The sequence below is a fragment of the Telopea speciosissima genome, chromosome 5 (genome assembly GCF_018873765.1).
Source record: "Telopea speciosissima isolate NSW1024214 ecotype Mountain lineage chromosome 5, Tspe_v1, whole genome shotgun sequence".
Classification (NCBI taxonomy): domain Eukaryota; kingdom Viridiplantae; phylum Streptophyta; class Magnoliopsida; order Proteales; family Proteaceae; genus Telopea; species Telopea speciosissima.
The window spans coordinates 68072133-68202533 of record NC_057920.1 but is presented as its reverse complement, the minus strand read 5'-3'; the positions used below and the strand labels follow the sequence as shown (position 1 = coordinate 68202533).

At 40.9% G+C, this 130401-nt stretch overlaps 2 protein-coding genes across 3 annotated transcripts; one reads left to right on the top strand and one right to left on the bottom strand.

Moving 5' to 3' along the window:
* The first annotated feature begins 21515 nt into the window (after positions 1-21515).
* LOC122663360 (ribosomal RNA small subunit methyltransferase H) lies at positions 21516-93271 on the top strand. The gene is made up of 5 exons (XM_043859037.1): positions 21516-22010; positions 42663-42911; positions 68379-68447; positions 92105-92297; positions 92612-93271. Exons 1-5 carry the CDS (start codon positions 21516-21518, stop codon positions 93001-93003), a joined length of 1398 nt encoding a protein of 465 aa, XP_043714972.1. The 3' UTR covers positions 93004-93271.
* Positions 93272-98027: 4756 nt separating this feature from the next.
* On the bottom strand, positions 98028-129660 carry LOC122661261 (histone acetyltransferase HAC1-like). Of its 2 annotated transcripts, XM_043856607.1 has the most exons (19): positions 129446-129660; positions 120690-121142; positions 119971-120076; positions 119018-119321; positions 118812-118936; positions 118442-118727; positions 116463-118339; positions 106303-106599; positions 105878-106156; positions 105052-105180; positions 104644-104844; positions 104359-104501; positions 103942-104254; positions 103529-103668; positions 101915-101993; positions 100362-100754; positions 98941-99158; positions 98535-98843; positions 98028-98490 (listed from the first exon to the last, which is right to left on the bottom strand). In XM_043856607.1, exons 2-18 carry the CDS (start codon positions 120881-120883, stop codon positions 98729-98731), a joined length of 5199 nt encoding a protein of 1732 aa, XP_043712542.1. In that variant the 5' UTR covers positions 120884-121142; positions 129446-129660; the 3' UTR covers positions 98028-98490; positions 98535-98728. The 2 variants fall into 2 exon arrangements, with proteins under 2 accessions (XP_043712542.1, XP_043712541.1); XM_043856606.1 differs by having other exon boundaries at positions 118442-118936.
* Positions 129661-130401: the final 741 nt, after the last annotated feature.

Below are 130401 nucleotides of genomic sequence, written 5' to 3'. Positions count from 1 at the left end.
CATGGGAAAATTATAAAGGTAATATAGGGTTTTAAAAAAATTTATCTACAATTAATGGTTTACACTTGACGGTAAGAACTTATTTGTATGCCATCCAATGATCAAGGGGGATGCATGTAAACTGTTAAACATGAGGGGGTTGTTATTATTTCAAACACCAGGGGTGCATGTAATTTGCTCTTTTATTTTTTGGTTAATGCACTACTTTTATTGTCCCGATCCTCCCGTGGCCAAATCGATAGAGGACTAAATACGTGGATGAGGTGTGCTAGCGAGTCTAGTTAATCGAATTCACTTCGGATTTGCTATCCACATAAATTGTGTTAAAGGCTAATATAAAATTAATAAAGTAATTGTGGGACCCAAATCTCTATGACACATGTCATGTAAACAGTGTAAGTAGGGGTGCAAGTTTGGCCCTGTCAGCCCAAATAAGGTTTGGGCTGAGATAGTTGGCCCTGAGGGCAGGTTAGGGCTGGAAATCTCTGGCCCTGAGTCAGGGTTGGGTCAGGTTAGAGTTGAGGCCTTAGGCTAAGCTAGTTTGGCCCAACCCGGCCCGACCTTGTTTTAAGTTATATTATAAAATATATATTGACAATATATATATAGTATAAACTTTAAACATCACCCACATTTTGTTATATAATATATTATACATGAAGATAATAAGTGTTATAATACATTTTATTATAATGTTATTTGACGTAAAATTGATAATTTTCTCCCTGACCCATTCTAGCCCATGCATTTCCTTCCCCCTCCCCATGATCAGGGTCAATCAGGGTCAGCCCGGCTCGACCCTGAGGGTGGGTCAAGGTTGGATTTTTTAGGCCCTGATTCAGGGTCGGGTCGGGCCTAGGCCCAACTAAGGGGACTCAGGGTTGGGCTAGGGTTCTATAAAGCCTGGCCCAACCCGACCCTATTATAGCCCTATTGTTAAATCACTTCACGGACATGAAAATTCCCCTCACTCAGGGCTGGAACAATGTAGACACCTCATTTTGTCTTTTCCCTCGAAGATTTTCCGTGACGATGATGAGTACCTTCCAAGACGTAGAGTTGTTGTATCTGTGGCTGTAATGTCAGTGTGCACTACCCGAATCCGTTTACCGATCGTAGAATCCTCTTGTCGGAGCCCAAAACCAGAGCCCCCAAGCCCTTCAAGACCCCTTAGAAAGGCTAGCCTTGACCCAGATCCCTTGGAACCAGCCTTGGCTCACACAGAACCTGACCCAGATAGCCTAATTCTTCCCTATCAACACCGAAGCCCAGGTTGACACTCATAGACCCCGAGTTGACATTGACCCAACCTTCCATCGTCATCGACATATTCATGTTGACTATCGAGTAAGGCATCCTACTGTCTAACTTACCTCGACATTCAGAACATTTGCATCGACACCCAAAAATACCCCCTTGATGTCGAGTGTTGTTCATCGACAGTCACTCGATGTCGACCTTACCCCTCTTCGATGTCGACTCAACCCCAATTCACTGTCGAATCTGTTCAAATCTCAAAAGCCCAAACTTACCTTGTTTAGCTCCGAATTTGATTCCTTCCGCGACCAAACTCATTTTTTGCAACTTGGATGCATATATTGGCTTCATTAGGCCCTAAGAAACATTCCCTAAGACAATTAAACACTTGCCTACATCCCATTGGCCATTACCTTGACCAAACACCCATCGTCGATGCAAAGATAGCTCTTTCGACGATCCGGATCAAACCCAACATCCTTAACACGAATTTGGGAGTGCACTCACCACTCTACATCTATAAATACAACCCCTCTCACATTGAGGAGTATCCCTGGTCCCTAGTTCAATCCTCTGTTGGTTTAGTGCTTGCTTGCTCTAAGTTCTGCTCCCCTACTCTAGTGATTGGAATCCTTAGTCTTTGGCCCTCCACTTGGCCTTAGCCTATTGCCTCCTCTGCCTCTTGAGTGCTATCATTCACACTTGAAGCTTCAAAATCACAATTTAGAGTCATTTACCCCGTGACTTTGGTGCTTGACCACGAAATGTCACTTACAAGGAGACATGAAAAGCTACCACAAGCAATGAAACTTGCTCCACATACAAACCCCCTGAGTCACAAAAGGGAAGTCTTCACATCTCCGGTTTTTAGTCGTCTTCTAACTAGGTAGGTGATACTTTACTTTCGAACTTCGCTTTATCCACATCATTTTCGTTGTTTAAGGTGTTTGGCATCTCTTTAGGAGTGTGATCCCATCTCTCTAGATGGTGATCACACATATCCCTTGTTTCTTCTTCCCATTTCGTCCTTCCATGTTGTATTTAATTTGCATGCATGCATTGATCCATGATCCCTATCCCTTGTAGTCTAAGACTCCCTCATGCTAGCACTCATTTTATGAATTTTCATGTGTATTCATATGCCATGCACACGACTCTCATGCATCCTCACTTTTAACTTGTATGCTCGTTCCCATGTCCTCTTATTTTTTCATGCCATACATGTAAATTAGACCCATTTTCTTTTATCTTTCGCGGTCCCATTATTATATCATGCTTAGTTCAGTGTTGATTATGATTAGGACACATTGATTTTGAGATTCTTTATTTTACTTTCATGTATACTAACCTTATTTTGTAGCCGAACCTTCGGGTATGTGCTCCCTTACTTCCTTTGTATTTACTTTCATAATGTTTTCTTATACTTTACATTCATCCCCAAAGCATATTGTGAGCTCAACTTGTCTAGCAATAGAAATACCAGCAAGTCCAAGTGGACTGGGGTGCCTAATGTCTTCCGCAGACCATAACTTGACCCGTACCTAGACCAACGGACTATTTGTCCCCAAAAAGGGCGTTTCATGAGAGTCATAGCATCACACTTCCAGGTCCTAGACCCTCTTCTAGTGGAGACTCCTACAAACATTCAATTCACCTCTCTCTTCTCCCCAAAGAGAGATGAGGTGGAGTACACATAGCTATTCCTTCCACCATGTCGTTGTCCTCACAAACGATAGCTATCGACTTTGTGAAATCCGAAAGTAATCTAACAGATATGTTCACGAAACTTATGTCGACAATGATTCTTAATGAATCATCTAAAGGAATGAGCTTATGGCCTGGACATAAGTCATGTGATGGACACCTAGCCTCTGTGAAGAGGAATTTTCCTTAATTAGGTTCAAAGGGCACAAACGAAATTACTAAGAAACCTGTTTAGTAGTACTAAATGTTTGCTCATTCTGGTTAGATGGGAAAGTAGTACCACCACAATAAAATAAAGATAACTTATATACTCTTAATCAAGCTAAATCCTACGAAATATAGGGAGTGTTAACTATGATGCACATTGGGCTAACCTAAATGAATGTAGGAGGTGAGGTTGCCTACCGACAAGAGTTTTGAAAGGCGAACACTTTAAACATTCATGAGACTAAAATAGGAAACAAAGCCGGTAAAAAATGTCTAATATTCTAAAAATAAAAAAGGGGGTTCACAAACGTCGACTGGTAGAATATGGATGGAGAGCTAGTCGGCTACACAGATGAGGAAAGGTTCAAGAAGTCTAACTTCACATGTACTCTTTAGTGTAGTTCATCAGACCTAGTGTAGGTTCAAGTCTGAAAGACACCTCCAACGATGTCTCCTACTATGTTTAACATACTTAGTGTTCTATTCTGTTTATCGATATTTTGAAACTTGTGGAAGAATTGTTGGATTTTGATTTATTAATTGTTTGTTTTTAAATGTTTCCAAATATGAAAACCCATTACCTCCATTTTTGTTTTGTTTTTGAAAGCACATGTATATATTACCAGAAAAAAAAAAAAAAAGATACGCACATGTATATGTGGTGACTTGAATCATGGACCACTTGTAAAGACTTTTAAAGGCATAAGAACCTCTTCAAGTTTAGTCCCACATTGGTTTCAACAAGTAGGATGACAAGTATATAAGTATTAATGTGTCTTATAAGGGACATAGGATTCTAGAGGGAGGTTTCTGTTCTCTCGTGTGTGTGGGTTTGGTCCAAGTACTTTTCACACTCGCGAGCCGAGCTGAGCCGGATCAGATCGTGACCGGGAACAGGTGTAGATTTGTAGATTAGCATTGTCTAATTTTTTACATGGTTTTTGTTTTGGCTCCAAACTCAAATTTAAATTTGAAATGTAAAACCTATCTATTCAAACTCAACACACCCCTTGTGTGTACATGCACCTATACGTACATACATAACCACCTACACACATGTACATTAATACATGAATACATGCACATGTACGTACATACATAACCACTTACACACTTCCACACAAATACATGAATACTTGAACATAGAAACACATGTATAGGTACACTTGTACGTGTACAGTCACGTATTGTTCTATAAATACAGAAGATGGAATGGGCTTTAAGTGTTGTTACAACATACATACTGTGAGAGTCTGTTGGTTCGAGTACTATCATCTGCAAATGTATTCTGACTGAATACTCTTATTTACATGTGCTTCTGTTTTCGAAACATTATTTTTGTTTTATTTTCCGGTCTTCTCTTTATTGAGTGCTGAGTGAAACCTTCGGACACTGCCTGAATCGTAATCACACTTGGAATGTTGTTATCTGTGATTGGAGTTGTTTTATCTTCGAGACGAGAACGTACGCTCTGCACATATTCGGGGCATTCAAATACCTTAAGGACAGTACGTTAGTACGACTCAACTCAAGTATGTGTTGCTGCTTCAAGTTATATAAGGAGACGAGAACTTGATATTATAAGTTAATCTTTATTTATGTTATTATATTGTTTGTGATATTTACATTCGAATATATATATATACAATTACTTGTATGTCAAGTCATATAATAGTTGCCTGAAATTTTATTTCTAACATCTACAGATTCCCTTCAAGCCCCAAATCTTCTTTGTTCTTCGTTCTTGAGGAAGAAGAAGCCTCTTTGTCTCTTGCTCCCAAGACTAATCCAAAACAAAGTAATATGTGCAACTGAATTTGGGCTAAGGCTTTATTTTTATAGAAAAAACTCTATCTTAAAGATTCCAAAATAGACTGACAAGAACGAACCATGTGGTGTGATCTTAAAGGGTGACCATTAAGTTGTCCTTAATTGCACTATGATGATATTACCAATGGTGTAACTTGAAAACCCCCTGAGGTAGATAATTTCATTACACTTTGTCCCCTGGCTACCAACGACCATCATGCATGCTCTCAAGTATGAAATAAAATGACCCGTAAAAAAGCAAACGCATTGTAAATTAAAGCCGTGAGAAATAGGGACCAATGATTAATCAAAATATTTGAAACTCCTTTCAAATAATAATATTAAAACTAATATTACTCAGGCCCCGGATTCCAACCAATCATAGTCCGACAAGTGGCATACTTGGATGTTCACCCTTTTGGGGAATGGAAACCCTATTGAGGAACACCCCCTTCAAGCATATACCCCACACAACAAGCGTTCGGTGTGTAGTCAATCCTGTCGATAGACATCAACCACTGGATCACCATGATTAGATGAAATATAAACACAACAATAAGTGCCTCTCAGGTACAAGAAAAAGAAACTATCGTAAATTCCCCTTGTAAATACAATGGCGGTAAACCAAATTGGGAATTTTGATGGATCAAAATTTAACACAATTAAGTGCCCGCATATATATTTTCATGTTAATATGTATTAAAAAAAATACAATGCGACAACCCTACAATAGAGTGCCCAAGTTTGTCTATAATTGTGAACACATAATGGTAAAAATTGAGGGGTTTGCACAATATCGGAATAATTATAACAAGTACCTGAATAAGAATTGTAAAAAAAATTTAATCGAGTTAAATTGAGTTTGATGGCGTAGATGCTAAATTTTGTCAACCCCCTCCTCGGTGATAACGGCAAAAGGACACAAACAGACACCGGTATCTTTCTCTCGAGAACTTGCTTGTACACCAAGATAATATCACCCTCACATCCTAAAAATGATTAAAAATACCTTTTACCAAATGTTAAAGGAGGTACTATTATCATACCCGCACTTGAACCGGGTCTAATTAAATATTATTATATTGTAGGTCCCACTGAAGCCCCACTGACATTGGTGATGTGTTGGCTATGTTGGTTGATGACCATTAGGTGAGTGTTTAAGCTTATGGGAGATATATTTAAAGTCCTTGAATCATAAACTGAAGAATTTTGTTTTGCTGTGTAGGTCTGGGTTTTGGGATTTGGACCTATACTAAATGTAGGCTAATTCATATTTACTTTTGGGATAAAGTTTTCTGTCCGGGAGTGTGGCCTACGCCAGCACTCCCATGTGTCTATCTCTTTCCTCCTCGAAACAAGGGGGTAGAGGTGTCTTTTCATATGGGGAGGAGAGAGATAGACTGATGGGAGTGCTGGCATAGGCCGCACTCCCGAACAGAGAACTTTCTCCCTTTACTTTTATAAAGACAATTGACATGGCAAGGCCTCACGGGGTTTGATTCAGGACTTATTGCAGGATTTATTACTCAATTGATTTGTTGAGTGGGACATGTCTTATTTTATGGAGTGTTTCTTATTTTAATTATAAATGTTGCATTATTTGACACATGCATCATGTGTACTATGATTTATTTACTTGCATTGACCTAGGGATTTGATTAAGATAAGCATTTGAATGTGTATGTGATTATGAGATAGAGAGCATGGTATGGATATGCATGGAACTTCATTTATGTTGATCATTGTCATGAGGGTTGGTATGGCTTTGATATGGACTCTGTTCATTTCTTCAATCATATGCATATACATCATCCTTAGAAATCATGTGGCTAGAGTGTACCCTATACTACATCCTTTACCAGCAGGAGGTAAGGTGTTGGTAACCAATTGTGACATCCGACGGATTGGAAGTACCATTCTCAAACCAGGTGACTTATGGGAATGCCGGGACCGGGTGAGAGCTAGGGTTGAGTTAGGGGGTTTACCAGACTGGACGTACATGAATGTTGGTAGGCTTCTACTGCAGCATGGGTTGTTGTAGTACATATACCCAGCATGAGACCTTGGCATTTGCTTGTTAGGCATATCGATTGTCATATATCGAAACATGCATATTATCATGAACTATGTGAGCTTAATTGTGTGTATCCCCTCCTTGGGCTCATTGGAGCTCACCCCTTGAGATATTCTTCTTTTAGGTGATATGGTAGGTGACAAGATGATGATGAATGTTGACCCTTCGTCCTAGTTTATTACTGAGCATGGAGCAAGCACTAGTGGTACTAAGCAGAACGAGCATGGAGATTCTTGTTCCTGTGACAGTTGTGCCTTAGTGGCTATTGTATAATGTGACTCTGGGAGTAATGAGTTTCTTTTGAGATGCTGACTTTATCCTTTTGTGTGTATATATTCTTTTTGGTATAGTTATGTAATGAAGAATGGTTGTAAAGTTTGGAACACGATACTATATATATTACTAGAGAAGTAGTTTTCGGTCCGGGAGTGTGGTCTACACCCAAAACTCCCATGTGTCTATCTCTCTCCTCCTCAAAACAAGGGGGCAAATGTGTTTTTTCATATGGGGAGGAGATAGATAGATTCATGGGAGTGCTGGCGTAGGCCGCACTCCTAAACAGAGGACTTTCTCCCATATTACTATTATCACTTGGAAATCTGTATAACGATATTTATATTTAGTAATTGACTTTCCACTGCATGACTCTGATTATTTATTGATTTTACTGATTATTAGCTGTGAGATAGACCATTGAACTGAGTTCCTATAGATTTCAGGAATGTCTTTGACATTCAGTCATATAACCCTGGGTTATTCTGGGTGGGGGTGTGACAACTATTCACCTTCCCCAACCACAGTGGTTCCGCTAGAATTTTTTATGAGGTATAGAGGACGGAAAACCTTCAACCCCCTCCAAATGGCCTTTTAGAACCTCCCTTGGCCTTAAAAAGACTCAAAAAAACTATTTTTTTTACACCCCAATGCCGCGGGCGTATGGCACCCGTACTCGCGACACCGCGCTTGTATGTCAAGATAGCTGAGAATTTCATTGAGAGAGAGAGAGAGAGAGAGAGTTACAAATGTAAAAAACAATAGGTTGTTGAAAGAGAATCACTATTTTGGTTAGATTTGCAATTCTCATCATCATTTTTGTTAATTTGGTTGAAGGAAACACTTGGTGGATGGTCCCCATTTTTAGCCAAGCAATGTATCATACAAAATGATTGATAAGCTTTCAGCTAACAGACTTAAGAATATCCTCCCCTCGACTATTTTCTCGTGCCAAGCAGCCTTTATTTATGGTCACCAAATCTCTGACAACGTCATCATTGCCCAAGAGATATTTCACTAACTCAATAAGAAGAAAGGAAAAACAGGGTATGTGGCAAAGATTGACATGACTAAGGCATATGATAGAGTGGAGTGGTCCTTGATTTGTAACTTGTTTAAATATCTCGGTTTCTCAACCAACTGGAATTTCATTATTACCACCTCCTCTTTCTCTTTCAAAATTGATAGTAGTCCCTTTGGGTACATACTCCCAGAAAGAGGCCTTCGGCAAGGATGCCCCTTAAGCCCTTACCTATTTCTTCTTGCTATGGAAGTCCTATCCAGACTTATAGCAGCTTATCGAGATTTGGGACAATTTAGAGGGATGAAGGTTGCTAAGAGTGACCCATAAATAACGCACATTTTATTTGCAGATGACACCTTTGTCATCTATAGGGCAACTGATGATGATATCATGACTATCAAGTCTATTTTGGATCTATTCTCCGACATAACTGGTCAAGAAATCAACTTCTCAAAAAGTGAGATTTATTTTAGTAAGAATGTTCCCAAACCCCCAAAAAAGAAATGTTGTTCAATATTAAACATCTCGAAAATGTCTTTGAACTCAATTTATCTAGGAACAAGACTATGTCCTTCTCGTTCTAAAGGCAAGGACTTGGAGTTCATCAGAAAGAAGATACATTCCAAACTCTCAACTTGGAAATCTGGATTTCTTTCTTATGTTGGTAGGAAGATTTTGATACAATCTGTGCTTGCTTCAATACCTTCATATCTGATGTCTTGTTTTTTATTCCCAAAGACAATTTGTGAGACTCTAGATTCCATTTGTCTTCGATTTTGGAATGGTACCTCGAGCAATAATAGGAAGCTACATCTACTAGGTTGGGATAAGGTTTGTTCCCCAGTTCCCTCTGGAGGATTAGGTCTAAGAAAATCATTAATTCATAACCAGGCTTTAAATTTGAAATTAGGTTGCAAGTTGCTAAATGAGAATGGCTCTACATGGCCTACAATCCTTAAAGCCAAATATTTCCCTAGAACCTCCATTTTTTTATCCTAAGACCCTCAATAAAAAGGGCTCTTGGACTTGGAACAGTTTATGCTCCCTGCTTCCCACCCTTAAATAAATTGTGTGGAGGAAAATCGGGTATGAACTTAATACCAATTACTGGTTTGACCCTTGGATACCCAATATACCTGGGAAGTTTGTACAATCTTCTTTACCTATTGTGCCATCCATTCCTTCTGTTGGGAATCTTATTTCATTTTCTAACTGGAACTCAGATTTATTCTCACTTTATTTTCTAACAGTGTTTATTAATGAAAATTTTAAAGATTCCTATTTCAGATTGTGATGATCAATGGAGATGTTCACTTTCTATTACTGGAAGGTTTTCAACACAACAGATTGCAAAGTTCATTTCAAATAAGCATTATAGCCCCATCCTAGCTAAATGGTGGTGTTTTTTTTTTTTGAAAACTTAAATTACATCAGAATTTAAAATGTTCTTTTAGCGTGTCTTTAATGCAGGATTGCCTGTCAAAGCAGAGATCTCGATGTGGATGACGATCAATTCTAAATGTGTTTTATGTGGTTCTTGTGATGAGTCCACATGTCACGTTTTCCTATCATGTGACTGGACTAAGCGTGTTTGGGCATTTGGCCCTCTTGAATTGAGAACAGAGCTTCTCTCCAACCCTTCTCTATGTGTCTCCCTTTTCCTTTCGAGAGTGTTGGATAAACAATCTTCTCACTGGTTTGTCTCAGTTTTTATTAGTACTTATTATTATATTTGGGTTGTTCAGAACAATGTGGTTCATGGATCGACCAGAGCTAATCCACATTTTATTATGTGGTCTGTAATTAAATGGCTTGGTGACTTGAATATTCATGCCCCATCCCTACTACCTATTACCCCGCTTAAAAACACAATTTTTATTGTTGAATATAATCTATTATGCATCTAATCTTGATATTCACTGCCTTGTTTTAATTTGCGCAAGCATTTCTGACCCACAATTAAGCTTAACGGGTTGGGCTTTTTGTTTTTTGATAGATGGACAGCCTGTTCTAACATCTGTAGGTTCTCATACTACCTCCGATCAGACAGAAGCTGAGCTCTTTGGGTTAGTGGAGGGCTGGAAAGCAACCAAGAATAAAGGAATTCTTCCAAATGAAGTCTAGTGCACCACCAAAGGCCTTCACAACTGTTTCAACCCTTCTCACCATGTCAATATTCCATGGAACCTTTAACCTAATTATCTCGAATTAGCGGACCTAACATCTAATTTTTCTTTAACTCATTTTAAGTTATGTCATGATAATTATCTAGTTTCTACCCAAAAAAAAAAGAAAGATAATTATCTAGTGCAATTGTTAGGACATCTTGCTTTCAAAACTTTTGAGGATCAGCCCTCTTCTTCCTAATGTACAGACTTCTCTAGTCTTTAATAGAATTTTTTATTTTTTTTTGAATACCCATTTTGTACCTAATCTTGTAATTTTCCCTTTTGGGGGTGATGGGTCAATAGACCTTTTACCACGAGAACGGTTTGACGCGCACGCGGAGAGCGAGCTAAGGTCGCAAGGGCTAGGAACGACCAATGAGTTCTCCAAGAGCAAGAGCTACTGAACGACGTCCATCGCAGAGCGTAGTATGAGAACACAGTTCGCACCATCACCAGAGGCCGTTGTGCCACCTATCTGGAGGGCGACCACTTAACCCATACTTGGGGGTACGACCTCCACACTTCGCGTGAGTAAGGTGACGATTACCCAAGGCCAGCATGGCCCGAGATTCTCCCCACGTTGCGCCTAATCAGGCGCGTGGGAAGTTATGGATAAACACTATCCCCCATATCACTCCGAAATGGTTTCGCTCCAATCTGAGATTCCAGCTTACCTATTGAGGCACGATTCTATCTCCCAACTACCTTAAGTAAGGGAAGTAACCCTCATTACGATCATCTAAATTCTTTCTGAATTGGTTGTTGCTCTGAGACCTAACTTAAGCATTGGAGTGAGATCACCGGCGATGCCCGGTACTCTCTGCTAATCTTTGTCTTGCAGGCAGAGCTCGCTCCAAGAGGTTTCTTGACACAACAGTTTGGCGCCATCTGTGAGAACGACAGTTTCAAAGCCTTAAAACCTCTACCAGTTGATCAATACAGATCATGGCCGGCGAACCAAACATCGTTCCTTCCAACACTGAAGTTCTACCAGCCGTGGAAAACCCAATGACATGCCGGGTGACAAAGAACACTCGCGGTGGAGGGCAGACAGGGAAGCAAACCCTGCGACAAACAAATACTGCACCAACCGGGACCCAGGTGTTGGCGGCAGGAGATGTAGTGGGATCTCAGCCATCGGCGATAGAGACGGCTGGCCAGGACGTGGTCCGAGATCAGGGCCAATCCAGCCGAAGCACGAGGGCACTGCCATAGGGATTTACCCCTGTGATAATAGGTCCAAATGCACTGACCAATGTGGGGTAGATCCAGGACCTACAGCAGCAAGTCCTCAACCAGAATGAGTTCCTCTGGGACGTGGTTAGAGAACTGAAAGCTTTAAGAGCAGCCAATCTGACGGCTGCTGCTGCTGCTGGTCTACCTCCAGTACCAGCGCTGGTGCTCCCCAGGACCATGCAGGAGAACCCGAGACTAATGAGGGACGATGCATGAGGAACTGGGAGTAGAGTTGGGTCCACGTGGATTGTTCGAATTGGGAAACTTGCCTACTAGAAGTAGGCCCTCGCGTGTGGAGGAGCAGTCAGCGTCCACCAATCGGAGGACCCATAGCAGAACGGATAGAGATCGCTCCAAGGCCTCGAAGCACGCACTGAGCAGGTCGACCAATAGAGGTCACCCCGGCGTGACCTTCGGGATGAGTTGAATGCACGTCGTGTGCGTGCTGACCCCGTAGTCAATCAGATCGTGGAAAGTGAGCTTGACTATAAGCTCAGAGAGTTGAACACCAAGATTGAGGCTCTAGAGAAGGGCAATGCCCCTGAGGAGAGTTTCAGGCCCTGCCAGCATCCCTTCACGATTGAAATAACGAGGGCCAAACTCCCCAGGGGCTTCAAGCCTCCCACTTTTGAGGCCTATGATGGGAAGGGCGACCCCAACAACCACATCAAACTTCAACGCCATGGTGACAGTTTTTGGCAGGTCTGATGTCGTGTCATACCGCTCATTCCCAACTTCCCTTAAAGGACCAGCAGCGCTCTGGTTCACCAAGCTGAAGCCCAACTCCACAGAAGCTTCACTTAGTTGGCCAGGGCATTCGTGAGCCACTTTCAAAGCAGCGTCAAACAAAAGAAGATTGCCGCCAACCTATTGGCTATCAAGCAACGACTTGATGAGTCCATCAGGGATTACATCACCCGCTTCAACGGAGAGAGCCTAGAGATCAAGGACCTGGATGATGCAATGGCCTTCAATGCCTTGCATAACGGGGTCACCAACCACGACCTAGTGAAGTTGCTCGCCCTGGTCCCAGTCACTACCATGCCGCAGCTGCTGGACGGCTGCTACTAGTACGCCAACATGTTTGATATCATGAAGCCAAGAAAGGTAGTGGACACAAAGGTCCCTGAGAAGAAGAGAACGAACGAGAAAGATGAAAAGAAGAAGGACGTCAAGAGGGTAAGGTCAGATCGGGACCAAAGCCCAGATTATACACCCCTCAACACCAGCAGGACCAAGATCCTGATGGAGGTGTATGACCGGGGTCTACTGCAGTGGCCCAGGCCGATGTTCTCGAATCCTGAGGACAGAAACAAGAAAAAATACTACAAGTTCTATAAAGATGTCGATCACGACATGGAGGACTGCAAGCAGCTGAAGAGAGAGATAGGATGTGATACAGAAGGGCCATCTAAGACGCTATGTCAAGGAAGATGGGAAGGACAACTCCAGAGGTCGTGAGGGCTCGAGGAACGACCCCAGAACAGATGATAGATTCAGGATAGGTGATCAAGATCTCCGCGAGGACAGGCGTGATGACCGCAGGGAGGTCAGAAGGAACCAAGATGAAGCCAATAACTCCACTGCACCAGCTATCCTTACCATTCTAGGGGGTCTCGGGCAAGAGTTGTCCCAAAAAGCAAAGGCCAAGGCGTGGTTCATCGCAGTGGCCGAAGTGCCTGAGAAGAAGGTGAGAAAAGAGCCCGTGATCACGTTCTCCGAGGAAGACATGGAGGGGTTGAGCTGGTCACATGATGATGCTGTCGTGGTTCAGGCGGTTATAGCCAATCGTCCTATCCACAGAATTCTGGTGGACACTGGGGCATTAGTGGATATGTTGTCCTACGATGCCTATCTACAATTTGGATTCGAGCCGGACACGTTGAAACCCGAGGCTGAGCCCTTATACGGGTTCTTAGGAGCACCCGCCCCGATCGAGGGGTCGGTGGAACTCCTGACGACAGTAGGGACCATCCCTTGTCAAAAAATAATAAAAGTAAATTTCATAGTGGTGCAGGTCATGACTGCCTACAATGTTATCCTAGGCAGTCCCAGCTTGAACGAGTTGGGAGCTGTGGTCTCCACCAAACATCTGAAGGTCAAGTTCTCGACCCCAAATGGCATAGAGGAGTGTCGGATAGAGCAGAAGAAAGCCCATGAGTGCCATGCTACTTTCCTGAAGCAGATTAAAGGCAACTGCAAGGGAACGGTATACGTGGTGGAGGTCGCGAACAACCGCGAGAGTGAAAAGCATAATCAGTAAGGGGAGCCAGTTGAAGAGCTCTTTGACGTCGCTCTAGATGACCAACATCGTGCGAGAATGGTGAAGATTGGATGGTTGTTGACGCAGGAGGAAGCCAGGGAGCTCACCTCGTTCCTCCGGGAGAACAGGACGTATTTGCCTGGTCGGCTGCAGATATGTCGGGTATACCACGCCACATTGCAGAGCACGCCCTGCAAGTAGACTTGACCAAAAAATCGGTAAGCAAAAGAGGAGAACGTTTGCCCCTGAGAGGCAGGCTACGATGAAGGAAGAAATTAAAAAACTGAAGGCATCCAGCTTCATCAGGGAAGAGCAATTTCCCACCTGGCTCACTAATGTGGTGATGGTGCCCAAACCCAATGGGAAGTGGAGGATGAGTGTGGATTACACAGACCTCAATAAGGCATGCCCTAAGGACGAGTACCCACTACCGAGGATTGACCTCCTGATAGATGCAACAGCAGGGCATGAGAGGCTAAGCTTTATGGATGCGTATTTAGGGTATAACCAGATCCTGATGAAAGAAGGAGATGAGTCATACACAGCGTTCCGTTCGGACCAAGAAAATTTTTGCTACCTGGTGATGCTTTTTGGCCTAAAGAACGCAAGAGGAACCTATCAGAGAATGGTGAACAAGCTGTTCAAAGCTCAGATTGGCAGGAATATGGAGGTATACATGGACTATATGCTAGTGAAGAGTATACGGGCCGAAGACCATCTAACTGACCTCAATGAGGCATTCTCGGTGTTGCGAGCCCACCAGATGAAGTTAAATCCGGATAAGTGCGCCTTCAGAGTTAGCTTTGGAAAATTCCTGGGTTATATGGTGTCCCAAAGAGGGATTGATGCCAACCCAGCCAAAATCAAAGCTATTCAGGATATGAGCCCGCCCAGGACAATTCGTGAGGTGCAGAGGCTGAACGAAAGGATTACAGCTCTAGCACGGTTCGTGTCACGATCTGGAGACAGGTGTCTACCATTTTTCAAGACTCTAAAGAACTTGAAGGATATCAGGGGTTTCGCATGAACCAACGAATACCAAAAAGCCTTTGAATACCTGAAGGCGTACTTGGCCAACCCGCCACTGCTGGCACGACCAATCCCCGAGAAGGAGCTGCTACTGTACCTAGCCACATCACCCGTGGCAGTGAGCGCGACCCTGGTGAGGGAAGAAGATGGGATATAAAAGCCAGTGTACTAAGTTAGCCACGTGCTGCTAGATGCTGAAACTCGTTACCCCCAGATCGAGAAGCTCACGTTCGCCCTTGTCAAAGCGGCTAGGAAACTGAGGCCATACTTCCAGGCCTACCCAATAGTGGTCATGACTGATCGACCACTAAAGAAAGTGCTCCACAAGCCAGATGTGTCTGGAAGGTTAACTGCATAGGCGGTAGCACTGAGCGAGTACCAGCTTTGGCTGATTTTTTGGTCGAGTGTACGCAGAAAGAGGACACGCCGAACCAGGAGGACTAGACAAAAATAGAGACCAATACAGAACCATCCTGGACCATGTTCGTAGATGGGTCAAGCAATGCCGAGGCTCAAGGACCAGGCTTCATCCTGACGAGCCCGGAAGGCTTCAAGATACAATTTGCATTGTGCTTCAAATTCCCAGCATCAAATAATAAAGCAGAGTACGAGGCATTGATAGTAGGTCTGAGAACGGCTAAAGCCATTCAGGTCAAAAGGTTGACGGTGCGGGCTGACTCCCAGCTGGTCGTGAATCAAGTCAACGGGCACTATGAAGCCAAAGATGACCGCATGCCAGCCTACCTTGAAGCCATTCGAGATGAGCTGGGTGCCCAGGAAAGAGAACATGAAGGCAAACGCACTCTCCCGACTGTTAACAGAGGCGCTGGCTTAGTTGGACAGGCCAATATACATTGAGCAACTATCTGAGCCCTCCCATCAAGTTTGAGAGGTCACGCCGATCAAGTTAGAGCCCAGCTGGGTGGACCCAATCGTCTCCTACCTAAGGGACGACATCCTGGCCTAAGATAAGATCGAAGCGCGTAAGGTTTGAGGTCGCGCAGCTCGCTATACACTGGTGGAGGGGGAGCTATACAAAAGATCAGTGTCTAGTCCGTTGCTGAAGTGCCTGACTCCTACCCACACTTTGAACGCCTTTACCGAGGTACACCGCGGGATATGTGGTAGTCACATGGGAGGGTGCCACCTAGCCTATGAAGTGCTAAGGGCAGGGTTCTATTGGCCAAACATGCAGAAGGAAGCAATCCAGTATTTGAGGAGATGCGAGTAGTGCCAGAAGTTCGCGTCCATACCACGCTAGCCTGCCACAGAGCTAGCCTCCATACTTAGTCCTATCCCATTTTCTATGTGGGGAATGGACATCCTTAGTAACTTCACCCCAGCTTCAGGGGGAAGGAAGTACCTGGTGCTCGCGGTGGATTACTTCACCAAGTGGGTGGAAGCAGAGCCAATAGCAATGATAACGTGACAACGAATGGAGAGGTTCTTCAGAGACAAGGTCATTTACTGGTTTGGGCTACCAAAGATATTGGTGGTAGATAACGGGCTGCAATTTAACAACCCGTAGTTCAGGGCATTCTGTGCTCAATACGACATAGAACTGAGGATGACCTCAGTAGCTTATCCACAGGCAAATGGTCAAGCAGAGGTCACCAATCGCACCTGACTGGCAGGGATAAAAAGAAGGTTAACTGAGGCAAAAGCAAGGTGGGTGGATGAGCTCCCTAGCGTCTTATGGTCGTACCGAACCACAGTTCGAACTCCCATGGGCGAGAGCCCATTTTGGCTGGCTTACGGGATTGAGGCCCTGGCCCCGATTGAGGTATTAGCGGGCTCGCTCAGAGGCCTCAGCTTCAACAAGAGGACGTACCAAGACGGGCTGAGGGCCAACCTAGACTTTCTTGATGGGGTTTAGAGAGGACGCACTGATAAGGAATGTAGCCGACCAACAAAGAACTCGCTATTACAATTCTAAAGTCAAGGAGAGAACATTCAGGGCTAGAGACTTAGTACTACGTAAGATAAGCGCCTCCCACCCTCAGCACCAAGGCAAGCTGGACGCCAATTGGGAAGGACCTTATGTGGTCTCCAAACAAATAAGGTGGGGCACATATCGCTTGAAGACCTCAGGGGGCAACAAGATACCATGACCCTGGAACTCAGAGAATTTGAAAATTTTTTACCTGTAAGGTCGTTGAGGTCGTTGTAAAAGTTGTTCATGAATTAATAAAATATCAGTTCGCGGTCATAATTTTGTGTCTACAGTTTGTGCTCACGGTTTTGCGTTGACCAAAAATGGTCGCTTCTAAAGACTAGCCTGTTGTACTAGTAGGTCAACACTAAAGACTGACCTCTAAGGTCAGCACGAAAGACTGACCTCTAAGGTGAGCACAAAAGACTGATCTCCAAAGGTCAGCACGAAAGGGTAACCTCTAAAGGTTAGCACGAAAGACTAACCTCTAAGGTCAGCACAAAAGACTGACCTCTAACAGTTAGCACAAAAGTTCAACCTTTGGGATGGCTCCAAATGATGATACACTAGAAGTAGTGAGATTGCGACTTAAGAAAAGGCAAGAGAAAGAATGCGCTAAAAAAAAAGAAGCGAGCTTCAACACTTGGAAAGAATTTTCTTTCATTGACAATGGTAATATTTACATGGCAAAAAAAAGAAGAGAAAAGACAAAATTGCATAGTCTTCAACTGGTGGCTGGAGGAGGATCTGAAGCAGGGGCTGCAATGGCCGAGTTCGAGTCTGCAGGAGGAGGATCACTTGAGGTCTGATCGACTAGAGGAGGATCTACAGGAGTGGCCACACCGCCAGGGACCGTGCCGAGAGCAGGGGGTCAACTAAAGTAGGAAGGTTGCCCAAGATAGCAGAATCCCTAGGCAGGGGAGCAATAGGTGCCACAGAGGTCGCAGGCACCAGGGGGACATAGTACTTGAAGCCCGAGAAGTCATAGCCCGAGGTCCCCTGGAGAACATACTTCACAGTGTCGTTCACACTACCCCTATAACCCTTACGGGCCTTCTCCTTCACGTGATCCCTCAGCTCCTTCGAAACCTTGAAGGCGTCCAGGGCTTTCTAGATAGCCTCCTCGATTAGTTTGGGCTATCGCTCTTGAAGGTTGAGCAGATCTTGCTGGATGGTCCCAGTCTTTCTCTTCTCTAGCTCGTGCTCTCTCTTCTCCAACTCCAGTTGCTTCTCCAGTTGCTCCACTCGGTCAGTGAAAGATTTGACCGTCTCCTGGTGATCCTTGGCCGCGGTCTCCAACGTAGAGATCCTGGTCATGGTATTCATTACCTGCTCCTTCGCGACCTTCCTCTTTCTCTTCTCCTCCTTACAGGTGGCAGCCAAGCTCCCCACCCTCCGTCGGAGCTCACTCGCCCCACGGGTAACCTACAAAGAGCAAAGCAATGTTATAACATGCCCAACAAAGAAAATAATAGAAGGGGCTGAGTTCGAGGCTCACCCTGGCGAAGTCCAACGCGAACACATCCATCAGTTTGTCGTTGGAGAGGGCATGGACAGTAACCACATCTGCAGGGGGGCCATGATCCATCAACTCTTTTCTCACCTAAGGAAGCATGAAGGTTGACTCGCCCTTGAAGATGTCCCATTGGAAGCTAAGGCACTTCTTCCCCTTCGGAGGTACCTGGCCCTTACCCCCAGCGGTACCCACCTGTGTGGTGCCCATGGGGGCTTCCTCGGGGACCTTGTCACCCAGTGCGGCCTTCTTTAAGGGTGCTTTGAGGTCCACCACCTCATCTTGAGCCCTCTTTTTAAGGATCTTCAGCCGCAGGGACTTCCTGGTCTTCTCGACCTTCTTGGATCCCTTCGAGGAGGGCGCCAGCTTCTCCTTGCCCTTCGAGGAGGACGTAAGTTTTTCTTTGTCGGAGGTTGCAGAGTCCCCGATCGTGAAGCCCGTGTTGGAATGGGTCTGCCTCTTGGATTGCGTCTCCAAGTCCTTCTGCCTCTCCTCCTACACTTCCTTACAGAACTCGTCCAAGTCTTGCTCGTAGTCTATTGAAAAGAAAACAGAGGCAAGTCAGTAACAGTTCGCGATGATGCAGCAAAAAGAAAAACAAGATTACAAGAGAAGGAACTCACCCCCACGCTGAGCTCAGCCCGTGCCTGACCAGCAGAGCCTCGTTTGTCAGCTCGCGCACATCGAAGGCCATGCCCTGTGCGCTCAGATCGAGAGAGCGATGGTTGTATAAGCTCAGCATGGGGACCTTGTTCACGGACTTTAGCCGCACCTACTCCCACTCAACTTTGAAGGGGTCGCCAGGGATGCGCGCGAAGAAGAAACGATCTTTCCACTTCTTTGTGGACTGGGGCATATGGCTTATGAACTCTATGGACTTCTGTGGCTCCTTCGTACCACGTAGAGCCACATAGAACCACTCGTTGGTGGTCTTCTTCAGTTGGAAAAAATAAACAAAAAGCGCCCATGAAGCCTTGCGGTCGGGCTGGGTAAAGAATAAGTAGAAGCCGAGGATCTGCTTCCAAGAATTCACCACCAACTGGGCAGGGGTAATGGTGTAGTGGCAGAGCAGCTCCACCACGAATTGATGGATGGGAAAGCGGAGGCTGCACTGAAAGCGACGTCGTACAAACACACGATGCCGGGCCTGGGTGTGTTTGCCCTCTCTGCCCGAGTGGGCACCCATGTCTCCACCTCCGGAGGGAACCCATACCGGACCCTCAGAGCAGCCAGGGATCGCGTTGTTATGGAGCTCTCCTAGGCAACCACACTCTTGGGCCTCACCAAAACTGCCTCCTCCTCCTCATCATGGGCATCACCACCCTCGGCGGCTCGCTCCAATAGGTCCTCGACTGGGGCTTGTGTACCCCCACGAGATTGAGCAGTGGAGGCTTGGGCCAAACGGATAGCCTGGGCAGCAAACTTCTTAGACCCAAAGAGTGCAGATTGCTCCTCTTGGGTCCTCTCGGAGCTCACCTCGGGGTCAGAACCCCCACTCATACCAGCCATCTTGCTGGAGCCCCTATTGGTCTCTGCCTGAGATGAAGAAGAAGACATGGTCGAAGAAACTTACTGACTGAAAATGGCAGAGGTTGGGTGAAGTGAAAATGCAACTCGAGCAAAATACATAGCACGAGCTTGCGAAGTAAAGCTTCGGTGAGGGTGTTTGAGAGTTGCTGGAGGGTATGGCAGCCACTGGAATAAGATGTAGCGATAGTGAACAACAACCAGGAAAGCGAAGAAAATTAGAATCTCAAGCTCGCAAAGTGTCAATAAGAGTTTCAGTGGAGAAGACAACTCCTATTTGTAGGCCAAGAAGGGAAGCAGAAACATCCAGATCCAACGATCAAGGGCAAAAGCCATCGAAGGGCCAAGAATGAGTGGCGCTGGGCATACCTGAGGCGTCATTAAGGCCCGCAACAAGTGTCCAGCCCTTAATGGGTACTTCGCCACGACAGAGATCGAGCGGTCGTAGATCAAGCCTAGACCTCATAATGCCTACGGCCTCGTGGCAATCGGCGTGTGGGACATCAAACGTCGCCAAGCCGTAACGACGGGGGTTCGAATCGAGGCGCCATTATGGCCTGAGCCATGTGTCAGCCTACAACTGGGGCACTAGGTCACATCCAACTACCGAAACATCACACTTGCACGCACAAGGACAGACACTAGATAATTCAAAATCGATTGAACTCCCTATGGCGAGGACGCCCAAGGGAGTGGGGGGGCTTGTGATGGGTCAATAGACCTTTTACCATGAGAACGGTCTGACTCGCATGCGGAGAGCAAGCTCAGGTTGCAAGGGCTAGGCGCGACCAACAAGTTCTCTAAGAGCGAGAGCTGCTGAACGATGTACATCACAGAGCGTAGTACAAGAACACAGTTTGCACCATCACCAGAGGCCGTTGTGCCACCTATCCGGAGGGCGACCACTTAACCCATACTTGGGGGTACGACCTCCACACTTTGCGTGAGTAAGGTGACGATTACCCAAGGCTAGCATGGCCCGAGATTCTCACCTACGTTGTGCCTAATCAGGCGCATGGGAAGTTATGGATAAACACTATCCCCCATATTACTTCGAAATGGTCTCGCTCCAATCCGAGATTCCAGCTTACCTATTGAGGCACGATTCTATCTCCCAACTACCTTAAGGGAAGTAACCCTCATTACAATCATCTGAATTCTTTCTGAATTGACTGTTGCTCTGAGACCTAACTTAAGCATTGGAGTGAGATCACCGGTGACGCCCGGTACTCTTTGCTAATCTTTGTCTTGCAGGCATAACTCGTTCCAAGAGGTTTCTTGACGCAACAGGGGGGTTGAGGTGTAGGATGATAAAATCCTCTTCAGCGACAGTGAGTGCAGTGCGCATCGGACGGCTGGAACTGTCCGGAACGCCCCCAAGGACAGCTCCAGCCGTCCGATGCACGCTGGAGAGTATCCGGACTCGTTTAGGATCCTTTCGAACGAACTTATTGCTGTTATCTGAAGCTAAAGAATATTCGGAGCTCTAAGTGAGACAATGGCAGCCACGAGAAACCTCTTATTATTGCACTTGGGACGACCCAGCTGCAACTGCTCCTCCTCGTCGTCGTCGTCGTCGTCGTCATCTTCATTATCGCTGTCAAGAGCAGTGTTCACATTCCACTTCAATTTCAATCCTACCTTCCCAGGTCTCGCTCGATGTAACACTGCTAAGTCTTTTAATTCCGCTCGCAGCATCGCCCATGAGAAGAATAAGAAGGAGAAGAAGTGCCGTAAGAAGAGAGACGACTCGAATAAGAATAAGAAGCGAAATGATTCGAGATGGTCTGCCGCTGCGGAGTCGTTGGTGAAGAGGAGGACCCGTTCGGACAGGGTATTCGTGTGGGAGCATGTCCAGCGCTACGGCAACAGCTGCACTCACATCCCCGTCATGCTGGGAGAGGTCTTAGAGGTGTTTGCTCCCCGGCCCCATCGACCACCCCTGCGCTCCTTTGTCGACTGTACTGTTGGAGCTGCAGGACACTCTTCTGCGGTCATTCCCTCACTCTTTTTGATCTTTAAACTTTGCACCTATTTCTGCTACCACATTATCTTTATTCCATTACAATTCACAAACACTAGTCATAATTATCGTTATGTTTATTCTCATCCCATTGAAAGAATCCTTTGAAATTGCATACCAGAGTTGAAATAACATGCTATTGTTTTTCTTAGCCCTCGTATGTCATCATTTGGCTAATCATGTAAACGACTAAACGTATGGTCACAGCGTTTTCTTGCCACCTCCATACCTGGTCTTTTTTTGAGGGAGCCAGCCCCTTTGGAAGCCACAGTCCAGGAAGCTCTAAAACTGGGGCACAGTTCCAGGCCCCATCTTCCCTTTATTGTCTAATGGTTTAAAAAATTTTACTCCATTTTTGAGGTGTTGGATGAAGATATTGAATTTTGTATTAGATTTCCAGATTTTAGGATATTTTTTTTAGGTGTGAGATCAGGTCTGAATGGATTTGTTTATTTTACAATGATTGTTTATTAGTTTTATGATTGATTGGTTCAGGTGAGGTTTGGGAACTTTGCCACATCAAGCTTTTTATGGGCAATGGATTACTACATCAGTATGCTTATGGGTCTAATTGGAACCTCTAATATTCCATAACCCCACAATACCCATGATGAACGAAAAAACACTAGGTAGGACCATCACCTTTTGCTATAATTCATAAGCAGAGATGGAAAAAGTACCCCTAGCCCCCAATGTACAACTTCATGAAGGGCATACATGATAAAACACTGGAATCTTGGTAAGTTTTCTATTAGATTGAGTTCTATAGACCTTACCAGACTATTACCCTGGCTCCTAACATCATCAAACTCACTCTTGTGTTTTAGATGATTAAGGGCTTGGAAACTTTGGTTAATAGAATCAAATGCATCATTTTCTGCTGCCAAAGCATGAGCAGGCTACCCTTACTATACTACACTCAATCATGTCTGTGTGGAAGCATTTATAATCATTTGAAAACCATCTAATTACCTCCCTGTACTCTCAAACATGTTTGTGTGTCAGACTCTTCTCTTGCAAGGCTGAGGCCGAAGAGTCTGACACTGTAGGAGCAGTAGAAGAATGGCCAAGTCGAGACATCATCCTGCGGAGTGTTGCAATATCTTCTCTAGTAAGGGAATCAGGATCTACCTGTAGTCAAGATAGCTCAGTCTCAGCTGTCACAGTGTATGCCCTAGCTCCTCCTCTCCTGCTACCACGCATGCTAATGGATCCACCACGCATACCAGGGGGATGGCCATGAAGCACCTAGCATCGCTCTTTAGTGTGCCCCAATTTCCCACAATGATCACATTTAAATCTGTCTCTATTATCTCCACGGGGTGGCCCTTGGCCTCTCACCTCACCAATCTCTGTGAGAGTTAGAGACCAGGGCAAATCTCTCCAAGGATGGTGTAGTGTCCATGGATACTCTCCTGGTCTCTTCACTCTGTAAATAGCTACACACTTTATCTAAAGATGGAAGAGGTAAACGCCCCAAAAATTTGACGTCGGATTGGCTCAAATTCTGGATTACGCCTACCAAGTAAAATAAGAACACGTTCCTTGTCAAGTGTTCTATTCATCTTTGCTTCATCCTCTAGGTTTGACAGCTGGAGGTCCCTATAGTGATCATATTCCTCCCAGAGACCAATGACAGTGTTGTAATAGTCAGAGGTACTTCGGTCACCTTGTTTCATTGTGATGACCTTTTGAAGGATTTGATAGACCTTTGCCGACTCACCCACTTGGTCAAATGTCTTAGAGACACTATCCCAAATCTCCTTTGCAGTTTCCTTCCTCATAAATCTTCTACCTATCTTAGGCTTCATGGAAAAAATAAACCAAGTCATAATGGTTGAGTTCTCGGTCTCTCATTTCAGATATGTGGGATTAGTCACAGCAGGGGCCTTAATAGAACCAGTAATGTACCCTAGTTTCCCCTACTTCGGAAAGACAACTTCACAGAGTGAGCCCAATCCAAATAGTTGGTATTGTCCAACTTCACAAGGGATATTTGGGTATTGGGGTTATCAAAGAGAGTCATATTGGGGTTGGTACTACCCAAACCACTAGCTGAAGCTTCCACAAGTCCACTAACTCAGACCCAGACATGGTAATCACACTTAGTGAATCAATGTGATACCGCAATCAAATGGGGAGCAAATTCTGCCCAAAAGAAAATCCAGCAAGCAAATAAACCACAGTTCCTTGAAGAAGATTGTTAGAAGTCCTGTAGAACTGAATGCTTGAGTGATCAATATGGATCACCAAGCCTTTTATTTATATTCAAAAGAGTTACATTGATTCAAACTAGAAATAGGAAAGCATCCTTTGTAGATTCTAATTAGGAATTCCTAATAAGAATCGGCTAAGAGAAGAAGAACATAAAAAAGGACAATTATACCCCTATCGGGTAATACACTGTTTTAACACTACCCCTCAAGTTGGAGCATAAATGTCAAACATGCCCAACTTGACAAGAATAGGATGAAAAACTTTTCCACTTAATCCCTTAGTGAACACATTAGCCAATTGGTTAGCTGACTTCACAAAAGGAACACAGATCAGCCCTTCTTCCAATTTTTTTTTGATAAAGTGCCTATCAACCTCCACATGCTTGGTACGATCATGCTAGACTGGATTGTGAGCAATGCTAATGACAACCTTATTGTCACAATACAACATCATGGGAAGACGGACAGGAACACCAAGAACTTGCAATAAACTTTTGAGCCATAACAATTTACAAATACCCTATGCCATAACACGAAATTCTGCTTCAGCACTAGACCTTGCCACTGCGTTATGCTTTTTACTACGCCATGTGACAAGGTTTCCTCCAACAAACGAACAATAGCCAGAGATGGACTTTCTATCAGAGGATCCAGCCCAATTAACATCAGTATATGGTTCAACATGAAGATGGCCATGAGGAAATAAAAGAATTCCTTTTCCCGGGGTTGACTTCAAATTCCGGAGAATTCGAAGAACGGCATCCATGTGAGAAGAATAAGGATCATGCATGAATTGACTGACCATACTAACAACAATGGCTATGTCTGGGCGTGTATCATAGTTCGAGAACTTGCGAGATCTCGGCAAGTTTCTCGGTTTTTTGAGAAACCGAGATGAGATGGGATACGATTCAAAATAATACAAGATCTCAGCGAGATCTCGGATCTCGGGTTGGCCCATGGAAATGACCCATCTACTATGTATTTCCTTACCTAACTCGACAAAACTCGACATATCTCGGATCTCGGGTCGAGATCTCGGGTTGACCTATGGAAATGACCCAGCTACTATGTATTTACTTACCTAACTCGACAGAACTCTTATATGCTTGCTGTGGAGTACTATATGCAACATTACAGCAACACTATGTCATGGGAAGACTATGTGACACTAGCGGTGACTGAATACTTGATTCAAAGTCATTTTATGTGATGATAGTTGTAACACTGTTAAACAGTTTAATGTATCACTTTAACATTTCTAATTCTTATTTAAGTTGTTTAGCTATTAATTGAATGTTTTGCTTGCTTTCTATTACTAAATTATGTGTAGAGTAGGGTATTTTAGTACGTCGTCGCTTACCAACTTAGGGTTCGAAGTGAAACTCATATTTGGACTTTGTTTTTGGGAAATCTGATAGTGCCATTGGTGTTTAAATGGCCTAAAATAGACTGAATACCAAGTTTCAGACCCAAACTAGGTCTAAAACCCACCGAGTTGAGGCTTCGAGTCGAAAAAAAAATGCACCAACTCGGCGAGATCTTGACTCGACTGGGTTTTTCCAAGGGCCGAGTTGGTACCGAGACCCGAGTTTTAGTACCTTGGCGTGTATGAGATAGATAAATAAGCTTGCCCACCAATCTCTGATAACGACCTTTGTCAATAGACTCACCCGCCTTTTCCTTGAGCCGTGTGGTAGCTTCCATAGGTGTATCAGAAGGATGTCACCCTAACATCCCAGTTTCTGCCAACAAATCTAGGATATACTTTCTTTGAGAAAGAAAGATGCCCTTAGAGGAACGAGCAACTTCTATCCCTAGAAAGTACTTTAGGTTTCCCAGATCTTTTATTTCAAATTCTTAACTAAGGAAAGTCTTCAACTTGTTGATCTCATCATTATCATTCCCAGTAACCATAATGTTATCCACATAGGCTATGAGAATGGTTAATTTTTCACCATTTCTTTTTATAAACAGAGTATGATCAGCATTACTCTGCTTATATCCTATAGAAACCATAGCTCGGTGAAACCGTCCAAACCATGCGCGGGTGACTGCTTCAGCCCGTATAAAGCATGCTTCAATTTACATACCTTGCCGCTGGTCTTATCACATGAGAAACCTGGTGGAATATCCATATACACTTCCTCTTCAAGCTCTCCATGGAGGAAGGCATTCTTCACATCTAACTCCTGCAATTCCCATCCCAGATTTACTGCACAAGATAGTAGTACTTTGACAGTGTTCAGCTTTGCAACCGGTGCAAAGGTCTCCTGATAGTCGATCCCATAAGTTTGAGTAAATCCCTTTGGCACTGATCGTGCTTTGTATCGATCCACATTACCATCTACCTTCTGTTTCACCACAAACACCTAATTACATCCAACTGGTTTCTTTCCTGGAGTAAGAACCACAAACTCCCATGTATCATTATTTTGTAAGGCTTTCATTTCTTCCATCATTGCTGGCTTCCACTTTCCATTTGTAAAGGCTTCCTGCCAATTCTAGGGAATACAAACAGAAGAAAGAGAAGAGACAAATATATGAAAGGATGGAGAAAGTGAATCATAAGAGACTACATGAGAAATAGGAAGCTGAGTGCAAGCTCGAATACCTTTGCGATGAGCAATAGGTAGATCAGGAGAAGAGATGTTACCTGGAGAATGATCTGGTTCCAGAGCCGTCAACTGGATGGGTACTGGTGCTGCAGTGGATGGAAGTTGCTTGCTTTTGGAATGTCCTCTCTGTTATGTTTGGAGGTTAGAGTCATTAATTCTCTTTTGAAATTTCTCAATAGTTTTTTGGACTGGAGTCAACTCCCCTTGAATAGGATGGTTAGTAATAGGATTTTTAACATCTAAGTTCTCCCCCTGTGGAAAATCCTTTGCGGCATCATGAGGAGGTAGGGAAGGAGTAGGAGGGGGAGGAGGGTGGGGTCAATATTCGGCTGGTTTTGAACAGGAAGTTTAACCAATACATCTTCACTGAAATTCTCCCCCTAAAGAGGTGTAGATGAATAATAGGAGAGAGCTTCATGAAACACAACATCCATACTGACCAAGGTACGACGGGTGGGAGGATGGTAACATTTATGACCCTTTTGGGATGGAGAATATCCCAAGAAGATACAACGAATGCCACGAGGTTCAAGTTTGCTGGGGGATCGGGTATCCCTAGCATAACAGACACAACCAAAGATTTTTGGGGGAATGATAAAAAAGGAAGAGCCCTGTAATAAAGTAGCAGGGGATTGTGAGTCAAGGACTCGGGTAGGTATCCTATTAATAAGATAGGCTGCAGTAAGGACAGCATCGCCCCCCAATATTGGGAAGGAACAGAATGGGCCAAGGTTCTAAAACTCGGGTCTCGGTGGCATCTCGGCTCAGCCAGAAACTGAGACGAGTCAAGATCTCGCCGAGATCTCGGCGAGTTGCTGCATTTTTTTTTTATTTACTCGGACCCCCAACTCGGTGGGTTTTACACATATTTTGGGTCTGAAACTTGCCATTCAGCCTATTTCAGGCCATTTAAACACAATGGCATGCCCAGATTTCCCAAAAAACAAGTCCAAATATGAGTTTCACTTTGGACCATAGGTTGGTAGGCGACGAGTCGTACTAAAAGTCTCAAACAACCTACTCTACACATAATTTAGTAATACATAGCAAATTAGCAATCAAAACATCCAAATTAGTACATATCAATCAAAACATTCAAATAAAAAGTACATTACATCAATGTTCTCTGAATTTGTTATATAAAATGTGATCGAACAATAAATTCATCCCCATATTGATCCACAAAGAATTCCCATGTTATAGAATTGCTGAAGTGTTGCGCATAGTGTGACACAACCTCCATATAAGTGTTGTCATCAACATATACCAATCTCCCTATCTTAGGGTACATGGGAGACTGTTAGTATGAGGTGTAAGATCCACTGCTACTGTCATATTGAGTTTGAGGCATGTATGGCTGGTTTGGGACTGGGAATATGTACCCAAAACCTGACCCAGAGCTTTGATTGTCATACTCAGCTGTTGGCTGCCCATACTGACCATAGCCACTATATTCGGAAACGGTGCTCTCCTGGCCATAGTCATAGCCATGATGATGCTGAGATGAATGCCATGACTGATGCTCACTAGTAGTATCTATACTCATGCTTCCGAAATTTGCAAGCATGGTGTTCATACTGTAGTCATCATCCTGAGCATGTGAGTGTTTACGACCCTTCTTTCTGTTGTATGTTTTAGAGTGGCCACCATGGTCTTGATCTTAAGTGGCATGCGTAAACTGAGACTCACCTGTGAAACGCACAGGGTCCTCCTACGTTCCCACTTCACACTGGTACTGCTCGCGCATCTCCTCATGACGAGCATCATAATAACCACCACTCTGCATGCCACCACCACCACCATCACCACCATCACCATCACCATCACCATCACCACCATCACCACCACCATCATCATTAGCAGGACTTCCTATAGCAGGCTTAAAAGGTCTCGGTGAGTTTGAATGTGCACGCCCCTCTTGCGACGACATATATTCGTCAACATTAGTATCAGTTACAGACGCAATGGTGGGCCCCTAGGCTGATCCATATCGGGTGCACCACGATCCCTCACCCACTGGAATAGGGGATCCTCATCCTCATCCGAGTCCTCTTGGAAAATGTTGGACAGTTCAGTGGGTTCTTTATCATTGGCCTCAATTCCTTCACATATGTGCCTCATCCTTAATCACATATTGTAGTGCACATACACAAGCTGCTCCAGTCGTTCGCTACCCAACCTGTTCCGCCTTTTTGAATGTATCAATGAGAATGTACTCCAGTTGCACTCACATCCGGAGGATGAACAAGTTTGTGAGAGCACTCTCACTGCTACCTTCCTCAGGTTGGGTGAACTTGTACCATAAAGCACCCACCAGTCGGCTGCATTACAAATATAGAATATTAAGAATATGTACATTCTAAAGGGATAAAATTATAATTCATAAATGTAATATCATGCCACCTACCAGGGTTTGACTTTTGTCTACCCTCCACTGCAGCTTGTCGACCGAAACTTGTTGAGGCCTCTCTGAAGTATTTGATCTATTGTCATTTTACATTTCAAATATTGTTAGAGGCATTAGTATTTGCTATTTAGTAATTACATTCATAAACTAACAAATGGAGTACCAAAGTCCCATACTCTCACCTTATCATTGCAGGTAGCTTGCATCTTTGGATTGGGCTCCAACTTCTAAGTAACAGCTTGAACTGCCTCTAATAAATCTGTGTCTAGCCCAAGATCATGGGAGTACTGATACTTTGGATTCAAATAGTATGCTGGTAAAGTAGACATCACAAATATAATTTGTTAGTGGATTCAAAAATCGTCCTTATTACATTGTTTAACTAATGCTGGAAATAAAAAGGATAAAGTTCCTAAAGGTGGATGATTGAGTCGTTTATGACATTGTTGAAGTTCAGAAGAGACTAATGAGCTTTGATGAATAGGAGAAGGAAGGTGTGGTGAAGTAGGACTCCCATCATCAAGCAGGTATAATCCACCATGCATCTTACCACATCCAATCGTCGCCCCTGTTGCCAGATTCTAAAAAACACAGTGTGAAGGGAAGAAAGTTACTTTGCAATTTAAGTCATGGGTAAGACTACTGATGGATAGAAGATTAGTGGTAAATTTAGGGATATGTAAAATAGAGGATAAAGTTAGAGAAGGACAGCAACTAATAGATCCTTTACTAGAGACAAAAGAGAGAGAACTATCAGCTACTCGAACTTTATCTTTACCAGAAGTAGGAGTATAACGATGAAATAGGCTGGAGGATCCAGTCATGTGATAAGTGGTACCGGAATCTATGATCTAGGGAGAAGAGACTACCGATGCACAATGACCAGCAAATGAAATACCTGAGTGGGAAAATTTTGAACCTGGAGTGGTGGAAGAATTGGCAGGAGTCGATGTAGTAGAAGCAAGGTTCGAGAACTCGCGAGATCTTCCCGAGATCTCGCCGAGTTTCTCGGTTTTGGGCCATACCGAGTCGAGTTAGCAGTCAGTTCCTAGAAGTGCAATTTCTCGACCGTAGATCTCGAGGCTCAAAAACTCATTATTTTCAATGCAAAAAAAGCAATATCTCGCCGCGGTTGGGCCCAAAAGTGCTATTTACTTGTATTCAGCCCATTTTTCACCCAAAAACCCATTTCCAAAGTAAGAGAGAGCAGGGACAGAACTCGTTAGGCTCTAAACCAAGGGGAAAAACACCTCTCCTTCAAATTTCTTCTTCTTTCTTTCGATTCTTGGCTGGAATGCACTGTTTGGAGTTAGATTGAAGTGCCAAAGTGAAGATTCAAGTGCCAATTTGGAGCATCATCACTTATTTGCAAGATTTCAAAGGTATTTTCTATTTCTTCCTCAAATCTATTTTTTCCAAAATTTTTTTTTGTAATCCTTGTTAGATTCATGTGGTTTTAATATATGTTGAACATCTTTGCCCGATTTATCACTTGATGGAGTCGGATTTTTTTTTCAGTTAATAAATTATTTATTATAATTTCTGAAAAAATATTTGATTTATTTGAAAAAAGAAAATGAAAAAAATAGGATGAATAGTGATTGTTTGAAAATGATTTTGATATATGTTAAACTACTTGGGTTGCTCTACAGCCCCATGGATTAATTTTTTATTTTCACCCATTAAAAAAATTATTTTATTTTTCAGATTTAATAAATATGTTATAAAAATTAAAAAAATATATATAATATTAAGGAAAAATACTTAATGCTTATGGAAAATTATGTACAACATATGTACATAATATTCAACTTTAAATGGTGTCAAATTCATCATTACATTATATTTTTTTTATACTTTAAGGTATAAATAGTTTTATAAAAAATTCAAAATATTATTTTTACTTAACAAATAAATACTAGGGTTAGGGGATAAATAAGAGATAGTTATTTCATAGTTCTAGTGGCTTGATATTACGTTTAAGAGCCATGAATAGCATAGTTTAAGTCTTGAATACCTTACTTTAAGTGATCCATGGTTATTAATACATGTTTTTTTATGTAACAATGTAAAACATAGGACATTTTGTATACAATGTCTGATATAGCATGGCAACATGGAGTCCCCATGTCCGCAGATAAAAAGAAGTCCAAATGCAATTATTGTGGGAAGTTGCTATCTGAAGGAGCCACCAGGTTAAAACAACACTTGTCTGGTACAGGCAAGGATGTTTCCTCATGTCCAAATGTTCCTATCCAAGTGAAAGTGGCAATGGCACAACATTTGAAAGGAGGAAGATTAAAAAAATCTGAGAGGGAAAGAATGCAACAAAAGTTTAATGAGGCAATACTAGAGAGGGCTGGTGTAGAGGTTCGTGGCCGAGATGATACTGACATTGGGCCTCCACCTGGTGAGTTTCAATTAGAGGCTGAATGGAGAATTTACCAGACTTTGGCTGAGAGTAGACAAAGTTTTCATTTTGATAATATAAGAGCATATGAGCAAGAAAGAGGAGCTGGTGGATCTGGCTCAGCTGCACCAGTGCACGAAGATGAGAGGAGGAGAAGCACTGGGACAAGAAATATACCACGACCCCAAACCCGACCACGAGTACAAGGTCCAGATCCCATTTTTGAGCAGGATCCCACAACTTTTAGGCAACAAGATGCCTACCAGCCAACCATCCGACAAGTATTTGGTGGTAAACAAGAGGAAGCACGAAAAGCCTTCAGCAAGTTCATGCTTTACCATGGCATTCCAGCCAATGTAGCACAAGGAACATACTATAATGCATTCCTTGATGCTGTAGGGAGGGTTGGTGCAGGGTGGAAGGGACCTTCACCATTTGAATTATACAATGTATATTTGCCTCAGGAGGTAGAGGAGCTAAAAGAATACATTGATGGTTTGAAGCCAATGTGGGAGACATATATGGTTACTCTTATGGCTGATGGTTGGACTGGACCTACTAGGCTGTCCATCATAAATTTCATGGTGAGTTGCAATGGAAAGACTGTATTCTTGAAGTCTATCGATGCATCAAAGCATATAAATGATGCATCATACTTGTATAAGGAGTTGAAGCAAGTGGTGGAGGAGGTAGGACCAAGGAACGTTATCCAAATTGTGACGGATAACGGTTCCAACTATAAAAAGGCTGGAGAAAAGTTGATGAATAAGAAGAGTAAGAGGATCCGGCTCTTTTGGACCCCATGTGCAGCCCATTCTATTGATTTAATGCTGAAGGACATGGGGAAAAAGACTTTGGTGGCGGGTGTGGTAAATGGGGCAAGACAAGTGACAACTTTTGTGTACAACCATTCTTATGCTTTTGCCTTGATGAGGGAGAAATGCAATGGAGATTTAGTGAGGCCTGGTGTCACTTGATTTGCCACCAATTACATTGCATTGAAGAGCTTTCAGAGTAAGGCGATTGGTCTAAGGTGTATGTTTGCAAGTCATGAATGGTTTGGTTGGCAAGGTTCTAAGTCAGAAGAAGCAAAGGCAGTACAACAAACCATTGTAAATGATGGATTTTGGAAGGACTTGGGGAAAGTGGTTGGCATATTAGAGCCAGTGGTGGCAGTATTGAGGATGGTTGATACAGAGAAGAAGCCTACTTTGGGCCACATTTATCCTGCCATCCAAAAAATGAAGGAAATGGTTAGAGCTGCTATACCTCGAAGTGCAAAGTCCTACACTAACTTTATACTTTAAATATTATAACTTTTTTACATTTACATATTCAAAACCCTAAAGGCATTAAAGCCATTAAGTCACTAACAAATCATATTTGTGGTGTTTACTTTACCAGTATACTATTTGAATCCAAAGTATCACTACTCCCATGATCTTTGGCTAGACATAGAATTGTTAGAGGCAGTTCAAGCTGTTACTCAGAAGTTGGAGCCCCATCCAAAGACACAAGCTGCTTGCAATGATGAGGTGAGAGTATGGGACTTCGGTAGTTAGTTTATGAATGTAATTACTAAGTAGGAAATACTAATGCCTCAAATTGAAAATAGATCAAATACTTCAGAGAGGCCTCAGCAAGTTTCGGTCGACTAGCTGCAGTGGAGGGCAAACAAAAGTCAGACCCTGGTAGGTGGCATGATATTACATTTATGAATTATAATTTTATCTCTTTAGAATGTACATATTCTTGCTATTCTATATTTGTAATGCAGCCGACTGGTGGGTGCTTTATGGTACAAGTTCACCCAACTTGAGGAATGTAGCAGTGAGAGTGCTCTTATAAACTTGTTCATCCTCCGGATGTGAGCGCAACTGGAGTACATTCTCATTGATACATTCAAAGAGGCGGAACAGGTTGGGTAGCGAACGACTGGAGCAGCTTGTGAATGTGCACTACAATATGAGATTAATGATGAGGCACATATGTGAAGGAATTGAGACCAATGATAAAAAACCCATTGAACTGTCCAACATTTTTCAAGAGGACTCTGATGACGATGAGGATCCCCTATTCCAGTGGGTGAGGGATGGTGGTACACCTGATATGGATCAGCCTGGGGGTAGGCCTGACCCCACCATTGCGTCTGTAACCGGCACTGATGTTGATGAATATATGTCGACGCAAGAGGGGCGTGCACATGCAGTGTCACCGAAACCTTTTGAGCCTGCTGTAGGAAGTCCTGCTAATGATGATGATGGTGGTGGTGATGACATTGGTGATGCTAGTGATGGTGATGCTGGTGGTGGTGGTGGTGAGGCTGCTGCTGCTAGTGGCATGCGGAGTGGCGGTTATTATGATGATCGTCATGAGGGGATGCGCGAGCAGTACGAGCAAGAAGTTGGAGCGCAGGGGGACCCTGTGCGTTTCACCGGTGAGTCTCAGTTTACGCATGCCACTCAAGATCAAGACCATAGTGGCCACCCAAAAACATACAACAGAAAGAAGGGTCGCAAACACTCACATCAGTCATACGCTCAGGAGGAGGACAACAACAGTATGAACACCATGCTTACAAGTTTCGAAAGCATGAGTATAGATGCTACTAGTGAGCATCAGTCATGGCAATCATCTCAGCATGATCATGGCTATGACTATGGCCAGCAGAGCACCGGTTCTGATTATAGTGCCTATGGTCAGTATGGGCAGTCAGCAGCTGAGTATGACAGTCAAAGCTCTGGGTCAGGTGTTGGGTACACATTCCTAGTCCTAAACCAGCCATACATGCCTCAAACTCAATATGACAGTAGCAGTGGATCTTACACCTCATACTAACAGCCTCCCATGTGCCCTAAGATAGGGAGATTGGTATATGTTGATCAGAAGACTTATATGGAAGCTGTGTCACACTATCTGCAACACTATAGCAATTCCATGACATGGGAATTCTATGTGGATCGATGTAGGGATGAATTTCTTGTTCAATCTCATTTTATGTAACAAATTAAGTGAACATTGATGTAATGTACATTTTATTTGAATGTTTTGATTGATGTAATGTACATTTTATTTGAATGTTTTGATTGATGTATACTAATTAGAATGTTTTGATTGCTAATTTGCTATGTTTTACTAAATTATATTTAGATTAGGTTGTTTTAGTACGATTCGTCGCCTACCAACCTATGGTCCAAAGTGAAACTCATATTTGGACTTGTTTTTTGGCAAATCTGGGCATGCCATTGTGTTTAAATGGCCTGAAATAGGCTGGATACCAAGTTTCAGACCCAAAATATGTGTACAACCCACTGAGTTGGGGGTCCAAGTCCAAAAAAAAAAAAAATGCAGCAACTCGCCGAGATCTCGGCTCGACTCGGTTTCTGGCCTGGCTGAGATGCCACCGAGACCCGAGTTTTCGAATCTTGAGTAGAAGCAAAAGAAGCCTGTAACATACGATGGGAAGCCTGAAGTTCATCCTTGGATGGTCCAGTGTCAGTAGTAGGAGTAGTAGTGACAGCCTCAGTAAGATTGGCTTTGTTTTTCGATTTCCCACGAGCAGCACGCTTAGCTTCAAAATCAGATGGTTTACCATGCACCTTCCAACAGGTGGCCTTAGTGTGCCACAACTTACCACAATGCTCACATTTGATGGCTGCCTTTTCAGATTTAGAAGTTTCAGCAATAGGAGGATTCCAAGCAGTCCCAGTGTGTAGAACTGATCGATCTGGAGGTGTAGTATGGAGCATAGCTGCACGTCGTCGATCTTCAATATGAACTAATGCATAGGACTGTTCCAGAGTACGGAAAGGATCCTTGCTGAGAATCTGAACTCTAATTGGATCGTATTCAACATTAAGGCCAGCCAAAAAATCATAAACCCTAATTTTATCAACATGTTTCCTGTATGCAGCAATATCAGTAGCAGTAGTGGGCTGATAATCAGAGTAATGGTCAAGTTCTTGCTAGCACTTGCGAAGTTCAACATAGCATTGAGGGACAATCAACTCATTCTGTTTAGTATTGTGAATTTTTTTTCGTAATTCACATTCCTGAGCATCATTCCCAACCTGGGAATACGTATCCTTTGCAGCCTTCCATATCTGAGCAGTAGTGTCTAGGAGAAGATAGCTAGGTGCAGTGGAAGAATGCATAGAATGGATAAGATATGACATTACCATAGAGTCATGAGATAACCATCGATCCAGGGCAGGACATGCTTCAACAGGTTTGGGAAGGCTGCCTGTAAGATGTCCTGTGTAGCCATGGCCAGCAATAGTGAAGTAAGTGGACCTTGACCACATCAAGTAGTTAGTCCCATCTAATTTAGTGGGAGATGCAAAAGGAAGGTACTCCGAACGAGTGGATCCATCTGAGTCAGCTGAAGTAAGATCCAACATGATGTCCAGAGTGTATAACAGATGGGTTTTGAAATTCCCAAAAATTTAGCAGTCAGAAAAGGCTCAAATTTGGATCGAAAGTCCCTCTGTAGTGAACAATAAGTCTGCAAAAAATCAGCAACTTCTGATGAGAAAATAAAAAACCCTAGCAGTGCAGTTACCAGAATCGAGCAGAGTACTGGGTTTTGAGTTTGCAGAAATTCCAGCCATCAGACTAGGCTGACACTGAGGTTGAGTTTCCCTCTTGTAGTAGAGAACAAGTCCTCAAAATATGAGCTGATTTGGATGAGCCAATAAGAAGCCCTAATTTTTATAAAAAATTAGGCCAAAAAAAACTGTTTGGAGAGAAATCGCAGAGCTGAATCTGTCTAGGCTTGATCCAATACTGCAGTCTTCAAACAGGAAGAGGTGTGTACCAGGAATAGCTGGAACCAATCTCCAGAAAAATACAGAAGTCGATCTTCAGGTTTGTGGGAAGAACTCGAGCTCCAATGGTGGAGGGAACCTGCCGGCAGTAGGCCACACCAGTAATCTTCAGTCTTCAATGAGGTGAATTGGAGAGCAGCATCTAAATCTTCATTAGATCAGCTCATAGGTGCTGCCCTGTGTGAGAGAGAGGAGCTGAGAGTGGTGGAGAAGGGAGAAACCAGAAACCGTGGGAGGGGAAGGAAAAAAAAAAACCAAAAAAACTGAGAGAACTTCTTCCTAGATCAGAGTTGGCTCTGATACCATGTTAGAAGTCCTGTAGAACTGAATGCTTGAGTGATCAATATGGATCACCAAGCCTTTTATTTATATTCAAAAGAGTTACATTGATTCAAACTAGAAATAGGAAAGCATCCTTTGCCGATTCTAATTAGGAATTCCTAATAAGAATCAGCTAAGGGAAGAAGAACATAGAAAAGGACAATTATACCCCTATCGGGTAATACACTGTTTTAACAAAGATCAAGTCAAATACATTTCGCCCAACATAGTCTCATTCCATAACACCCAATAAGTTCCACACTCTGTAAATCTTCAACAAATAGTAACCATTCAACACTCCACATAGAATTTCAGGCACAACAGAGACAAAAGAGTAAACGTTGTGGTACCTGTCCAGCTGGGGAAGAAAGAGCTGTGCTCCCAAAGCACATAACTTCAGCAAATGAGTCCCTAGGGACTTGAAAGAGCACTCCTGGGAGATTCTAACAACCCTAGCCCCAGCTCAAATGGTGGCTTGATGATCCAGAATCGAAACCAAGAAGAAGAGGCTGGCGATAACTCTGTCTTGAACTTCTAGGGTTCCAATCGACTTCTACAGCCTTCAAACCTTGTTTTGGTGAATAGGACTTCAATAAATCTTCTATGTGTAGTATCTTACATAGTATAGCCTATATGTGTAGTATCTTACATAGTATAGCCTCTATTGGGACCCTCTACCTTTCAAGGGTTCCAAAGAGAGGTGTTGAGAAAGGATGAGCTTGGTTGACTCTCAAACCATCTTTGATACCAAGTTAGAAACTAGGTATGGATTGATTCAACCAAGAAACAAGGAGTAAGAGCTGGGAAGAGAGGAGGAGGAGAAGAGGAGGAAGAAAAAAGAAAGAAGAAGAAGAGTTGAGAGAGAACTGTGGGGAGAGAGAATTGACTCCTCTCCCCTATATTGTTCATTAACCATTAAAGGGAAATTACATATACCTCCATAGGGAGGTAAAAGATAAAAAGGAAAATTACAACTCAACATAACATAACCAGTGACTAAGTACCCCTATTACATAAACTCTAACAGACTCAAGCAGATAGAGCCCATACCCCTTCCCCCCCCCCCCCCCAAAAAAAAAAAAAGGGGAAATTTTACACATACCTCTCATGAGGTAAGGCTTAATTATAGAACCACGCATAAGTTTTATATATTTACGCATACCTCCCCTGCTTTCCAAAATAATTACTGAGTAAACCCACTCTGTTAATCTGGGACTAAAAACGTTAGAATATATCATATGTTGTCCAAATTACCCTTCTTGCTAAATTAAACCTCTTTCTTCCATTTTTTTTTTGGATAAATAAATAATTCAATACCAAAGGAAGAAAAGGGGGGGGGGAGGGAACATACAATTACAAGCCAACACAAAGCCCTACCAAAAGGTAAGGATAAGACAAAGGGGGCTAAAACCCATACAAAAACAACGCACTAAAAGGGAAAAAAACTCTTGGCTATCTAAAGGCGACCAAGGCAGGCACAACGAAGACCCTCTTGCCCAGGTCTTTAGTCTCGCAACAGAGAGCGTGATCTATGATATCCAAGTTGAGAGGCGAATTCATCTCCTGGTCGGGCAGAGAGTAGGTAATGTAGGGATGTTTCTTAGGAAAAGGAGGGGAGCTGGGATTACGACGACGAAAAAGAAGAAGAGACGAGGTTCAACCCAAAATTGGAGTTAAGACCTAAACCAGGGAGGGTAAGGCCGGAAGAGTTAGGGCAATGGGTCGAGACGCAAGAGGGAACTAGCCCATTAGACCCAGTTGGGTTAGCCAAAGAGGGGAGAGTGTAGGGCCGGGTCAGAGAGGGAATGGACAAACGATCCATAGGGGGGCCCACAGTAGGGGTAGGTAAAATCGGGGTGAGAGAGGGATGTGGGGACAAAATCAATTTGGCCTGATTTGTGAGAAAGGAGGTGATCCCAAGGTTCGAGGGGAGAGTCTTTGGAGAGGTCGTCATAGGGGGAGAGGGCGACAAATAGACTGAGGGTCGGAGGAATTAGTAGGAGGATGGAGACAGGTCATTTGGCTAGGGGAAGTAGGATTAGAGGTCAGCTCCTTGAGGGAAGGGAAAGCTTCACCGTCACAGAGGACGACCAACTGGAGGATTGCGAATCTATTTTGAACAGCGGTAGCTGGAAGGGGGACCAATGGTCTAGATGGAGGATGACGATGCGGAGAGCCTGATGCCGGGAGGTCCTTGAGGCGAGATCTACGTTGACGGCTTCTTCTCTGACCCCGGCTAGGATCACGAAGAGCAGAGGCTGCCGGAAAAGGAGGCAGAGGGTGAATAGAGGAGCCAGAGCTGTTCACCGCATCTAGGGTACTTGAGAGGACTTCTCCGACCACGGCAAGGGAACTTTTTCGCACCCAGCTAGGTTCGACTACCCTCACAGTAGCTTCAGGATACTTGGGAGAAGAGTCGACATTACACCCAGCAGTAGCAGCTTTAGGGGACTTGGGATTGCAAGCTTGGGTGGCATGACCGAAAGCCTTACAAGCAATACACTGGGGCGGAAGTCTTTTGAAGAGGATCTTCTACTGGAAAGTGAAGCCTTCATCATCTAAGATAGAGACTGAGGATGGAGGGAGAGCATCAACAGAGACAAGGATGCAGATCCGAGCGAATGACAACCTATCCATCTTTTTAGTTCTTTTATCGGAATAAAGGGGTTTGCCGACGATAGATCCGTTAATGCTAAGATCCGTTTCGCACCAGAAGTGGAGAAGAAGACCAGGCAGCGTGATCCAAAGAGGGATGGAGTGGAAATCAACCTTGTTAAGTTGCAAATGGTGATCCCACTGGTGAAGGAAGATGGGATTTTTCCCCACATGCTAAGGGCCACCCTCAAGGGCTTTTAGTTTATCAACTTCATCAGAGAAATTGAAAACAAAAACACCATTTTCAAGAAGGTTGGTATCCATGGTCCCAAGGGATAACCATTGCTTAGATAGAGATGACTTGTCAATGTTAAAGGGAGGTCGGCTCCCAAGGAAATGACCTACCAAGCAGTTCGACCATTTGGAGATTTCAAAGTCAAGAAGCCTTGACGGTCAGAGGCCGACTAATTGGTCACCAACAAGGGAAGGGGGAATGAAGTGGAGAGGGTGTCCTTCCCTAGCAGAGGAGATGGTAGGCCTGAAGAGGGAGTTCCAGGTCTTAACACCGGTGGCAGGGAGGGAAGCAGAAAAGTGGGAGGAGAGGTTTGGAGAGGATAGAAGAAGGGAGAGGGGAAAACCGGCGGGCAGGGCCGCTGGAGAGATATCAGGCATGGCGGAGTGAACTTACATCTCTGTAGGGATTGTGTTCTCTGTTGATGTATGTTCTTCTTAACATTACTTGGTCTGTGGAGCAAGAACAAACCGAGGAGAAGCCCTAAGCAATCAGAAATCTCCTTCTTTGTGGTTGCCGATTGCTCAGTCAGCCTAATTGCAACCAGTGTCGCCCCCTTAAGGACAACCCCAGTGGGTAGCTCCAAGTGGGGAGAATACCACAGCCTCATGTTGAGTGCAGGCACCAGAGTTCATCTCGAAGCGGTAGAAGCAGACAAGGGCTTCACCCTCAGCTCCTCCAATTTCTCTCTGTTCATACACAGCACACCTTGCCCATCAGCATCTGTGAGAATCATGCTACCAAGGGTGTGATGCTCTGCAATTATCGGCTGAAGCAAGTAATGCCTTGCAGAAGCTGCAATCAGAGAACTAATGCTCCAAACAACTCTCAATTTCATCCCTCCGTTAGTATAAAACAATTCAGGTATGTTCCCATTGCCGTTTCCATTGCCGCCAACACAAGAACCATCGCCACAACCGACACCAGCAATAGTCTCCAATTTGGCGGTATCACGGGAGAGAACAGATGTTTTTAGATATTTTGACAGGTGGATGGTTTTGGGTTTTGTTATTTTCAGGCAAAGAGGGTTTTGGGTTGTGAATTTTTGTCAACTTGATATTTGGTGTTGTTTTTGGCTTTTGAATTTGTCTCTGGAAAATGGGATTGTTTCTGAAGTTCTTGATTTAGATTAGTGGGGTCTGTGAATATAATTGGGTGGTTTTGAAATAAAAAAATTTCAGACCTAGCTTGGATTTTGGATATTGAACCAATCTTGAAGAATGAATAGATATAGTAGATGTGGAATGTGATTCTGGAGCCAGGATGAGGCCTTTGAGCAGTTTAGGAATTGGTCTAATTCTGGTGTTCGGTTGTCTGCTCATAGCTCTTGTTGCAGAGCTCTACTACTTTTTGTGGTGGAAGAAGAGGGTTACAACAGCCCTGCAAGAGAGTTGTATTATTCGTTCTGCTGTAAGAAACCACCATTGTTGAGTTCCACAGCCTTGAACCCTCAGGAACTTTGCACCGCTGTGAGAATTACAGGAGCCCATGGCCATGAAACAGAGAATCAGCTTAACCTTCATTCTGGGTCCAATAAGGATTTGTTACTGAAACCCTTTGAAGATGATGCAATGGATTCAAAACTCTTGATGCTGCAGAATCTAATGTGGGCCTCCACGATTCCTCTTCACCATTAAAGAAGAGACGAAGGAGGATTTGGAGTCTGATGATGGGATTCCTCTTCACAATCCCTAGTTCTCGGCTTGGGAGCTGAATTCAGAGCCGCAATGAGAGACCTGAGGAACCAAGCCATGGAACCTACGAGAGATGACGCAGCAGCGGCCCAAGGCTTTAACATCTCCGATCTTGTTGAAGACTATGAGTACGAGATAGTCATTCTACTCTATCAAGGGTATATTGGTCATAAAATGACTCAAAATCTGTTAGCATTCACAACTGACGGGAATAACTAATGGAGTGGGTTTACTTAATAATTATTTTGGAAAGCAGGGGAGGTACGTGTAACTCATGGGTGGATCTGTAATTAAGCCTTACTTCAGGGGAGGTACATGCCTCTTTCACTTTTACATTGTAGAGATAAGACATTCTTTCTCTCAAACACCATTTGACAACCCAAATGATAAATCCATAGATTGTAAATGCCTAATATACAATTCAACTCAACTTAATTCACTAATACTTCTTATCCTGATGATTTGGTAACTGAAAGGGATTCCTACAACCCTTGTAACTAATACTTGTATCAATGAAAATGGCTCTTAGTTTTGATATAGTATGTAACCACAAATTGTAATATCAAATGATACCCCTTAATAATTTTTTTTTTTTTTTATAAATAGAATGCAATGGTGAAACAGAATCAGTTAAATTGGCGTCACAGCAATATCTCATTCCAGTGGTGTCTTAGATTTACTAAAGCCCTTGCTGATGTTCTAGCAAGAGTGGGTGTTGTTGATGGGGAGCTCTATGTGGGACCATATCAAGGAGAATGACTTTAGTTTTTGTAGTTGTGTTCCACATGGTTGCTGCATTTATTTTTTGATGTTTTGCTTTTCTTCTTGACTAATATGGTTCTGCTTGACGGCCATTCTTTTGAATGAAGAAATTGCTATACAAAAAAAAGCACAACCGAACCTCTCCCCCCCACCCAAAAAAAAAAACCATCCTTTCCATTCCTCACTGTAGGCATGGGTTTTATGTTCCTCTAGGCATACATTTCTACTTTTTTATGTCCATTCCCATGAAGTACTAATGATTCAATGGACTTATAGATGAATGGAGTGTAAATTAGACATACTTCTGCACGGGGAACCCACTTAAGATCTCCATTTCCTTTGTCTCTCCCATTCTTTTAGTTTTTTCTGTTGTTGTATATAAAAGGGATGTCTTGTTGGTTCTGAATTTTATTTCTCTTTTCTTCCCCTTAATGCATTATATCTGATAAGGTTTCCCCCCTTTATAATGAAAAAGAAACAGATAATTCAGGCCAATTCAGAATTGCAGCTATATATTGGATTGGATGTTGACCCCCTGGCACATGAAAAGGCTCACTCTCAGATCCATGCTCTCTTGAATGAGGATTGCAGCTTAGCTTCAAACTTGAATGTTTACACCTTTTTAAAAAATTTCAAAGATATCAAATCTGTTCTCTTTGACGTTGATGAGAATTTCTTGATCCATGGAGTTGATGGTATCTTAATGGACTTGGGAATGTCATCTATGCAGGTTTCCTTTCTAAACTGCCGTTTTTATGTCTGTTTCAAGTTCATTTCTTTATGATGTTTCTTTGTTTCAAAGTTATTTGAGATTCAGTGCTGGTGGGAGCCTTGATATGAGCTGGCATGATATACTTAACTGGTACATGCCTTTCTTATTCATCAAGTTTGAGGTATCAGCCTCATGAACATGCCAAGTAGATTTGTTTGCAAATCTGAGGGACCATGTCATTTGAGTTAATCCTAGCAGATCCAATAACACGCAGGAAACCACTGGTTTCCTTCATCTGATGATGAAACAACGAACCTTCTTGGATTTATTTGTCTGTAATAGATCTAATTATGTATATTGTAGTTGAAGGGGACTCTCCATTGTCATTTCATGGGTTAGTAGCGCTGAAGGGAGACCATGGATATTTCACATCCTTGGGCATATTTTTTTGATAGATAACAGAGTACAAGAGGCCAAAGCCAACCCAAAGAAGGTGACCTTTTATCTGGCAGACCTATTAGCTAACCAGGGTGTAGTGAGGCCAAGAATTTGTTCGGGGGACTGAATACCCCTTGAGAGTGATTGGTTTTTCGTTATTCTTTATAGGGTAAATCACACCCAAGGTGCCCTATTTTTTAGTAAAGGATATATGGGGTACCCATTCTTTGAAAAGAGATGTTTGGGGTGCCTTATTAAGATTAGTCGTAGTCCAACATGAGATATTTCTAGGTTTGCCCCTGCCAACCCCACTCCCACCCTTAACCCCGCCTCTTTTTTCCCCTTTGTTGTTTCCCTATGAAAGCTCTGGTTAGATCTTGGGACTTGAAAGATGATTTCTTCCTAGGATCTGGTTCGGGTGCCACAATGGCCTGCAGCTCCTGCGATGAATTCTCCAAGCTGTCAAGGCAAGCCTGCTGGCATGTCCCACCTTTGCTCAGCCATGTCCTCAGATCATCCACCGCTTTAAGCATCGTGACCTGACCCTAGTTGGAGCTGTAAAATGTGTCATTGAGGTGATAGATGGCGAGATTCATAAGTTGGATGCAGTTCTGCCAAGCTGTTGCAGACATATGGTCAGGTTTGCCTTGGGATTGGAGCTGCAACACTTGGCCTGAAAGGTTGGATAGTTCGGTCATAGCAACTTGAATGGATAACTTGGCCAGATTTTGGCCTTCAAAGTGACTCGAATTCGTCACTCCTACTGGCTTTTCCACCTCTTCCTACCTGAACGAGTTATTGGAAATGTTAACCACTCCACTGCAATTCAAATCTTGAACCAATTAAGTGAATAGAGACTATCTGATAAAGTCCAGAAACACCATTCAAGAACTTTTCTCCCCCCCCACCTTTTTCTGAAAAAAAAAACCTTAAAAGAGGAGACTCAGGGCAAGGTACCACCCTAAGATCATGGCGAGTCACTAATCTGTCAATTGACTTTACCTGGTTACTCCTTGACCATATTGGATTCCTCTGATGTTCTTCTAGAATGATGTTCTGAAATTGCCCATTGGAATTAATTGTATAACGACCTCAAACTAACCAGACATAGCTGGGACCGCACAAGGTAAAACCATACCATACACAAGCAAAGGAATCTAACATCTATACCTATAACACAGCAGAGCATAATACAAGCGGAAGACTTCGTGTTTATATTAGGATTATATACTGTCCAGACAAAACTGAGTAAGATCTGATGGCAACAAATTAAAGCTACTTAACAAAGTAAGTAACATCTTCTATCTGGTTTTTTACATTGACATTCCTTGTATATATGCATACATTTGATCCCAAAAAGTAAAACAAATAAAACTTCTACGGTTCTTCCTTGGCAATTCCCTTGCCCTTGTCCTCATACTTTTGATCTGCATATAAAATATACAACATAGGATGAGCTAACACTCCTAACAGCCCAGTGATGACAACACATAATCATGCTATTCAACCCAAGAACATTGCACACTCATTGATACAATTTCAATGTAACAATGCATTATTAATCAAACATCGTGTCATATGCATAATGCATGACTTCCATCTTCATACTTTCTCTAGGAAGTATCTCATTCCTCCCCCCTGCTCAATGAGATAACAACTCAGTATACATCTCCCTTCTCCCCCCTGCTAAGTGAGGTTTAATGCATGAAAATGCAATTCAATACTTACCTCTTATAGCAATACAAGCATTTCAAGAGGCATTCTTTTATTCATTTAACATGCACTCATAGTTATTAACTATAATTAATAACTTGCATGCTAACATACATCATACAACATATCCATTTCATGCATTACCACAATGTATAGCATTTATTCATACAATAACAGTTCATTCATATGAGCATTCACAACTCAATACATAAATGTACTATTCAATCTGTTATTGCAAATAGGCCATCACACACAATCCATTCTTACATCACAATATACACTATCCATTGATTATGTATATCAACTCACCTATACCGTATTTTCCAATCATAGGCTTTAGGTAGAGTTCCAATAAGGTGTCTACACAAGATTAGAGCACATACAATAAGTGGTTTATACAATTTGATGTGGTTTATTAGATCATATACCATGTTCTTAGGGCAACAACCCTTTTAAAAACTCAATTCAGGGGTCTACCGGTTGATCTCCAAGGTCTGCTGGTCAGCCTCTCAAGTCTGCCAGTTGACCTCCATATCAGCCGCGGCAGAAACAGAATATTTCTTTGTTCATCAGACCCTGTTCTGTTGGGTTTCAGCTGGGGATTTTATTCCCTCTTATTCATGCATGAATGTACACACACAAACAAGTTTACTTTGCTCTCTATAGAATCTTGAAAATTCTTTTAAGAGTCTATACGAATATCCCTTCGAACCACTTACCTTAGAATTCTAATTCTTTCAATTTCCTTTCTCTTTCTCTGTTTTCTGCTCTCAACTTCTGAACCAGCAATATTCTTCCCTATTCAATTGAGTCAAAACACCCACTCAGTTAACTAATTAAGGAAATAACTGAACATATACATGTACTTAGTAAAATCATTAAAACCATCTACTATCATCTCTTACTTTTCTTAAATTGTAGATTCAGCAATTCTTCTTTATCTTCCTCTTTCAAATCTTTCTTCTACTCTCACCTCCAGCAACAACTCAACTTTAAAATTTATGCAACACAACACACCACCTCCCTCCTTTCTTCTTTAGCTCCACAGCAACATAACCAGCTCCACACTTCTAGCAACAATTCTTCAAAAGCTGCTCCTATTTCCCCTTCTTCTCTTCTTCTCTTTCTTTCCTTAATCAACCTCCTTTTCCTCTTCTTTTCCTTAGCTGCAGAATTCCAGCAACACTGTTCTCCCTCTCTTTCTCCTTAGAATTTCTCTGCACAACCAGCTCCTTCTCTTTTTCTTCTTTTCCTTAGCACCACAACAACATAGGCAGCCCAAGAAGGTTAGCTCACTAGCTCAGAGCTCAGAGTATGGCTGCCCTTATCCAGTTCCTGCTTTCAGCAAGGAACTTAGGGCAGGAAGAACAATGGATATCAAAACTGGTATTGGAATTGCTACGCTTGTTAGCACGGTATTTTGCCTAGAGGATTGGGCTTTTTTTCCGGAAACAACTCTCCCAGCTTTAACGTAGGACTCCCTCTTCCCTATTCTTTCCTTAGTCAATCACCTAGCCACCTCCAGCTTCACTTAGACAACCTCTTAGTTAAAGCTCCTAGCCACCACCAGCTTAACTTAGGCAGCCTTATCAGCCACCTCCAACTTCTAACTTTTCCAGCCACCTATTTCCTTGGTCAAACTTCTACTACCACCTCCTCCTTCTCATCATACAGCTCCAACAACCACCTCCTACTAGAAGCCACCACCAGCTTATTACTTGGCAGCTCTATCAGCCACCTATTACTTCTACTAATACACCTCCTCCTTGTTACTTGGCAGCAGCCCAAGGCTAACTCAATCCATCATCATCTTTTGGGTTCAAATGAACCCATGGTCGGACCAATGGTTCATATGAGCCAAACCAAGTCGGGCCGAGCCAAACCAAACCATACCAAAGCGGACCAAACCAAACCAAACCAAACCATATATATATATATATATATATGTATATCCATTCAGCCAATAATACCATTTCATTAGGAATTTTCTATTTCAATAACTCACATTAGTATTAGTAATATTCCAAACAATGTAAAACAACTATGTAGTGTCCCATACCACTACATAGTCATAGTATTTATTTATTTTTTTAACCCGAACCTTCTCTGGGACCCGGGCCAGCCCCTGGAACTATATTAAGATTCAAAACGAATAAAGAATACAAGAGGGGGACAGACCGCCTTACCCCGACCCAAGCTAGCTCAACTCTCTACTCTCCGTTGTACCCAAGCCCAAAAAAAGGCATAAAACCTTTACACTATACACTATTTTCGCAGAACCGGCAAACCCGCTCTGTCTTCCCGAATGATTCGCTGGAGCTCCCCTGATAGCTGGCCTCCAACCTGGAACACAACTGAAGAGCCAGAGTCACAAGCAAGATTCGCCAACCAGTCAGCCGCCCTGTTACTTTCCCTGAAAGCAAAGGAGATCAGCGGCCGAGTAGACTCAAACAGGGCTAAAATTTCCTGGAATCAGTACCAACCTTTCCAAAGGTTGCACCTTTTGGAGTTAACCATTCTAACAGTGGAGGCCGAATCCGAGTCAACCACAACCCCTCTAAAGCCCAAATCCTGGCACAGCTTCGGCCCATCCCTCAGGGCTCTTAGCTCCACAATCGAGTTCGTGCAAGCACCATAGAAATTTGAGAAGGCTGCCACAACAACGCCCTCAGGATCCCTGATAACCCCTCCACCTCCGCCTGCACCTGGGTTACCCCTACATGCTCCATCCACATTAAGCTTTATTGATATGAAAGGGGGATACCAATAAACCGGGAACGGGCGCCTCAACAAGGGGGAAGGGGCTGTCAAACCAACGCACTGCAATATTAATCCATCTCTGGAGGAAGACGGGCACTTAGGCAGGTAGGGGAGGCCTTTGACCCAAGCCCTGATGCACTCAATAATAGAACCCGCAGTGCGTCTACGTTCTCTATGTCTCCTATTATTCCTTTCCTTCCAAAGCTCCTATACAATCAAAGAGGGTAAGAGCCCAATAATATAGGCACTACGGCTGCTACCACCTGCCGAACCATGCCAAAGGAGGATACAGCTCCTGACATCCTGATGCGGAGGAACAACAATATCGAAGACGCGAGAGAAAAACCCCTAAACCTTTGTTGCAGTGCCACCCGACAACAGGAAATGATCTGTGGTCTTAGTCCTTGGGCTTCCACAACAGTCACATCTGGAGGCCAAGGGAATTCCTACAGCCATTAAAGATGCATCAGTCGGGATCCTCCCATTCAGGAGCTGCCAAGTAAAAAAGCCTATCTTCGTTGGCAATGATCGGTTCCAAATCCACTTAGCATAGGTAACCTCTGCCGTTCTGCCCCTCACCTCATTCCAGGCAGACTTGGCAGTAAACCGGCCATCACTGGAGATGGCCCACACCAACACATCTTCTTTAATAGAGACAGCAAAATCCCCATTAACAATACTCTGCCGTACCGCAGTAGAGTTAATCTTGTTCAATAACTCCTGCTTCCAAACCCTGTCCTCATCCATCGCATCCTTGACCCGTAGGTCAGTGTCAATAGAAAGAAGATTGTCCACAGTATTAATCAATGGACATCCCCTACCTAGTTATCAAGCCAAAAAGAAATATTACCAGAGCCAATCAACCATCTAGACTTCGCCAGCAAGAAGTCCTTATATGCCAGTGCACTCCTCCAAGACTTTGAGCCAGACTCACACGGCCCAGCCAAAGCAGCATGAGTGTTCTTAAAAACTTGGCTCTGAAGAGAGCACTCCACAGAGACTGGTCAGATAAAATCCTCCAAAGCCCTTTGAGCCTAAGAGCGAGGCCAAAATCCTCCAAAAGCCTGATCCCCAGCCTCCCTTCCTCAACAGGCCTGCAAACCTTCTGCCACCCAACCCAGTGTTAGCGCTTTCCCCACTCAGAACACCCCAAGAAGAAGTCCGCAAAGATGTTATAAATCCTCCAAAGGACAGCCTTAGGCGGCTTCAGAGTGGCCAGGATATGGATGGGCATGGAGGTAAGCACGTGTTTCAAAAGTGTCATGCGTCCCCCAGCAGACAGAAGCTTTCCTTTCAATCCTGCCACCTTGCTTCTTATTTTCCCAATCAGGTCATCAAAGAAACCAATCTTCAGTCTTCCAGCATGGAGCGGGGCCCCCAAGTAAGATATTAGCAGCTCCTTCTTAGCAAACCCAGTAACCGCTCCCACCATTCGAGCCTTGGCTGCAGAAACCTTGTTGCCAAGCACAAAACAGCTTTTCTACTTGTTCACCCATTGTCCCGAAAAGTCTTCATACCTACTGATAAACCCCATCACCTGTTTCAGAGAGCCCTTCAAACCCCTAGTGAAAATGATGGTGTCGTCCGCAAACAAGCAATGGGAAACACCAAGGCATCCTCTGGGGAGCACGAAATACATTGCACACCCCTCTGTGAATAGGTTTTTCAGGCTACTGTTGAGAACTTCTTCCGCCAGAATGAACAGGGCAGGCGATAATGGATCCCCTTGTCTCAGGCCTCTGGAAGATTTGAAAAACCCCGAGGCCCTACCCCCCATAACTATAGAGAACCAACAGTTCTCAATTGTTTTCCTGATTATGCAAATCCAGGCCTCGGCAAACCCAAACTTCGCGAGAGCCAAGTAGAGGAACTTCCACTCCAATCGGTCATACGCCTTCGCCATATACAGCTTGAGGATCATGTTTCCACCCCTAGCCTTCCTATTCAAGTCCTGGGTGACCTCTTGAGCAATGGAAATGTTGTCATGAGTACACTTGCCCTGCACAAAAGCACCCTGCTCTTCTGCATCCAAGGAGGGAAGCACCCCTGCCAATCTGGTGACAACAAGCTTGGCAACAATTTTATAGGAAAAATTACAGAGACTAATGGGGCAAAAGTCGGCCATTACCTCCGGGTTATCCTTTTTTGGGATGAGCACCAGGTTAGCAAAAGTGAAGCTTCTTGGCAGTGCTCCCCCAACAAAAAATTCTTTAACCGCTGCCCAGACGTCTTTGCCAACTGTATCCCAGCATGCCGTAAAGAAGTACCCAGAAAAGCCATCAGGACCCGGGGCACTGTCACAAGACAGGCAAAAACTGCCTCCCTTACCTCCTCCAAGTTGGGAGGCGCAAGCAAAGAAATATTATCCTCCTCCGAGACAGCCCTTGGAATATGGGAAAGCAGATCCTCATCCACCATGCACCCTTAAGAAGCAAAGATGTCAGAAAAATACCGCAGCCGCTTGAACCCCTTCCTGGTCCGTGATCCACAAACCATCCGCCTTAATTTTGTGAATTCGACTCTGTTTCCTTCTGACTTTAAGCATGGTGTGGAGAAAGTGAGTGTTACGATCCCCTTCCTTTAACTACTCAACCCTTGACTTCTGCTTCTAGAAAATTTCCTCCTGCAGTAACACCCCCTGTAACCCACCCTTCCCTTGCAGCCACTAGGGAATCCAAAGTCTCTTGGCTGGTCTGAAGATCGTTTGACGCCTCTACCCTGCACACTGCATCCTTAGCATCCCTGACCTTCTGGTGGATGTTGCCAAAAACCTTCCTATTTCTATGTTCGTAGCACACTACGCAGGCGCTTGAGCTTCATAAACAACACCACAAGAGGCGAGCCAACAATAGGCATCTCCCATTGGCTCCTAACAAACTCTTGGAAGTTCGAATGAAGAAGCCACATTTGCTGGAAATTAAAAGCCGAAGCCGCAAAGGTGCCAGGGTTAGACACAGAGAGCCAAAGCGGCGCATGATCAGAGCAGGCTCGGCTAAGATGGGAAATCTCACACCTTGGAAAAGCAGAAACCCATGCCGAGTTTACCAGAAAACGGTCCAACCTGGCCAACACCTGTCCTACTCCAGTTTGATTATTCATCCAAGAGCAAAGATTGCCAACATACCCTGCATCTAGCAGGCCAGCCCCGCTCACAAAATTACCAAAATCATCAAGGGACCCAGAACACGCCGGCCTACCTCCAATTTTCTCCAAAGGCGACAGCACCGCGTTAAAATCACCACCCACCGACCAGGGGAGAGGGGTGGTCCTAGAAAACCGATCAAGAGCCGCTCGCAAATCTCTCCGCTCGATAGCCGAGCAAAGACCGTGAACAAAAGAGATGTGGAAAGGAACCCCGTTAGTAGCCAGACACTCCAAAGTGACAAACTGGCGGTGCTCCTCCACGACAACAACCCTCATGGAGCTCCTCCAGAACACCCATATCCTCTCCGTAATGTGCACCGAATCCATCCCAATCCTTTTCATCACTACCCGAGCCTTAGAAGGCTGCCTTTTGGCTTAGCAACCGCCACAATCTCAACCTTATGCAAAGTAACCAATGCTTTCAACCGCCTTGTAGTAGGCTTGTTTCCGATTCCCCGTCTATTCCAGAACAAGCAATTCATTGAGAACCAGCCACCGTAGACACCGCCAGTCCCATGGACCTCGTTACCCTCCTTTGGAGCCCTACATAGTCACAGTATAGTGTCTAGAACACTTACCAAAAAACAGGCTTCATCCCAGCTAGCTTCCATTCGCAATTCCTACACTGCACCTGTCAGCACAAGAATAAAATAGGGTAAATAATACTGTTTAACAGCAAATACCCATTTGCAACCAACGGGTTTCTTTCCAGGAGGATGTTAGGAATAGAAACAAAGGACAAAGAGGAAACAAAAGCATAGAAAGTAGGGGAAAGAGAATTATATGAAACAACATTAGAGATAGGATGCTGAGTACAAGTTCTTTTAGGCTTATGAAGAGCAATTGGTAAATCAAGACTAGGATCAAAAGCAGACTTACCAGATGGAGAACTTGGAATAGGTAATACCGTTTGAGGTGGAGCATGGTGGTGGTTTTTTTATGCCAAGTTCCTCGAGAAAATGCCTTTAGTATGTCAAGCTCCCCAGGCTCCCCCTGAATTAAAAGCTGCTTCTGTTCCCCTTGGATCAAGGGCTGCTCCTATTCTTGCCTTGTTATACCATCCTCAAGTTCTATGGATGAGTCTTCCACTGTAGATACATACACATCCAATAGAGCAATCAAGTCTGCTTGACTAATAGGCTCCCCCTGAAGAGTGCCATGAGTAGGAACATAAGCCTCAGATTCCCGGAAAATGACATCCATGGTTACAAATAACTTTCATGTAGGCGGGTGATAAGACTTATACCTCTTCTGGGTAGCAGAGTTGTTGGAATATGTAATCCAGAATACCATGGAGGTATTCTGGTTTTTTTGGGGTAATTTTATTATTAAGTTTATGTCGGCTATGTGGGTTTTAGTCCCACATCGCCTAGTTTAGTCACTTTGTAATTTCTCCTCTATTATAAATAGAGGGGCTTACCTATCAATTAATTAATTCAAGTATTTACAACTTCCATCTTCTCTTCTCTCTAAAGTTACTGGTTACAGGTCCTAGGTTTTCTACATGGTATCAGAGCTGTTGTAACCAGTGATTGATTCTCTTCTTGGTTTGCAGTTTTGAGAGTCGTTTAAAGGTCTCCGTTATGGTGAGCAGCCAATGTTACCGCTGCAGATATATATCTGCTGTTTGCGTTTCGTTTGCTCTGCTTTTGAGCCACAAACATAGAATGATGCTGTTGGAGAAGATGGTTTTCGTTGGTGTTGTTTAAATCGAACCAGACTGCTGATGGTTCATTAGTTCTGCAACTATGGCTGCCGCTGTTTATTTTTTATTTTGCTTCTGCAAGTCTGTTTCTACCACTGGTTGTTCTGCTAGGTTCAACTGGGTATCGCTTTGCTGAATCGTTTGAAGGTTGCAGACATATAGCTTGGTTTGTCTCTGTTTTACCACCATTGAGTTGCTGCAATTTTTTTTTCTGCCATACGGCTCTACTCCTCTCTTGAGGACTACTTAATACTGTTCACAGTGGGTCTTCGATCCACCCTTTTGGGCTGATTCAAGCCCCTTGTTACCTTGCTGCTCTCTCTGGTATAGACTGAATCAGTTGCTGGTTTTTCTTCGATTGATGCTATCGATTTGCTGAAAATTAAAAAAAATAAAAAATAAAAAAAAATTTGAAGACCAGCTGCGTCTCGATCCATCTCGATCTTCCAGTTCTGTTGGCTGCTTGTCGTTTGCAGATGTTCACGTAGTTTCTATCGCTTCTGGCTGATTTTCCCCCCTGTTATCGAAACCCTTGAGATCCGGTTTTCACGGTTTGGTGGTTGCTTGAGGAAGACGATGAATGTTTCACAATGGGTTTCCTTTTATGAGTTGGTTTCCTTTTAGTTACTTTATTCCTAAAGTAAAGTCTTATTTTATTCCTTTAAGTTTCCCTTCATGCCCTTATCATCTTCTCTTATCTACCTTTGTCCTTAGTATACTCTAAATTCCGTTCATGTCCCCTTACTTCTTTATTTGCCAATTACCCTTTGAAAATTCTGGTTATTTACCAAATTGCCACTCTCCATAGGCATTGTTTTACTTGTTGCATCCCATTGCTTTTTGTTTACCAAAAGGCCCTTGCAAAATTCTGGTTATTTACGGAACTGCCATTACTTTTTAATACATTCCCCTATTTGACTACCCAATTGATCCTTGAATATTCTGGTTTATTAACAGTTTGCCCTTTGGCTTGGATTGTATTTAAAAGTGGATTTTCACCAAATTGCAGCCATGCCATCCTTTTTTTTCCAACACCGTTCCCTTTCAACAATTCTAATTCCCTTCATATCCCATACATTTGGCATATACCTATAACTCCTTTGGAAGTTAATGGTATTCTCTCATTTACCATTTCTTTTTTTTTTTTCATTACCCTTAGCACCTCTTGGAAAATTCTGGAATATTATGTTTTTGCCCTATCTTTTACATTATCTTTGTTATGTCCACGTGTACTACACGTGAGGGGGGGATTATGTACAGTACACCTGCAGACCAAGGTTTAATATTTCGCGATATCTCGGTATCTCGGGCCTACCGAGTTATCCGAGATACCCGAAATATCGTAAAATATGATCGAAATATTGCATTTTTTCTGCAATATTTCGAGGGTCCATCTCGGGGGGTATTTGGCCATATCTAGGCCTGAAACTTCATGGACAGCCTTATTTAAGCTTAATAAACACATTTAAACCATAAAATTGTAAAAATGTGAATTCAAAGTGGTGTTTTGGGCTTGCACCCTTGATTGACATACGGTTGCCGACCCTAATGTATAAATAGTTAAATACACATAGATTAGGCAGTTAATATTTAATAATAGTATTTAACTTCATCACATATCAAGTTAAAGCCAATACACATTGATGAGTACCATGATTCTCATAAACTCCATAATATTCAATAACCCGCTTAAAGCCTTAAAGGCAATACACTAAATGTCAAAGTTAGTAAGTCACAAGACTCGCAACTCGCAAGTCACAACTCACAAGTTCATAGATCAATGAAATCACAACTTAAGTTACAAATTACAAGTGCTAAATGCTAATAGTAGTTCTTTGTACCTCCTGGATCAATCCCACTCATGCCTCGGAGTCGACGTCCATTGCTCTCTGTTTGAAGGACATATGTGGACCACGGTATAGAATCGGAGAAGAAACGAGTGTAGTCATCCACAAGTGTCACGTAAATGGAATCATCAACATCTGTAGGTAACCTATCCTAGGATATAAACTAGGGTTACCAATCGATCCATCAGTGAAGAAGATGATCCACTGTGATATGATGTTGGCGCCGGCGCAAGAGGCGATGGCATTGGCTGCATGTATGGCTGGTGAGGTTGGTAGCTAGGTCCGCTAGGGTATGCAAAGATGTTATCTACAAAAGATGATCCAAAGTATGTCCCTGGACTGGGACGTAGTCATAGTCCCCTACCCACTAAATCGCCCATATGATGATGATCCATATCCATATCCACCGTAAGGTTGTGATGCACCATAATCCGATGCCAATGGAGTGGCATGTGCGTCAAAAGATGGGGCACGCCAATGTCCAATCGGTCCTCCTCCTGCTCACCCATACTCAAACCACCAATAGAGCTAGATAGGTTATCAATGTCCATGTGATTAGGTTGCAACGTGTTTGTCGACCCCTACGCTTCCTGTTGTATGTATGTAGGGGGCCTCTCGAGGGTGGGGGTGTGGGGGCACGTGCTCCGTGGTCCGTATCTTGTGTGGCATGATCAAACTGTGTCTCTCTAGTGAATCGGAGTGGCTCTACAGATGCCGTATCCTGGGCCTCCTGGCCTACCACATAACGCTCTCGCATGCCGTCAAATTCTTCACCAGCATCACCACCACCAACATCACCAGCACCAGCATTACCACCACCAGCATCACCATCACCACCACCAGCATCACCATCATCACCATCATCATCATTTGAGGACTTAGACCAGTCTTCATCATCAGCAACATTGCCACCAGTGGGCTGGAATGGTATGGGTGAGGCTTCCCTTGCATGTATCTGACCCTCGTCAGCCATATACTCGTCCACATCAGCACCAATCTCAGAAGCTATCATGGGGTCGGGCCTACCTCCCTCCTCATCCAACACTGGCTCACCTCTATCCCTCACCCAATCCACAATAGGGTCCTCATCGTCTGAGTCAACTTGAAAGATGTCAGCTAGATCAATGGTGCCCCTCTGTCCCTCATGTCCCATGCGTATGTGTTGCAGTTTCAGCCTCAAGTTGTAGTGCACATACACCATGTCAGATAAACGTTGAGACTTTAATCTGTTGCGCCTCTTGGAGTGGATGAGTGCAAAGGTACTCCAGTTCCTCTCACAACCAGATGCAGAACATGTTTGGGCAAGGACTTTAATTGCTATTCTTCTTAAGTTTTCAGCCGATTCCCCATACAACACCCACCATTCAGCTGCATTACAAGTTTACAACAAAAAAGACATGTGTCAAATGTTGTTTCAACTTTCAACTTTCAAATTTCAATACATATGTAATTTAAAACTTAAAAGAATTACCAGCATCACCACGTGCTCTGCCTTGTATTTTTTGGTTTCGGATTGGTTTTGAATCTCGGACATGTCGAGATATACGAAATTTGGCGATATATCGTCGAAATTTAGCGAGATTTTATACCATGCTGCAGATATTGTAGAAGCAGAACTTGCAGGAACACTTAGTGCAAAACATAGAAGATCAGAGTTTTCACCATTGCCAATGGGTATCTACTTTGTTATTGGGTTGAGTTTGTCGTAAAGGGGAGATTGAAGTATTGAAAAGTATTGAAGATATTTGGTTGTTGCCTATTTGAGGACTTTCAGTTGGGTTGATACAGTTTTTTCTGCTGCCTGATTCAGTTTGATTTCGCTGCTTGCTGCTCCAGTTATTTCACTTCAAGATTCTATGTCACTATGACAATCTGAGATTCATCACTGGATAGCTATTGAAGATCGTTGAAAGCTGCCTTTTTTGGAAGACATTCTAGTCCCGATTTGTTGATCATGCCTGTCCAAGTTTTGAAGATCTATTTTTTCAAGTTCTTAAAGGTTTATTTGGGAGCTGCATTCATATGTCAAGCTGGATTCTGCTGCAACTTAGTTTTATTTCCATTTTGTTCAAGTTGGACATTAGTACCTTGTATGCGCCAACTTGAGGGGGAATGTTAGCATTGAGTTCTTTTTTCTTTAGTTCAAGCTGGATTTTCTTTCTTTTCTTATTTGTATAATCCAGGGGGAGTGTTGGAATATGTAATCCAGAATACTCCAAGGTATTCTGGTCTTTTTGAGGTAATTTTATTATTAAGTTTATGTCGGCTATGTGGGTTTTAGTCTCACATCGCCTAGTTTAGTCACTTTGTAATTTCTCCTTTATTATAAATAGAGGGGCTTACCTATCAATTAATTAATTCAAGTATTTACAACTTCCATCTTCTCTTCTCTCTTTTCTTCTCTCTAAAGTTACTGGTTACAGGTCCTAGGTTTTCTATAAGAGTAGTCCAAAAAGATTCGGCGGAGACCCTTGGGATCAAACTTGTCACACCCCGACCTGGTTCATAAGGGCCAAGTGTGATTGGATGTCTGTGACATCCAACCAATCCACCGGGATCGTAAGTGTAGTACCCTATTTACAACAATTATCACAATACAGAATTTAAACGCAGCGGAAGCAATTTAAATAATAGGAATAATGGCAATAATAAAGAAACTAGTGATAAAGCAGTTATATATATATAAAAGTGAAGCTTTGAGTTACACAAAAGGATTTACATAGCAACCCAAAACAAAAAGATATATCTACATAAGACTAGGTATACAAAAGTGTTTATAAACAAAAAGAGGAAAGATAGCTTGGTCTATCATGCACTTCAAGAGAAAGCACAGGCGTCACACGAGCACGAGACATCGTGCTCCACAAGAAGCGGAGTATCAACTTCATGAGCTGTAGGAAGCTCCTGAGCAGAAGAAACTCCCACAGAAACAGCCACAGCAGTAGTATCATCTGAAAAATAAGGTTAACCACAGGGATGAGCTCCAGTGAGCCCAGCAAGGAAAAGCATGCAAGCATATGCAGATTTTTTTTTTTTTTTTTTTAACCCGGACTTCACCTGGGACCCGGGGCAGCCCTTGAGATTTTATTAAGGTTAAACAATAGAAAGAATCACAAAGGGGGGGGACATAACCCACCTTACCCCTGCCCAAAGGAGAACGCTCTCTCAACTCTCACTTCAAATGCAAACCCTTCCCACAAAAAACAAGTGAGCAAAAACCTACAGCCATAACACAAGGAGTCCCGCTTTATCCTCCCTCATGATCCTCTGAAGTTCCTGCGGAATAACATCCCCCGAGCGAAACACTGTGTTTTCAGTCCTTGAGCATGCCAAATGTGCCAAGAAATCTGCTGCTTGATTACTTTCCCTATAAGTGAAGCAAATATTAACCCCTAGGGAATCAACCAAATTCAGGACCTCTTGGAAGAGGAATCAACAGTTCCACAAGCTACATGCTTTGCGAGTGACAAACTGCACCGTGGTTGCAGAGTCAGAGCTGACTTGGCAGCCAGCAAGGCCCATTTCAGCACATAATCTAAGGCCATCTCGGAGGGCCCTCAACTCCGCCACTGCAATAGAACAGACCTCGTAAAAGTTGGAGAAACCAAACAACAACTTACCATTGGCACCTCGCACGATTCCCCTACCTCCACTTGGCCCTAGATTACCTTTGCTCGCCCCGTGTATATTTAACTTCACCTAACTCAAAGGGGGGCACCAATACACTGGAATGGGCGCTTTATGTCTTCGAACGGGAGGTTTAATATTAAGCACTTGAAGGATTAAACCTTCCTTCAAGGAGAGGTCCTTACCAAGACTAGTTGGGTAGGTAAACTCATGCAACCATAATCTCACCTTAGCAATAATCATCGATGCAGCCCTTCTTTCCTCTCCATGCCTCCTCTTGTTCCTTTCTTTCCACCACTCCCAAACTATCAGTGACGGAACCAAGCCGATGATGAATTGGCACACTCCCCACAATGAGACCTTTGAGTGCCAGAAGGATAGCCTGCTCCTAGTATTTTGCGATGGGAGGATCTCCACATCAAGTAATCTACCAAACACTTTAGATGTTGTGCCGCCATACAGTAAAATGTGGTTAGTGGTTTCCCCCTCGCTGCAACAGTTGCATTTAGAAGCCATAGGAACCCCTAGTCTCATCAATTCCTCATCCGACGGGATCCCTCCATTCATAAGCTGCCATGTAAAGAACCCCACCTTGGTTGGCAATAAGCTATTCCAGCACCACTTCGCATAAGAAACCGATGCAAACCTTGTACGCACGGAGTGCCATGCTGATTTCACCGTGAAAACCCCATTCGAGTTCGGTGTCCACACCAACCTGTCATCCCTATTGGAGATGAAGAAATTGCCACCAACTATTTTGTCGCGAACTTCACTCGAATCAATCCTGTTAAGGAAGTCGTTGTCCCATTCCCCCTCCACGCTAAGCACATCCTTCACCATGGTACTAGGATCAACTTGCAAAGCATTATCCGCAAAATCTATTAGAGGGCCCACACCTAGCCAATCGTCCAGCCAAAGCAATATATTCCCGCTGCCAATAAGCCACCTATGGTTCAATAGAAACATGTCACGTACTTGCAGCACCTACAGTTCGATAGTCCATGATGAATGACCTAAAATAAACATGCTCCTAACATGGATACTAGGTCTCATGAGGTATAAGTACTACTGTAATAGAATGATAGCCTCGGTCCCGGAAACACATAACCAGACGTCGGTCACCCGAGCGAAACCATTCTACTACGGTGGAGACTCGCCAGCTCAGGCATCAAACATCTGATGCTAACGAACCCCCAGTGACTAACCCTACTGTTTGTTCCCACTCCTGTAATGTTCTTCGGAAATGGGACAATGAATGGCATTCTGGAATCATCCCTTCGGACCTACCACGGGTTGTCCAACACCTATCCCCTGTTGGTATAGGCCGTAGTACTGGGTTTATGCCAGTCCTAATCATATGCAGTCTAATATGATGGCATATGTTTCAATAAGAATAATACAATAAGGTGTCCATCAACATCATCATAAATCATACAGTTCCAAGAACAATAATATGTGCAATGCAATATGCAGATGCATCCTAAATCATGCACATCTAATTCAAAGAAATAAAAGCTAATAAACTATATAAATAGAGTTGGAGGAATGATGCATGCTATGGCATACTTAACAAAATGACAATTAATTTCACAAACACACCAAAATTAAGGTTAAATTCCCTTACCTGAGATAGCAGACTAGCCTAGACAGATAGAATCCCAAAACTCCAGGTAAACCACACAAAGACAGGGTTTAACAGTCCTAGATATACACAAAATATCATGAATTAGTTATAGAAAGAGTCCTAGGTCAAAGCCCTAACATCTGGGTTCAAGACTAGGCCAAAATAGTGGACCGGATTCACACCAAGGACCCTACAGTCGATCGGTTGCAGGCCTACAACTCCATCCGGTCCAAAAGTCAGAATTGGGATTTTTTTCATGTGTTCCTTGGAACTTGACATGCAAGGCTTCAATTTCATGTTTGAAGCCATATTTAAAGTGGGTTAGTAGAATTGGGTTAATTAAACCTAAAACCACTAACCAGTTTGGGGATTTGGTCAATTTAACCTAATTTCTTATACTAGGGTTTAAGATTCAATTATAATTGAAGGATCAGAAGAGAAATTCAGGTTATTTTCCTATTTTGGTCAAATTGGATCCAATCATCATGATGAAATTGGGGATTTGGTCAAATTCATATCAATCCTTTCTCCTAGGACTGAATTGGGTTTAAAACCAAAATGAAATTAAGAGAATTGAGAGGAAGAAACAGGTACAGCAGTTATATTCATGGCCTACCTGAAACAGAAGATGTAATTGAGGATGGCAACCCTTAGTTTTCAATTCCAAGACTAATCTCCAAGCTAGGCTTCAACTCCAAGCATAAGCCCTCTTTCTTCCTTCTCTTTTCTCTTTTTCTCTCACTCCTTCAGAGCTGAATCGGTTTTGATTTAAGTTTTGGAATGAAATGAAAGTTAAGGCTAAGTAATTCTTATATAGTAATGTATGACTAAGGCATGTTTGCCTTAGTCAAATTAGAATTAGTTTTAGAAATTTATTTTCCTAAACTGTTTTTATAGAATTGAATTATATAACAGCCTATATCTAAGTCATACAGGCTATGTCATGTGACACAAATAGGGATCCAGCTGAGGTAGACTATGGGAAGCTGAATCCCTCACTAGGGTGTGGGTCCCACAAGGGTAAATTACCATTATGCCCTTAATACATAAATTAAACAAATAAACTACATATAAGCTTATAGGAACAATATAATATTTACAACTCAGGCTATGAAATAGAGAGTTTCTGCATTTGTGCATCCAAGCATGTCTGACACACGTAGCTCAGATGCAGGCAGCCTGCAGAACTCTCAGAGTCAAGAATGGCTTGCTGTGATAGCTCCCTGGAATCCTCCATAGGTGAGTCAGAGAATTGATCTGCATCCTCCACTGATGAGCCCACAACATCGATGCAACCATAGACACAGAACTAGAACCTGAAATCACACAAGTTCCAAAGTTCAAATTTACAGTGGATTTCACAAAACTTCCCATGGACATGATGATTGCGAGCTACCACACAACCAAAGACCTTAGGAGGGACCACAAAAGAAGATGATCCCAAGAGAACATCAAGAAGGCAGCGAGATGCGAGGACTCGGGAAGGCAGCCGATTGATGAGATAGGTAGTAGAGAGCACAACATCACCCCAAAACCGAGGAACAACCATTGTGAACATATGAGATCGGGCCACTTCCAAAAGGTGACGATTCTTCCATTCAGCTACACCATTCTAGGCAGGAGTATCTACAAAAGAGGTTTGATGTATTAAACCATGAGAAGACAGGTAGGTTTGAAAGGAGCTGTCCATATATTCTTTCCCATTATCTGTTCGGAAATTTTTTTACTCGAGCATCAAACTGAGTCTGAACCATTTTGTGAAACAATTGGAAGCAGGAAAATACATCACTTTTTTGGTGCATAAGGTAAACCCATGTAGTATGGGAAAACAGTCAATAAAGGCATGGTTTGAAAACTTGTCTTGACCTGCCGTCTTGACCAGGTCAAGATTCTCGAGATCTCGAGATCTTGGAGAGACTATGCAATTTCTTCTTTTTTTTTGGTTTCAGAATGATGTTTCGATGGGCAGTTGGCCATAGTTGGTTCCGAAACTTTAAGGGAAGCTTGTTTTAGGCTTAATAACATATTTAAATCTTCAAATTGAAAGAAAAAAACACCCAATTTGGTGTTTTGGATTTGCACCCTTGATTGGCAGTAAAGGCCGAACCCTTAATGTAATGTTGCGTATTCTACACATTGTTTGAATGATATGAGACATTATTGGCAAGTAAAACAAGTAAATTATGCAATAATGGATGAAGACACATAATATTGAATAATTATTTAAGAAATAGTTAAAAGATTTAAAGTTGCTACTACAAACCACAAGATACAGTGAAGTGTTCACAATGCATATTACATAGACACCCAACCCAAGTACAATGAATAATACATAAGTCTTCGAGACCTTACTACCCTAGTCTTCCACGTCTCAAGTCTCAACTCCCAAGTCCCAACAATACAATATAGGAGGTCAAAATTCTCGAAATATTCGAGATTTTTCTGAGATTCTCGAAATATTCGACATTTCGGCCGAGTTATTCGAAACCGTGCATATTTTGTGTCTTGTATGTCATCTCGTCTTGAGAAGCTCGAGATTCTCAAGATATTTGAGATCTCGCCGAGTTTTTGAACTATGAATAAAGGTGACAAACCACTGGTAATTAGAGGTGGAAACACAACGGACAGGGCCCCACACATCATAATGTATTAAACCAAATGGAATTAGACTTCAATATTTGAAATGGGATAAACAGTTCGAGTTTGCTTGGAAAAAATGCAAGTATCACATGAAAATTTGGTTGTGTTACAACTCTTAACTAAATTGGGAAATAAAGTAGATAAAACTTGTAGAGGATGGCCAAGTCGACGATGCCATCTATGCAGTTCGGCCAAAGCTGATGCTGAAGATTCTGGGAGGGAGGCCTGAGAAACCAAAGCTGATGAGGGTGGAGAACTTTGCAGCATGTAGAGACCACCAACCACTTTACCACTGCCAATTGTATGACTCTTTTCCAAGTCCTGAAAAGACAATGGGTAGGAAAGAAAGTTACTTTGCAGTTCAAATCATGAGTGAGGCTACTAATAGATAATAAATTAGTAGAAAATTTTGGAACATGCAAAACAGAAGAAAGACATAAGGAAGGAGTGCACTTAGTGGTGCCCTTCCCAGAAACACAGGTAAGAGAACCATCAACAACCCAAACTTTACTGTTACCAGACAACGGAAAATATTTAAAAAATTTGGTAGAAGAACCTATCATGTGATCAGTTGCACCGGAGTCAATGATCCAAGAGTTGGACATGACTGAGGTAAAATTGCCACTAAACAAAATACCTGGTGTGGGTGAAGAAGTAGGAGTGGAAAGTCTTGGCAAAGAGGTAGCAGAAGCCGCTGGTGAAGAAGTGGTATCAAGCCAAGTCATCAAATGACAAAAATGCTGGTGAAATTCCTCTTGGGAAAGAGGTTGATCAGATATGGTGTCCTCAGATGAAGATTGATTAGCCCTAGTTGTGGTAGAACGTCCCTGGTCACATCCCCGGGTATCATTGGGGTGCCTATATAGCTTCCAACATTTTTCTCTAGTGTGTCGTTCCTTGCCCCAAAAATCACACTTCACCTGGGGGCGATCTATGGTGGAACGATCGCTCGTAGTACGAGGAGGACCCCCACAAGATGTCTGTTGTGGGCTGGTGAGGAGGGCAGATCACTCCCGGGTAACTGGATGAACCGTAGTAGTGCGAATACTTTCCTTTGATTGAACCACAGCATATGCCTATTCAAGAGTAGGGAGGGGATCACGATTCAAGACATTAGCTCGAATTTGATTGTACTCCATATTGAGGCCGACAAGGAAATCAAATACCCGAAGACCTTCTTCCCACTTCTTGAAGACAGTGACATCAACATTACAAATAGCAGTAAAGGATCCATATAAATCCAGCTGTTGCCACATGGCACGCAGTTTAGAATAATATTGAGAGGGATAATTCTTGCTGCTTTGTGGCATGTATCTTCTGACAGAGCTCATAGTACTAGGCAGTATTACCGACCTAGGAAATAAGTGTCCTTGGCTGTCTTCCAAATCTTGGCAGCAGTGTTGAGAAGGAGGTAGCCACTAGCAATATCAGGATCTATAGAGTTGATGAGATATGACATCATAAGAAAATTTGATATCAACAATTATCTTGGGCAGAACCAGCACTGGCATAGTTGCAGTTCCTGTGATGTAACCAGAAAGACCACGGGAACCAATAGCCAAAAAACAAGATCTCGACCACATAAGATAATTGCTCCCATTCAATTTGATGGGGCTGGCAGGGAATGGAAGGAAGACATGTTGAGTTGCTCCTTCATGTCCAGTTGAGGTGGTGGAGATATCTAAATCTGCCATATTTGTTGGTAGAAGAAAGGCCAAATCACCAAATCAACACCCAGAAAGAATCCCAAAAGATTAAGGATTTAAAACATGCTAATCGAGATGGAGGCCCTTGGTGGGAGATAACTCACCACCAAGGGTGAAATAAAGGGGCCGGCAGCAACCGGAGTTGCGACCAAGAGGAGACCAAGGAGGCGGTAGTGGCTGGAGGTGCTGGCGGGAAAACTGAGAGGGTGAGAGAGGTGGGAGATTGTTGGCTGGTGGCGTGAAATCGAGAAGAGAAGAGAGAGAGAAAGAGAGAGAGAGAGAGAGACTCTAGGGTTTCGTGAAAGGTATTAGGGTTAGGATCCCAATGTGCACCCCAACTTTGATACCATGTGGAGAATATGAATAATGGCTTATCACAGCCCCACTTTATTTATAATAAAGGTAGGAACATTCCAGAATAGGTACAAGGACTAAAATACCCTTGAACCTATATTACAACATGGTGGAATCATGAGAATACTCTGATGGGTTACTCGAGGAATTTGCAATCTAAAACTTCTACTCATAGTGTTGGAATATGTAAAATCCAAAATACCGTGGGGGTATTCTGGTCCTTTTGGGGTAGTTTAATTCTTATGTTATTAGGTTTAAGTCACTGCTCTTATAGAGATAGTTAGTTAGGGGTAATTATGTCTACAGTCGGCTATATGGGTTTTAGTCCCACATCGTCTATTTCAGTCCCTTTGTATTTTCCCCTCTATTATAACTTATAAGTAGAGGGGCTTACCTATCAATGAATACAAGTCATTATTTTCTCTCATTCTCTCTTTCTAACCCACGGTTCTGCCAACATGGTATCAGAGCTGGTCTGATCTAGGTTAGAAAGAAAGAACAAGACCTTCTTCAATCAATCAACTTCTCCCTTCTTCTCTCTTTCTCGGCTTTTCCTTCCTCTGGTTTTCTTCTTTTTATCCTTGTAAGGGGGCAGCACTAATTAGGTAAAAAACCTTAACCAATGATTTAGTTGCTGCCCTCCTCCATTCTATCGATTTTTTTTTTCAATTAAAATTCTGCTGGAACCATCTTTGCGAATTAGAGCTTCCCAGAATTTTCTGGAGATCAACTTCCTATCACTATTGAAGGCTGACCTTCCACCATTGGAGCTCCCTTTGCTCTCCTTTCCAGCACCTTTGTACTCTATTTAAATGACCTCCTTCCTTTTTTTTCTATTTCTCCATCATTCATTTACCTTTCCAGCTCGTACCCTAATCGATCTCAACTTGTCAGGGTTTTTCAAAACCCCGACTCCAATCGATTTTGGGTTTCCCTTTTCAGATGCAGCTGATTTTTTGGGGGTGATTCCCTACTACTACAAACCCTACTCGACCTAAGTTTGGATCATTTCTGATGGCTGGATTTGTTTCTAGAGCAAAAATTTTCTTAACCTGCTAATTTGGTTACCTGCTAAAAGCCCCGACAATACCTTGACTCCAATCGAAATTAGGGTTACAGGTTTCAGCTTTTGCTGATTTTTGGAGGGCTGATTACTTCCATTACTAGGACCACTCGACCTCAATCTTGCACCTATCCAAGTTTTCTAGAAGACCCCTCCCCAATTGATCTCTATTTTTCAGGGTTTTCCAAAACCCTGACATTAATCAATTTTTTGGGTTAGGGTTACCTGCTGCTTCTGGAGTTTTTGGAGGTGTTTCTACCATCAAGAGAGGCAATCTACTTCAATTATTCATGGCTTAAGAAGTATTTTACCTAAGATAGCTGCTGCCCTATTTTTTCTGCACATTTTGGTGTTTCTCCCACTTGAAGATCAAGTCTCAAATCCTACAAGAGATTGGGTGTTCGTGTTGGAGATCCATTCCAGCAGCTGTGGACAGCATCTATGCCAAGAAATCATCACACTTTGACAAGCATCAACACATTTTTGAAGTCCCCTTCCCCTAATCGTTCTCAATTTCAGGGTTTTCCAAAACCCTGACAAAAATCGATTTTAGGGTTACGGCTGTCCTATCAAGCTAATTTTTTTAGGGGAGTCTTGTACATACTAGAGGAGTTCTCAACCCAAGTTTCAGCATCATTCATGGATTTGTTTTGAAAAAATTCAGGTTCACTCTTATGGCTCGATTTCATCAACTATCAACCTTTTTTTTCTAGTTCCTATGTGGCTGGCTGCTTCAAATACCTATAGATCTGTCGGGTTATTTATCTTTATTTGGTGGTTCTATTGAGCTTTACTACAGAACTTGCTGGTTCTATTGATTGGCTTTTGTAAGCATGACTGGTTTACATGTTACTGCTACCTTTATGAGGACTACTGTTGCCCTATTATTGAGACTGAGTATCCTACTATTGGAGATCAAATTTCTTTCATTATTGAAGACTCGTATCTACTACCCTGGAGATCAGCTTATTTGGGATTACAACAGTGTGTTTCATGGTTATTGGTTGCAACTACGAACCTATTCAGTTATGTGAAGCTTTTCTGGTTCATATCCGGCTTACTTTGGAGCTTGATCCTAGCATTGTTCTCACTAATTCAGATCTGATCTAAGTTTTTTTGTTGAAGCTTCTTACATCAATTGCTGTTCAGATATCTTCGTCAGTCCTATTTCGCATGTGGGAGTTTATAAATTGGAGTTTTGCACACTTGTTCTTCCTTGTTTGAAGATTGATCGAGCCTTGAAGATTGGAGCTTTTCCTTACTTCAAATCAGATCTGTATACTTATCATAATTGAATATTGGAGTTAGGAGTTTCTCCCCTGCAGGACTTTCCATCAAAAGTGTTTGTTTGATCGTTTGAAGATGGTTGAAAATTTATATGTTGAATTGTTTTACTCCGTAATTCATTATCTCATTGTTCTTTTCACCTCACCACCTCCCAAAACATACTTTTGGCATATACCGATAACCACTTTAGACTATAATGGTAGTCTCTAATTTGCCATTTCTTCCTTTTCCATTACCCTTAGCACCTCTTAGAATATTTTGGAATATTATCCTATTGCACTATCTCTTTCATCATCTTTGTTATGTCCACATGTACTACTACACGTGAGGGGGAGATTATGTACAATACACCTGCAGACATTGTAGAAGCAGAACTTGCAGGAACACTTGGTGCAAAAAATAGAAGATCAGAGTTTCCACCATTGCCATTGGGTATCTCCTTTGTTATTGTGTTGAGTTTGCCGTAAGGGGGAGATTGAAGTATTAAAGGATTGAAGATGTTTGGTTATTGCCTGCCTATATGAGATTCTACAGTTGGGTTGATCATTTCTGCTGCTTGATTTATTTGTTTCCGCTGCTTGCTGCCCTAGTTGCTTATCTTCAAGATTATCAGTCAGAGATTCATCACTGGACAGCTGTTAAAGATTGGTGAAAGTTTGCTGATCAAGTTTGCCCAGGTTTTGAAGACTTATTTTTTTCTAGTTCTTAAAGGTTTATTTGGGAGTTGCATTCGTCTTGAAGCTGGATTCTGCTACGACTTAGTTTTTTCCTTTTTTGTTCAAGTTGGGCATTAGTGTCTTGTATGCGCCAACTTGAGGGGGAGTGTTACCATTATTATGGAGTTTTTTTCTTATTAGTTCAAGCTGGATCTTCTTTCTTTACTTATTTGTAAAATCCAACTTGAGGGGGAGTGTTGGAATATGTAATTCACAATACCGTGGGGGTATTCTGGTCCTTTTGGGGTAGTTTAATTTCTATGTTATTAGGTTTAAGCCACTACTCTTATAGAGACAGTTAGTTAGGGGTAATTATGTCTACAGTCGGCTATGTGGGTTTTAGTCCCACATCGCCTATTTCAGTCCCTTTGTATTTTCCCCTCTATTATAAATTGAGGGGCTTACCTATCAATGAATACAAGTCATTATTTTCTCTCATTCTCTCTTTCTAACCCACTGTTCTGCCAACACATAGTTTGGTCTTTAAATGTTTGTAATGATTGGTAAGGCTCCCAGGTTAGTATGAGAAGAGAGAAACTGGCAAAATATTTCTTCTGCTTTGAGCTTCCTCCTAAGTACTCGTCATCGCATCACCCTGGCCTTCTTTCAGCCTCTCTTTTTTTCTTGTTTAACGCAATCCAAGTTCCTATATGCTTGTTTGATTTCATTTGAAAATGAGGTTGGTATCTCCAATTTAATATTGATTGATTATTCTGAAGTAGACATTAAATTTTCCTGCCTTTCTCTGATTATTTGTGAATTTGCTTATAAGTTTTTAAGATAAAGAAGCTGACTTGTGTAGCCTCTTTTTCTGGACCACATAATTTGTGCCCTTTACAGTGTCTCGTGTTCTGTGGTCAGGTGAACAATGCCGAAAGAGGGTTCAGTGTTCTCAGTGATGGGCCTCTTGATATGCGGATGAATCCTCAGGTTCAAGGCAGTACAGTTTTCTTTTTTTGAATTTCCCCATGTTTTATTTTTATTTATTGTTTATTCTTTTTGTCAGTGACCAAAGTCCAAAACTTGCTAACTAGAATGAAATGCATTTCGGAAGAAAGTGACTCACTCCTGATTTAATGTCCTAAAGTAGAATTCCATATTGTTATTATGCTCTGGCCATCTTCCATGGCATTCTATGATTGTCATTGATAATAATAGCAGTTCTTTATAGAATACTATTGCATACCTACCAAAAGAACAGATTATAGTTCTTCTGTTTTCTGGGGTCATATGTGCTGATTGCTGTATGTTACAAAGGAGAACCTGGTAGTCAGCAGCAATCCAACTTGAAGATGAGAGAGAAGATGATAAGAGAAGGAGGGAATATCTCAGAACCCAATAGACTGAGAATGTTCTGTCTATCGTGGATAGGCCTTTTATTTCTCAAGTAGAAATTCGAGTTGTGACCTGATTTGGAATCAGACTTAGGATACAACTCAACTTACAACTTAGAATAGGAAAGTAGTACAATAGGAAATCAAGAAAGTTGAGATATCACGATAGGGACTCCCCCTATCATGCTTACTAACACAACTCCTAGCCACCAGCTATATACCACAGGTATAAAGACACAACTACCCCTGCGGTTTGTACAAAACTTTAACACTGTACATTTGCAGCAATTTATGACAATAATGAACACTGATGAGTAGGGAGAGGTTCTTGATGCAGGCTGTGTTTTGGAACATTCTCAGTTGTTTTTGTTTTTGTTGTAATATGGGTTCGAGGGTAGAATTGTCCTAAGGGTATTTTTGTCCTTGTACTCATTCCAAAATGTTCTTCTCTTTATTATAAATATAGATGGCTGTAGTCACTTTGACTCAAGCCAGTATTCACGGAATTCTACATGGCATCAGAGCCAAAAATATTCCGGGGATATGGGAATTGAGTTTTTCCTTTTTTTTTTTTTGTTGTCTCTCTCTCTCTCTCTCATCTCCATCGTGATTCTGCCCTAAGGACAGCCACCACCGCAAGCTTGGACAATCCCAATACATCTTTCACAGGTATTTCATTTGGTGGGAATTGTACCTCGGTCATGCCCGATTCTTGGGTAATTGACTCAGGGGCAACTGACCATATGATAGGTTCTTCATCTATTTTTTCCAAATATTTTCCTCTTTCTGGTCATAATAAGGTTCGTGTTGTTGATGGGTCTCTTTCTCCTATCTCGGGGAAGGGATCTGTGCAGTGCACTTCCTCTCTTAGCCTTTCATCTGTGTTACATGTTCCGAAGTTTACTACTAATTTGCTTTCCATTAGTAGCCTAACTAAGGATTTAAACTGCAAAGTAACCTTTTTCCCAACCCATTGTTTGTTTCAGGACTTGGCAACGGATAGTACGACTGCATGTTGTAAAGTGGTTAGTGGTCTGTACGTGCTTGACGGTTCCCGGGCAGCTTTGACATCTCAGCCGACATCTTCTAATTTTGATTTTGCACTATTTAAGTTGAATGATTGTCATCGTCGTTTGGGCCATCCTTCGATTGGAGTTTTATCTGATTTATTTCCTAGTCTAGTAAAACAGTGTAATAAACATAATTTTTCTTGTGATGCTTGCACTTTGGCAAACCAAACTAGAAGCATTTTTCCGATTTCTGATAATCGAAGCTATGTGCCTTTTGGTTTGATACATTCTGATAATTGGGGCCCTACCCGATGTGTTTCTACTTCTGGGTTTAGATGGTTCGTAACTTTCATTGACTGTTTTAGTCGGACAAATTGAGTGTATTTAATGCATAGTAAAAGCATAGTACTAAATCTCACGAAATCTCGGTCGAGATTTTCGAAACGAAACAGTACTTCAAATAAAAAAAATGTCAAAATCTCGATCAAGATTTCGACCATCTCGTGATATCTCGAGATAAAGGCTAAATCTCGCGAGATAACGAGATTCTTCTCAAAACTGCTTTACATAAAAGACCAAAACTCGTCAGTCTCGGTCGAAATTTCGACCGAGACTTCACAAGCTCTTCATTTTGTGGTTTTTGCTCATTTCTTCTTCATTCTTTCACTTCTCTTTGCTCATTGTTGTACCGGCCTTCGAATCTTCGCCGCATCTACGCCGGAAGCACTTGGAGAACACAACATTCAACCTTCTTAGCAGATTTGTGAAGCTTTTCCACTATTTCAGGTAAAGCCATTTTTTGGAGAGGTAAAACCATTTTCTCCAAAATGTTTTTTTGAAAGAAGCATGATCAATACTTGTTTGTTTGTGATGAAATTAATATATGTTAGACACCGGAGGCCGATCTACAACCTCACGGTGTCAAAAATTTTTTTCTGTATATATATTATTTTTTTATTTTTTGCTTAAAAATTTTGATTTTCCTACAACAAAAATAAAAAAATAATAGGGGTCATGTACATTGTATGGTTATCAATTAAATATATGTAGACACCATTGACCGATCTACGGCCTCATGGTGTCGAAAATATTTTCTGTAAATAATTAATTATTTTAATTTTTGGAAATTGTGAAAAAAATTCAAAAAATAGGGAAAAATATGAGGGTTTTGTTTTAAAATTAAGGAAAAATATAAAAGTAAATTGTACATGTTTTTTAATTTTTGCCCATTTGCATATTTTTTCGGTTTTCTTGTGCTAGGCCAATATTTATTTGAAAAATATTTAAAAAAATTATTTTTAAATATGAGGGTTAGGGGAAAAAAGTACTAAATAGCTATAAGTAAATTCTACATGTTTTTTATTGTTGTCCATTTGCATATCATTTCGGTTTTGTTGTGCTAGGCCAATATTTATTTGAAAAATATTTTAAAAAATTATTTTTTAATATGAGAAAAATATGAGGGTTTGGGGAAAAATACGAAATAGTTATATACTTGTTTTAGTGCTCTTAAACTAAAAGAATTGATGTGCTTCAGTGATTAATGAATTGTCTTTTATTCATGCAACAATAAACAAGTCTGATTATGGCGGACCGTGGTAAACTACAAAGCCAAAGGCAGGAGGGGTAGAGGTAGGCGGCCCAAGCCCAAGGGGAGAGAACACCCAGGCACACTAGGGGTGACATTGCATGGTTGCACGTTACAATTGATGGGGATAAAAGAAAAACACAATGCAATTACTGTAACCAAAAGTTTTTGGGAGGTGGGGCCACTAGACTCAAACAACATCTAGCTGAGAATTCTCCAGAAGTGGTCTCATGTCATATGGTCCCTGTTGAGGTATCTAGGGCTGTCATTGAGTAAACGAAGGGAGGGAGTAAGAGGAAGGCTCAGAGGGAGAAGGCAAGGGTAGACCTTGAGGATGCAGTGAGGTGTACAGCGGGAGGCTATACTGATGTTGATTATGGTGATGATGATGACAGTGATGATACTGTCTATGTTCCTGATGATATAGAGACTGAGCGAGAGGCTAGGGATTGGAGACGAGCACAGATGATGAGCAAAGCCAGGAGAGAGAGAGTAGGTGGTAGTGGAGGAGCTGGTACCTCTAGAGCTGGTGCTAGTGGTAGTGGAGGAGCAGGCACATCTAGAGCAGGTGGTAGGCAGCCTGGATTGCCTCATCCCTTTAGGAGATCACAGAGTACGAGGGCAGCTCCGCCTCCATCACCGCCAGTAGTACCACCACGAGATGACCCAACACTTTACCAAGCACCAGGTGTTTATAGAAAGAAAGGCAACAAGCAACCAAAAATCAAGGGAGCATGGAAAAATCTGAAGGGGATGGTGAAGGAATCTATAGCTAAGTGGATGTTATACAATACCATCCCAGCAAACACAGCACAAGGCCCCTTTTGTACCCTGCCTGCGAAATTTGAAGCCTTCAAATTTTTGGACTGATTCAACTTTATCTCCCAAGGGATCTCTCCACATTATAGAAGCTCAGGAGCTGCAGCAGATTTATTGGACAAGGTTCTATCTCCAGCCATACTGAAGACTCTCTCTCCCTATCAATTTTTGCTCTCATCTGGGTTTTTTTCTAAAACCCTGCAAATATCGATCTTAGGGTTATTGTTCTCTGTTGATGCTGATTTTTGGAAGGGTGATTCAGCACTACTAGAAGGCCACTCGATCCAAGTTTCAGCTCATTCCAGTGTGTTTTTGCTTCCATTCTCTCCTACATCGATCTCACCATATTCAGGGTTTTGAAAGTCTATCTAGGGGATTGCCCTGGCTGCTGCTGCTGATTTTTGGAGACAACTATTACTATATTTCCAGCAGTCTCTCCTCCAATTTTCAGCCCTTATCTTGGAGTATTTGTTGGGGTTCTCTTCACAACAGTCCCTCTCTGCGATTCGGGTTTCTCTGCTATAAGTATGGGTGACTCAATTACTTCCATTGCTACTTCTGATCAGGATGGTCAAGGCAAAACTGATTACCACACTTTTCCTCCTAATCCCATCAAACTGGATGGATCCAACTACTTGTTATGGTCTCGATCTGCAACCTTTGCTACTGCTGGCTGTGGCCTTACTAGCCATATTGATGGCACCAGTGTTATGCCGATTGCACCAGGTCCTCTTCAAAATTGGTGGCTTGCCAACAATGGGGTTCTCATGTCATACCTGATTGGTTCTATGACTTCAGACCTTGCACATGGATTTCTTCTCCTTGACACAGCTTTTTAGATTTGGTCTGCTTGCAAAGAAACATATGGTCAGCTTGGCAATGATGCCCAGGTTTATGAACTCAGGAAGAAGGTCCTTCATACTACTCATGGAGAATTATCCGTCTCCAAATACTATGCTACCCTGCACAGCCTCTGGCAACAATTGGACCACTTCTCTAATTCCCACCCTACTACAGCTGCTGACATTACTGCCTATAAGAAACATGTGGACAAGATCAGGGTCTATGATTTCTTGGCAGGGTTAAATGTGGAGTATGACCAGATTCGTGTTCAAGTGTTGGGCCATTCTCCTTTTTCCCACACTTGAACAGTCTATGCCTTGGTCTCCTCTGAAGAGTATCGCAGGGCTGCTATGTTACATCCTCCTCCTACTGACAGATCAGCCTTCCAGGCTGCTGCCCCGACTACTCCTGCACCTGCTGGAAACCTTTCTCTTGGTGATTCTACTACTGGCACTGTCACAAGCCCTACCACACCAAAGAGAAGTGTTGGAAACTCCACGGGAAACTAGCTTACTTTGAAGCAAAACAGGCTGCCAAGAAAAAACCAAAGAACAAGGCTCATCACACTGAGGCTGTTACTACAGCTCCTACTACTGACCTTGGTTTATCCCAAGAAGATCTACAGACATTCCTACGTATGCTAAGGACTTCTACTGCTGCTGCTGCTTCTGCTTCTACTACATCAGCTCTTGCCAATTCCTCTGCTCCTTCAGGTTCATATTTTGCTCGGTCAAGTAATCCCATTTGGTGGTCACTGTGCTTCTGTAGCATCCAACCCTTGGATCATAGATTCTGGTGCTACAGACCACATGACTGGATCTTTTAGTCTTTTTCATCGTTATTCTCCCATTTCAGGGAAGGACAAAGTCAGGGTAGCTGATGGTTCCCTTTCCTCCATCTCTGGAAAAGGATTCATTAATTGCACCTCTTCCCTTACCTTGTCTTTAGTTTTACACATTCCTGATTTTACTACTAATCTTCTTTCTATTAGTAGTCTTACTCGTGACCTTAATTGCAAAGTAACCTTTTTTTCCTTCTTACTGTGTTTTTCAGGATCTGATGATAGGGAAGACGATTGGATGTAGTAAAGTGCAAGGTGGATTGTACCTACTTGATAATGGTCGTCCTTCTCCACTTCATCAAAATTCATTGGTCTCTTCTGAACTTTACCAATGGCACTCTAGATTAGGTCAACCCCCATTAGGAACTTTGTCTTATTTGTTGCCAGCCTTAGTCAAGGGTTGTAATAAAGATGAATTCTATTGTAAGGCATGTGTACTAGCCAAACAGACACGTTCAATTTATTCTAGTTCTAATAAAAGTTCTTCCCTTTTCCATGTGGTTCATTCTGATGTTTGGGACCCTAGTCGTAAGACTTCAATTTCTGGACATCGTTGGTTTGTGTCATTTATAGATTGTCACTCTAGAAACACATGGATATACTTTTTGCACATGAAAAGTGAGTTTTTTTCCTATTTTTAGCATTCCATAAGATGATCCAAACTCAATTCAAGGTCACTCTCAAAGTTTTGAAAAGTGACAATGGAACAGAGTTTAAAGAGGGTCACTTTCAAAAATATCTTGCTGACCATGGAATTCTTCACTAGACTAGTTGTGTTGATACCCCAGCCCAAAATGGTGTGGCCGAAAGGAAGGACTGTCACTTACTAGAAATGGCCAGAGCATTAATGTTTGCTCGACATGTTCCCCCCCAATATTGGGGAGATGTTGTTCTCACTCCAGCCTATCTCGTTAATCGATTGCCTACTAGGGTCCTTGACTCCCGTAGTCCGGCTGAAGTTTTGCTTGGGAATTCGTCTTTTGTGGTTTCACCTAAAGTGTTTGGCTATGTGTGTTATGCTAGGGATACCAGGTCCCCTGGCAAGCTTGAACCCCGTGGATTGCGGTGTATTTTTGTAGGTTATTCTCCAACCCAGAAGGGTTATAAGTGTTATCATCCCCCTTCCTGTCATACTCTAGTCAGTATGGATGTTACCTTTCATGAAGGCCTTATTATTCTTCACCTCTTCATGGGGAGAGTTATAATGAAAATGTGGATGTGTTTCCTTCCCTTGGGCCTACTATTCTTGAAACTCTATCACCTTTGCCTGCTGCCCCAACACCTTTAGCTGCTGCCCCATCACCTTTAGATAATCCTATACAGGGGGAGACTATGGAAAATGGTGATGATGAAGCTCCTACTGAGGGGGAGTTGACTCCAATTCAGAGAACCATTGAGAAATTTCAGAAGAGGATCGACGACTCCAACATTTTAACATATCACACAAGATGTTCCAGAAGAGGGCAGCCTCAATCCACCGTAGCTCCAGTACCCATCTAGTTGCCGACTCTGGATCCAGACCCTACTTCTCTTGGTAAGATTTCTCCTTCTGACCTACCTATTGCTCATCGTAAAGGTACTAGGACTTGCACTCAGCGTCCCATTTCCCGCTTTGTTTCTTATAGTTCTCTTTCTCCATCTTTTCGTGCATTTGTGTCCTCTCTTTCTTCTGTTTCTATTCCTAAAAATTGGCAGGAAGCTTACACAGATGGAAAGTGGAAGGCAACAATGTTGGAAGAAATGAGGGCATTGAAAAAAAATAATAATACTTGGGATCTTGTAGATCTTCCTCAAGGGAAACGACCAGTCGGATGTAAATTGGTGTTTGTGGTCAAACAGAAGGTTGATGGGACTGTGGATCGATATAAGGCATGCCTAGTTGCAAAGGGCTTTACCCAAACTTATGGAGTTGATTACCAGGAGACCTTTGTATCAGTGGCTAAACTCAATACTGTAAGAGTGTTATTGCCCTATGCTGTAAATCTTGGGTGGGATCTTCAGCAGTTGGATGTGAAGAATGCCTTCCTCCATGGAGAGCTAGAGGAAGAGGTCTATATGGATATTCCACCAGGCTTCTTTGATGTTAAGACCAAGGGCAAGGTCTGTAAATTGAAGCGTGCTCTTTATGAGTTGAAACAGTCACCTAGAGCTTGGTTCGACAGGTTTCACAAGGCTATGATTTCAGTGGGCTATAAGCAAAGCATTGTTGATCATACACTGTTCATCAAACGAGTTGGTGATAAGGTAACTATTCTTATAGTCTATGTTGATGATATTGTTGTTGTGAAACCCGGTCAAATTTCCTAATAAATTTGAACTTTTGGAACTTGTGTGATTATAGGTTCTAGCTCTCAGTCTATGATAGCCTCGATGCTATGGGCTGCATCGGTCGAGGACATAGAAGAAATACTCGACACACCTATGGAGGACTCCGAGGATCTTTCCCAATTTGCCCTTCTGGAGTTAGAGGACCCCTGTGAGACCCCGCACCAAAGTTACCTGTGCCGGATCTGTTGCCTGGAGACTATGCAAAGGCTCTCCCTCAATTAAAATTATTGTAAGTGTAATTTATATATATTGTTTGTACGACCGAAATAGAAATTCAGGGGTATTTTAGTCAAATTGCCCTTGTGGGACCTATTTCCCTAGTGGGGAATGCTGTTCCAGACAATTACCCGTGTTCAGATGACCTTAATGTCGCCCGGCATCAAGTTATGGATAGAATAGACCAATAAATACAAATTCAGGTTTATAAACTATTTTAGAAATTAGTTTAAATCTAATTTCTGTCCAAAGGACAGAATTGCCCTCTAGTGCTTAAGTTATATATATATATATCAAACCTATTCTAAAATCAACACTATTTACAACTCTAAGCTTAGAAATCAGAAACGAATTTCTCTCTTGGAGAACAAGAAAGAAGAAAGAGGAAAAGAGAAGAAGTGAAGGGAGAAGGAGGGAGCTTACCTAAAGGAATTCAATCCTAGTTGATTTTGAAGCTGAGAAGTCTCCATTAGAGACCTTGGAGCAGAAATTCCAAGCTATCTCATCCATCTCTGCTGCTGTACTAATTAGGTAAGCCCCAACTCCTGCTGCCCTCACCTATACTTGTCTAAATTCTCCTCTCATATCTCTCTAGCTGCAGTCCTAACCATGGCAGCCATTGTAGAATGTAAACCAAGCTTTAAAAATAGAAATTTTATAAGTTTAAACCTGTTTTACTGCTATTGGGGTTCAGCCATGCCTGAATCTTCATGGCTGTACCTCTAATGAGCCTAATTGTTGTTTCTAATGGCCAAAACATGAACCCTAAGCTAACTAATTTAGGATTAATTGATGAATTTCTAAATTAGGAAACCAAACATTAAATTGAACCCCCATTTAGGCTGACCCACCTTGAAATGATGTTAAAACCCCAAATTTGGGCCATGCATGTAAGGATCTGCCCAAATGAAGCAAAAACCTCAAATTCGGACAAGCTCCCGGATGGAGTTGCAGGCCCAAGGCGGATGATCTGGCCCTGAAGCTCCCTGCATCCTGCTGGTCCTTTTGGGTGTCCCTGCTGCCCTGTTATGTTAGGAAATGCCCTAACTTCTATTGGGACCTAATAAATGCTATTTTTACATGTTGATTAGGTCTGTTTTCTGCTGTTTTTGTCTGCTTTGTTGGTTTATTGGAGATTTGATTGACTAGGGATAGGCTACGCTACAGGTAAGGGGACCTTGACCTTAATTTCTGTGTGTTTATCATTTTAATTTCAATGTTGTGCTTATTGCCATGCCATGCACCATTACAACTATATCTGATGCATATAGTTTTCTAGCTTTGATTTAATGCATTAGAATGCACATGAGCTAGGCTGCATATGGGCATGCTGCATTGCATTGCATTGATATTTTATTTATGTGGAATTATTGGTGGAAATCAATACTCTATAACTCAATCCATGCTTGTAGCATCATAATTAGACTGCACTGGGTTAGGTTGATATTCATTACCCAGTACTACGCCACTTACCAACAGGGGGAGAGGTGTTGGACAACCCGTGGTACAGCCGAAAGGGACATGCCGGGGTGCCATCTTCTGTCCCATATTAGCGTGTCCGCTCCGCTGTGGGCATAAACAGACAGGGTTGGTCTTTTGGGGTCTGTCGGATCCGCTGCCTGGTGTCATGCCGATCTAGCGGGTCCTCACCGTGGTAGAATGGTTTCACTCGGGTGACCGATGTGTTAGTTCCAGGACCGAGGTTAGCATCTATCACCAATAGTACTTAAACCTCATGAGACTTAGTACTTGTGCTAGAAACATGTTAGTTTAGGGTATGCATCATGGATTTATTATGTTTGTATGCTTATACCCCCCTTACTGGGCTCAGTAGAGAGCTCACCCCCAAGGACGTGCTTCTTTTACAGATGAAATTACTACCGTTGCTGTTGCTGGTTCTGTGGGGACTGCTCCTGTTCAGGATGCTTCTCCTACTGCTGGAGTTGATACTCCTTTCTTTGTTGAGTACGCTGCTTCGTGCTCCTGCGATGACTGTGCATTCTCCTGAACGTCCAGACTGATCAGGCTCTTTCTTTCCCTTTTTGTTTATAACACTTTTGTAAATGTGATAGTATATAACTTTTTGGGTTCTTGAGCTGTAGCTTTTTGGGAAACACAATGTAGCTGCTGTACATACAAGTTCATATGAATATAATGCTATCACTAGTTTGTCCTTATTTATTGTTTTACTGCTCTATTATTGCTTCCGCTGCATTTAAATTCTGATATTTGTGAATGAGATTGCGAATAGAACACTGCATTTGCGATCCTACTGGGATTGATTGGGTGTCTGAGACATCCAGTCACACTTGGCCCTTATTAACCGGGCCAGGGTGTGATATTTGTAATTGGAGATGATGGTGATGAGATCAAGAAATTAAAGAACTTCCTTGGCCATGAGTTTGAAATAAAGGATCTGGGAATTCTAAAATATTTTCTAGGGATAGAAGTTGTTTGATCTTCAAAGGGCATCTTCCTTCCTTAAAGGAAATATATCCTAGATTTGTTGTCTGAAACAGGGATGTTAGGGTGTCATCCCACAGACACTCCTATGGAAGCTACTGCAAGGCTTAAGGAGAAAGAAGGTGAACCAGTTGACAAAGGTTGCAATCAGCGATTGGTTGGCAAGCTAATCTATCTCTCTCATACACGGCCAGATATAGCTATTGCAGTTAGTCTAATGAGCCAATTTATGCAGAATCCTTATTCCTCTGATATGGAGGCAGTTATTTGTATTCTTCGGTGTTTGAAGTCTGCTCTTGGAAAAGGAATACTTTTATCTCCCAATGGCCATCTGAAAGTTGAAGCTTACACTGATACTGATTGGGCTGGCTCTACTGACAGGAAATCCATCTCTAGATATTGCTCTTTTGTGGGTGGGAATCTTGTCACATGGCGTAGCAAGCAGCAGAATGTTGTGGCAAGATCCAGTGCTGAAGCTGAATTCCGTGCTATGGCATAAGGAATTTGTGAGTTTCCATGGCTTAAAGGATTGTTGCAAGACATTGGAGTTGCTGTCCATCTTCCCATGATGTTATATTGTGACAACAATGTTGCCATTAGCATTGCTCATAACCCTGTCCGGCATGATCGTACCAAGCATGTCGAAGTTTACCGACATTTCATTAAGGAGAAGATTGAAGTTGGCCTCATCTGTGTTCCCTTTGCGAAGTCTACTGACTAGTTAGTCGCAAAGTTCGAAAACTCGGGTCTCAGAGGCATCTCGGCCCAGCCAAAAACCAAGACGAATCGAGATCTCGGCGAGTTATTGCATTTTTTTATTTTTTACTCGGACCCCTAACTCGATGGATTTTACACATATTTTGGGTCTGAAACTTGGTATTCAGCCTATTTCAGGCCATTTAAACACAATGGCATACCCAGATTTCCCAAAAAACAAGTCTAAATATGAGTTTCACTTTGGATCAGAGGTTGGTAGGCGACGAGTCGTACTAAAACAACCTACTCTACACATAATTTAGTAATACATAGCAAATTAGCAATCAAAACATTTAATTTAATACATATCAATCAAAACATTCAATTTAGTACATATCAATCAAAACATTCAAATAAAAAATACATTACATCAATCTTCTCTGAATTCCCATATCATAGAATTTAGTACATATCAATCAAAACATCGAGTAATGAATTCTTCCCCATATTGATCCACAAAGAATTCCCATATCATAGAATTGTTGAAGTGTTGCACATAGTATGGCACAACCACCATATAAGTGTTGTCATCAACATATACCAAACTCCCTATCCTACGGTACATGGGAGGTTGTTGGTATGAGGTGTGAGATCCACTGCTACTGTCATATTGAGTTTGAGGCGTGTATGGCTGGTTTGGGACTAGGAATATGTACCTAAAACCTGACCCAGTGCTTTGATTGTCAAACTCAACTGTTGACTGCCCAAACTGACCATAGCCACTATATTCAGAACCGGTGCTCTCCTGGCCATATTCATAGCCATGATGATGCTGAGATGAATGCCATGACTGATGCTCACTAGTAGTATCTATACTCATGCTTCCGAAACTTGCAAGCATGGTGTTCATACTGTTGTCATCATCCTGAGCATGTGAGTGTTTGCGACCCTTCTTTCTATTGTATGTTTTTAGTGTGGCACTATGGTCTTGATCTTGAGTGGCATGCGTAAACTGAGACTCAACTGTGAAACGCACAGGGTCCTGCGTTCCCACTTCATACTGGTACTGCTCACGCATCCCTTCATGACGATCATCATAATAAACACCACTCTACATGCCACCACCACCACCATCACCACTGTCATCATCACCACCATCATCATCATCATCAGCAAGACTTCCTACAGCAGGCTCAAAAGGTCTCGGTGACTCTGAATGTGTGCGCCTCTCTTGCGACATATAGTCCTCAACATCAGTACCGGTTACAAACGCAATGGTGGGGTCGGGCCTTCCCCCAGGCTGATCCATATCGGGTGTACCACGATCCCTCATTCACTGGAATAAGGGATCCTCATCATTATCAGAGTCCTCCTGAAAAATGTTGGGCAGCTCAATGGGTTCTTTGTCATTGGCTTCAATTCCTTCACGTATGTGCCTCATCTTTAATCTCATATTGTAGTGTACATACACAAGCTGCTCCAATCGTTCGCTACCCAACTTGTTCCGCCTCTTTGAATGTATCAATGAGAATGTACACCAGTTGCACTCGCATCCGGAGGATGAACAAGTTTGTGAGAACACTCTCACTGCTACCTTATTTAGGTTGGGTGAACTTGTACCATAAAGCACCCACCAATCGGCTGCATCACAAATATAGAATATTAAGAATATGTACATTCTAAAGGGATAAAATTATAATTCATAAATGTAATATCATGTCACCTACTAGAATCTGACTTTTGTCTACCCTCCACTGCAGCTTGTCAACCGAAACTTACTGAGGCATCTCTGAAGTATTTGATCTATTTTCATTTTAAATTTCAAACATTGTTAGAGGCATTAGTATTTACTATTTAGTAATTACATTCATAAACTAACTACCAAAGTACCAAAGTCCCATATTCTCACCTCATCATTGCAGGTAGTTTGTATCTTTAGATTGGGCTCCAACTTCTCAATAACAGCTTGAACTCCCACTAACAAATCTGTGTTCTAGCCCAAGATCATGGGAATATTGATACTTTGGATTCAAATAGTATGCTGGTAAAGTAGACACCACAAATATAATTTGTTAGTGACTTAATGCCTTTGGGATTTGAATATGTAAATGTAATAAAGTTTTAACATTTAAAGTATAAAGTATGTTGAACTCACCAGCTTTATGCAATGGATGACTCAAGTGCTTCTCCCACTGCTCATCAATGATGTTAATGTAGGACTTTGCACTTCGAGGTATAGTAGCTCTAACCATTTCCTTCATTTTTTGAATGGCAGCATAAATGTGGGCCAAGGTAGGCTTCTTCTCTGTATCAACCATCCTTAGTACTGCCACCACTGGCTCTAATATGGCAACCACTTTATGCAAGTCCTTCCAGAATCCGTCACTTGCAATGGTCTGTTGTGCTGCCCTCCTTTCTTCTGACCTAGAACCTTGCCAACCAAACCATTGTTCACTTGCAAACATAGACCTCAATCCTATCACCTTCGTCTGAAAGCTCTTCAATGCAATGTAATTGGTGGCAAATCGAGTGACTCCAGGCCTCACTAAATCTCCATTGCATTTTTCCCTCAACAAGGCTAAAGCATAACCATGGTTATACACAAAATTTATCACTTGTCTTGCCCTATTTACCACACCCGCATCCAAAGTTTTTTTTCCCATGTCCTTCAGCATTAAATCAATAGAATGTGCTGCACATGGAGTCCAAAAGAGTCGGATCCTCTTACTCTTCTTATTCATCAACTTCTCTTCAGCCTTTTTAAAGTTGGAACCGTTATCCATCACAATTTAGATAACGTTTTTTGCTCCTACCTCGTCCACCACTTGCTTCAACTCCTTATACAAGTATGATGCATCCTTTACATGCTTTGATGCATCGACAGACTTTAAGAATACAGTCTTCCCATTACAACTCACCATGAAATTTATAATGGACAGTCTAGTAGGTCCAGTCCAACCATCAGCCATAAGAGTAATCCCATATGTCTCCCACACTGGCTTCAAACCATCAATGTACTCTTTCAGCTCCTATACCTCCTGAGGCATATATACATTATATAATTCATGTGGTAAAGGCCCCTTCCATCCTGGGCCAGCCCTCCCTGCAGCATCAAGGAATGCATTATAGTATGTTCCTTGTGCTACATTAGCTGGAATGCTATTGTAAAGCATAAACTTGCTGAAGGCTTTCCGTGCTTCCTTTTGTTTACCACCAAACATTTGCGGGATGGTTGGCTGGTAGGCATCTTGTTGCCTAGAAATTGTTGGATCCTGCTCAAAAATGGGATCTGGAGAATGTGCTCGTGGTCGGGTTGGGGGCCGTGGTATATTTCTTGTCCCAATGTTTTTCCTCCTCTCATCTTCTTGCACTGGTGCAGCTGAGCCAGATCCACCAACTCCTCTTGCCTGCTCATATCTTCTCACATTCTCAAAATGCAAACTTTGTCTACTCTCTGCCAAAATCTGCTGGTAAATTCTCCATTCAGCCTCTGATTGAAACTTACTAGGTGGAGGCCTAAATTCAGTATCATCTCCTCCACGGACCTCTACACCAGGCCTCTCTAATACTGCTTCATCAAACTGTTGTTGCATTCTTTCCCTCTCAGCTTTCTTTATTCTTCCTCCTCTCAAGTGTTGTGCCATTGCCAGTTTCACTTGGGTAGGAACATTTGGGCATAAGGCAACATCCTTGCCTGTACCAGACAAATGTTGCTTTAACCTGGTGGCTCCTCCAGATAGCAACTTTCCACAATAATTGCATTTGGACTTCTTTTTGTCTTCGGACATCGGGACTCCATGTTACTATGCTATATCAGACATTATGTACAAAATGTCTTATATTTTATACTGTTACATAAAAAAGCATGTATTAATAATCATGGTTCACTTAAAGTAATGTATACAAGACTTAAAGTATTATATTCATAACTGTTAAACATAATGTCAAGCTACTAGAACTATGAAATAACTATCTCTTATTTATCCCCTAACCCTAGGATTTATTTTTTAATTAAAAATAATATTTAAAATTTTTATTAAAAATATTTACACCTTAAAGTATAAGAAAAATATAATGTAATGATGTATTTGACACCATTTGAAGTTGAACATTATATACATATGTTGTGCATAATTTTTCATAAACAAGTATTTTTGCTTAATATTATATATATATATTTTAAATTTATATAATATTTTTATTAAATCTGAAAAATAAAATAATTTTTTTAATGGGTGAAAATTAAAAACTGATCCATGAGGCTGTAGAGCATCCAAAGTTGTTCAATATATATGAAAATCATTTCCAAACAATCACTATTCATCCTATTTTTTTCAAATAAATCATTTATTTTTGCAGAAATTATAATAAAAAAATTAATAACAGAAAAATAATTCCGACTGCATCAAGTGATAGATCGGCCAAAGTTGTTTAACATATCTCAAAATCACATGAATCTATCAAGGATTGCACAAATTTTGTTGAAAAAAAATAGATTTGGGGGAAAGAGGGAATACCTTTGAAAAATCTTCAAATATGTGATGATTCTTGCAATATTGGAGTTGAATCTTCAATTTAGTAGTTGAATCACACTTGAAACCATGCAATCCATCCAAAATTTGAAGCAAAGAAGAAGAAAATGGAGTTTGGAGGGGTTTTTTTCTAAGTTTTAGAGCTTTAGGACAGAACTCGCCGAGATATTCGAGTTCTGTCCAGGTTAGGTGGACTTAAATGAGGTAGATGGGTCAAGAATGGATAAAGAAAATGGGTTAAACCGATATCCGAAACCGAGACCGAGATCTCGGCGAGAAATTGAAGTTTTATAATGCATATGGGGTTTCGTCTCTGGATTTTTAACTACCGAGAAACTCGGCAAGATCTCGCGAGTGGTGTTCACTAAAGGGTTGAGTAGCAAAGTTTTCTGTCCTGTTTTAGTCAAGTTGGGCATGTGTGACACACATGCACCAACTTGAGGGGGACTGTTGGTTGTATTGGACAGAATACCGTGGGGGGTATTCTGGTCCTTTTTTCCTTCTTTATTTTGCTTTGTATTGAGTCGGTTATGAGGGACAGAATTGTCCATGTAATTTGTCTTCTAATATTATTGTAGAAACCACTTCCTCTAAAAGGCCGACCTTATAGGAAAGGGAGGAAACAATATGTATATCATATAGGAGCTCTAACACGGCGGACTATCCAAAGGGGGACATGGGTGGATAAATAAATTTTTAACACCTGCCCATTCCCAGGGGTACTCGATACCGTGACCCCTACCTGCTCTGATACCATGTAGAAACTGCTTCCTATAAAAGGCCGACCTTGTAAGAAAGGGAGAAAACAATATGTATATCATACAAGAGCTCTAACACGGCGGACTATCCAAAGGGGGACACGGGTGGATAAATAATTTTTTAACAATTATAATACATTGCTTGGGATCATCCTTTGATCATCCAAGCCTTATTCCCTAATTCAGATCTGTTAACAGGAACTACCAAGAGAAAGAAAAAGAAAGAGATCGAGAGAGGAGAGCATCGTAAGAAGAGAAAGGGGGAAGAAGAAGAAGAAACTGTGGAAGGAGAAGGGAGAGGGAAGAACTTCCGTCAAGGAACAGCTGCTGCCGTTTTTTTTTCTTTTCCCATTCCACACTAGAGCCAAGACAAATAAGTGAACTATGCAGTTTTTTTATTTTTTATTTTTTTATACCTAATGCATCTGATAGGAACAAAACTTGGATAATTTCTGATCTTCTTTACATCAAAAGCCTATTTTGTTTTAGAGATAAATCCTTATTTGCTTTGCATCAAAAGCCTACTCTGTTTTAAAGTTAGTTTTTGGTTTTTTTTGCTGCATTAGAACCTACTCTGTTTTAAAGTTAATTTCTGATTTTTTTGCTACATTGGAACCTAGACTAATTTAAAGTTAATTTCTGATTTTTTTGCTGCATTAGAACCTACACTGTTTTAAAGTTAATTTCTGATTTTTTTGCTACATTGGAACCTAGACTAATTTAAAGTTAATTTCTGATTTTTTTGCTGCATTAGAACCTACACTGTTTTAAAGTTAATTTCTGATTTTTTTTGCCACATTGGAACCAACTTTGTTTTAAAGTTAATTTCTGATTTTTGCTGCATTGGAATCATTCTGTTTTAAGGTTGAAATTCTGGTTTTTCCTTACACTGAAAACCATTCTGTTTTAAGGTTAAAATTCTTGTTTTTCCTTACATTGAAAACCATTATGTTTTAAGGTTAAAATTCTGGTTTTTCCCTACGTTGAAAACCTATTCTGTTTTAGAGTTTTGGGACTATACTTAGGACCCAATGTAGGTCAGATTAGGATGAAGTTTGGGGGTTTTGTTGGCCTACCAGGGGTGAAACACGATTCTGATTTGGGCCCATTCAGAGGTTGCTTGCTGTTATGATTGAGAAACTTCCCTATTTTATTTTGGACCTTATATTGACTCTTGAGGGCTGGTTTGATTTGTGAATTAAGGTGATTAATAAGGAACACCTTATAATTGCAGATAGTGACCTTTTGGAAACCTGAAACTTAGAGGATGGGGATAACATATTTGCAGACTAAAGTGGATTATAGTGAGTGTACACCACGTGTGTGGATATGTATAGTATGTTTAATTTGTGTTTTGTATGGAATGTTTGTCAATGATGATATTTTGAATTATAATAATTTAAATTGTATTTGTTGATGTGTGTTGATATTGTGAAAGTGGTTTTGGGATCTTAGTTGTGGATTTTTACCTGTGTTTTCACTTAGTGTAATTTTAAAGATGTAATTGTTAAAGAAAGTGTTTTAAAAGTGTGGGTGTGAGAGTGATAAGTGTTGTAAGTGTTTGTGAAAGAATGATAAGTGATGTAAATGTTTGTGAAAGAGTAGTAAGTAATGTAAGAGTTTGAGGGTAAATAGACTGCCCCGTGTCGGTGGAGAGTCATAGCCACTCGAAAGGTTTTCCATGGAGCCGCGGAAATCATACCTACTGTGCACAAATGAGTTGTCCGTGGTGTATAATTAGTTACAGAGTGGGTGACAACCGTAAGTGATCGTAAGTGATTGTAAGAGGGTTGTGTTCCTCTCATATTATGGGCAGTGGCAGCCTATTTCCCTTAGTGCCGACTAAAGTGATAAAAAGGGGGGATTTCAAATGGCAGAGTTCTTTTAAGTGTGTGGAGTTTTCAAGCAAGTGTTTTATTGAAGTTTTGAGAAATTTAAAAGGTGTTTGACTTAATTGTTGTGAATGTTTGGTTGTTTTGTTTTGTTGTGTTGTACTTTTACTATTTTCTATCTTATTGGGTGTTGAGCTCATCCCATTAAAGTTTGACATTACAGAGGAATAAAGTGGAGGTACTGGTTACAATGGAGTTCGAAGGCGACTCAAGTTTTCTTTTAATTTATTTTATTTTAGTAAATGGATGTAGTAGGGAGCTACTTTATGTAAACTCTGATAGAGGGATTTGAAGTTTAAGTTAAGGACATACCTTAGATTGCCACTAGTAGGTACTTTTTGGGATTGAAGAATTATGATTTAAGTATTTTTGTTGAGGCATTAATTTGATGAGTTAGTTTTATGCATGATTTTGTGAATATTTATCGATCGTTGATTAGCGCCCGTGAGGGCTGTACCTTTACCTATATCTGGGTCTGGGTCGTTACAAGGAATCTTATATTCACCTCATAGCCATCTTCATATAGAGGCCTATACTGATGCAGATTGGGCAAAGCATCCCTAATGATAGAAAATCAACATCTGGATATTGTACCTTTATTGGAGGTAATTTAACTACGTGGAGAAGCAAGAAGCAAGCAGTGGTTGCTCGATCCAATGCTGAAGCACAGTTTAGAGCTATAGCACAAGGTATCTGTGAATTTCTCTGGCTCCAGGGACTTCTCCAAGATTTGGGTATAAGTGTTAATCTTCCTATGCGACTCTACTGTGACAGTAAGTCCGCAATCAGTATTGCCCATATTCCAGTCCAACATAACCGTACCAAACATGTTGAGATTGACCTGCATTTTATCAAGGAAAAATTGGAGCAAGGGTAATTTGTATTCCATTTGTTCAGTCTAGTGAACAGTTGGCTGATATTCTTACTAAAGGAATTAGTAGTAAGTTGTTTTGTTCTGTAATTAGCAAGTTGGGCATGTTTGATATGTATGCACCAACTTGAGGGGGAGTGTTGTAATATGGGTTCAAGGGTAAATTTATCGTAGGGGTAATATTATCCTTGTACCTATTCTAGATAGTTCCATCTCATATTATAAATAAAGAATGGTTGTGGTCACTTTGACTAAGCCAGTATTCACGCAATTCAACACTCTCATGTGAGGTGAACTTGGGATGGGAACTACAACAACTAGATATGAAGAATGCATTCCTTCATGGGGAACTAGAAGAGGAGGTTTACATGGATGTTCCTCTTGGTTTTCAGGTCCAAATACCTATGGCAAGGTCTACAAGTTAAGGAGGCCATTGTATGGATTAAAGCAGTCACCATGAGCGTGGTTTGGACGCTTTCATAAAGCTATGATGTCTGTTGGTTACAAACAGAGTAATGTTGACCATACTTTGTTCATCAAGAAGAATGGTGAGTTGATTACTATTCTTATTGTGTATGTCAATGACATCGTGGTTACAGGAAGCGACAGTAGTGAGATAGCCCAGTTGAAGACCTTTCTAGGTACCAAGTTTGAAATTAAAGATCTGGATAAGCTTCGATATTTCTTTGGGATTAACGTTGCAAGATCAGATCAGGGTATCTTCCTCTCTCAATGGAAGTATACACTTGATCTTTTGACTGACACTGGGATGTTGGGGTGCAGACTGAAGGATACCCCTTTAGAGACAAATTTTCATCTCAAGTATAAGGATGGTGAACCTGTAGATAAAGGGGGATACCAAAGATTGGTTGGGAGGTTGATTTACCTGTCTCACACTAGGTCAGATATTGCATTTGTTGTTAGTATGATCTGCCAGTACATGCATGATCCTTACCCTGGTCATTTGGAAGTTGTTTATAGGATCTTGAGGTACCTGAAGTCTGCCCTTGGTCGAGGGGTTCTTTTTTTTTTTTTTGCTCATGACCATCTCCGCATTGAAGCTTATACTGATGTTGATTAGGTTGGCTGTCTTGACAATAGACGTTCCACCACTGGATATTGTAGTCTGGTTGGTGGAATCCTCGTCATTTGGCGCAGTAAGAAGCAGGCAGTGGTCACCCGTTCAAGTGCAGAAGCTAAGTTCAGGGCTATGGCCCATGGTATTTGTGAACTTCTCTAGCTTCAAGGCCTTCTACAGGAGCTATGTGTTCCTACTCAGCTCTCCATACAACTTTTTGTGACAGCAAATCAGCCATCAACATTGCACACAACCTAGTTCAACATGATAGGACGAAGCACATTGAGATTGATTGTTACTTTATCAAGGAGAAGCTTGAACAAGGGGTCATTTATGTTCCTTTTGTTACTTCAGCGTAGCAACTGGCAGATGTGTTTACTAAGGGGTTGTCTAGTAAAGTTTTTCATCCGATTATTTCCAAGTTGGGCATGATTGACATCTATGCAACAACTTGAGGAGGAGTGTTGTAATTTGGTATTCAATGGTATTTTTGTCTTTTTTTATTCCTTAAGTGTATTCTTGTACTTGTATCTATTCTAGAAAGTTCCCTGGTCTATTATAAATAAAATGGGTTGTGGACATAGTGTCACAAGCCGTTATTCTCTATTTCGTCAGAAGACACCTAAGAAGCCTCCTTTGAAGGTGGTTTGTTGTTTAACAATTCACATATGATATCATCATCATCATCTATAACATCTTTTAAAGTATTCAAAATTGAAGATGAAACATCCTCAATCAAGGGGGTTCTAAGGGGTTCATTCGAAGGTGCCAAAACAAGTTTCTTGCCCTTATAAATAAATGAGTATGTATTCTTTTTACCATCATGGATTCCCTCTCTTTCTTGCTGCTAAGGGTGACCAAGAATCAAATAGCATGCCTCATAGGAAGCACATCACACCACACTTCCTCAAAGTATCGAGAAGCAATAAAGAAAGAAGCCAAGCACTCTTTAGAAACGATTACCTCAACACCTTTTTTACCAATGTGATTTTGTATGGTGTAGGTTGTTCTTTCATCTCCCATTACAACTTTCGTGTCACCTCTTTCAAAAGAAATTTTCTATGGAAACTGGAGTTGATAATGAACCGAAAATTTTTGCCAGAAATAGTGCACGCCAAATGGAACACATTGTTGAAAGATCGAGTCGGATAACAATCTATAGCCAATGCTCTTCCATCCCCTACTAACCATCCTTGGCCTTATAGTTATATTAAAGACTTAATGTATATAAGTGATAGATCTCAAAACAGTACTTTTACTATGTCTAAAGATAACTTCTGTCTAGCTATAGGTCTCAATCTTGCCACTTTTGTGCAAGACAAACACTATGTTTTCTATCAACTTCCTTAATTAAATTTCCATTCTGTTCTCATCAAAAAAAAAAAAAATGGAACACATTGTGTAGCCAATGGTCTCCTCTCCTCCAAAGCTATGATACCAAATGATGTAAGCCTCAAGATAGGCTGCTGGACTCAAATCGGGAGAGATAGAAATAAGCTCTAATAACTTGACCTTGGATACACGATTTTTCAGAACTACGCAAGCTTGGGAAAATGGATATAACTCGAAATGAAATGATTCCAAAGCCAAATGAAAGAAGACTCATGGGGCTCCAACTTTGGTGAGGAAACTTTTCTCCAATTCTGACTATAGGTTGGTGAAAACTGCCTGTGAAGATAGGGCTTGTGTAAGGACGAATTTTGGAAATGAAAAAAACGACGAAGTAATTTTGGATTTCGTAAAAGGGATAAGTATGGGACTAAGACACCTCTCTTCTAGGATGTGTTGCAGCACCAAGAGTGTTGTTGCAACTCTTCTAGGATGCAAGTAACACAAGGAAAGCACCAACTTTTCTAGGTTCTAATAAGAAATCTTCAAGGTTCAAAGGAAGGCATCAAGAACTTTGTATTAACAAAACTCAATGCCTTATAAGCAACATAGCTAGGCCCTTTTATAGACAAATAAAGAAAACCCTAAAAATTACTGCAACATCTCAATCCTTGATCTTAATGATGTACCAATGGTTGAGATTAAAAGAGAAAGAAAACCCAAAGGATAATATAGGGGGATGTACTTGTCATAGATGATTCTAGCCTCTTTGTAGTCTTCAAGAAAGATGTTTGGGGAGAGTTATATGAAGGAGCTTGGACCAAGAGAATCTTTTAGAGACGGGCTGTCACATCATCAAACACTAAGGATATGACTCTTTTAAGTTATTTGTGCTAAATTTTTGGAGCTGGTCATGTATGGGGTTGGTTCTTTGTCTTGACTTGGGTACTACATGGACCTTGGAATGTACTTTTTGTGCTTGAAGGGGCTGATATTTGAAGAGCATGTGGTTGGCCCAATTGAGCAGAGAGATGGTCGGGGTTGGCCACATGTGTATGGGTGTCGCCTGCATCAAAACCACATTAAAATCTCCACCAATGCCCCAGGGGTCCTCACGAGAGGAGCAAGATGGTGGAGGTCTCTCCAAAGGGTGGATCTTTCAATAGGACAGCTGGAAGCATAGATGCCTGTGACGATGAAGGGATAATTACCATGGGCATCAAAAATCTTAATATGGAGAAATTGGGAGGAAGAAGACAAGAGGTGGACTTGGATAATGGAAGGGATTCCAAAGCATCCAAAGGCGACCATTGATGTGGTGTGAATAATTAGTGTACACGGACCAGGATGGAGCAATTAGAGAGGCAATATGGGAGGCAGTAGCTTCTTTAACCTGGGTTTCAATAAGGCAACAGAAAGCTGCACGAAGGAACTTAAAACGGGTCTTCACTTCCGCTTGCTTGACCGAGGAGTTGAGTCCTCCAGTGTTCCAGAGGGCATCCTCGATCATTTGCAAGGAAGTTGAGGGTGCAACAACGCCCTTGGAGGGCTAAGGGAGAGGCGACGGGGCAGGGGAGGGATGGATTTGTGTCGCTGGTTGTAAGAGTGCAAGATGGCGGGCGGAGGAGGAGATGACAAGTCAGGCGAAAGTTTATATTTACTTTGCAATTAGTATTCACTGCCACCTCTTGGTATCTGGGATCTTTTTTTATTTCTCGTTCTGCAACACATGTTATTGTCATAGGTAAGACCATACCTCTACTTTGCCACATCTTGACTAGTACATTAATTCTCCTTAACAATCCCATTCAAACTTATTTCCCATAGGAGATTGTAAGGTTAACATGGTGAGGGAAATTTGGCCTATTCAGTTGACTTTTTTTTTTTGGGGGGGGGGGGGGGAGATAGGTGAAATTGTACTTCAACATGCTACAAGAAATCTTAATAGGTTTTATACACATTTGACCGACTTTAACCGATTTATAACAGGTAAGTTTGAAAGCAGAAGACATCTTGAATTTTTGGCCAGAGGCTGAAGTTGGACGAATTTTACTGGAGTATGGGGAGGAAAGCAATTGGCAGCGTCTTCAGACTAAAATTGTTAATGCGCGTTTAGATGGAGGATTGCATTCCACTGGCGAACTAGTAGACCTAATTCAGAAAACCTTCCCTGTATCTGGAGGTAGATGCCATCCCCTTTCCCCATTGTGCTCTAGTTTTTGCCTCTGTAGTTTTCTGTTTTTTGAAGCTTTATTTGGATTTGTTTCTCCTGTATATTAGTTCCTTCTTATTCTTCTCCATTTGTTTCCCTCGGTGGGTGGGTTACTCATTTCTCTCCTGAATTTTGCCTATTGTGTCATGCCACCTGCAATGGTTGGCTGCTTATGTTCTCAATCAACCAATTGATAATATTCTATTCATTGAATGGTAACCCATTTTCAACCCAAAAAAAAAAAATTTGGTGACCCATTCACATGCATCTTGAATGAATTCCAGGGAGGAACGGCTGGATAAAGACAGCAACCAGGGTGTTCCAAGCTTTGAGGATTGCAGTTAACAATGAACTCCAAACATTAGAGGATGCCCTTTATGCCTGTTTTGACTGCCTTTCCTCCGGGGGTAGACTTGTTGTAATATCTTTCCATAGCTTGGAGGACAGGATTGTGAAAGAAACATTTCTTGACATCATTGACAATAAGGGTGAAGGGATAGATGGAAATACAAGGAAGGGAAAGGATGACAATGTTGGAGAAACATGGATTAAACAGAAAATAGAAGGCAGGAAAGGCACCATTCTTACAAAGAGACCAATAACACCTTCTGAAGAGGAAGAAAGGTTGAATCGTAGGTGTAGGAGTGCGAAGCTCAGAGTAGTTCAGAAGGTTTGAGGCCTGAATATTGCGTTTCAACCTCACTGGAAGGCACTTGATATGATTCATTTCCTCAGGTGGTTCTGTAGTTATCAGTCTACCACTCCCGAGTTTGAGGCATGATGGACCTTGGAATGGATGTGTGTTTGGCTGGGTAAGCTCCAACGTTGTTATTATTGTAGTATTGTGTTATTACCAAGATTATTATTTACTTTGTCTCCCTATTTCGCATAATCTAACATCCTCTTGATTCCTAAATTATTATGCACATATTTATATTTAAAAATATTTGCAGTTCTTCCATAAAGAGGACGGAGCTATGGGTGTCTATGCCGCTTACTGGAGCTCCATTGAATGTGATATTGTACCTTGTTTATGGCTGATTGTAGCGGCAACAAAATCAGACCACGTAAGGTGAAAAATGTCAGTTCTAGGGCCATGCAGTGTCAGTCATGGACAAAAGGATGATCTAATGATAGTTTCTTGCTGTGTACGTGGACCTGGGAATTTGAGCCCACTGGTTTCCCCATATGTAACATTTTTACTTGTGTGTAATGTTATTGCTAATTTATGGAAATGAATTCTTCATTTTTTAAATGCATTTTTTTAGGGCCTGGGAATTTTCTTTTAGAATTAATGGACAACTTTGGAAAAACCCATTTATTAGAAAATGGATTTTATTTATTTTGGTGAGTGAAAGGGATTTTTTTATTTACACCCCTTAAGGTGTCTTTTTTTTTATGTTACAAAGTGAGTAGGGGTAAGGGGAGTGGGAGATACTACATGAGCAGGGGTCCCCAAACTAACTCGGGGACAAGGCTCTATTGACTTGTCCACCATCACAAGGTGTCAAATAATTTGTAACTATTTTTTTGCCCACTAGGTATAATATACATCTTCATTCAATGAGGATAAATTTTGTTATTTCATATATATATTCGAAAAACATGCAAGACAACGATAATGTAATGAAGTACATTTTTTTAATTTCTTCAAAAAAAAGAACACAAAAACAAATTATTTTAGAAATCCATTTTTATCCAGATTTAAAACTTTTGGAAATAAGACAAAGGGCAATCAAAAGAATGTTTTTTTTATGAAAAAGAAGAAAATAAATATTAACCAAGAACAAAGATAATATCGTTTATTGTACTAGAAGTTGAGAGACCTATCTTGATCCTACATCCCTTTTAAGCTAGCAACTTAAACAAATGACAAACCAGATTAGCCCCATCATTACAAAACATAACAGTTTGAGTATAAAATTCAGATTGAAAAAAGATAATGCGCCTTGATCAGTTGCTGCAATTAATGAGAAACATTGCAAACTTGAGTTACTATAATTTTTTTTGGGTGAATAATGTAACAATCGAAAGAATGCTACAAAAGATATTTTTTGGTGAATAATGTAACAATCAAAAGAATGTTATAAAAGGTTTTTTTGGTGAATAATGTTATAAGTTTTAAATACACCTACAAAGTTTACAAGTATTTATGGGGTGTATATGTATGGAACAACATACGCAACAATAGATACCATTATTCAATGGTCAAGATTTAGAGGATCTCATCTGACAAACGTAGCAGCGTTGGATGAAGAGAAACACTTGCCTTCAGTTCTAGAATTCTATGGCGGAAACGAGTCACAAGAAACCGGAGGTAGCAATGTCATCCAGAGAATATGTAAATGGCTGCCGCAAATGGAGATGAATGAATGGCCTTGGCCATTGATCGTACTATTTTCAATCTTGAGGACACTCTTATGGCCTATGAATGTGGACCCATCCATACGAATTTCTATCCACAATATTATAGGAGCTGTATCATTTACTTTTGGTTATTATGACATTTCATGCAAAGGAGAAAGAACGCTACCTGGTCCGTGCAGCGCGTTGCCCCTATACTTAGACACAGGAGCGAGTGAAATGACTGTCGCACCCCCATGAAAAGATGAAAAGGTGAAATTTCTTAGGGGTGCAATGGTCATTTTGACCGCCACTATGTCTAGGCGCATGAGCAGTGTAGCACACGCACCAAGATAGCATTCTCTTTCCCTTTATGTAATTATTTTAATGATGTTACTATGTAAAATGTGACGAAAGCATTGGCTAATTTACAAGGACATTTTACATCATTTTTTTACCTTATTTCTCGTTAAAGTTATCAAATAAAATTTTCCAAGTTTTTACATCACAACATGGAAACAAACGGAGCCTAGATTTTAGTTTTTTTTTCATATAATAATAAACTTTAGGGTTTTTTACAAATGCCCCCCTGAATAAGCCCATTTGTCTAAATACCCCCTTACAACTTTTCTAATTATAAACTCTCCCCATCTTTCAAAACATTGTAGCAATTTGATCCCTACCGTTAGTCTGAGGCATCAGAGGTTAATTTTAGGAGATTTAATAACCAAAATGCCCTTCTCATAAAAATCAATCAAAATTAAATAGTAAAATGACCAAATTGCCCTCATCTTCCCCAAATAGTTTAGGGTTTGAAATAAGAATCCAAAAAAACCATCTTCCCCAATTCCTTTGCAAATGGTCGTAAATGGGTTGGATTGAGAAAACAAATCAGTGGAGGATTCCAATAACATTTCATGGCTACTAGATTTCTTCTCCTGTTTTGAAACCCTTTCTCTTGAAGATTAATGAAAGAAGGTAGAGAGTTTACAATCACTATCAACATTTTGTATGTCAGGTTAACAACACAGCATACCCCCAATAACATCCTAAAATACCCTTAAAATCCTTCTCTGTCTCTTCCTCCTCTAACAAAGCAACACCTTGGCAACCACTCCCTCCCCCTCCCCGCACCACCACCACCAATCACCCCTCTCTTTACCTTCAAAAGAGAGAAGCAAAGGAAAGAAAAGAAATGCAGAAAGCGAGGAAGAGGCATGGAAAAACAAACGCGTGGGTGAAAGAAAGAGATGTTGAAGCAAAGCGTCTCTAGTTCAATGAGGCATTCAGATGTTAAACTATATGACCCAGAAAAAGCTGGTGGATGAGTCCAAAATTCTCTTATTCAGAATCCATCTTGGACAGCATAGACAGAGTCAGCGAGAAGTACAAAAAAGAATATGTTAAATGAGAACGGAATAGCATGTTGTAGCAGGTCCAACACTTTCAAGTCAGTGATTTTTGGTTTTTTTTTCAATCTAGAATTCTTCTCTTTACGAAGAGTTGTCTTGTCGATTGGAATCGATTAATTGCATTAACAATATAAGTGAAATGTCTCATCGATTGGAATCGATTAATTGCATTAACAATATAAGTGAAAAGGAACAACAATTAAAACCCTCTTTCTCCCCTTAGTAATTACTTGACCACTATAGGAATCAATCTACTAAATCAACATCAGATATTAATAGATCGGGCACCCCAACGAACAGATCTGAAAATGAAAATGTATAAGTTTGGATCGTGAGATCCTAAAACTTGTTTTATTTTCTTTCTCGTTAGGATTAATCGGTCGAAAAAGAAAAACTCATTAAAGATCTTTCTATCTTCCTTCTTTCCCGTGTGTAAGAATTGAAATCAAAGGAGAAAAGGTAAAGTGAGTGTTAGGATCTCCCCCTTACTCCTTTCACGCACAGAGAAAGCACAAGAGAGAAAGTCCAAAGACTCCCCAGGGGTCAGCGTACTGAGAGGCTATCGAAAGTTTTATTCATCAAACGCATATAATTGAAAATAGGTGGTGGTATGGGACAGGTTTCCAGGGAGGAGGACGAGGCGGGGTTGCAGGGGAGGGGAAGAGAGCGGTTGGAGGGGGGGGGGGGGGGGGGGGGAGGGGGGAGGGAAAGGGGGGGGGGGGGGGGGGGGGGAAGGGGGTTGGGAGGGGGGGGAAATTTTTGGAGGAAAGGGGGGGGGGGGGGGGGGGGGAGTGAGGAATTTGGGGGTTTTTGGAATATTGGGATATTTTTGTTTTTTGTTTTGAGGTTTTTTGGGTGGGGGGGGGGGGGAAAAGGATAAAAAAATTGGGATTTTTTTTTTATTAGAGGTTGGGGAGGGGGGGGGGGGGTGGGGGGGGGGGGGGGAGAGAAGTTATTTTTTTTTTTATTTTTTTTTTTAAAATAATTTTTTTTTTTTTTTTTTTTTTTTTTTTTTTTTTTTTTTTTTTTGGGGGGGGGGGGAGGGGGGGGTTTTGTGTTAGGGGGGGTGGTGGGGTTTGATTGTTGGAGTAGGGGGGGGGGGGGGGGGAGTTGCCTAGGTATTCCTTCGCCCGAGGAAGAAAAACGAGGAGAGAGAAAACGATGTTAGGGGTATTTTAGGTTCTTCCTTTAGCTTTTTTTACTGAAATGGGGATTTTGTAAATTTTTTTAAACTTGTAATTTGTGATTGTAAAATATAATTTAAACCTACCAAATTTGTAAATCTTTTTGTTAGTTAGTAGATCTAAGCAATTTTCCCATAACTAAACAGGAAAAGAAATCTAGTAGCCATGAAATGTTATTGGAATCCTCCACTGATTTGTTTTCTCAATCCAACCCATTTACGATTTGCAAATTTTCGATTTTCATTCCAAACCCTAATCTATTTGGGGAAGATGAGAGCAATTTGATCATTTTACTGTTTAATTTTGGTTTGTTTTTATGATAAAGATATTTTGATCATTAAATCCCCTAAAACTAACCTCTAACGTCCCAGACTAATGGCAGGCACCAAATTGCTCCACTGTTTGGACAGTAAAGGGGAGTTTACAATTAAAAAAGTTGTAAGGAAATTTGGACATATGGACATTTTTAGGAGGGCATTTGTTAAAAACCCTAAAATTTATTGACGAAGAACAAAGCTCCAAAAGAGTCAACTGGTGTCAGCATTCACCACCGGGGAAATAGACTGGGGAGGGGTAGAATGTTCATGATTTTAGTTGAAAGGAATTTATGAATGTCTTGGTTGAAAAGGGTACAAGGGGAAAAAATTGTACTTTTGGAAACCAATACAATGGAAATGTACATTACTCGATGCATTTTCTACTGATGTATTAACGAGGACAGATTGTTTTACAGGCTACAGCTGAACATGAATATGGTGCTACTCTTTGGAAGTACTTATTCATTCTTCACCTTTAAATAAAACGAAATTCTACAAAACAGGACAGCACAACAAATGCAGGGGCTGCCCTTTCTCAACCCCCCCCCCCCCCCAAATATAGGGAAAATGAAGACCGGCCTCACAAATCTCCTTTAAAAGAAAGATTCCCCCCCCCCCCTCCCCCAAATTCTTTTTTCTTTATATTTTGGACAAATTAGTACATCTATTGTACACCAGGCCACCAAAGGATGGCACAGAAATACAGAGGATAAATCAAAGAATAACCTCAGGGCCGAAGATCGATCAATGTTCTACTCCAACTGGCATATTGGAAGGACATGGTTAGCAGTGGTTGAAGAGGGCAACTCTGTCTTTTATACTGCACTGACTATACCGCAGAGTGTTGATGACCACGAATACCCTCATGCAAGTGATAAACCAAAGATTGCACCTTTTTGTTCACACCCTAAACCCCCCCCCCCCCCCCAACCCAAAAAAAAGAAAATAAACCACCCAACCTTCCTCTCCCCAAGAAAAGCTCCTAGAATATCTGCTCACTCTCTTTTCACTTGAGCATCTAGTTGTTCAACTGCTTGCTTCAAAACAGTTCTTGGAGTTGCTCATGTGACCATCCTAATGAATGTGATCATCGTCATTTCTCTCGAGGAGGATCTCCCAGAAGTCCATCAATATGTACAAGTTCATCATCCTGTACTCCCTTTAACCTCCGCTGCTCGTTGTCTCATCATCTCCATCACTGCAGCCCTCCGCCGAGAATCAGATTGTTGCTGCAGCCTCCTTAAATGTTCTTTCAAGTCCCTGGACAATTACAACATACAAAAACAATGCTTATGTTATATACAATAAAAGGATATGGTCAAATTTTAGAGATGGGAGAAATTATTACTATACACACTTGCAACGTGGTACATGGCATTCAGATTCTTTGCAAGCCCGGGCATGAAGTTGGAGGAGATACCACATTTTCTTACAGAGGAGACAACCTCCAGAAGCACGAGTTTTGCATTGAATACCATGGCGGAAAAGCCCCTTAACCTTGCGGCAATTCGGGTATTGGCAGTGTGGAGAGCGGCATTGAGAAGCATGCACCAGGAGATCGAGCATTTTCCTAAGCTGCAACAGCATATAATCACATAATGTGAGACCTTGTAGGGAAAAACCTAATATTTCCTTGATTATCCTACCTTTAACCATAGGGATATTAAGTAGAGCTTGGGAATCTAATACAAATAGGACTTTCCCCCCATAATATATCACCATCACTCATCATCTATAATGAATGGCATAAACAACGGCAGGAATTGCCATATAGTCTACCAAGTGTACACAAATATGATCCTATCAGCCATACCAGAGTACCAGCCATAATTATCCATCCCCTACATTGATTTAATAAAATAATGTAAAAGATCCCCTACCTTGATTTAATAAAATAATGTAAAAGACTAACCCCTCCCTAGGAAATCTGGATAAATTAGCTAATTGACAAAATCATGTAGCAGACCCTACTTAGCTGAGATTCTCCTGACTTGCTGGGCTGTGCCTCTTTCCTGTTACTTTTATCTTTTACTTTTCTTTTGTTTTTACATCATTCATCTGTCATTTCCCAATTTCACTTCTCATCTCATTTCCCTTCCCTCTTTTTCTATCTCTTCATTCCCTTATTTTGTCTAATCCTCAGTTTTACCTACTTTCTTTGTTTGAATCCATGTAGCCGACCCCATTAAGTTGGGATAAGGCTGAGCTTGTTGTTGTTGTTGACAAACTGGAAGAGGATATTCCTAATCAACCATAAATAACTGGGACACCAAGCAAACCCCAAAATGAGAACAAAATGGAGGGAAGGGGCAGAATCAGGTGTCATTGAGAAATTATGATATTAACAATGTGGAAGAGAGTTGATAGGTAGCAAGAGGGCCCCCCCCCCCCCAAAAAAAAATAAATAAATAAATAAACAGGGGGAAAATATATGAATGTTAATAAACAGATCAAAAAGTACAGTAGATCTGCATAAAAAAAAGGGAGTCTTGGACAATTGAACAATACAAGAAATGTCATAGAGCATTGGTGTCAAAATTTTCAGTGGGACCCACTGGGGCTACTGCAAGGTTCTCAACTCAAAAACCAGGAGGCAAAGAAAAGGCATAACGACCTGCCAAGGGATCTATGATGCTAATGAAATATAAGGTAAAAACTGAATGCAGCATTCACTGCCGGAATTTAACCACAACAGGCAGTTGAAACATAAGCATGCATGGGAGGACATAACCTGTCAGCATATCCAGAACCAATATCAGCTAGTACAAGTAAACACACCTGAATAACTCGTTTCTGCCGAGCTTCTGTATTCTGTGCATCACGATCAGCCGTAGAGGGATGATTTGTCAACTTATGAGGATGGTCAACACAACCATCCTTTTGGTAACATGCGTTGCATACATCATAATCAGGGCAGATTTCGCAACGCCATCCCTGACCAGCTTCAACGTCATGATAGCAGATATTGCATGTTGTCACAAAAGCAGGTGCGGTTGGATTATGAAGATGATACAGGACCATCATTGAAGAGTGTTTAGCTCGGCGTAGGGTATCATACTGATAATGGTTTCCTTGACAAAGACTCAGAAACGCCTGCCTAGTGTCAAAGAATTCACTCTCAAGAATCTCATCTTTATCCTTAGTGTCTGCAGGTACATCAGTCACTTCCACCTGCACAAAGTCCATACTTAAAGCTCATCATATCAACTCAAACTTCAACATAGCAATAAAAGAGCATCCAATGTGAATACAATATGCTGCCAATTAAATCAATTCAATTCAAATGACAATATATCAGGAACCCATGTAGACCATATGCTTGGTGCTACAACATGAATAATTTCCCAAATTAGATATCTTGATTTCCAATATTAGAGATCTTGTACGCATACAAAATCTCGAATGAGCTTCTTCAAATTTTCTGGTTTTTTTTTTTTTTGTTGAAGTATATCGAGCACATAGAGAAGGATAATCTCGATCAGAATATTCCATTATTCTGATTGAGATTCCCTCCTCCTATGTGTCTTCTCTATCTGTAGAGTTTAGTTAGGATTATCTAGTCCTAGTTTCTGTTTATGTTAGTTCTTATTGTAACTAGGAGTAGTTTCTATTTTTCATATTGTAGCAAGGATTCCTAACTTAATTAGGAATCCCCTCTTTTGGTTGTAATCTAAACTATATAAATAAAGACTTGGTGAGGGAGACTGTTAAGTTCGATCCCTCTTGACAGCTCTCCTTCTCCCACTTCTTCTCTTCTCTTCTTCTCTTGGTTCTGGTTCTCTCTTGCTTAATTCTGTTATATTTTTCAATGGAAGTTCAAATTATTTTAACTGATGATGCAGGTTGGATGTAAAATTTTGTAAAGTGAATTAAAATTAGAAAAGCATGTTTGCAATCGATTGGGAAACAGCCTCTCCGTGAAGTTGGGGTAAGGCTATGTGCATTATGACCCTCTTCGTGCACTGGGTATGCCCTTTTTATGTTTGCAATCGATGAAAACAATGATTAGGTACCTTAGAAATTTAAAATAAATGGTAACTGAACTTTTCAAAAAAATTCAAATAGATTCCTTAACCCTTTGTGATAATTTCTATTAAAATCGAAGTAATTTGGTTTTTGAGTTACACGATTATTGTTAATGACTATCAATGTATCCATTTTGTTTTGGTTTTAATCTCACATTATTTCACATCATACACCCAACCAGACAGAGCGCAAGTAACATTATAGAGCAAAGTTAATATGAAAGTGAAGTGGAAGCCTAGTGCAAATGAAGTAGAAGCCTAGAAATAATCATTTGAAAATAAAAAATGTAGGATCAGAAAACTCACAGGGAGGAGCACATGTTTTTCCCGACTATTGATTGGATGTCTATCCCTCTCTTCAATTTTCTGTTCAGCTTCATAACACCTATAATGGAGGGGAGGGGAAGTCAAATGGAAAGCATGTATGAATTGCATTATCATTAGTCCTACACAACTCTTCAGGAAGTCCTATTGCATGACAGGGATTCAGAAAGAAATCAACAAAAATAACTGAACAAAATATATCACTAATGAAGAGAACAAAATTGCAATATCAGTACAAGTGACCACATAAAGGTTCAACATGGATTCAGAAGGAATGCAATTAAAGCTTGCTTGTTGCTGGACACTTCATGTACCCATGGAAAAGCAAAAGGGTAGGTCAAGGCACCGAGTGTCATCCCAGCATAGTCGGCGCCTAGGCATCCAGGCGGATCTCTAGGGGCCTAGGTGACTGCTGCCATAGTGCAGGGCGCCTTGCACTGGCTTTAATTGGTATTAGACAAAGGTTCTAGCACTTATTTATGCCAAATATCATTTAAATATTTTTATATTTGTATTTCATTTACTTAAGATATTATTCATAAATAAGCAAATACCCTCCTATTTGAATCCAATAAAAATAGTTAAAAATCAAATTCCAAAAGGATAAAAAGTCAAACCCCCCAGTTCAAGAACAAAAACTGGATTTTTGGCAGTAGGTGAAATTTTCAACTTTCCAATGCTGAATTTTTTCTCAAATCTGAAAATTCCACAAATTTCAATATGGTAAAACATTGCTAAAAACCCAAAGTGTGATAAAATGTTTATTTGTATTGATATTTAAAAATATTCTTTCATTCAGAGCGATTTTGACAGCATTCACGCACACCAAATAAGGTTTGATCGGAACATAACTCCGCCAATACAAATCAGATTTAAGCAATCTTGGATTTGTTGGAAAGCTGGTTTTGTATTTTATGGTTTTACCTAATACAAAAAGTCTAATGTAAAAATAAAATCATTTGATCAGTCAAACTTCTTAGAGAATAAGATCATTTCTGTAAATCGAGAGCAATTTAATTACTTATTGATAAGATCATATTTTCTAAGAACAGTATAAATCCAATGTATGTATTAATTGTTTCAAACTTCCAATAGCTTGCTTCTTCAATTCTGTTGTCTTCTAGTTCTATGTTGAATTGTTGATTTTTTATGACTTTATGTGGCTTAATATTGATTTTTTTTTTTTTTTTTTTTTACTTAATGTGACTTATTGATTTTTGATGAATTGATGTTGCTTAATATTAATTTTTTATGACTTGATGTGGCTTAATGTTGAATTTTGATGATATAAGGTTCATATTGTAGCATATTAAATAATGTTTGAAAAAAGGGAAAATAAAAAATAACACGCGGGCGCCTTGTCGCCTAAGCGCTTAGGCACCCCTCCACCACCTTAGGTCGCCTTGCCGCCTTGACAACTATGCATCCCAGAATGAAGTAGAGTGACAAACTGACAATCCCCAATAAATAGTTCTCCATAAGCCTAGTAGGCATCTTACTAGCAGATTGAAAATATATAGAAAATGCGAGAAACTTCCTAAAAAACTGCAAAGAAAAACAGGAAAATGATTAGATAGGGAAGAGGAGAATGCTTACTTGTCACAAAGCTGAAAATTTTTACATTGATTACAAATCCAACGATTTCGAGACACCATAAGAATACAACAGTGAGCGCAGGCATGCTGCAAGTGAACCATGATAAAATCTTCCTTCATTGGAGAGATAGTTTCACCAAGCTGCAGATGCAAATGTTAAGCAATCAAAAATTATAAAGAATTAAAGTTAGAAAACAAAATGGTATTTGAAAATGTCAAACTAAAAATGAACAGCTAGCAAAGCAAAATTTATATTACCCCTACCAAGTCCAAAGTAAAACTTTTAAACCACACGTCACAACTAGGTATTTTGACTTTCTAAATAACTCATAGGACAAACTTAAATGCAAATAAAAAAATTGACGGTGACATCAGAAAATGACAAATCTGAGAACATGAGGGACAAAAGATTACTTTCTGCATTAGTAAAATGTCTTTTGAGGCATTGCCAGAAAGATCAGTTTGCCCAGCAGCTTTCAAGGCCCTTTTTGTAATAGTCTTTTTGGTTTTCCCTTTCTTTTGTTGTTTTCTACCATCTTCTTCCTGACGGAGCTGATTAATCATATCCTCCGCAGCACCTGGCCAGTAGTCACCATCAAAATATGGCAGTCTAGCCGCAGTTACCTTAGCCTTACATTCACCAGTAGACACAAAGAAATGATCATATAAATTAGTCAGATCAACCACTATATTTTCCTTGGCCGCTTTTCTTAACATCGCTAAATACCTGAGGAAAGAATTCTGTGCATTAGTTGATGAAAAAAAAGTTCAGCAAAACAAATAACAACAAAATGGTTTGCAAAATCTAATTCATTAGGTTAATAGGCTCACCATTCCCTGAGCTTATCGGATTTTGGTGTCTTCTGAATTTCAGGATGACAGTATAAAATATAATCTTCACCCTTCAATGGTGGGCAAGCCCATATATAGCAGCTTGTGAAACCCCGTTTCTTGCAATATTCAAGGTATCCTATCTGAAATGGAGGAAGTACAACAGAATCATCATAACCCGTCCTACAAACTCTGAAAGGGATAACCATCAAAGGAACCCAAACAGATCAAATATTTTGCAAGAATTTTATAACTAGAAACGAAGTAGGGAGGTATAAAACATACAAGAATTTCATGGTAGACAAATGTACGAAGAGCCTCTCCTGTAACTGTTTTAACTTCAGGTCTGAAATATTTGACAGAATCCAGATACGACAGATACACTCGCCGCTGATTTGGGAGCTGGCATTCCGAACCAAATTCTTGAACATACATGCCAAAGAGGCAAACTTCTACACCTTCAATCTTCTGGAATAACAGAATTACCTGGAAGAAGCATTTGCGAGATATTATATTTGAGTCTTCAGAAAGTGGAAAAATGCTAGTTAGAACCAAAAAAATGATGGAGATGGATTATGGATTATGGATTATGGATAAATAAAGGGACAGTACTTTCAGTTGGCATCACATGCCATTGATTATAAGATAATAAATAAATTCCCATAAAAATTTTCAACAGCAGCTCCTTCATACCTTTGATTTATATGGATATTCTGAGGGGTAATTCTCTTCTTGAAAAATCTCCAAAAAACGTTGTTTCACTTCCAGCTTTTTGTCAACAGATGATACGACTCTAACAACCAGTGCTTCTGCTCCTGGAACCTGGAATATCAACTAATAGTTAGCTTATATGCATGGATAAAGAAGGGAACTTCGAAACTCATTCTTCTGGTAGCAAATATAGGAACCCTTCAAATGAAGAGTGCATAATATAATAAACAGTTCTCAAAGAAACAGAAATGAACCAGCAACAGAAGTGAATAAAAATGAATAAGCAACAGAAATGGAATAGAAACAAACAAGCAACAGAAGCGCGATCTAAGATTACGCCGGTTAAAAATAAAACATAAAAAGAATAAAGCATTGTCAGATAAGAATTTCATCCATATAAAGGACCATAAACTACTAGGATTGGTAACAGAAACTAAAAGAGATGAAAGGGATGGAAGGGGATGATGGAATTAATGTCTAAAATAACATCTTAAGATTATACTGCAGCCTGCAATGCATAAAAAAAGAATATGAAGAAACCCATTCTACTACCTTTAGCCACTTCTAGAAATAAAATGCCTCGAAACATAAACATACACCATAAGCCACTTCTAAAAATAAAAAACCTGAAACACACATACGCCATGGACAAATATCTTAGAAAATCAACAATCTGGTCATATTAAAGTACATAAAAGTACTCAAAGATACATACACATTATAGTTTCTGAAAATGTATAAATGGCTCGGTATTCCATAAAAAAGGACAATTTATGTGATTACAGGTTTCCAAATCAGATAAAGATACCTCGTCGTAACTCTTCCCCAGAAGCCTGGCCCTGTCCTGTCGCTCCTGCTTCAGTCGCTTAAAAAGTCGATGCTCTATTTGGTCGCTAAGGATTGTTCTGGGCAAATCCTTTGCACCAAGAACAGCACTCTGTGGTAAGGGCATACGCTCTCCCCTTTCAATCTCTGCTATGTAGCAATTAGGACAAGTGTATTCAGCTTGCCCCCCATCATTTCTTCGACCATTGAAAAGAGCACATATTTGATGTTGCCAAGCCTCGCATTTATCACATTGAACCCACTGAAACAAACACCAAAGGAAACAAATAAGAGCAATTTTTTGCACCATCAGTACGTCACAGTGCAAGTAAATAACAACCCCCCAACAAAGAAGGAAAAGAAAATAAAGAAAAGAGAAGAAAGGAAGAACAATAGTGTGAGACTTACCCACTCTTCAGTTTCTTCATCATTTCTCTTCTTCTCCAGCCTTGCCTTTGGAATTGGAGTTCCATCAACTTCAATTATCTCTCCACGAGACTCATTGTAGCAAGGAATACAAAAGTAGTGCCGTGTGTCACCAGTTCCCATAGTATAATACATGGCATTCCGCTTGATGCGTGCACCGCAAGGTGTGCAATATATAGGAGGAGGTTCAAATGTAAGTTTTTCCACTGCACACAGCTGACAAGAATTCTCGCTCATTGAATGTTCCATTGCTTGGTTTCTTTCAGCCTTTGATTTACTCTGTAAAGAAGATAAAATTAAAATCATCCGAATGGGGTAAAGACTATTGCAGAAGAGAAATTAGCCAAGCAATTTCCACAATAATGTGGCATCAACATGCTGTCTACATTTTAATCGTAGTCATGAGTCATGACCCCCTAACAATCTTCCATATTGGTTATGGGGTGAAATAACTGGTGCAGTACAAACAATAGTCACATTGTCCATGTAATACAACGAAATAATGGATATCAACATTTATCACGGTAACAACAGAATTAAGAGAACTCACTCAATCTTTACCCATATTTGTGAAAAAAAAAAAAGAAATGGAGCAACAAAGAGTAGACAAATTGATGTAGGGCAGCAAGGATAGTCTCTACAGCTAGAAGGCCCAAACAGTAGAGAAGAAATAAAGAGAGAAAAATGAATAAAATAAGATAAAGGGCTTTGTGCAAGCTACAACTAGCATTTTTCACACCAACCACAAGAGTGATAAAGTAGAGCAACAACTTAACTGCAAATTAAATAAGAATAACAGTCCAACTACTAAGCCTGGATAGCACCATTGCCTTTGTAGGTCACAATGCTTTGAAAAATAGAAACAATCAAAGTACACACCTCCGAAACTCTTAAGCCAATTAAAACCAAACTATAAGACTACCTTCTAATTCTCTAAACTACTTCCTAACTTCGTGAAGCATGACTTAATTTACTACTACACTCCAATTACAAATTTAGCAACCCCCTTACATTATTATCATGACATCAAGGCAAGCCACGGCTGTTGCTAGGTGCCTTGGTGCCTAAGCATCAGGCCAAGGCACCCAAGACAAGCGTCATATATTTAGCAACCCCCTTACATAATTATCATGACATCAAGGCAAGCGGCGGCTGTTGCTAGGTGCCTTGGTACCTAAGCATCAGGCCAAGGCACCCAAGACAAGCGTCATATTTGACGGAAATATATCTCAATCCATGTGTTAATCCTAGTTCCGGCTTCCGAGTATGTGGCCTTATTCTTTTCCTTCTTTCCTTTTCTTCTGCCTCTTCATCTAGCCTCTCCCTTACTTTCCCTTTCCCCACTTTTGGACTGAAGATGTCTAGGCATCTTGGTACAAGTATGCTTCCTTGAGTGCTCACAGAGCAAAGACAATAGAAAATAAACTTGAACTTCCCATTGACATATTTTTCAAATATAGATTCCCGCCATAGCATGATACCCTTCGTTCATAATGGACATTACTTTCCCAAAAAAAAACTCCGATTTGAAAGTTCCTGGTCTCATGGGAAAGTTAACAAGATTTCAAGAAGCACCTAAATCGTGCCAATAGGACAGGTTTTTGGCCTTCCAAACTCTGACCAAAGGGAGGTGATGAGAAAAAACCTAAATAATGACTCAACATCCATTGAAGCTTGAGATGCTTCCACATCACAAATCTTTACCTCAGACTCTAATCATTAGTCTTGGAAGTTACCTCCATGTCTCTTAGGACTCTGGCAGACCTGCATTTGGAAATTGGAACCAAATGGAGGTAAATCAAAATCATGGTCATAGCACTCTCGTAGTGTTGCAAGCAACCCTTAGCTTCTAGTTCATAGGGTTATCGGCGAGCAACCCTTATTAGTACAGAGATCATGCCCCAACAGATTAGAAATAAAGGTGCTACACGGTTACATTAGAAACCAACCACCAGTTATAATGGATATGAAAGTCCCGATACAATCTTGATCCAATCACCCTTTTGTCTAGCATCAAATCAGCCATATCATTCACTGATTGTAGTTTCTACAGGGATACTATATTCAGCTGAGATGCCGTGTTGGATATGTTTTACGATATGTGCAAAATATCAACCGCGCATTATCTTCGTGATCAGCACAAATTATTGCTTAAGATGAACAATGTTCCACAATTATATTTGAGAATCCTCTTTGGATTGCAAACTGCAGCCCAGTTCATAAAGCTAAGATCTCTGCCCTTGAGAAGTCACCTTCTCCTATTAGACCAAAATACACCCACACAATTGAGCTTTCAATAGTTCTTATAAAAACCCCCACTCCCAAAGGGCCCAGGTTTCCAAGGAAGCACCCATCAAAGTCTAGTTTCACCATCACAACAGGCAGCAGGACCATTCTTCTGTCCTCTTCTCTCTAGCAGGATTAAAGAATATCCCATTCTCCAATTCCCTAAAAACTTGCACTAACATAAATCTCTAAATGCAGAATCCATCGTGACCCAGTGGCCCAACGTGCCACTTAAACTTGAATACTCAACAACTACCCTTTCAGAGAACACTTGATCTCTAAACGATCTTCATTTCTTTCTTCCCAAATATAGGGATGCTGGTAATATTGCTCTGCTCAACAATCTGTTAAACCCAATTACATTTGCCCCCATATGGTTCAAGGGAATACTCATTAATGTCAAATAAAACAAAAAAGCCACGTCACCAAGTTAAATGCATTGGCCTCATGACCTGTACTTCTCTTGACACGAGTTGTGCTTCTTGCACCGAAGAAGGTGTAAGTACCCGATAATACATCAGGAATGGGCGAGGTCCCAGAAGCATCTCGTAAACATCCATATTTTTCTCTGCATATGTAAGTGTCGAGGGAAGCAATGAGAAAGCAGCATGAGTTTCAGATCTCAGTTCTCGAGAAAGGCTGTGATCTGGCTTGGAACTGATATTCTTTCCAGATTTCAATTGAACTTTGGATGGGTGAGGGAAGCTTAGACCAGAAATTAATAATATTATTTTATTCCCCTCTTTCGTATTTCATGACTACTACTTCCTTATCGATCAGTTTCTTCTCCATTTCTTATTTCCCATTTCTCCCTTCATCAAATCTCCTATTTTTGTAGGATTAAATTTGTAATTCTTAATTCCACTAACATTCTATACATGTTACGTCTAAGCCAAACAAAGCCTCAAATTTAGGAACATTTTGTCCGAATTCAAAGTTAAATCTGACAGCGTTTGCTGCCAGTCCCAAGCCCGGATAAAGGAGGATTGGTGTGTCAGGTCAACAGCTGGCACCGGAAAAACCCCTAGTCAAACCATTGTTACATGGATTCTAGAACCTTATATTATCAATGTTATGCACTTATGCTAGGGCATTCCCCGCCAAAATAAGCAAAGCGCTACACTATGACCCGGTTGTAGTGAAAAGTGAGCAAGGATTAGCTAGGGCATCCCCTGTAAGCGCCACACCACGTCGGCGCCCGGATGCGGTAACAAGTAAGCAAGGGTTCTCGCACTATGGACGGGTGCGGGTAAAGAAGCTAGTCCAAAAACATAGAATTAGATTAGCATATTGGAACATTAGATCTTTGACGGGTAAGAGTCAAGAATTGATAAATATTATGAGGAAAAGAAGGATGACAACTTATTTAGCACTTATGCACCCCAAGTAGGAGTGGATTAAAGTAGTAAGTTACGACTTTAAACTTCGGTATACTGATGATAAAAGTAATAGATGTGGAGTGGGCATAGTAGTGGATACAGATTTAAAGAATGACATGGATGTTAAAAGATTTGGAGATAGGATTATATCCATCAAGCTTGTGTTGGAGAAAAAGGATGTCAATATAATTAGCACTTATGCACCCCAAGTAGGAGTGGATTAAAGTAGTAAGTTACAATTTTGGGTTTACATGGATGGATTAGTGCATGGTTTTAGTCGAGGAGAAAAGATTATTATAAGGGTTGATCAATGGACATGTTATGAGAGATCGTAAGAGGCTATGAAGATGTACATGGAGGATATGGTTTTGGAGAGAGGAACGAGGAGGAGATCTTAGTTTTAGAATTTGTTATGGCTTATGATTTATCTATTGTAAACACTTACTTTGAAAAGAGAGAGGAGCACTTAATTACCTTAAAAAATGGGCATCATAGTAGCCAAAAAGATTTCTTCCTAACTAGAAAGTTTGATAGACTGTTATGAAAGGTAATCCCAGGGGAGAGCCTAACCACAAAAAATAGATTAGTGGTCATGGGTATGTAATGTGCCTCACTACGTAGAATCGTAAGAAAGGTAAGCTTATTTGCCCTTTAATAAAGTGGTGGAGCTTAAAATGAGACGCTTTGAAATCATTTACTGATAAATTGGTCAATTACGGAAGTGGGATTATGAGGGAGATACTAATACGATATGGAACGAGGTGACTACTTGTATTAAAAGGTTGCTAAAGATGTCCTCAGAGAATCGAAAACGTCATTCCTCTAGGGAGACTTGATGGTGGGCTGATGAGGTTCAAGTAACTATTAAAACTAAAAAAGCTAGTTTTAAGACATGCCAAAGGACTAAGGATGTAGAGGATCTAAAAATGTATAAATTTGACAGGAATGAAGCTAAGAAGATTTTGGAAAAAGCAATGGCGAAAAAATATGAAGATCTTTACAAGGATCTGAGCACAAAGGAAGGGAAAAGTTATCTATAAGATAGCTAAAAGCGGAAAAGGAAAAGTAGAGATCTCGACTATGTTAGAAACTTAGATGTATTAAAAGTGAAGATGATAAAGTACTAATAAGGGATGGGAACATTCGAGAAAGATAGATTATTTGTACAACCTATTAAATAAAGACATTTCAAGTAATAGTATCCTAGAAGAATGCATTACCCATCAAGACACCAAAAATTGTAGATATATATGAAAAATTAGGGTGCCTAAAATAAAGGACGCATTAAGGAGGATGAAAGTAGGCAAAACACTAGGCCTAGATGAAGTCCCAATATTAGTGCGGAAGAGCTTAGGTATCTGTGGTTTATCTTGGCTAACCAAGTTGTTTAATAAGATTATGAGCGCAAGGAAAATGCCAGACGAATGGAAGAGAAGCATTGTAGTTCTGATTTACAAAAATAGAGGTGATATTCAGAGCTGCAACAACTATAGCGGCATAAAACTAATAAGTCATACTATGAAATTATGGGAGAGGGTTATTGAAACCCACCTGAGTGCTACTAATATTACGGGAAACAAATTTGGTTTTATGCCAGGAAGATCCACGATAGAAGCAATTTATTTAAGAGACTCGTGGAAAGATTTAGAGAATGCGAGAAGGATCTTCATATGGTCTTTATTGACTTTTAAAAAAAAAAAAAATGACAGTCCCTAGAGCAAATCTAGCAAGTGCTAGAGAAGAGAAGTGTTTTTCAAAAAAATATGTGGACATAAAAGAAATGTATGATGGTGTTAGTGTGGTGACTAGTATAAGAAATGTGGGGGGTTCAAGATGGAGAATTCCCAATAACAATTGGGTTACATCAAGGTTTAGCTTTGAGCCCTTATTGTTTGTGCTTATCATGGATGATTTAACCAGACACTCTAAATGAGGTTCCTTGGTGTATGTTTTTTGCTGATGATATACTGTTTTGATCAATGGGACAAAAACTGGGATTAACACCAAGTGGGAGAGATCAACAGTGGAATCAAAAGGTTTTAAAATAAGTAAAACGAAGATGGAGTATATGGTGTGTAGCTTTAGTTATACTAGGACAGATAATGAGGTGGTAAAAATTGATGAAGAAGATTCCACAAAGTAATTATTTTAGGTATCTACGCTCAATCATAAATAAAGAAGGTGATATAGAGGATGATGTTTCACAGAGAATTAAAATAGCATAAATGGAGTAGAGAGGTGTGCACAGAGTGTTGTGGGCATATTCCTTTAAAGGAAAGTCAGGCAATTAAGAAACATCATACAAATAAACTCAGTGTAGTGGAGATGAGGATGTTGAGATGGATGAGTAACAAAACTAAGAAGGATAGAGTAAGGAATGATCATATTAGAGCGGGTTTGGGAGTAGCTCCGATACATAATAAGCTACAAGAAAGTCGTTTAGGTGGCATGGTCATGTTCAACGGATGCCCTTCGATGCTCCAGTATGGAAGAGTGATTTGATACAGATTGAAGGAACTAAAAGACCTAGGGCAGACCTACAATGACCTTAGGAGAAGTGGTTAGGAATGACATGCATAGATTAGGCCTTCAATCATGTATGACCTCAAATAGAGCTGATTGGAGGGCAAGGATCCATGTAGCTGACCCATTTAAGGCTGAGTTGTTGTTTGTCCGAATTCTAAGTCTTGGAGAACCAATGAGGATGAAGTACTGATCTTTTGGATAAAGAACTAAACTGATGCAAGGAGATCTTTGGATTAAGCAAGAGATTGTGATAAGGATATGATGTAGATCGAAGCATGAAGAAGAGAACGACCAAAATAGAATTCAGAAAAAGTGTTCATGTGAACAGTACTGATTTACCGTTCACGTGGTACTGTTCACGTGAACAGTGGCACAATCATACTGCCTTCTCTAGGAATGCTTCTAGAAGATGATATGGGGCCCAAAACCAGATTGCATGGAGAAGAAATAATCCAGCATATCACCTACTTCCAATTTTTGCTTGGTTTTCAATTTCAGATTTGGAAAATAGGCTTAGCTTTTCTATAGAAGTTTCTATTTTTGTTAGTCTAAGCTAAGTTAGAGTTCCTATTTTAGTTGTTTTCCTTTTTGATTACTTAGCAGTATAATTACTTGTAACCCAAGTCTCAACTCTTCTAGAGACTTCCTATTTTTATTGCTTCTATTTTGGGCTCAACCTTTGAGTCTATATACTGTAATGGCCTTTAGAGGCCTCCCCCATGATTTAATGAATGAAGTTATGTTGCTGTTTGCAATGCATTGTCCTGAGAGAGGCTGAGAAGGGTGAGATGCCCAGGCTGAGAATCTGAGATAGCAATCTATCCCCAACCCCATTCTTCTACTTGACCTCCTTCCTCCTCCTTATTCTCTATTTTGTTTCCTTAACCTGCAACAAGTAATCGAGCTCCATTACTAAAGCTACTAGTCTCTTCTGGAGTCCACCAAATAGTTGCACACCTGCTGGATTTTGGTTACTGATCTTTGGCACTAATCACACCTTGCAGCTGGGTTAGTCTCTAATTCCTGCTGCTGGTTCCAGTCTGGATTTATCTGCAACTGTGTGACCTTTGTTGCTGCAAGTTTTGGGATCACATCATATCACTAGGAGGCCCACTTGACCCGAGTTTGGGTCAGGTCTGACTTCAGATCAGAAAGCTACTGAGACCCCTTGATCTGTACTATCAGCTGGTCTGTTCTGAAAGTTACTGCTGGTGCAATTTTTAGGAGTCATATCACTACAACAGCCGATTGGAATCAGCCCAGATTTGGAGGGTTATCCCTAAACCTTAAGAGTTACCTTCGAGCTTAATTTGGTCCTCTTTTGTTGGGTGATTTGATCAATACACACTAAGTTTCTATTTTTCACGTTTTAGAAAACCAGGTTTCGAAAAGATCGAGTTGCCCGAGTCGAGTCAAAATTTTGGAAAACCTGGTCGAGAGTCGTGCAGACTAGGTTAGGGTAAAAAATGAAGAGACTGGGTCATAAATCATCCGAGTCAAATAAGACTCAGTATTTTAACCCAAGTCATGACAAACATAACAAGTTTAGTTGTTTTTTAAAAAACCATTAAGTTACTTCACTTAGAAATTGAGTTGAGTAAAATAGTTCCGTATTCTAAAACAATAAGAAGCCCTCAACTCATCAACTCCTTGCTCTTGTTCAATGGCACAAACCCAAAATGCATTGATATGTGATTCCTTCTTTTTTTTTCTAGTTTTCCCATATTTTTACTGTATTTTCTATTTTTATTAATTTATACATATTTATTGCATTAATAAAAACCGTCTCGCCTTGACCGGGTTTGACAAGGCCGAGTCACCAGGTTTTTATGAAAGACGAGTCGAGTCAGAAAACCTGGTTTTCCAACTATGGTTTTAGTTTCTAATTTGGTAGAGGGCAGACCTTGGTGCAACGGTAAAGGTTGCTCCATTGTGACCAAGTGGTCATGGATTCGAGTCTGGAAACAGCCTCTCTGCGAAAGCAAGGGTAAGGCTGCATACATTATGACCCTCCCCAGACCCCCACAGTGGCGGGAGCCTCATGCACTGGGTACACCCCTTTAGTTTCTAATTTGGTGGCCTATTGATATCTCGACATTTGACTATTAGCTTGGTCTGAAATTTTTGGAGATTCATCCCTATTATTGGACCTCTCTTTGCTTAAAAGTTCAGGCCCATCCATTGGTCATAACCAATAATTTTGAGTTTTTTCGGTTGATTGTGGCCTGCGGCAACCTTGTTTAGTTGCTGATTGTTGACTCCTATTGCTGGGACTGTTAGGCACTGTTGTGGGTAATACTGGGGTTAGGTTGTCTATAATCTGACCTTAAATTAGGAGAGGTCAGCAGCACCATTAGACTAAAAATATCAATAAAATACAGAAGCTGAAGGGGCAGTTGATAACCCAATGTTATCAGTTGATACCATCAACTAACAAACATCTTATAATTCCAGTTCCACGACAAATTTAACATATTGGAAGATATCATGACATAGTCCTTGTCCCGAGGCCAACGGAATATGAGTATCTCATTTTAAAAAAATCCTTAAACATTAAAAAATATTGACAAGCACAAAGACTAGTAGCATGGAATAGTTCAAAATGCATAGAACATTGGAATATTTGGAGGAAAAACTGCCATAGATACAAAAAGGCAAACCACGATCTCACGACTTCTAAAAGTAAGGGAAAATAAAAAGAAAACGAACAGGATATTAGTTAATGGGAAAGGATTTTTGGTCAGCACTCATTTAATACCACAAGGCAGACCAAATGAATCTGAAATTTTATGGACAGGCGAACCCTAAGTTCCACTGCTCACATGTCAAAGTTTCAGCTCAAAGGCATTTGCCTAGTGGCATGATAATGAATTTAAAATTTGACTACAGAGGGAGTGCATGGACTACTGAGAAGGTCCATGGACATGCATGGGAGGTTATATGATTGGAATTGGGACAGAAATTTAACACAGTGAATCTATGTCATTTCCTAAATATCCAATAGTCAGAATTACTACATCACCCTTCCATGTGGCAACACTGGGCGGGCAAACCAGTAAACTTTTAACCTTGAGCAATAAATCGCCTGACACAAAAAGGTGTCCCTTACAAATAAAACAAAAAAAAATAAAAGATCAAATGATTGCATGTCCACACTCAAGTACTCAACAAGGAAAGCAAATAAAATTTTCACATTAATAGAGAGAGAGAGAGAGAGAGAACCTCAACAAAGATGACCAAGAGATTGAACCAACATTCCATAAATACAAAAGGCAAACCAAAACCTCACAATTAACCTCCAACAGTTCTCCTAAAGTTAGGATATCAGATAATTAACTACCTGACTCAAATGGGTATCCCTAAAAAACAAAGTAAAGGTGCATAACAGACTAGGTCATTATATTTTCACACAACAAAAAAAAATTAATAATGTAGAGAAAATAAATTTTTCATTAGAGAGAGAGAATATTAACAAAGGCAACTAGGAGTTTGAAGTTTGAACAAGTGTTTCAAGGGTTGAATGGGACCAATCCAATTGACTAGGAAGACCAGAATGTCGCACAATGCATCAGCTGTTCAAACCTGGATCAGATTGACCAATCCATGGTCGAATCCAAATCCCTTGATCATTGGATTGACCAAATACATGTGCATTTCAAACAAAATCCTCTAAGGCATATTTGACATATTGCTCAGCAATGGAGAGAAAAGGGGAGGGCTGAAATAAACTTTAACTCCCATTAACAAAGAGAAACCATTGGAAAGAGTACACCTAAAAACAATGGTCCAGCATCCCACCTGATTCCAATTTGGAAAACTTCACATGAAACCATGTATAGAGCAAAGATGTGCATGAAGACAGTCAGCAAACAGTTGAATAGGACACCTACTAAAATGAAAACAAAAGACCCAAAGGGGTGGAACAGATTGTAAGAAGTATCATATGCTAACCTGGCCAACCCATTGCCTTAGACCAATAATATGCTCCCGAATTTGCTCTGGGGTGAAAAGCTCAGTCAGTGATACACCCTTTATTTTCGGCTTTCCTGATTTGGTTCCAGTGGATTGTTCAGAAGGCAAGATAGTGGTCTCCTGCTTTAGTTCCTGTTTAGCCTGATCAGTCTCTTTCTCAACTTTTGTGCTTTCTTGATTAGCAAGGCCAGCTGTCTCAATTGGAATAATAGGTTCATCAGGTTTCACATTGTAGCAGTCATCTAAACCCTCCTCCTTAATTTCACTAAAATTAGGATTTCCTCGACCAGAATTTACGGATGGTTCCATCTTCACTTTGGTAACCTCAGATTTAACAGACATACACATGTCAATCGGTTGGCTTACTTGGATCTGGGCATCTTGGGACAAAAGAGGCTGGCCAGTCGCAGATAAAAAACCCTTGGGCATAAGAGTTGGTGACTGATGCTCCAACTTTATGCGTTTGACCGAGGATTGTAGGTCTTCTGAAGTTTCAACAGTTGAAGAACTAGTTTTTGAAGCCAGTTTAGCAGTGTCTCCAGTATCAATGGATTTCCAAGATCCATTGATCTGATTAGGTAAACCAACATCTGATGATGGACGAGAGTGTGCCTGACGATTCAACTGTAGAATATTCTTGACAGGAACACAAACAGGACACTCTGGCCCAATGCAATTTTTGAAATGTAGAAGCAATACCTTGGAGGGTTGGCAACGAGGATATGAGCAATTATCAGCATTGCACCTCACCATATGCCTGCACAACTTTTGTACAGTAACACAATTAACTTCGGGGCATTTTCCTTCCGGAGCTGAACATGCACGGGCATGATCCAAGAACAGCAACCACCTCTGCTGATTCCGCCACCGCCGTTCTGTTGCATTTCCAGGTCTACAGGATGCCCCACTTGAAGTCGGGTGCACCACAGTATTTTTTGAAGCAGCAGTTTGACCAGTGATAGATCCTTCTGAAGATAGATGAGGTCGTTGAGCTTCATCTTGTCCTCTTATTCGTTGATGGAATTCCTCTTGGACATGTTGGAGATGTGAAGAACAATCTTGTACATGAGACTTTCCCTGTGATTGAGGATGCCATTGGCCCTGAAGTATAGCTTCAGTTTGTGCCCCAGCAGGAAGGCAACTAAAATCATTATGGGACTCTGCCACTTGCCGATGTGGATGCGATAATTGTTGCATTTGATGAGAATCCTGGGGAATTGATGAGCCAAAATCCTGTTGGCCAGATGGATGAGAGAGCAATTGAGTACATGCCATACGCTCATCAGCAGCATTATTCTGCTGGAATTGATTATGTAACTCAGAAATCTGGAACTGTTCATGAGCCTGTAATGGAAGGCTTTCATTATGGGATTCTGTTCGATGCTCCGAGGGTAATTGACCACCTATACCTGATGCCAACTGAGACTGTCCAGCCTTCAACAAAAGTTGTTGTTGCTGCTCCTGCTGCTGCTGCTGAAATTGTTGCTTTTGTGGATGTTGAAGATATTGTTGTTGTTGAAACTGATGAGGTTGTGGCTGAAACTTCTGCATCTGTTGATGAGATTGTAACAAATTCTCCCTACCTGAGTGGTGAGATTGAAAATTCATCTTTGATGATTGATCAACATTTTGGGGCTTTATGTGAGCGATCTGTTGTACTGCCTGCAAATTAGGTTGAGAGGCCGATAAAGAGTTGGGTTTTATTTTAGCCTGCAAGCTGGCTGTGTTTGGACTCTGGTTATTAATAGCAGATCCAACAGATGTTGTGGGGCCATATAAGTTTCCTGACCCAGATAGATCCGTAGCATTCATTGTATATCCATCACCTCCAGATGGAATCATTTGCTGGGACAGAGCTGTTGTACAGAGAAAAACATCTTATCAGAATCTTGAGGAAATACAAAAGCCTCAGATGAGTCTACCAGAGAGAGAGAGAGAGAGAGAGAGAGAGGTAGTACTTTGCATCAATTGTTGCTGACGTTGCAGATCAAAGTGTTGATTTAGAGGCTTTGGTGAACTACCATAGGAAGAGGCAGCAGTATAACCTTCAGATGCTGCAGACCCATTCAGCAGTTGCATATTGTTCCCCATCACACCCAACCCTCCATTTAGAGCTCCATTTGAAAATCCATATGTTGAGGGCTTCTGAGGCAAGCTAGACCTCATACCAATGCCCATTTGCCCTCCAAGGCTGTGCAATATACGACTGTTTTGACCACCAATGTATTGTTTCTGCTGCTGGGGCTGTGAAATCATCGCGGAATCAACAGTGGAAAACCCAACACCAGTATGAGAAGATTCAGAATTCATGGAGGACTGGGTACTAACCAACCCAGGTGTAGGAATCATTTGGCTAGCAATTCTCTGCACACCCGTTGATGATGTCACATTATTTCCACCAGAGCAAATTGAGACATTGGCAGGTGATTGCTGATATCCATTAGATAGGGACCCTGCAGAAGTAGATTCTGTTACTTCAGCCAAAGAAGCAAACTTAACTGTACTAACCTATGAAACCAGAGAGTTCAAATTACCATCAGATGGATTAAAGGAACCGCCATGAATGCCACCAGCAGACCCATTGGCAGCACTGAACAGGCTTCCTCTGTTGACCGTGTTTGATGCCATTAAATTACAAGCATTGCCAGCAATCATGGAATTGTCCATAGAAGTAACAGTTGAATTTGAGCTTCCACTGTGTGACATACCAGGGGTTGGTATCATTGTACCAATGGATGAAGAAGAAGAAATAAGATGCTGATTGTGGTTACTGGAACCTGGACGTCTGAGCAGAGCTTGTAAGCGATGCTCTAATGTATCCATGTTCATATATTCCTCCTAATGTTACAAAGAATCACATATATCAGGAAACAGAAAATAGAAACGTACACAAGTAATTTCAGAGTTAATGGTACAGTGAATAATAACTGATGAAAATAAACAACGAAAACAGTTTGTATACATAAGTCAGCTTGTATAGACTAAAAAAAATCAAGGAAAGAGATACCATAGCAATTACTGTTCAATTTGTCAGCACCTCCCCACAAAAGAGAGAGAGCGAGAGAAAGAAAGAGAAGGATAGGCCATAAACTATTGCCTTCAAGGAATTGGGGGTAGAACCAAAAAGCAAGGGAAACCACCAGATATCATCTAGCCATGTACAGAAAAACCAACAAATGCATGACTTTGCAGGACTAACATGGTAAAAATTGGAGACACAAGCCACGAGGAAAGGCCAAAAATTACTTTCGTTGAATGGTGAGAAAGATATGGTTGTTTATGATTTAATACCATATATGCCCTTCAAATAAAAGTTGTGGAATGACAGAGCAGGATTCATACAGCCAACCCTAGTAGTTCGGATAAGGCTTACTGAGTGGGTCAGTGAGCCTAATAAGGCAACTTAAGAACCAAAAAGGTAATATAAAAATAAGATAAAGTAGTTGGATCAGCCTAAGCCAAGATTTCAAGCTCAAGAGCAGCAAACCTTTGAGCTGGCAGTCTTAAACAGACACTCCTCCAAGCGCTTTACAATATCCGGTATCCTTGCCTGCATTTCATGAGATGTCGGCCGCTGCTGGAAAAGTTGGTAGCTGCATAGAAGAGGAATGAAAGAAATGAAAAAGGTTAAAAAGGTTCAAATACAAGTTAATGAGGAAACATGATGCTTATAGTAGTAAGCTTAGACAATTTAAAAGTATTAAATAAGTAAAAGATTATATATCATGTTAAACAGAATACCTATAGGAGCAATTATGATTAGAGTAGAGGACATAAAAATAGGGTTGAGAACCAGAACTGACAGACTACCCACCCAACTCTCTGAAAAAACGCAGGGTATTCAGTAATGTAAAATAGTCAGACAAAATTTTTACCCCCCCCCATCACTCTTTTTCTGTGGGTTGACTGGGTTCAAATCGGGAAACAGCTGCTCCGCAAAGCAGGGGTGAGGCAGCGAACATTATGATCCTCACCAGCCCCCGCAATGGCGGGAGCCTCATGCGCTGGTACGCCCTTTATCACTCTTTTTCTGCCTTCTAATGCTCAAATTTTCAATGCATTATACCAATACTGACCAATTCTCGCATACATAGATAAATGCAAAAACCACTCATTTGTCAAAATAGATCCCCAGCTCCAACTGATAAAGACACCAGAAATAATAATCCTAAGTTCCTAACAAAAAAAAAGGAAATTAGAACTTACATTCTTTCCCGCATATATTTGCGCACCATAGCAAAATCAGGATCCATATTGCACATACCACGAAATCCACTTAAATTTGGCATCTGGGAAGGTAGAGAATTTCCATTTGGCTGAGGTAGACCAGACAACTGGGAACCAGCTTGATTTGGTACCTGCCCTGAAATCTGTCCCGACATGTGTGCCTGCACATGCATCTTTCTGGTGCACGCCTTAAATGCCACGTACTTCAAGACTCAGAATTTCACTATTCCACCATCGAGACCTCCAACACCAACCAAGACTTGTAAAGCCATCAAAATAGAGTAGTTTAAAACAGAAGGGATGAATCCAAACTAATGATACCATTAGCCTCATCTTAGATCACCATCAACCCTTCACTGATGTCCTCATAAACCAATTATCTAGGGTGCCTTCAACTCAGAGAATTTGTAACTAATCTGGAGAATGAACCTGCTGAAAGCATACAGCAAGACCAAAGTCACCACTGAAACAATTTTATCAGAGGCCAATGCATTATCAAATGATTAGATATATACAATTTCATGGAGGCTGACATAAGAAACATAAGAGGGAGGGAGTAAAGACAGAGAGATAGAGAGAGACTGCATTACAGAAAACCAGATGTGAATCATTAATAAATGTAATACAAGGAAAAACAAAAATGAATCATTTCATGTACCAAAGATAAGTTGAACAGTTCACATGATCATGGAAAGAGAACTCGGTCGAAACCTGTCGAAACCACCAAGGTATCTCAGTTTTGCAGGTTTCCGAGACGAGTTGGCCAGGTACTTGATAAAATGCAAGGTTTCGACTGGTTTCAACTGAGATGTTGGTAATTTCGCAAGTTTCGACACTTATGCCCAGTCCAAATACTTATGTATGCCAGAAACCAGGACAGACACTTATTTATGCCTAATATCATTTAAGTAAATGAAATCTTATTAATAAATAAGCAAATACCCCTTATTTTTATCCCAAAAAATAGTTAAAAAATAAAATTCCAAAAGGAAGAAAAGGTCAACCCCCCCCCCCCCCAATTCAAAAACAAAAAACTGGATTTTCGGTAGTAGGTGCAATTTTCAACTTTCTAATGTTGAGGTTTTTCTCAAAACTAAAAATTCCATAAATCTTAATATGGTAAAACATTGCTAAAAACCACAAGTGCAGTAAAATATTCATTTGTTTTGATGTCCAAAAAAATATTTTCATTCAGACCGATTTTGACAGCATTCGGACACACCAAATTAAGTTTGACTGGTACATAACTCCTTCAATATAAATCAGATTTATAGCAATCTTTAATCCTAAAGAAACAAGTTGTGATATTAAAAAATCAGAATCGACGAAAAAATTTTGGCAGATATTAAAAAGAAGAAATACCCGATTTACACGTAAATGGCATTTTTTTTTTTAAAATTTCATTGAAAAGATACATATAGATACTCTTCTATATATCATTAATATTCCCGGGATCAACGCACAACTTTTCCTTGAATCAACAAACAAAATTCTTGATAAATACATTTACAATTACACATTACCAAAAAAAAAAAAAAATTTACAATTACAAGACTAAAATAAATCAAAAAGATATTAATGAAACAAATCAAAATACAATTCACTCTATTTCGACTGTAAAAAAGTCGCTTTTTAATACTAGTAATAAAAATTCGCAGATCTCTTGTGATCAATCTTCCTTGCCACAAACATATGTTTTTTACAAATTATCGCAAACTCAAGTTATTAGTAAGTATCACTTGAGATCTGTACTTCAATACCACGGAACATCTCTTTTTCTTAAGGATATAATAAAGAATTATTTTGGAACACAAAAAATACTTCATTCCGAATCAAGACTACTATAAATCTGATTTATATTGAAGGAGTTATGTACCGGTCAAACTTAATTTGGTGTGTGCGAATTCTGTCAAAATCACTCTAAATGAAAATATTTTTTTGGACATCAAAACAAATGAATATTTTACCCGCACTTTTGGTTTTTAGCAATGTTTTACCAGATTAAGATTTATGGAATTTTTTGATTTGAGAAAAAACTCAGTAATAGAAAGTTGAAAATTGCACCTACCGCCGAAAATCCGGTTTTGTTTTTGAACTGAGGGGTTGACCTTTTCTTCCTTTTGGAATTTTATTTTTTAACTATTTTTATTGGATTCAAATAGGGGATATTTGCTAATTTATGAATAATATCTTAAGTAAATGAACATTTACTTAAATGATATTTGGCATAAATAAGTGCTTGGCCTGACAACTATGACTCTCAGTACACTATGCGTACACTAGTAAACTTGGGTCAAAAACCACAAGTACCATTTTGAGTTTTTTTTTTTTGTGTGAAAATAGTTCATGTATTATGCATAGAATGTCAAAAATAAGCTATACACCAAAAAAAAAATCATTTTTGGGCCTCGAAACCACCATCTCGAGTTGGCTAGGAAAAAATCACTAGTTTCAACCAGTGTCGACCATATCTCGGAATCTGGCTGGTCGAAACCCGAGATCTTGAACCTTGCACATGATGCAAGTCCTATATATTTTAACATGAAAATCCCTAGCATACATTACCGAAAGTGAAATCTAAGAATACATTACCAAATCGAAACACTTATTGGAAAGATATGCATCTGAGTTTTCAAAACTAAACAAAACATGTTTACACAACCCTACTAGCCCCAAAGCAATAATTCTAGACATAACTTTCAACAAGATGAATAAGAGAGTTTCCATATGTAATAATTCATGGTTTCCAAAAAAAATACCAATGTACCATTGATGCAGATAACTCACAGAATGGGCTTATTTTATTAGAAATAAACCTTGGGTGGGGTTATGTATGCATTGGGTCTTTAATTCCATGTGTTTTCTTTGTAATGGGCCACTTTAATGAGCCTAAAATATGGGTACAAGGAAGGCATCCGAGATTAGGCTTCGTAGTAGCTTATTTTCTTTCCTAGGTTAATTAAGGTAGTAGGTTTTACTTTCCTAGGTAGTATTGATTAGTCTTTCAGTTTTCTTAGTTAAGTAGTTATTAAATTTGGAAGCCTCCCCCCCCCCCCCCCAATGTCTTGGGAATTCCAAAAGACCATTTAATGTTCTAGTTGTTCATGTATCCAGCCTTTGGAATTCTTCCCTTTGTTTGGGAATTACAAATGCTAACTAGGATGTAATCAATTGAGGTTCAGCCTCCGTCATCTATACATTGAAATCATGGGTGAGCTCTCAATCATCCAAGAATCCAAGAAAATTCCGAAATATGACTACTCCTGATGCGGAAGCCAAGTTGTTTGGCAAGAAATACCTTACAAAGAGTCATGGGAGAAGGTCTGGTTCACTTCACCAATCGATGGACCAACCCCTTAGGCCATAGGGGCCAACCAACTTTAAGTTGGGCCAGCCCAACTGGCTGGGAGTTGTTGGGTCTCTCAAACCCAGAATCGTGGGGGTATACTTGTCAATTTATTGACAAGATTTTGTAACTTTAAGTGGGGCCGAATTGCACTTATAGTGGTCCCCACTTGAAGGCATGAGTATCTGTTCTGTTCCTAAATTAGATCAGTCAAGTAATTAGGAAAGTTTCTATTTCTAGATTGAAGTTAATTAGTTAAGTTTCTATTTTCTTCTTTCTTGAGGAGCAAGTTTTGCCCTCTTTTTCCTTGCAATTAAATTATTATTCATCCAAAAAAAAAAAAAAAAATTTGCCCTCTAAATATTTGTAATGGCTTTTAGAAGCTCCCCACGATTTATCAGATGAATGAAAGATTGCTTATGCAAATTATGTTTTCTTCTCAAGTGATTAATTTGACTTGAAGGGTTGAGAAACCTGGCTGGGAGAGCTGAAGCATCTTTATCCCCTTTTCTCTTATTTTCTTCCTCTCCCTCCTTTCCTGCTCGATCTCTGTTGGATTGCTGCTGTGCTGTGATTATTGCTGCTACTGAAGAAGATCAACCATGGACTGAAGACACTCATCCATTCAACTGTTGCTGCTGCTGATTGCTCCTTTTGGCTGAAGCTACTGCTGCTGTTTTCTCCCAATCGAGTGCAGGCTGTTGTACCCGTGCTTGGAGACCTTCTGCAACTTCTGAGTCTGACATCTCTGTATCCCTCCACCAAACCCTGCTGGGTTTTTGAACACCATACCATCCCTCCATCCACTCCACTCAATCCCACTTTTCACTCCATTCCACTGGTGGAATCTGGCTGCACCTTAACCTTCTATTTTGGTGCTATCTCTAGATCTCCCAATCATACCATCAGAATTGGCTGGGATTTTCTGCAGAGTTCCTCCTCTACATAAGCACCACTCGACCTGACTTTGGCTCTTCTATTGGCTGGATTGACTTCTACAGATAAGTTCCTTTTACTTTCTAATTTGGTGTCCTGCTGGTAACTTGCGATCTAGCTACCCTATTTCAATCCTGTTTGGGGGCTTGCTGGTTATCCTAAGACTCACACTCGACTTCGATATTAGACCCATTGAGTGGCTGGATTTGGGTATTTAACCTAGGACTTATTTCTGAATTTCGGCCTCTGTGTCACCCTGCTGTTGAGGGTTGTTTTAAGTTGACTGCTGAGTATTCCTAGGTTATTTGCGACTAAATCTAACCTAGATTAGTTCTAGGTTAACTCCTTTAGTGAGAGTTTTTTCCTTGTGAGATGCAAGAAGGTTTGCGAGACTCAAATGGGATCAAGGTAGGAGACTCCTTCGATCGTGGCCTCGGTGGGACTCCGACGGTTGGCAATCAATGGGAATTTGGGCTGCACCTATCCAACTATCATCATCTCCATCATTCAATTTATTTTAGATCCGGATAATATTCTCTAGCAGAATTGGTCCTGGCGTGATAGCCCTCCTAGGCTAAACCAAATAGCCTATGAGTGCTAGGCCAACCATTCAAGATCACGTGCAGAGCACCTGCCTTTAACTAGTTCCATTTCAAAATCTTCAAGAACTGCAATGGCTTCTATAAATTAAATATCAAATGGACCACAAGAAGTCCACATGTTATTTCTTGCAACATAAATAAGACCCAAGGCAAAGGAAGTCAATGTAGCAGAATAGACTTAGAATTGGATCTTAAAGGATGGGGTAGCATGAAGGATGGGGCGACAGCTTTTGTATACGCCCTCTATCCTTGGATTTCATAATTCTTTCATTGTTATTAACAAAGTATCCTTACCAAAAAAATTCGTTCATTGTTATTAATAAAGTATCAATTTCCCCAAAAGAAAAAAAGACACCAAAATTATATCATAAAATATGAGGCAGGCCTTCGGCTGCCCAACATCCAGCAGGTTTACAGCTGCCTTGGCTTTCTGCCATATGGCTGTCTATTGGCACCCCAACTTAATATGTTGTCCACGTTGTCATCAAACCATGGTTGAGCTTCACTCCAATCCAACATCACCATATATCAGAATAATTGTTTGAAACAGTCAACTTTATCTAAAGAAATGAGACCATTGAGAAGGCATGGGGAAAACCCCCATACAAGGTTATACAGATGAGCTAGGGCACTACCTTTGACATGAGGCCTATCTAAAGGACTCCCAATCTACCCAACAGTAATTATGACCAAATAATCAATCGATGTGGCCCAAAAGATCAAGGCAGCTAGAAAGACTCATCTGAGGACCAGCTCATGCCCCCTTCCCAATAGAATAACTTGGACCACATGTGAAAATTTATTTTAAACCAGAATATCCTCCAAAAATAAGACATTATACACTAATTTTACAAACAAAAACGGAAGAAATTTGCAAATAAGAGCATCTCATGCTCCCATAAGCATAGCTTCATTGAGCCCAAAATGGGGGAGAGATTGTATGTATGAACTGTAGTGGAAAGGAAAATGGAAAACCACACACAATTTAAGTATAAGCTGAAGAATTAAACAACCCTAAAACCCTTGTAAAGGGGTTGATAATGTTGATCATAAGATGATGAATCCTCAAATAACACAGAAAACGCAAGTAGTTTATCCCCAAAAAAAAAACTGAAACACTTTCTTCACCCAATCAAAGAAACATGTCCCTATGATGCATATAAAATTCCCTAACCCTAATATTCAAATTAACTTTCCTGAAAAAGTTAAATCAAAAACCACTACAAACAACAACAAACTGAGTATTATCCCAACTTAATGGGGTCGGCTACATGGATCCAAACAAAACAAAGTATGGGAAACATAGGGGTTGAAGGTTATAACATAAAGACAACAACAGTAATCCCAGATTCCCAATCAAATGTGATGGGGGCAAGCAAAGATCTCGTGGGGAAGCTAAAATCTCATGACAAGGGCAATAAAGGCACGGGAATAACAAGAACAGAGAACCATCTAGAAGTTGAGTTAAAATCTAACGAGATTCACATACAACTCAACTAAGATAAGCCCTATCCCAACTGAATGGGGAATCTAAAGAGATTCATATAATAGAAAGTATTTTAGAATGATAATATTTTGAACAAAATAGAGAAGTCTGATGACAACAAGCACCAATTTCAAAGGATGAACGCACATCCGGATTGCACAGCCCTCATCTCACTAATGAACTCGCAAATTTACAAAGAATGTTAAATTAGAGCATCATGATGGTGGTTTGGAATTGGAGCATAAATAATTCTTTCCTGGTTATATTAGAAACCATAAACAAGCAGTGTTAACATTCTTGAAAGAAATAGACGAAATTTGGTGAAATGTTTCAGTTATGCTAATGGTTGAAATGGCAAATTTTGGGGAAATTTAAATCAACCCCTTAACAATACATAAAACAATAGCTTCTGTAGATTGAGCAGAGCACCAACATTTTGTTTCGCATTAATCTCTCTATGGGTTTCTACTCCTAAGGTCCTAATCGATTGCACCAGTCTTGAACATGCACAAAGGTTATGTTGCGCATCCATATACATGACCTCAAGCTCAGCCATGAACCCAAAAAAATTAGCAAGGATGTACACTAGAGCATCGAGATGCCTATTAGAATTAAAGGTACTCTGCACCTTTTTTTCTGTTAGGATGCCATAGATAGGTTGTCTTTGGTTAATCCAATAACCAAACTCTTTGCTTGCAGCAGAAATATTTACACTGTTTCTCCTCCAGCAGTGCTCACTTTGTCAGTATTTTTGGATCCTTAGGTTGTGCACTGCACAAAAAGCATGGACATCATTCACAACCAAATATAGCCGTATTGCAAAGACATTCCTTTATGTTTCCATGATGAAAATAGTATAGGTGTAAGACACCACCAACCAAACAGTATTTTTTTCTTCCAAGGTCTACAAGATCTCCAACTAACCCAAGGCCCAGGCTCATTGTTGTGTCCTGGGGTTTGCCCCTTTCCATTTTGCAGCGCCCCTCCCCCTTCTCGTCTAAGCTTGCTGTTTGTTTTCTTTGTTACTTGCTCCTTTTTATTGGCCCTTGGGCTTGTATATTCTTCCCCTCTTCTTTGTAATATAACTTTTATTCATCCAAAAAAATAAGATCTCCAGCCAGGAAATTTAACAAACCATCCATAAATTAGTCCATCTCAAACCTTCTTGGCTATGTAACTTATCCAATCAGATTAGGCTTCTCCATCTTGGTAGAGGTTATCCTATGTCAGTGAAAGCGCAGAGGTGGATCCAACAACTTGATTTGACCATTATAATAACAATGATTCTTCTAAAGGGAGGTCAAAGGATAAGGGGAGAAAATAAAAATTAAGGAAAGAACCACGGGGAAAACACTAACTACGATACCCCACTCTGACCACAGACCTTACCAGTTCCATCCATGAATAAAGTAATCCAAGTCCTATTTCAAAATTGATAAAAAAAAAATAGATTTCTCACTATTGTGAAGTAGCCACACAGCTTAATTGGTTCACAACTGCCCATACATTCCCCGGCCCATCAGAATATCAGAAATTCACATAGCAAGCAAGTTTGAAACACTAAAAGGCAATCAATGACCGAAAATCAGTAAACATCTTCAAAAACCCAGGTTCAAATATGCCAATCTCCACTATGAGAATTACACAACGTTTAACAAAAATAATATACCAAGATAGAAAAACACTCTCTAGAGGGTGGTGAATAAGCAAGAATCATAACACAGAGACCAGTGAATTTGGAAAATGATGAATAGCAACGGAAGGACAACATTACAGCAAAAAGGAGTTGGTACAATGAGGAAACAGTGTCGATAGCTTTGAGAGGATCACATAGATGTAGGAGAGGGGAAGAGATCACTTCCTCCCATTACAACCAGACGCAAATTCTCCACTCGTATAGATGTTTCCACCAAAAGAAAGCTTAGATACTCAAAAGCTGCAACATCTGACTAGGACTATTTATGCCAAGAAAACTAGAAAGGCAGCCCAAGTAATTTAAGGGTCTAATTGACTTTCGTATGGCACTTCGACTTCGGCCCCACTGCGAGAATAATTGGCAGCGTAAATCAGAGTAGATTAAAAATATAGATTAAAGCATGGTAATAGATTAAAACTGGAACCTTGCAAATAGTCGGAGAAGCTTTAGTCAGGACACGGATGAATCTAAATTCCAGACACAGCACCATGGACTTTTGTTTTGGGGGGGGGGGGGTGTAGAACAGCCCACTCGGAGAGAATATTTATTGAAGCGTAAAATTTTTTTAAAAAAAATGATGATACAGAAGATATAAAAGAACCCTAAGTTTCATTTGAAGAGCAAATCAGAAAACCCTAGAAAAGAGGGATGGCAAAGAAGATGACGAACCTGGGGCAGCCCAAAAAACGCGAACGAAGAAGAGCTTCGTACAGAGCTTAACAACCGCGATCGGAGCTGCAATTGAAAAGAAAACTTGAGATGGATTCTTTATTCGCAACGAATAGCAGAGAAAGGGGTCGGGGGTCGGGGGTCGGGGGTCGTAGAGAGAGAGGTCACCGCCCCAGCGACACGAGCGACTTCGCACGCACGGAACGAATCGTGAAGAAGACTCGCTTGTGGGTGATAATTCGGGTCCGATTAATTATTATTACTTACGAAAATTAGATGAAATTAAACATTGGACCTCAGGTTCTCAGACAGTGTCCTGAAATTCTACCCAAAAAAAAAGTTCTGACATTTCGAAAATACATACGTACAAACTATAAGAACACAAGAGCAACAGTATATAAGAGATTAAGGGTCTTTTGGTATCATATTTCATTTTCTTTATGGTATATTTAAGAAAAATCATTAATAAAAATCATTTTTGATAAAAAAAATTAAATGTTCGTCCTATGCAAATTAGTGGGGGTGATGCTCAGCAAAAAAAAATTAGAGAATGTGATGCACTCAACACAGGCATCAGTTTTAAAAACTCGTTGTTAAGGCTTTGAAATAGTTGAATAAGAAATTTTTAAAAAAAATAGAGTGTACGGGTGTCCGAGAATGGGTCTCTCCCTCCCCTTCCAATAGGGGTAAAAATATAAATTCATAAGAGAGGTGAGAGGTAGACACGTAGTAGTGCTGGTGTAGACCATGCTCTCAGACGGAAAACAATTTCCTTAAAATAATAACGGTCTGTTATATGGTTCAAATAATCATTTTTTGTGTTTTTTTCTGTTTCTGGAAGCAAAAATGAAACAAATCCTATATGTATTGCCAATCCCTTTTTTTTTTGTCTTCTTTTAAAAAGAAACGGATGATAAAAATGGTTTTGATAGAGTTTTGAGAAACACCAAAAAGTT

What these genes read in the sequence shown, in the direction of transcription:
- LOC122663360 (XM_043859037.1), top strand. Translation starts at nt 21,516, where the DNA reads ATGGCAGCCACGAGAAACCTCTTATTATTGCACTTGGGACGACCCAGC. An exon ending in CTGCAGGACACTCTTCTGCG is followed by an intron (nt 22,011 to 42,662) that starts GTCATTCCCTCA and finishes AAAAAGAAACAG; the next exon opens with ATAATTCAGGCCAATTCAGA. An exon ending in ATATGCGGATGAATCCTCAG is followed by an intron (nt 68,448 to 92,104) that starts GTTCAAGGCAGT and finishes GATTTATAACAG; the next exon opens with GTAAGTTTGAAAGCAGAAGA.
- LOC122661261 (XM_043856606.1), bottom strand. Translation starts at nt 120,883, where the DNA reads ATGCATGTGCAGGCACACATGTCGGGACAGATTTCAGGGCAGGTACCA. An exon ending in TTAAGACTGCCAGCTCAAAG is followed by an intron (nt 119,322 to 119,970) that starts GTTTGCTGCTCT and finishes TTGTAACATTAG; the next exon opens with GAGGAATATATGAACATGGA. An exon ending in TAAGGCAATGGGTTGGCCAG is followed by an intron (nt 106,600 to 116,462) that starts GTTAGCATATGA and finishes TCTTCTTTACAG; the next exon opens with AGTAAATCAAAGGCTGAAAG.